Source organism: Chiloscyllium plagiosum, unplaced genomic scaffold, assembly GCF_037043375.1.
Source record: "Chiloscyllium plagiosum isolate Xiang-an unplaced genomic scaffold, Cpla_swu_hap1 HiC_scaffold_40, whole genome shotgun sequence".
NCBI classification, from domain to species: domain Eukaryota; kingdom Metazoa; phylum Chordata; class Chondrichthyes; order Orectolobiformes; family Hemiscylliidae; genus Chiloscyllium; species Chiloscyllium plagiosum.
In genome coordinates this window covers 2,724,126-2,852,649 of record NW_028270178.1, presented here as the reverse complement: position 1 = coordinate 2,852,649, position 128,524 = coordinate 2,724,126, and the positions used below count along the sequence as shown (strand labels likewise).

Sequence of the window (128,524 nt, the reverse complement as noted above, 5' to 3'; positions counted from 1 at the left end):
CCTCTCCCTCTCTCTCCCTCTCCGTGTCCCTCTCTCTCTCCCTCTCCGTGTCTCTCTCTCTCTCTCCCTCTCCGTGTCTCTCTCTCTCTCCGTGTCTCTCTCTCTCTCCCTCTCCGTGTCCCTCTCTCTCTCTCTCTCCCTCTCCGTGTCCCTCTCTCTCTCCCTCTCCGTGTCCCTCTCTCTCTCCCTCTCCGTGTCCCTCTCTCTCTCTCCCTCTCCGTGTCCCTCTCTCTCTCTCCCTCTCCGTGTCCCTCTCTCTCTCCCTCTCCGTGTCTCTCTCTCTCTCTCCCTCTCCGTGTCCCTCTCTCTCTCTCCCTCTCCGTGTCCCTCTCTCTCTCTCCCTCTCCGTGTCCCTCTCTCTCTCTCTCCCTCTCCGTGTCCCTCTCTCTCTCTCTCCCTCTCCGTGTCTCTCTCTCTCTCCCTCTCCGTGTCTCTCTCTCTCTCTCTCTCTCCGTGTCCCTCTCTCTCTCCCTCTCCGTGTCTCTCTCTCTCTCCCTCTCCGTGTCTCTCTCTCTCTCCCTCTCCGTGTCTCTCTCTCTCCCCCTCTCCGTGTCCCTCTCTCTCTCCCTCTCCGTGTCCCTCTCTCTCTCTCTCCCTCTCCGTGTCCCTCTCTCTCTCTCCCTCTCCGTGTCTCTCTCTCTCTCCCTCTCCGTGTCCCTCTCTCTCTCCCCTCTCCGTGTCTCTCTCTCTCTCCCTCTCCGTGTCCCTCTCTCTCTCTCTCCCTCTCCGTGTCTCTCTCTCTCTCCCTCTCCGTGTCCCTCTCTCTCTCCCTCTCCGTGTCTCTCTCTCTCCCCCTCTCCGTGTCCCTCTCTCTCTCTCCCTCTCCGTGTCCCTCTCTCTCCCCCTCTCCGTGTCCCTCTCTCTCTCTCCCTCTCCGTGTCCCTCTCTCTCTCCCCCTCTCCGTGTCCCTCTCTCTCTCTCCCTCTCCGTGTCTCTCTCTCACTCTCCGTGTCCCTCTCTCTCCCTCTCCGTGTCTCTCTCTCTCTCCCTCTCCGTGTCCCTCTCTCTCTCTCCCTCTCCGTGTCCCTCTCTCTCTCCCTCTCCGTGTCTCTCTCTCTCCCTCTCCGTGTCTCTCTCTCTCTCCCTCTCCGTGTCTCTCTCTCTCTCCCTCTCCGTGTCCCTCTCTCTCTCTCTCCCTCTCCGTGTCCCTCTCTCTCTCCCTCTCCGTGTCTCTCTCTCTCCCTCTCCGTGTCTCTCTCTCTCTCCCTCTCCGTGTCTCTCTCTCTCCCTCTCCCTCTCCGTGTCCCTCTCTCTCTCTCTCCCTCTCCGTGTCCATCTCTCTCTCTCCCTCTCCGTGTCCCTCTCTCTCTCTCTCCCTCTCCATGTCTCTCTCTCTCTCCCTCTCCGTGTCTCTCTCTCTCCCTCTCCGTGTCCCTCTCTCTCTCTCCCTCTCCGTGTCTCTCTCTCTCTCTCCCTCTCCGTGTCCCTCTCTCTCTCTCCCTCTCCGTGTCCCTCTCTCTCTCTCTCCCTCTCCGTGTCCCTCTCTCTCTCCCTCTCCGTGTCCCTCTCTCTCTCTCCCTCTCCGTGTCCCTCTCTCTCTCTCTCTCTCCGTGTCTCTCTCTCTCTCCCTCTCCGTGTCCCTCTCTCTCTCCCTCTCCGTGTCTCTCTCTCTCTCTCCCTCTCCGTGTCCCTCTCTCTCTCTCCCTCTCCGTGTCTCTCTCTCTCTCCCTCTCCGTGTCTCTCTCTCTCCCTCTCCGTGTCCCTCTCTCTCTCTCTCCCTCTCCGTGTCCCCCTCTCTCTCTCCCTCTCCGTGTCCCTCTCTCTCTCTCTCTCCCTCTCCGTGTCCCTCTCTCTCTCTCCCTCTCCGTGTCCCTCTCTCTCTCTCCCTCTCCGTGTCCCTCTCTCTCTCTCCCTCTCCGTGTCCCTCTCTCTCCCTCTCCGTGTCCCTCTCTCTCTCTCTCCCTCTCCGTGTCCCTCTCTCTCTCTCCCTCTCCGTGTCTCTCTCTCTCTCCCTCTCCGTGTCTCTCTCTCTCTCTCCCTCTCCGTGTCTCTCTCTCTCTCTCTCCGTGTCCCTCTCTCTCTCCCTCTCCGTGTCTCTCTCTCTCCCTCTCCGTGTCCCTCTCTCTCTCTCACTCTCCGTGTCTCTCTCTCTCTCCCTCTCCGTGTCTCTCTCTCTCTCTCCCTCTCCGTGTCTCTCTCTCTCCCTCTCCGTGTCCCTCTCTCTCTCTCTCCGTGTCCCTCTCTCTCTCCCTCTCCGTGTCCCTCTCTCTCTCCCTCTCCGTGTCCCTCTCTATCTCCCTCTCTCCGTGTCTCTCTCTCTACCTCTCCGTGTCTCTCTCTCTCCCTCTCCGTGTCCCTCTCTCTCTCTCCCTCTCCGTGTCTCTCTCTCTCCCTCTCCGTGTCCCTCTCTCTCTCTCTCCCTCTCCGTGTCCCCCTCTCTCTCTCCCTCTCCGTGTCCCTCTCTCTCTCTCTCCCTCTCCGTGTCCCTCTCTCTCTCACTCTCCGTGTCTCTCTCTCTCTCTCACTCTCCGTGTCTCTCTCTCTCTCTCCCTCTCCGTATCTCTCTCTCTCTCTCCCTCTCCGTGTCTCTCTCTCTCTCTCTCCGTGTCCCTCTCTCTCTCCCTCTCCGTGTCCCTCTCTCTCTCCCTCTCCGTGTCCCTCTCTCTCTCTCCCTCTCCGTGTCCCTCTCTCTCTCTCCCTCTCCGTGTCCCTCTCTCTCTCTCTCCCTCTCCGTGTCCCCCTCTCTCTCTCCCTCTCCGTGTCCCTCTCTCTCTCTCTCCCTCTCCGTGTCCCTCTCTCTCTCACTCTCCGTGTCTCTCTCTCTCTCTCACTCTCCGTGTCTCTCTCTCTCTCTCCCTCTCCGTATCTCTCTCTCTCTCTCCCTCTCCGTGTCTCTCTCTCTCCCTCTCCGTGTCCCTCTCTCTCTCTCCCTCTCCGTGTCTCTCTCTCTCTCCCTCTCCGTGTCTCTCTCTCTCCCTCTCCGTGTCTCTCTCTCTCCCTCTCCGTGTCCCTCTCTCTCTCGCTCCCTCTCCGTGTCCCTCTCTCTCTCTCTCTCTCTCTCAGTGTCTCTCTCTCTCTCTCTCTCCGTGTCCCTCTCTCTCTCTCTCCCTCTCCGTGTCCCTCTCTCTCTCTCTCTCCCTCTCCGTGTCCCTCTCTCTCTCTCCCTCTCCGTGTCCCTCTCTCTCTCTCCCTCTCCGTGTCCCTCTCTCTCTCTCCCTCTCCGTGTCTCTCTCTCTCTCCCTCTCCGTGTCCCTCTCTCTCTCCCTCTCCGTGTCCCTCTCTCTCTCTCCCTCTCCGTGTCTCTCTCTCTCCCTCTCCGTGTCCCTCTCTCTCTCCCTCTCCGTGTCCCTCTCTCTCTCTCCCTCTCCGTGTCTCTCTCTCTCCCTCTCCGTGTCCCTCTCTCTCTCTCATTCTCCGTGTCCCTCTCTCTCTCCCTCTCCGTGTCCCTCTCTCTCTCTCCCTCTCCGTGTCCCTCTCTCTCTCTCCCTCTCCGTGTCTCTCTCTCTCCCTCTCCGTGTCTCTCTCTCTCTCTCCCTCTCCGTGTCTCTCTCTCTCTCCCTCTCCGTGTCCCTCTCTCTCTCCCTCTCCGTGTCCCTCTCTCTCTCTCCCTCTCCGTGTCTCTCTCTCTCCCTCTCCGTGTCCCTCTCTCTCTCCCTCTCCGTGTCTCTCTCTCTCCCTCTCCGTGTCCCTCTCTCTCTCTCCCTCTCCGTGTCCCTCTCTCTCTCCCTCTCCGTGTCCCTCTCTCTCTCCCTCTCCGTGTCTCTCTCTCTCCCTCTCCGTGTCCCTCTCTCTCTCTCCCTCTCCGTGTCTCTCTCTCTCCCTCTCCGTGTCTCTCTCTCTCTCTCTCTCTCCGTGTCTCTCTCTCTCTCCCTCTCCGTGTCCCTCTCTCTCTCCCCCTCTCCGTGTCCCTCTCTCTCTCCCTCTCCGTGTCTCTCTCTCTCTCCCTCTCCGTGTCTCTCTCTCTCTCCCTCTCCGTGTCCCTCTCTCTCTCCCCCTCTCCGTGTCCCTCTCTCTCTCCCTCTCCGTGTCTCTCTCTCTCCCTCTCCGTGTCCCTCTCTCTCTCCCTCTCCGTGTCCCTCTCTCTCTCCCCCTCTCCGTGTCCCTCTCTCTCTCCCTCTCCGTGTCTCTCTCTCTCCCTCTCCGTGTCTCTCTCTCTCCCTCTCCGTGTCCCTCTCTCTCTCTCCCTCTCCGTGTCCCTCTCTCTCTCCCCCTCTCCGTGTCCCTCTCTCTCTCCCTCTCCGTGTCCCTCTCTCTCTCCCCCTCTCCGTGTCCCTCTCTCTCTCCCTCTCCGTGTCTCTCTCTCTCCCTCTCCGTGTCTCTCTCTCTCCCTCTCCGTGTCCCTCTCTCTCTCTCCCTCTCCGTGTCTCTCTCTCTCTCTCCCTCTCCGTGTCTCTCTCTCTCCCTCTCCGTGTCCCTCTCTCTCTCTCCCTCTCCGTGTCTCTCTCTCTCTCCCTCTCCGTGTCTCTCTCTCTCTCTCCCTCTCCGTGTCTCTCTCTCTCTCTCTCCGTGTCCCTCTCTCTCTCTCCCTCTCCGTGTCTCTCTCTCTCTCCCTCTCCGTGTCTCTCTCTCTCTCTCCCTCTCCGTGTCTCTCTCTCTCTCTCTCCGTGTCCCTCTCTCTCTCTCCCTCTCCGTGTCTCTCTCTCTCTCTCCCTCTCCGTGTCTCTCTCTCTCTCCCTCTCCGTATCTCTCTCTCTCTCTCCCTCTCCGTGTCTCTCTCTCTCTCCGTGTCTCTCTCTCTCCCTCTCCGTGTCTCTCTCTCTCTCCCTCTCCGTGTCCCTCTCTCTCTCTCCCTCTCCGTGTCTCTCTCTCTCTCCCTCTCCGTGTCTCTCTCTCTCTCTCTCTCCGTGTCTCTCTCTCTCTCCCTCTCCGTGTCTCTCTCTCTCCCTCTCCGTGTCCTTCTCTCTCTCTCCCTCTCCGTGTCTCTCTCTCTCTCCCTCTCCGTGTCTCTCTCTCTCTCTCTCCGTGTCCCTCTCTCTCTCTCCCTCTCCGTGTCTCTCTCTCTCTCCCTCTCCGTGTCTCTCTCTCTCTCCCTCTCCGTGTCTCTCTCTCTCTCTCTCCCTCTCCGTGTCTCTCTCTCTCCCTCTCCGTGTCCCTCTCTCTCTCACTCTCCGTGTCCCTCTCTCTCTCTCCCTCTCCGTGTCCCTCTCTCTCTCTCCCTCTCCGTGTCCCTCTCTCTCTCTCCCTCTCCGTGTCTCTCTCTCTCCCTCTCCGTGTCCCTCTCTCTCTCTCATTCTCCGTGTCCCTCTCTCTCTCCCTCTCCGTGTCCCTCTCTCTCTCTCCGTGTCTCTCTCTCTCTCCCTCTCCGTGTCTCTCTCTCTCTCCCTCTCCGTGTCTCTCTCTCTCTCCCTCTCCGTGTCCCTCTCTCCCTCCCTCTCCGTGTCTCTCTCTCTCTCTCTCCCTCTCCGTGTCTCTCTCTCTCTCCCTCTCCGTGTCCCTCTCTCTCTCTCTCCCTCTCCGTGTCTCTCTCTCTCTCCCTCTCCGTGTCCCTCTCTCCCTCCCTCTCCGTGTCTCTCTCTCTCTCTCTCCCTCTCCGTGTCTCTCTCTCTCTCCCTCTCCGTGTCTCTCTCTCTCTCTCTCCCTCTCCGTGTCTCTCTCTCTCTCTCTCCGTCTCCCTCTCTCTCCCTCTCCGTGTCCCTCTCTCTCTCCCTCTCCGTGTCTCTCTCTCTCTCCCTCTCCGTGTCCCTCTCTCTCTCTCCCTCTCCGTGTCCCTCTCTCTCTCCCTCTCCGTGTCTCTCTCTCTCTCTCTCCCTCTCCGTGTCTCTCTCTCTCTCCCTCTCCGTGTCCCTCTCTCTCTCTCCCTCTCCGTGTCCCTCTCTCTCTCTCCCTCTCCGTGTCTCTCTCTCTCTCTCTCCGTCTCCCTCTCTCTCCCTCTCCGTGTCCCTCTCTCTCTCCCTCTCCGTGTCCCTCTCTCTCTCTCCCTCTCCGTGTCTCTCTCTCTCTCTCTCCCTCTCCGTGTCTCTCTCTCTCTCTCTCCGTGTCCCTCTCTCTCTCTCCCTCTCCGTGTCTCTCTCTCTCTCCCTCTCCGTGTCTCTCTCTCTCTCCCTCTCCGTGTCTCTCTCTCTCTCTCTCCCTCTCCGTGTCTCTCTCTCTCCCTCTCCGTGTCTCTCTCTCTCCCTCTCCGTGTCCCTCTCTCTCTCTCCCTCTCCGTGTCCCTCTCTCTCTCTCCCTCTCCGTGTCTCTCTCTCTCCCTCTCCGTGTCCCTCTCTCTCTCTCATTCTCCGTGTCCCTCTCTCTCTCCCTCTCCGTGTCCCTCTCTCTCTCTCCGTGTCTCTCTCTCTCTCCCTCTCCGTGTCTCTCTCTCTCTCCCTCTCCGTGTCTCTCTCTCTCTCCCTCTCCGTGTCCCTCTCTCCCTCCCTCTCCGTGTCTCTCTCTCTCTCCCTCTCCGTGTCTCTCTCTCTCTCCCTCTCCGTGTCCCTCTCTCCCTCCCTCTCCGTGTCTCTCTCTCTCTCTCTCCCTCTCCGTGTCTCTCTCTCTCTCCCTCTCCGTGTCTCTCTCTCTCTCTCTCCCTCTCCGTGTCTCTCTCTCTCTCTCTCCGTCTCCCTCTCTCTCCCTCTCCGTGTCCCTCTCTCTCTCCCTCTCCGTGTCCCTCTCTCTCTCTCCCTCTCCGTGTCCCTCTCTCTCTCTCCCTCTCCGTGTCTCTCTCTCTCTCTCTCCCTCTCCGTGTCTCTCTCTCTCTCCCTCTCCGTGTCCCTCTCTCTCTCTCCCTCTCCGTGTCCCTCTCTCTCTCTCCCTCTCCGTGTCTCTCTCTCTCTCTCTCCGTCTCCCTCTCTCTCCCTCTCCGTGTCCCTCTCTCTCTCCCTCTCCGTGTCCCTCTCTCTCTCTCCCTCTCCGTGTCTCTCTCTCTCTCTCTCCCTCTCCGTGTCTCTCTCTCTCTCTCTCTCCGTGTCCCTCTCTCTCTCTCCCTCTCCGTGTCCCTCTCTCTCTCTCTCCGTGTCCCTCTCTCTCTCCCTCTCCGTGTCCCTCTCTCTCTCTCCCTCTCCGTGTCCCTCTCTCTCTCTCCCTCTCCGTGTCCCTCTCTCTCTCCCTCTCCGTGTCCCTCTCTCTCTCTCTCCGTGTCCCTCTCTCTCTCCCTCTCCGTGTCTCTCTCTCTCTCCCTCTCCGTGTCCCTCTCTCTCTCTCCCTCTCCGTGTCCCTCTCTCTCTCCCTCTCCGTGTCTCTCTCTCTCTCTCCCTCTCCGTGTCTCTCTCTCTCTCTCCCTCTCCGTGTCTCTCTCTCTCTCCCTCTCTCCGTGTCCCTCTCTCTCTCTCCCTCTCCGTGTCTCTCTCTCTCTCCCTCTCCGTGTCCCTCTCTCTCTCTCCCTCTCCGTGTCTCTCTCTCTCTCCCTCTCCGTGTCTCTCTCTCCCTCCCTCTCCGTGTCTCTCTCTCCCTCCCTCTCCGTTTCCCTCTCTCTCTCTCCCTCTCCGTGTCCCTCTCTCTCTCCCTCTCCGTGTCTCTCTCTCTCTCCCTCTCCGTGTCTCTCTCTCTCTCCCTCTCCGTGTCCCTCTCTCTCTCCCTCTCCGTGTCCCTCTCTCTCTCTCTCTCTCTCCGTGTCTCTCTCTCTCTCTCCCTCTCCCTGTCCCTCTCTCTCTCCCTCTCCGTGTCCCTCTCTCCCTCTCAGTGTCCCTCTCTCTCTCTCCCTTTCTGTGTCCCTCTCTCTCCCTCTCCGTGTGTCTCCCTCTCCCTCTCTGTGCCCCCGTCTCTCTCTCTTTCTCTCTCTCTCTCTCTGTTCCCCCACCTTTCTCTCTCTCTCTCTGTTCCCCCACCTTTCTCTCTCTCTCTCTCTGTTCCCCCACCTTTCTCTGTCTCTCTGTGCCTGTGTCTCTCCGGTAGCCTTCCTCATTCTGCCTGATGCCTTGTGGCTGACTTCCTAATGATTGTAGTCTCTCTCTTCTCTCACAGCCAGGAGTTTGACTCTGAGAAAACGGCTGATCTCACCAGGGAGATATATTTGCAGGATATTCACTGCGTCAGCTCCCTTTGCAAAGCATATTTCCGAGAATTACCGAACCCATTACTCATGTACCAGCTCTACGACAAGTTTGCAGTAAGTTCATCAACCACTTTCCCCTGGGCATTAGGTACAGAGTAAAGCTCCCTCTACACTGTCCCCCATCAAACACTCCCAGGACAGGGACAGCACGGGGTTAGATACAGAGTAAAGCTCCCTCTACACTGTCCCCCATCAAACACTCCCAGGACAGGGACAGCACGGGGTTAGATACAGAGTAAAGCTCCCTCTACACTGTCCCCCATCAAACACTCCCAGGACAGGGACAGCACGGGGTTAGATACAGAGTAAAGCTCCCTCTACACTGTCCCCCATCAAACACTCCCAGGGACAGGGACAGCACGGGGTTAGATACAGAGTAAAGCTCCCTCTACACTGTCCCCCATCAAACACTCCCAGGACAGGGACAGCACGGGGTTAGAGACAGAGTAAAGCTCCCTCTACACTGTCCCCCCATCAAACACTCCCAGGTACAGGGACAGCACGGGGTTAGATACAGAGTAAAGCTCCCTCTACACTGTCCCCCATCAAACACTCCCAGGACAGGGACAGCACAGGGTTAGATACAGAGTAAAGCTCCCTCTACACTGTCCCCCATCAAACACACCCAGGGACAGGGACAGCACGGGGTTAGATACAGAGTAAAGCTCACTCTACACTGTCCCCCCATCAAACACTCCCAGGACAGGGACAGCACGGGGTTAGATACAGAGTAAAGCTCCCTCTACACTGTTCCCCATCAAACACTCCCAGGACAGGGACAGCGCGGGGTTAGATACAGAGTAAAGCTCTCTCTACACTGTCCCCATCAAACACTCCCAGGACAGGGACAGCACGGGGTTAGATACAGAGTAAAGCTCCCTCTACACTGTTCCCCATCAAACACTCCCAGGACAGGGAAAGCACAGGGTTAGATATAGAGTAAAGCTCCCTCTACACTGTCCCCCATCAAACACACCCAGGGACAGGGACAGCACGGGGTTAGATACAGAGTAAAGCTCCCTCTACACTGTCCCCATCAAACACTCCCAGGGACAGGGACAGCACGGGGTTAGATACAGAGTAAAGCTCTCTCTACACTGTCCCCCATCAAACACTCCCAGGACAGGGACAGCACGGGTTTAGATACAGAGTAAAGCTCCCTCTACACTGTCCCCCCATCAAACACTCCCAGGGACAGGGACAGCACGGGGTTAGATACAGAGTAAAGCTCCCGCTACACTGTCCCGCATCAAACACTCCCAGGACAGGGACAGCACGGGGTTAGATACAGAGTAAAGCTCCCTCTACACTGTCCCCCATCAAACACTCCCAGGACAGAGACAGCACGGGGTTAGATACAGAGTAAAGCTCCCTCTACACGGTCCCCCATCAAACACTCCCAGGACAGGGACAGCACGGGGTTAGATACAGAGTAAAGCTCCTTCTACACTGTCCCTCATCAAACACTCCCAGGACAGGGACAGCACGGGGTTAGATACAGAGTAAAGCTCCCTCTACGCTGTCCACCCATCAAACACTCCTCTGACAGAGACAGCACGGGGCTAGATACAGTGTAAAGCTCCTTCTACACTGTCCCCCATCAAACACTCCCAGAACAGGGACAGCGCGGGGTTAGATACAGAGTAAAGCTCCCTCTACACTGTCCCCCATCAAACACTCCCAGGACAGGGACAGCACGGGGTTAGATACAGAGTAAAGCTGCCTCTACACTGTCCCCCATCAAACACTCCCAGGACAGGGACAGCACGGGGTTAGATACAGAGTAAAGCTCACTCTACACTGTCCCCCATCAAACACTCCCAGGGACAGGGACAGCACGGGGTTAGATACAGAGTAAAGCTCCCTCTACACTGTCCCCCATCAAACACTCCCAGGACAGGGACAGCACGGGGTTAGAGACAGAGTAAAGCTCCCTCTACACTGTCCCCCCATCAAACACTCCCAGGTACAGGGACAGCACGGGGTTAGATACAGAGTAAAGCTCCCTCTACACTGTCCCCCATCAAACACTCCCAGGACAGGGACAGCACAGGGTTAGATACAGAGTAAAGCTCCCTCTACACTGTCCCCCATCAAACACACCCAGGGACAGGGACAGCACGGGGTTAGATACAGAGTAAAGCTCACTCTACACTGTCCCCCCATCAAACACTCCCAGGACAGGGACAGCACGGGGTTAGATACAGAGTAAAGCTCCCTCTACACTGTTCCCCATCAAACACTCCCAGGACAGGGACAGCACGGGGTTAGATACAGAGTAAAGCTCTCACTACACTGTCCCCATCAAACACTCCCAGGACAGGGACAGCACGGGGTTAGATACAGAGTAAAGCTCCCTCTACACTGTTCCCCATCAAACACTCCCAGGACAGGGACAGCACAGGGTTAGATACAGAGTAAAGCTCCCTCTACACTGTCCCCCATCAAACACACCCAGGGACAGGGACAGCACGGGGTTAGATACAGAGTAAAGCTCCCTCTACACTGTCCCCATCAAACACTCCCAGGGACAGGGACAGCACGGGGTTGGATACAGAGTAAAGCTCTCTCTACACTGTCCCCCATCAAACACTCCCAGGACAGGGACAGCACGGGTTTAGATACAGAGTAAAGCTCCCTCTACACTGTCCCCCCATCAAACACTCCCAGGGACAGGGACAGCACGGGGTTAGATACAGAGTAAAGCTCCCTCTACACTGTCCCGCATCAAACACTCCCAGGACAGGGACAGCACGGGGTTAGATACAGAGTAAAGCTCCCTCTACACTGTCCCCCATCAAACACTCCCAGGACAGAGACAGCACGGGGTTAGATACAGAGTAAAGCTCCCTCTACACGGTCCCCCATCAAACACTCCCAGGACAGGGACAGCACGGGGTTAGATACAGAGTAACGCTTCCTCTACACTGTCCCCCATCAAACACTCCCAGGACAGGGACAGCACGGGGTTAGATACAGAGTAAAGCTCCTTCTACACAGTCCCTCATCAAACACTCCCAGGACAGGGACAGCACGGGGTTAGATACAGAGTAAAGCTTCCTCTACGCTGTCCACCCATCAAACACTCCCAGGACAGGGACAGCACGGGGTTAGATACAGAGTAAAGCTCCCTCTACACTGTCCCCCATCAAACACTCCCAGGACAGGGACAGCACGGGGTTAGATACAGAGTAAAGCTCCCTCTACACTGTCCCCCCATCAAACACTCCCAGGGACAGGGACAGCACGGGGTTAGATACAGAGTAAAGCTCCCTCTACACTGTCCCGCATCAAACACTCCCAGGACAGGGACAGCACGGGGTTAGATACAGAGTAAAGCTCCCTCTACACTGTCCCCCATCAAACACTCCCAGGACAGAGACAGCACGGGGTTAGATACAGAGTAAAGCTCCCTCTACACGGTCCCCCATCAAACACTCCCAGGACAGGGACAGCACGGGGTTAGATACAGAGTAACGCTTCCTCTACACGGTCCCCCATCAAACACTCCCAGGACAGGGACAGCACGGGGTTAGATACAGAGTAAAGCTCCTTCTACACAGTCCCTCATCAAACACTCCCAGGACAGGGACAGCACGGGGTTAGATACAGAGTAAAGCTTCCTCTACGCTGTCCACCCATCAAACACTCCCAGGACAGGGACAGCACGGGGTTAGATACAGAGTAAAGCTCCCTCTACACTGTCCCCCATCAAACACTCCCAGGACAGGGACAGCACGGGGTTAGATACAGAGTAAAGCTCCCTCTACACTGTCCCCCATCAAACACTCCCAGGACAGGGACAGCACGGGGTTAGATACAGAGTAAAGCTCCCTCTACACTGTCCCCCATCAAACACTCCCAGGGACAGGGACAGCACGGGGTTAGATACAGAGTAAAGCTCCCTCTACACTGTCCCCCATCAAACACTCCCAGGACAGGGACAGCACGGGGTTAGAGACAGAGTAAAGCTCCCTCTACACTGTCCCCCCATCAAACACTCCCAGGTACAGGGACAGCACGGGGTTAGATACAGAGTAAAGCTCCCTCTACACTGTCCCCCATCAAACACTCCCAGGACAGGGACAGCACAGGGTTAGATACAGAGTAAAGCTCCCTCTACACTGTCCCCCATCAAACACACCCAGGGACAGGGACAGCACGGGGTTAGATACAGAGTAAAGCTCACTCTACACTGTCCCCCCATCAAACACTCCCAGGACAGGGACAGCACGGGGTTAGATACAGAGTAAAGCTCCCTCTACACTGTTCCCCATCAAACACTCCCAGGACAGGGACAGCACGGGGTTAGATACAGAGTAAAGCTCTCTCTACACTGTCCCCATCAAACACTCCCAGGACAGGGACAGCACGGGGTTAGATACAGAGTAAAGCTCCCTCTACACTGTCCCCCATCAAACACTCCCAGGACAGGGACAGCACAGGGTTAGATACAGAGTAAAGCTCCCTCTACACTGTCCCCCATCAAACACACCCAGGGACAGGGACAGCACGGGGTTAGATACAGAGTAAAGCTCCCTCTACACTGTCCCCATCAAACACTCCCAGGGACAGGGACAGCACGGGGTTAGATACAGAGTAAAGCTCCCTCTACACTGTCCCCCATCAAACACTCCCAGGACAGAGACAGCACGGGGTTAGATACAGAGTAAAGCTCCCTCTACACTGTCCCCCATCAAACACTCCCAGGACAGAGACAGCACGGGGTTAGATACAGAGTAAAGCTCCCTCTACACGGTCCCCCATCAAACACTCCCAGGACAGGGACAGCACGGGGTTAGATACAGAGTAACGCTCCCTCTACACTGTCCCCCATCAAACACTCCCAGGACAGGGACAGCACGGGGTTAGATACAGAGTAAAGCTCCCTCTACACGGTCCCCCATCAAACACTCCCAGGACAGGGACAGCACGGGGTTAGATACAGAGTAAAGCTCCCTCTACGCTGTCCACCCATCAAACACTCCTCTGACAGAGACAGCACGGGGCTAGATACAGTGTAAAGCTCCCTCTACACTGTCCCCCATCAAACACTCCCAGAACAGGGACAGCGCGGGGTTAGATACAGAGTAAAGCTCCCTCTACACTGTCCCCCATCAAACACTCCCAGGACAGGGACAGCACGGGGTTAGATACAGAGTAAAGCTCCCTCTACACTGTCCCCCATCAAACACTCCCAGGACAGGGACAGCACGGGGTTAGATACAGAGTAAAGCTCTCTCCACACTGACCCCCATCAAACACTCCCAGGACAGGGACAGCACGGGGTTAGATACAGAGTAAAGCTTCCTCTACACTGACCCCATCAAACACTCCCAGGACAGGGACAGCACGGGGTTAGATACAGAGTAAAGCTCTCTCTACACTGTCCCCCATCAAACACTCCCAGGACAGGGACAGCATGGGGTTAGATACAGAGTAAAGCTCCCTCTACACTGACCCCATCAAACCCTCCCAGGACAGGGACAGCACGGGGTTAGATACAGAGTAAAGCTCCCTCTACACTGTCCCCCATCAAACACTCCCAGGACAGGGACAGCACGGGGTTAGATACAGAGTAAAGCTCCCTCTACACTGTCCCCCATCAAACACTCCCAGGACAGGGACAGCACGGGGTTAGATACAGAGTAAAGATCCCTCTACACTGTCCCCCATCAAACACTCCCAGGACAGGGACAGCACGGGGTTAGATACACAGTAAAGCTTCCTCTACACTGTCCCCCATCAAACACTCCCAGGACAGGGACAGCACGGGGTTAGATACAGAGTAAAGCTCCCTCTACACTGTCCCCCATCAAACACTCCCAGGACAGGGACAGCACGGGGTTAGATACAGAGTAAAGCTCCCTCTACACTGTCCTCCCATCAAACACTCCCAGGACAGGGACAGCACGGGGTTAGATACAGAGTAAAGCTCCCTGTACACTGTCCCCCCATCAAACACTCCCAGGACAGGGACAGCACGGGGTTAGATACAGAGTAAAGCTCCCTCTACACTGTCCCCCATCAAACACTCCCAGGACAGGGACAGCACGGGGTTAGATACAGAGTAAAGCTCCCTCTACACTGTCCCCCATCAAACACTCCCAGGACAGGAACAGCACGGGGTTAGATACAGAGTAAAGCTCCCTCTACACTGTCCCCCAGCAAACACTCCCAGGACAGGGACAGCACGGGGTGAGATACAGAGTAAAGCTCCCTCTACACTGTCCCCCATCAAACACTCCCAGGACAGGGACAGCACGGGGTTAGATGCAGAGTAAAGCTCTCTCTACACTGTCCCTCATCAAACACTCCCAGGACAGGGACAGCACGGGGTTAGATGCAGAGTAAAGCTCACTCTACACTGTCCCCCAGCAAACACTCCCAGGACAGGGACAGCACGGGGTGAGATACAGAGTAAAGCTCCCTCTACACTGTCCCCCATCAAACACTCCCAGGAGAGGGAAGCACGGGGTTAGATACAGAGTAAAGCTCCCTCTACACTGTTCCCCCAACCAACACTCCCAGGACAGGGACAGCACGGGGTTAGATACAGAGTAAAGCTCCCTCTACACTGTCCCCCATCAAACACACCCAGGACAGGGATAGCACGGGGTTAGAGACAGAGTAAAGCTCCATCTACACTGTCCCCATCAAACATTCCCAGGACAGGGACAGCACGGGGTTAGATACAGAGTAAAGCTCCCTTTACACTGTCCCCCCATCAAACACTCCCAGGACAGGGACAGCACGGGGTTAGATACAGAGTAAAGCTCCCTCTACACTGTACCCCATCAAACACTCCCAGGAGAGGGACAGCACGGGGTTAGATACAGAGTAAAGCTCCTTCTACACTATCCCCCATCAAATACTCCCAGGACAGGGACAGCACGAGGTTAGATACAGAGTAAAGCTCTCTCTACACTGTCCCTCATCAAACACTCCCAGGACAGGGACAGCACGGGGTTAGATACAGAGTAAAGCTCCCTCTACACTGTCCCCCCATCAAACACTCCCAGGACAGGGACAGCACGGGGTTAGATACAGAGTAAAGCTCCCTCTACACTGTCTCCCCATCAAACACTCCCAGGACAGGGACAGCACGGGGTTAGATACAGAGTAAAGCTCCCTCTACACTGTCCCCCCATCAAACACTCCCAGGACAGGGACAGCACGGGGTTAGATACAGAGTAAAGCTCACTCTACACTGTCCCCCATCAAACACTCCCAGGACAGGGACAGCACGGGGTTAGATACAGAGTAAAGCTTCCTCTACACTGTCCACCCATCAAACACTCCCAGGGACTGGGACAGCGCGGGGTTAGATACAGAGTAAAGCTCCCTCTACACTGTCCCCCCATCAAACACTCCCAGGACAGGGACAGCACGGGGTTAGATACAGAGTAAAGCTCTCTCTACACTGTCCCCCCATCAAACACTCCCAGGACAGGGACAGCACGGGGTTAGATACAGAGTAAAGCTCCCTCTACACTGTCCCCCCATCAAACACTCCCAGGACAGGGACAGCACGGGGTTAGATACAGAGTAAAGCTCACTCTACACTGTCCCCCATCAAACACTCCCAGGACAGGGACAGCACGGGGTTAGATACAGAGTAAAGCTCTCTCTACACTGTCCCCCCATCAAACACTCCCAGGACAGGGACAGCACGGGGTTAGATACAGAGTAAAGCTCCCTCTACACTGTCCCCATCAAACACTCCCAGGACAGGGACAGCACGGGGTTAGATACAGAGTAAAGCTCCCTCTACACTGTCCCCCCATCAAACACTCCCAGGACAGGGACAGCACGGGGTTAGATACAGAGTAAAGCTCTCTCTACACTGTCCCCCCATCAAACACTCCCAGGACAGGGACAGCACGGGGTTAGATACAGAGTAAAGCTCCATCTACACTGTCCCCCATCAAACACTCCCAGGACAGGGACAGCACGGGGTTAGATACAGAGTAAAGCTCCCTCTACACTGTCCCCATCAAACCCTCCCAGGACAGGGACAGCACGGGGTTAGATACAGAGTAAAGCTCCCTCTACACTGTCCTCCATCAAACACTCCCAGGACAGGGACAGCACGGGGTTAGATACAGAGTAAAGCTCCTTCTACACTGTCCCCCATCAAACACTCCCAGGACAGGGACAGCACGGGGTTAGATACAGAGTAAAGCTCCCTCTACACTGTCCCCCATCAAACACTCCCAGGACAGGGACAGCACGGGGTTAGATACAGAGTAAAGCTCCCTCTACACTGTCCCCCATCAAACACTCCCAGGACAGGGACAGCACGGGGTTAGATACAGAGTAAAGCTCCCTCTACACTGTCCCCCATCAAACACTCCCAGGACAGGGACAGCACGGGGTTAGATACAGAGTAAAGCTCCCTCTACACTGTCCCCCATCAAACACTCCCAGGACAGGGACAGCACGGGGTTAGATACAGAGTAAAGCTCCCTCTACACTGTCCCCCATCAAACACTCCCAGGACAGGGACAGCACGGGGTTAGATACAGAGTAAAGCTCCCTCTACACTGTCCCCCATCAAACCCTCCCAGGGACAGGGACAGCACGGGGTTAGATACAGAGTAAAGCTCCCTCTACACTGTCCCCCATCAAACACTCCCAGGACAGGGACAGCACGGGGTTAGATACAGAGTAAAGCTCCCTCTACACTGTCCCTCATCAAACACTCCCAGGACAGGGACAGCACGGGGTTAGATACAGAGTAAAGCTCCCTCTACACTGTCCCCCATCAAACACTCCCAGGACAGGGACAGCACGGGGTTAGATACAGAGTAAAGCTCTTGTTACCCCTTTGCGTTGTAAATAGGAGTTGATCGTTTGGCCCTTTGAACTTGCTTCTGTATTCCATACACTGACGGCTGACCATCCAACTCCGAGCCCTGTTTCTGCTCTCACCCTGCACCGTTTGATCCCTTCAACCCTGAGAACTATGTCGAAGTTCTTTTCGAAAAAGTTCCATACTTGGGCCTCACCTATTTTCTGGGATAGAGAATTCCATCGGCTTCCCCATCTCAGTCCAAAATGGCCGACCCTGTCCCGTTAGCCTGTGATTTCCCCCCTCGTTCTGGGTTCCCCAGGAACAAACTTCCTGTGTTGAGTCCTGTTGGGATTTTTATGACATCTCCCCCCCCCTCCATCCCCGTCTTCGAAAGCCCCAGCGAATCTAATCCTAAACGATCCCGTCTCTCAGTCCGTCCATCCCAGGATTCAGTCTGGGAAACCATCGCTGCTCTCCCTCCATCTCCAGCACATCCTTCCTCAGATATGGAGACCACCCCCCCACAAACTGCACACACAGTACTCCAGGGGTGCTCTCCCCAAGACCCCCCCCCCCGTCCAACTGTAGCCAGACGTCCCTGCTCCTGTCGTCCAATCCTCTCGCCCAGGAGGCCAAGGTAACATTTCCCCTTCGTCACGGCCTGCTGCCCCCTGCAGCGCCTGGATCTCCCAGTTTCCCAAACTATTCCGGCCACAATCCGCCTTCCTGTGTCGGCTCCTGAAGTGGATCACCTCACATTCGCCCGCAGTGCATGGGCCAGGCATCTGCTCACTCACCCGGCCTGTTCCAGTCACGCTGTAACATCTCCGCGTCCTCCCCCCCCCCCACCCACCCCCTCACAGCTCACCCTCCCGCCCAGCTTCCGCACATTTGGAGAGGTCACATTCAGCTTCCTCATTGAACGTGTAGCTCGGGAATCCCAGCACGGGATCCCTCCTGGGACATGTTCCGTTCTGTGCTGCTGACTGCTTCCTGCGCTCTTTCCATTTTGTTTTTCCAAGGATGCTGTCAACACTCAACTGGAAGAGGACAGATTGCTCAAGATCTGCAGCGTCCTGAAGGATCTGCCACCCGGTCATTACAGGTGCGCAGGCGAGAGACTCGTTCAAAGTTGCGGGGGGGGTGCGGGGAGGGTGGGATCCTGACACTTACTGGGTTTGGATGTACCACATCAGCAGTTGGTGTTGCAGCAGATCGTAGCGATGTACAGCATGGAAACAGACCCTTCGGCCCAACCCGTCCATGCCGACCAGATATCCCAACCCAATCTAGTCCCACCTGCCAGCACCCGGCCCATATCCCTCCAAACCCTTCCTATCCATATACCCATCCAGATGCCTCTTAAATGTTGTAATTGTACCAGCCTCCACCACATCCTCTGGCAGCTCATTCCATACACGTACCACCCTCTGGGTGAAAGCGTTGCCCCTTAGGTCTCTTTTATATCTTTCCCCTCTCACCCTAAACCTATGCCCCTCTAGTTCTGGACTCCCCCACCCCATGGGAAAAGACTTTGCCTATTTACCCTATCCATGCCCCTCATGATTTTATAAACCTCTATAAGGTCACCCCTCAGCCTCCGACACTCCAGGGAAAACAGCCCCAGCCTGTTCAGCCTCTCCCTGTAGCTCAAACCCTCCAATCCTGGCAACATCCTTGTAAATCTTTTCTGAACCCTTTCAAGTTTCACAACATCTTTCCGATAGGAAGGAGACCAGAATTGCAAGCAATATTCCAACAGTGGCCTAACCAATGTCCTGTACAACCACAACATGACCCCTCAACTCCTGTACTCAATACTCTGACCGAGTGGCTCTCTCTCAGTACTGACCCTCCGACAGTGCAACACTCCCTCAGTACTGACCCTCTGACAGTGCAGTACTGCCTCAGTACTGACCGTCCGACAGTGCGGCACTCCCTCAGTACTGAGCCTCCAACAGTGCGGCACTCCCTCAGTACTGACCCTCCGACAGTGCAGTACTGCCTCAGTACTGACCCTCCGACAGTGCAGTACTGCCTCAGTACTGACCCTCCGACAGTGCGGCACTCCCTCAGTACTGACCCTCCGACAGTGCAGTACTGCCTCAGTACTGACCCTCCGACAGTGCGGCACTCCCTCAGTACTGACCCCCCGACAGTGCAGTACTGCCTCAGTACTGACCCTCCGACAGTGCGGTCCTCCCTCAGTACTGAGCCTCCGACAGTGCGACGCTCACTCAGCACTGACCCTCCCACAGTGCGGCACTCCCTCAGTACTGACCCTCCGACGGTGCGGCACTCCCTCAGTACTGACCCTCCGACAGTGCTGCACTCCCTCAGTACTGACCCTCCGACAGTGCGGCACTCCCTCAGTACTGAACCTCCGACAGTGCGGCACTCCCTCAGTACTGACCCTCCGACAGTGCTGCACTCCCTCAGTACTGACCCTCCGACAGTGCTGCACTCCCTCAGCACTGACCCTCCGACACTGCGGCACTCCCTCAGTACTGACCCTCCGACAGTGCTGCACTCCCTCAGTACTGACCCTCCGACAGTGCTGCACTCCCTCAGTACTGACCCTCCGACACTGCGGCACTCCCTGAGCACTGACCCTCCGACAGTGCGGCACTCCCTCAGCACTGACCCTCCGACAGTGCGGCACTCCCTGAGCACTGACCCTCCGACAGTGCGGCACTCCCTCAGTACTGACCCTATGGGAGACAGACCCTGAAGCAATGAGCTCTCATGTGTCGACCCCACGAAGTTACCTTTTCCTTTCTCTCCCTCCAGGACGCTGGAGTTTCTGATGAGACATCTGCTCCGAATGGCCTCCCACAGCTCCAAAACCAACATGCACGCTCGGAACCTGGCTATCGTCTGGGCCCCGAACCTTCTGAGGCAAGTCTCTCTGGTGAACAATCATCGTGACATTAATTCAGATCTGACCACACTGGCTAATGAAACCTTCATTTACTTAATTAACCCATCAACCAAACAGCGTGGTGGCACAGTGGTTAGCACCGCTGCCTCATGGTGCCAGGGACCTGGGTTCGATTCCAGCCTCCGAGCGACTGACTGTGTGGAGTTTGCACATTCTCACCGTGTCTGCGGGGGTTTCCTCCGGGTGCTCCGGTCCCCTTCTCCGGTCCAACGATGTGCAGGTTAGGGTGGATTGGCCATGCTAAATTACCCCATAGTGTTCAGGGATGTGCAGGTTAGGGTGGATTGGCCATGCTAAATTACCCCATAGTGTTCAGGGATGTGTAGGTTAGGGTGGATTGGCCGTGCTAAATTACCCCATAGTGTTCAGGGATGTGCGGGTTAGGGTGGATTGGCCATGCTAAATTACCCCATAGTGTTCAGGGATGTGCGGGTTAGGGTGGATTGGCCATGCTAAATTACCCCATAGTGTTCAGGGATGTGCGGGTTAGGGTGGATTGGCCATGCTAAATTACCCCGTAGTATTCAGGGATGTGCGGGTTAGGGTGGATTGGCCATGCTAAATTACCCATAGTGTTCAGGGATGTGCGGGTTAGGGTGGATTGGCCATGCTAAATTACCCCGTAGTATTCAGGGATGTGCGGGTTAGGGTGGATTGGCCATGCTAAATTACCCCATAGTGTTCAGGGATGTGCAGGTTAGGGTGGATTGGCCATGCTAAATTACCCCATAGTGTTCAGGGATGTGCAGGTTAGGGTGGATTGGCCATGCTAAATTACCCCATAGTGTTCAGGGATGTGTAGGTTAGGGTGGATTGGCCATGCTAAATTACCCCGTAGTGTTCAGGGATGTGCGGGTTAGGGTGGATTGGCCATGCTAAATTACCCCGTAGTATTCAGGGATGTGCGGGTTAGGGTGGATTGGCCATGCTAAATTACCCCATAGTGTTCAGGGATGTGCAGGTTAGGGTGGATTGGCCATGCTAAATTACCCCATAGTGTTCAGGGATGTGCAGGTTAGGGTGGATTGGCCATGCTAAATTACCCCATAGTGTTCAGGGATGTGTAGGTTAGGGTGGATTGGCCATGCTATATTACCCCATAGTGTTCAGGGATGTGCAGGTTAGGGTGGATTGGCCATGCTAAATTACCCCATAGTGTTCAGGGATGTGTAGGTTAGGGTGGATTGGCCATGCTAAATTACCCATAGTGTTCAGGGATGACCTTCGGAGAGTTGGTTTGGGCTGAAAGACTGCTTCCACACTGCAGGGAGTCTGTGAAAATGTAGAATGCCCATTTCTCTTCGTTATGGTGGAAATAGCCAATGCCATTAAAGACCATCTGGTTAGCAGGTGTCTTTTGCAGATGGAATTCTGCCTTCGTGTCCTGGTCTGACTGCAGACCCTCAGAGATGTGTGCTTGGCACTTTACCAACCCCTTTGTATTGGCCCAGCAAGTTCCTGGTATTGCCAACGGTGGCCCTCCCATTGCCATTGGTGACTTGCTTGATGACAAAATACCCTCAGCGAGATCTCGTTAAATGTCTGGACAGGCGTTTGGTTGGAGTGGGGACAGAGGACGGCCACCGTCATATGCGTTCCAGTGAAAATTGGGATTGGGTAGGAAATTGTTGACGTACTGAGTCAGCTGCAAGTAGGCTGGAGGGGCCGAATGGCCTCCAGCTACCCCTGTTGCTCATGACCCTGGCATGAGCGGCCAGGGAAAGCGGGGAAGTCGAGGTGTAGAAGGAAGGGATGAGGGTCAAAGGTGAGGTTAACCTATTGCTGTCTTCCATCCGTCCCTCCTTCCAGGTCAAAGGAGATTGAGTCATCAGGATTCAATGGAACGGCGGCATTTATGGAGGTCCGTGTCCAGTCCATTGTGGTCGAATTCATCCTGAATCATGTGGAGCAGCTATTCGACCACAAGAACCTCACTCCAGTTCCCGGTAATGATGCTACAGAACCCATCCATTTCCCCCCCCTCCTCCCCACCTGCCAGTCTTTATATCCCTACTAATATACCTTCTCCTCAATCCCCTGACCCACCTACTCCCCAATCCCACAATCCCCTGACCCACCTACTCCCCAATCCCACAATCCCCTGACCCACCTACTCCCCGATCCCACAATCCCCTGACCCACCTACTCCCCAATCCCACAATCCCCTGACCCACCTTCTCCCCAATCCCACAATCCCCTGACCCACCTTCTCCCCAATCCCACAATCCCCTGACCCACCTACTCCCCAATCCCACAATCCCCTGACCCACCTTCTCCCCAATCCCACAATCCCCTGACCCACCTTCTCCCCAATCCCACAATCCCCTGACCCACCTACTCCCCAATCCCACAATCCCCTGACCCACCTACTCCCCGATCCCACAATCCCCTGACCCACCTACTCCCCAATCCCACAATCCCCTGACCCACCTTCTCCCCGATCCCACAATCCCCTGACCCACCTACTCCCCGATCCCACAATCCCCTGACCCACCTACTCCCCGATCCTACAATCCCCTGACCCACCTACTCCCCAATCCCACAATACCCTGACCCACCTTCTCCCCAATCCCACAATCCCCTGACCCACCTACTCCCCAATCCCACAATACCCTGACCCACCTACTCCCCAATCCCACAATCCCCTGACCCACCTTCTCCCCAATCACACAATCCCCTGACCCACCTACTCCCCAATCCCACAATCCCCTGACCCACCTACTCCCCGATCCCACAATCCCCTGACCCACCTACTCCCCGATCCCACAATCCCCTGACCCACCTACTCCCCGATCCCACAATCCCCTGACCCACCTACTCCCCAATCCCACAATCCCCTGACCCACCTACTCCCCAATCGCACAATCCCCTGACCCACCTACTCCCCAATCCCACAATCCCCTGACCCACCTACTCCCCAATCCCACAATCCCCTGACCCACCTACTCCCCAATCCCACAATACCCTGACCCACCTTCTCCCCAATCCCACAATCTCCTGACCCACCTACTGCCCAATCCCACAATCCCCTGACCCACCTTCTCCCCAATCCCACAATCCCCTGACCCACCTTCTCCCCAATCCTACAATCCCCTGACCCACCTTCTCCCCAATCCCACAATCCCCTGACCCACCTACTGCCCAATCCCACAATCCCCTGACCCACCTACTCCCCAATCCCACAATACCCTGACCCACCTACTCCCCAATCCCACAATACCCTGACCCACCTACTCCCCAATCCCACAATCTCCTGACCCACCTACTGCCCAATCCCACAATACCCTGACCCACCTACTCCCTGAACCCTCAATCCCCTGACCCACCTACTCTCCAATCCCACAATCCCCTGACCCACCTTCTCCCCGATCCCTTAATCCCCCGACCCACCTTCTCCCCGATCCCTCAATCCCCTGACCCACCTTCTCCCCGATCCCTTAATCCCCCGACCCACCTACTCTCCAATCCCACAATCCCCTGACCCACCTTCTCCCCGATCCCTCAATCCCCTGACCCACCTTCTCCCCGATCCCTTAATCCCCCTGACCCACCTTCTCCCAGATCCCACAATCCCCTGACCCACCTACTCCTGCATCCCTCAATCCCCTGACCCACCTTCTCCGCATTCCTCTCCCCCTGCTTCCCCCCCAGTCTCTCAATCCATGGACCCACTCCGTAATCCTTCAAACCCACACCCCCACCTTCACCCCCAATCCTTCCATCTCTGGAAACATCCAATTTCCTCTCATGTCTCCCTCACACTCTCCTTTTCCCCACCTTCACTCCCATCTCTGCTCCACTCTCCTGAGAAGCACAGTCATCAGGCAGAGTCCACATGGTTTCGTGAAAGAGAAATCAGGTTTGGCGAATTTATTGGAGCCCTTTGAGGAGATGGCTTGCGCTGTGGAGAGAGGGGAGCTGGTTGATATACTGTATGTTAGATTTACAGAAGGCATTTGTTGAAGTGCTTCAATAAAGATTAGTTTGGAAGAGAGAAGCAGATGGTGCAGGGGATAGCATACTCGCATGGCATGAAGATTGGCTGGATAACAAGAATAGAGAATAGTTGTAAAAGGGGCATTCTTGGGTTGGCATGAGTGGTGTGCCACAGGGGAAGTGCCAGGGCCATCACTTGCTACAGGTCATATTAGCAACACGGATGAAGGGGTGCTGACGAGATGTTATGAAGAGGACACAAGGTGAGGGCAAAAATATGTTAATGGCTTCACTGAGTGGGCAAAGGTGTACAAAGTTGGAATGTGTGAAAGTATTCACCTTTGTCAGGAAGAACAAAAGGGAAAAGAAAACAGTGCAGGGATTGCAGAGCTGTGAGACGCAGAGGGATCCGAGCGCATGGATCACAATAGGTTAGTTGGCAGGTATGGCCAGCAATAAGGGGTCCCAACAGAATACTATTGCTTATTTGGAGGGAAGTGAATGCAAAAATAGCAAGATTACGGTTCGTTTTTACAGATCTCTGGGTTCGGCCATATCTGGAGGACTGCGTTGGTGCCTTATTTCAGGAAGGTATCAATGCTTTTGGGGAAAGTTCAGAGAAGATTAATCCGACTGATATCTGGAAGTAGACTGCCTTTTATGAGCAAAGGTTGTACAGGCTAAACCTGCACCTGCTGGGGGTTTGAACAGTAAGAGGGGACTTGTTTGAAACCTGTACAATCCCAAGGGGTTTTGACCGGGCACGGTGTGGGAATTCAGCAGGGAATCAGGAACAAGGAGGTTAAAATGAAAGGGTCACCCATTTTAAGTCCAAGAAAGGGAGCATTTCTCTCTCTATCTCTGAGGGTCAAACGCCTTGTGCCTGAAAAGCTGGTGGAGGTATTGTCCTGGATTTTTATTTACAGCAGAGATGGATTGATTCTTTATAAGGGAAGGGCTGAAAGCGTTCTGGCGGGAAAATGTGGAGTAATCGGATCCAACCGAATGGGGGAGCAGGGCTGAGGGGCAGAGCGGCCTAATTCATCAATTGTGTGGATGTATGGATGTTCTCCCTCACTCTCCCCTTCCATTCTCCCTTCAGCTGTCTCATTTTCTCTCCCTCTCACCTTGCTACCACCTCCATCCCCTTCCTTCACTTCACCTCTGTCGCTCTACACTCCCCCCGCACCCCCCCCCCCAATAGTATCTTGCTTTCTCCCCCGTCCCTTCTCCTTCACCTCTTTCCTAGTTCATTTCTCTTTTTCCCATTGTCCATGTTTGCTCCTTTCTCCACCCTGCCTGCACGAGACCGTAAGGAACAGGGATAGGAGGAAGCCATTCGGTCCCTCGAGCCCTGCTGCACCATTGCTGATCTGATATCCCTCACGTCCACTTTCCCTGTCACCCTCGGTTGGCCGACTGGTCGAGACTCTGTCTCGGCCTTAAACAGACACAAGGACTCCGCCAACCCCCCCCCCCCAGCTCTCTGTGGCAAGGCGTTCCAAAGTCACAATCCCCTGAGGGAAGACATTCCTCCTCATCTCCGACTTAAATTGGAGGCCACTTTGTGCCCTCTGGTCCCCTGAGGGGTAACATCCTCTCAGCATTGACCCTGTCAAACCCCTGAAGGATCCGAGGTCAGTGAGATCACCTCTCATCGTCTCAACTCCAGAATCCCCAACCTGTTTAGCTTTTGCTGATGACACAGTCCCTCCATAGCAGGGTCATCCCAGTGCACCCTCTCGCAACTGCCTACGATGAAATGTCATCTTGTCCGAAATGAAGGTACCAAGACAGCTCACAGGCCAAGAGATGGACAGGCTGCGACCTTTCGCACTGGAGCGTGGGAGATTGAGGAGCGACCTGACTGAAATTTCTAAAAGTCAGGCAGGGCATGGACACAGTGAACAGCAAAGGTCTTTTCCTTAAGGTGGGAGAGTTCAAAACTAGGTGGACTATTTTGAAGGGGAGAGGAGAAGGATTTAAAAAAGGGCATGAGGGGGCAACTTTTTTTTAAAACCTGTGTGGAACATACTGCCAGAGGAAGAAGTGCTTGCAAGTACAGTTACGACATTTAAATAAACATTTGGATAAGTACCTAAATAGGAAAGAAGGTGGCATGGTGGATCAATGGTTAGCACCGCTGCCTCACAGCACCAGGGTCCCGGGTTCAATCCCAGCCACAGGCGACTGTCTGTGTGGGGTTTGCACGTTCTCCCCGTGTCTGCGTGGGTTTCCTCCCACAGTCCAAAGATGTGCAGGTTAGGGTGGATTGGCCATGCTAAATTACCCATAGTGTTCAGGGATGTGTAGGTTAGGGTGGATTGGCCATGCTAAATTACCCATAGTGTTCAGGGATGTGCAGGTTAAGGTGGATTGGCCATGCTAAATTACCCATAGTGTTCAGGGATGTGTAGGTTAGGGTGGATTGGCCATGCTAAATTACCCATAGTGTTCAGGGATGTGCAGGTTAGGGTGGATTGGCCATGCTAAATTACCCATAGTGTTCAGGGATGTGTAGGTTAGGGTGGATTGGCCATGCTAAATTACCCATAGTGTTCAGGGATGTGTAGGTCAGGGTGGATTGGCCATGCTAAATTACCCCATAGTGTTCAGGGATGTGTAGGTTAGGGTGGATTGGCCATGCTAAATTACCCCATAGTGTTCAGGGATGTGCAGGTTAGGGTGGATTGGCCATGCTAAATTACCCATAGTGTTCAGGGATGTGCAGGTTAGGGTGGATTGGCCATGCTAAATTACCCATAGTGTTCAGGGATGTGTAGGTCAGGGTGGATTGGCCATGCTAAATTACCCCACAGTGTTCTGGGATGTGCAGGTTAGGGTGGATTGGCCATGCTAAATTACCCCATAGTGTTCAGGGATGTGTAGGTTAGGGTGGAATGGCCATGCTAAATAACCCATAGTGTTCAGGGATGTGTAGGTTAGGGTGGATTGGCCATGCTAAATTACCCCATAGTGTTCAGGGATGTTCAGGTTAGGGTCGATTGGCCATGCTAAATTACCCCATAGTGTTCAGGGATGTGCAGGTTAGGGTGGATTGGCCATGCTAAATTACCCCATAGTGTTCAGGGATGTGCAGGTTAGGGTGGATTGGCCATGCTAAATAACCCATAGTGTTCAGGGATGTGTAGGTCAGGGTGGATTGGCCATGCTAAATTACCCCATAGTGTTCAGGGATGTGCAGGTTAGGGTGGATTGGCCATGCTAAATTACCCCATAGTGTTCAGGGATGTGTAGGTTAGGGTGGATTGGCCATGCTAAATTACCCCATAGTGTTCAGGGATGTGTAGGTTAGGATGGATTGGCCACGCTAAATTACCCCATAGTGTTCAGGGATGTGTAGGTTAGGTGCATTAGTTAGGGGTAAGTGTAGAGTAATAAGGGATTGGGTGGGATAGTTTTCGGAGAGTCAGTGTGGATTTGTTGGTGTGAAGGGCCTGTTTCCATACTGTCGGGAATCGATAATTTGGAGCGATGTGGGCTAAAAGCAAGGAGGTGGCTCGAGCTTAGTGTGGGGACCTGGTGAGCATGGACGTGTTGGTCTAAAGGATCTGTTTCGGTGCTGTCTGAATCTATCTGGTCTCACCAGCACCTTGTACAATTGCAGTAACACCGTCCCCTGTTATTTCCCTCAATGTTCCCCTCACGTTCTGTCTCTCTGTGTCTCTGTCATTCCAACCACTCCCCTCAGTATCCTGCCTCCCCATCTCCTTCTTGCTGGTTCCATGGTCCCCTCAGTTATAGATCTGTCTCTGACGTCTTAGATCTCTCTCTCTCTCTCACACACGTGATGTCCCCTCTCTGCCCAAGGTGTGCACTCCGACGACAGGCGGAAGTCGCTACCCTCACCGTCCTCCGCCCCGAGTCTGATCAGCGAGGAGTCGGGACCCCGGATCCTGGCCTCCCACATTCCCCACATGCTGCACATGGGAGATGGACCCCCTGCAATCCGGCCATACCACTCCATCATTGAGCTGCCCGAACACAGGTAGGCGCTGAGAGGGGCCGCAGCCACGGCGTGCCACTCGGGGCGGATTTGGGCACGATCACGGTGGACACGTGTATGAAAAGGGCCTGAGGTGTCATGGGGGGGGGGGGGGGGGGGGCGTGGCGGGGAGGAGAGCCATTGTGAGTTACAGACTGGAATCTAATCGAGGGGTTCAGGGTGGGTTATATACACAATAACAGATACCCCGGGAGTGAGTTACAGACTGGAATCTAATCGAGGGGTTCAGGGTGGGTTATATACACAATAACAGATACCCCGGGAGTGAGTTACAGACTGGAATCTAATCGAGGGGTTCAGGGTGGGTTATATACAGAATAACAGATACCCCGGAGTGAGTTACAGACTGGAATCTAATCGAGGGGTTCAGGGTGGGTTATATACAGAATAACAGATACCCCGGAGTGAGTTACAGACTGGAATCTAATCGAGGGGTTCAGGGTGGGTTATATACAGAATAACAGATACCCCGGAGTGAGTTACAGACTGGAATCTAATCGAGGGGTTCAGGGTGGGTTATATACAGAATAACAGATACCCCGGGAGGGAGTTACAGACTGGAATCTAATCGAGGGGTTCAGGGTGGGTTATATACAGAATAACAGATACCCCGGGAGTGAGTTACAGACTGGAATCTAATCGAGGGGTTCAGGGTGGGTTATATACAGAATAACAGATACCCCGGGAGTGAGTTACAGACTGGAATCTAATCGAGGGGTTCAGGGTGGGTTATATACAGAATAACAGACACCCCGGGAGTGAGTTACAGGCTGGAATCTAATCGAGGGGTTCAGGGTGGGTTATATACACAATAACAGATACCCCGGGAGTGAGTTACAGACTGGAATCTAATCGAGGGGTTCAGGGTGGGTTATATACACAATAACAGATACCCCGGGAGTGAGTTACAGACTGGAATCTAAACGAGGGGTTCAGGGAGGTTTATATACAGAATAACAGATACCCCGGGAGTGAGTTACAGACTGGAATCTAATCGGGGGGTTCAGGGTGGGTTATATACAGAATTACAGATACCCCGGGAGTGAGTTACAGACTGGAATCTAATCGAGGGGTTCAGGGTGGGTTATATACAGAATAACAGATACCCCGGGAGTGAGTTACAGACTGGAATCTAATCGAGGGGTTCAGGGTGCGTTATATACAGAATAACAGATACCCAGGAGTGAGTTACAGACTGGAATCTAATCGAGGGATTCAGGGTGGGTTATATACAGTATAACAGATATCCGGGAGTGAGTTACAGACTGGAATCTAATCGAGGGGTTCAGGGTGGGTTATATACAGAATAACAGATACCCGGGGAGTGAGTTACAGACTGGAATCTAATCGAGGGGTTCAGGGTGGGTTATATACAGAATAACAGATACCCCGGGAGTGAGTTACAGACTGGAATCTAATCGAGGGGTTCAGGGTGGGTTATATACAGAATAACAGATACCCCGGGAGTGAGTTACAGACTGGAATCTAATCGAGGGGTTCAGGGTGGGTTATACACAGAATAACAGATACCCGGGAGTGAGTTACAGACTGGAATCGAATCGAGGGGTTCCGGGTGGGTTATATACAGAATAACAGATACCCCGGGAGTGAATTACAGACTGGAATCTAATCGAGGGGTTCAGGGTGGGTTATACACAGAATAACAGATACCCCGGGAGTGAGTTACAGACTGGAATCTAATCGAGGGGTTCAGGGTGGGTTATACACAGAATAACAGATACCCCGGGAGTGAGTTACAGACTGGAATCTACTCGAGGGGTTCAGGGTGGGTTATATACAGAATAACAGATACCCCGGGAGTGAGTTACAGACTGGAATCTAATCGAGGGGTTCAGGGTGGGTTATATACAGAATAACAGATACCCCGGGAGTGAGTTACAGACTGGAATCTAATCGAGTGGTTCAGGGTGGGTTATATACAGAATAACAGATACCCCGGGAGTGAGTTACAGACTGGAATCTAATCGAGGGGTTCAGGGTGGGTTATATACAGAATAACAGATACCCCGGGAGTGAGTTACAGACTGGAATCTAATCGAGGGGCTCAGGGTGGGTTATATACAGAATAACAGATACCCCGGGAGGGAGTTACAGACTGGAATCTAATCGAGGGGTTCAGGGTGGGTTATATACAGAATAACAGATGCCCCGGGAGTGAGTTACAGACTGGAATCGAATCGAGGGGTTCAGGGTGGGTTATATACAGAATAACAGATACCCCGGGAGTGAGTTACAGACTGGAATCTAATCGAGGGGTTCAGGGTGGGTTATATACAGAATAACAGATACCCCGGGAGTGAGTTACAGACTGGAATCTAATCGAGGGGTTCAGGGTGGGTTATATACAGAATAACAGATACCCCGGGAGTGAGTTACAGACTGGAATCTAATCGAGGGGTTCAGGGTGGGTTATATACAGAATAACAGATACCCCGGAGTGAGTTACAGACTGGAATCTAATCGAGGGGTTCAGGGTGGGTTATATACAGAATAACAGATACCCCGGGAGTGAGTTACAGACTGGAATCTAATCGTGGGGTTCAGGGTGCGTTATATACAGAATAACAGATACCCCGGGAGTGAGTTACAGACTGGAATCTAATCGAGGGGTTCAGGGTGCGTTATATACAGAATAACAGATAACCGGGAGTGAGTTACAGACTGGAATCTAATCGAGGGCTTCAGGGTGGGTTATATACAGCATAACAGATACCCGGGAGTGAGTTACAGATTGGAATCTAATCGAGGGGCTCAGGGTGGATTATATACAGAATAAGAGATACCCCAGGAGTGAGTTACAGACTGGAATCTAATCGGGGGGTTCAGGGTGGGTTATATACAGAATAACAGATACCCCGGGAGTGAGTTACAGACTGGAATCTAATCGAGGGGTTCAGGGTGGGTTATATACAGAATAACAGATACCCCGGGAGTGAGTTACAGACTGGAATCTAATCGAGGGGTTCAGGGTGGGTTATATACAGAATAACAGATACCCCGGAGTGAGTTACAGACTGGAATCTAATCGAGGGGTTCAGGGTGGGTTATATACAGAATAACAGATACCCCGGGAGTGAGTTACAGACTGGAATCTAATCGTGGGGTTCAGGGTGCGTTATATACAGAATAACAGATACCCCGGGAGTGAGTTACAGACTGGAATCTAATCGAGGGGTTCAGGGTGCGTTATATACAGAATAACAGATAACCGGGAGTGAGTTACAGACTGGAATCTAATCGAGGGCTTCAGGGTGGGTTATATACAGCATAACAGATACCCGGGAGTGAGTTACAGATTGGAATCTAATCGAGGGGCTCAGGGTGGATTATATACAGAATAAGAGATACCCCAGGAGTGAGTTACAGACTGGAATCTAATCGGGGGGTTCAGGGTGGGTTATATACAGAATAAAAGATACCCCGGGAGTGAGTTACAGACTGGAATCTAATCGAGGGGTTCAGGGTGGGTTATATACAGAATAACAGATACCCCGGGAGTGAGTTACAGACTGGAATCTAATCGAGGGGTTCAGGGTGGGTTATATACAGAATAACAGATACCCGGGAGTGAGTTACAGACTGGAATCTAATCGAGGGGCTCAGGGTGGGTTATATACAGAATAACAGATACCCCGGGAGTCAGTTACAGACTGGAATCTAATCGGGGGGGTTCAGGGTGGGTTATATACAGAATAACAGACACTCCCGGTCTGAGTTACAGACTAGCATCGAATCGAGGGGTTCAGGGTGGGTTATATACAGAATAACAGATACCCCAGGAGTGAGTTACAGACTGGAATCCAATCGAGGGGTTCATGGTGGGTTATACACAGAATAACAGATACCCGGGAGTGGGTTACAGACTGGAACCTAATCGAGGGGTTCATGGTGGGTTATATATAGAATAACAGATACCCCGGGAGTCAGTTACAGACTGGAATCAAATCGAGGGGTTCAGGGTGGGTTATATATAGAATAACAGATACCCCGGGAGTGAGTTACAGAATGGAATCTAATCGAGGGGTTCAGGGTGGGTTATATACAGAATAACAGATACCCCGGGAGTCAGTTATGGACTGACATCTAATCAAGGGGTTCAGGGTGGGTTATACACAGAATAACAGATACCCCGGGAGTGTTTACAGACTGGAATCTAATCAAGGGTTTCAGGGTAGATTATATACAGAATAACCGATACCCCGGGGGTCGTTACAGACAGGAATCTAATTGATGAGTTCAGGGTGGGTTATATACAGAATAACAGAAAGCCTGGATTGAGTTACAGACTGGAATCTAATCGAGTGGCTCGGGGTGGGTTATATACAGAATAACAGATACCCCGGGAGTGAGTTACAGACTGGAATCGAATTGAGGGGTTCAGGGTGGGTTATATACAGAATAACAGAGAGCCCGAAAGGGAGTTACAGTGTGGAATCTAATCGAGGTGTTCAGGGTGGGTTATATACAGAATAACAGATACACCGGGAGTGAGTTACAGACTGGAATCTAATTGAGGGGTTCAGGGTGGGTTATATACAGAATAACAGATACCCCGGGAGTGAGTTACAGACTGGAATCTAATCGAGGGGTTCAGGGTGGGTTATATACAGAATAACAGAGAGCCCGAAAGGGAGTTACAGTGTGGAATCTAATCGAGGGGTTCAGGGTGGGTTATATACAGAATAACAGATACCCCGGAGTGCGTTACAGACTGGAATCTAATTGAGGGGTTCAGGGTGGGTTATATACAGAATAACAGATACCCGGGAGTGAGTTACAGACTGGAATCTAATGGAGGGGTTCAGGGTGGGTTATATACAGAATAACAGATACCCTGGAGTGAGTTATAGACTGGAACCTAATCGAGGGGTTCTGGATGGGTTATATACAGAATAACAGATACCCCGGAGTGAGTTACAGACTGGAATCTAATCGAGGGGTTCAGGGTGGATTATATACAGAATAACAGATACCCCCGGAGTGAGTTACAGACTGGAATCTAATCGAGGGGTTCAGGGTGGGTTATATACAGAATAACAGATACCCCGGAGTGAGTTACAGACTGGAATCTAATCGAGGGGTTCAGGGTGGGTTATATACAGAATAGCAGATACCCCAGGAGTGAGTTACAGACTGGAATCTAATCGAGGGGTTCAGGGTGGGTTATATACAGAATAACAGATACCCGGGAGTGCATTACAGACTGGAATCTAATTGAGGGGTTCAGGGTGGGTTATATGCAGAATAACAGATACCCTGGAGTGAGTTATAGACTGGAACCTAATCGAGGGGTTCAGGATGGGTTATATACAGAATAACAGATACCCCGGAGTGAGTTACAGACTGGAATCTAATCGAGGGGTTCAGGGTGGGTTATATACAGAATAACAGATACCCCCGGAGTGAGTTACAGACTGGAATCTAATCGAGGGGTTCAGGGTGGGTTATATACAGAATAACAGATACCCCGGAGTGAGTTACAGACTGGAGTCTAATCGAGGGGTTCAGGGTGGGTTATATACAGAATAACAGATACCCCGGGAGGGAGTTACAGACTGGAATCTAATCGAGGGGTTCAGGGTGGTTATATACAGAATAACAGATACCCCGGGAGTGAGTTACAGACTGGAATCTAATCGAGGGGTTCAGGGTGGGTTATATACAGAATAACAGATACCCCGGGAGTGAGTTACAGACTGGAATCTAATCGAGGGGTTCAGGGTGGGTTATATACAGAATAACAGACACCCCGGGAGTGAGTTACAGGCTGGAATCTAATCGAGGGGTTCAGGGTGGGTTATATACACAATAACAGATACCCCGGGAGTGAGTTACAGACTGGAATCTAATCGAGGGGTTCAGGGTGGGTTATATACACAATAACAGATACCCCGGGAGTGAGTTACAGACTGGAATCTAAACGAGGGGTTCAGGGAGGTTTATATACAGAATAACAGATACCCCGGGAGTGAGTTACAGACTGGAATCTAATCGGGGGGTTCAGGGTGGGTTATATACAGAATTACAGATACCCCGGGAGTGAGTTACAGACTGGAATCTAATCGAGGGGTTCAGGGTGGGTTATATACAGAATAACAGATACCCCGGGAGTGAGTTACAGACTGGAATCTAATCGAGGGGTTCAGGGTGCGTTATATACAGAATAACAGATACCCCGGGAGTGAGTTACAGACTGGAATCTAATCGAGGGATTCAGGGTGGGTTATATACAGTATAACAGATATCCGGGAGTGAGTTACAGTGTGGAATCTAATCGAGGGGTTCAGGGTGGGTTATATACAGAATAACAGATACCCCGGAGTGCGTTACAGACTGGAATCTAATTGAGGGGTTCAGGGTGGGTTATATACAGAATAACAGATACCCGGGAGTGAGTTACAGACTGGAATCTAATGGAGGGGTTCAGGGTGGGTTATATACAGAATAACAGATACCCTGGAGTGAGTTATAGACTGGAACCTAATCGAGGGGTTCAGGATGGGTTATATACAGAATAACAGATACCCCGGAGTGAGTTACAGACTGGAATCTAATCGAGGGGTTCAGGGTGGATTATATACAGAATAACAGATACCCCCGGAGTGAGTTACAGACTGGAATCTAATCGAGGGGTTCAGGGTGGGTTATATACAGAATAACAGATACCCCGGAGTGAGTTACAGACTGGAATCTAATCGAGGGGTTCAGGGTGGGTTATATACAGAATAGCAGATACCCCGGGAGTGAGTTACAGACTGGAATCTAATCGAGGGGTTCAGGGTGGGTTATATACAGAATAACAGATACCCGGGAGTGCGTTACAGACTGGAATCTAATTGAGGGGTTCAGGGTGGGTTATATGCAGAATAACAGATACCCTGGAGTGAGTTATAGACTGGAACCTAATCGAGGGGTTCAGGATGGGTTATATACAGAATAACAGATACCCCGGAGTGAGTTACAGACTGGAATCTAATCGAGGGGTTCAGGGTGGATTATATACAGAATAACAGATACCCCCGGAGTGAGTTACAGACTGGAATCTAATCGAGGGGTTCAGGGTGGGTTATATACAGAATAACAGATACCCCGGAGTGAGTTACAGACTGGAATCTAATCGAGGGGTTCAGGGTGGGTTATATACAGAATAACAGATACCCCGGGAGGGAGTTACAGACTGGAATCTAATCGAGGGGTTCAGGGTGGGTTATATACAGAATAACAGATACCCCGGGAGTGAGTTACAGACTGGAATCTAATCGAGGGGTTCAGGGTGGGTTATATACAGAATAACAGATACCCCGGGAGTGAGTTACAGACTGGAATCTAATCGAGGGGTTCAGGGTGGGTTATATACAGAATAACAGACACCCCGGGAGTGAGTTACAGGCTGGAATCTAATCGAGGGGTTCAGGGTGGGTTATATACACAATAACAGATACCCCGGGAGTGAGTTACAGACTGGAATCTAATCGAGGGGTTCAGGGTGGGTTATATACACAATAACAGATACCCCGGGAGTGAGTTACAGACTGGAATCTAAACGAGGGGTTCAGGGAGGTTTATATACAGAATAACAGATACCCCGGGAGTGAGTTACAGACTGGAATCTAATCGGGGGGTTCAGGGTGGGTTATATACAGAATTACAGATACCCCGGGAGTGAGTTACAGACTGGAATCTAATCGAGGGGTTCAGGGTGGGTTATATACAGAATAACAGATACCCCGGGAGTGAGTTACAGACTGGAATCTAATCGAGGGGTTCAGGGTGCGTTATATACAGAATAACAGATACCCAGGAGTGAGTTACAGACTGGAATCTAATCGAGGGATTCAGGGTGGGTTATATACAGTATAACAGATATCCGGGAGTGAGTTACAGACTGGAATCTAATCGAGGGGTTCAGGGTGGGTTATATACAGAATAACAGATACCCGGGGAGTGAGTTACAGACTGGAATCTAATCGAGGGGTTCAGGGTGGGTTATATACAGAATAACAGATACCCCGGGAGTGAGTTACAGACTGGAATCTAATCGAGGGGTTCAGGGTGGGTTATATACAGAATAACAGATACCCCGGGAGTGAGTTACAGACTGGAATCTAATCGAGGGGTTCAGGGTGGGTTATATACAGAATAACAGATACCCCGGGAGTGAGTTACAGACTGGAATCTAATCGAGGGGTTCAGGGTGGGTTATATACAGAATAACAGATACCCCGGGAGTGAATTACAGACTGGAATCTAATCGAGGGGTTCAGGGTGGGTTATACACAGAATAACAGATACCCCGGGAGTGAGTTACAGACTGGAATCTAATCGAGGGGTTCAGGGTGGGTTATATACAGAATAACAGATACCCCGGGAGTGAGTTACAGACTGGAATCTAATCGAGGGGTTCAGGGTGGGTTATATACAGAATAACAGATACCCCGGGAGTGAGTTACAGACTGGAATCTAATCGAGGGGTTCAGGGTGGGTTATATACAGAATAACAGATACCCCGGGAGTGAGTTACAGACTGGAATCTAATCGAGGGGTTCAGGGTGGGTTATATACAGAATAACAGATACCCCGGGAGTGAGTTACAGACTGGAATCTAATCGAGGGGCTCAGGGTGGGTTATATACAGAATAACAGATACCCCGGGAGGGAGTTACAGACTGGAATCTAATCGAGGGGTTCAGGGTGGGTTATATACAGAATAACAGATACCCCGGGAGTGAGTTACAGACTGGAATCGAATCGAGGGGTTCAGGGTGGGTTATATACAGAATAACAGATACCCCGGGAGTGAGTTACAGACTGGAATCTAATCGAGGGGTTCAGGGTGGGTTATATACAGAATAACAGATACCCAGGGAGTCAGTTACAGACTGGAATCAAATCGAGGGGCTCAGGGTGGGTATATATATAGAATAACAGATACCCCGGGAGTGAGTTACAGACTGGAATCTAATCGAGGGGTTCAGGGTGGTTTATATACAGAATAACAGATACCCAGGGAGTCAGTTACAGACTGGAATCAAATCGAGGGGCTCAGGGTGGGTTATATACAGAATAACAGATACCCCGGGAGTGAGTTACAGACTGGAATCTAACCGAGGTGTTCAGGGTGGGTTATATACAGAATAACAGATACCCCGGGAGTGAGTTACAGACTGGAATCTAATCGAGGGGTTCAGGGTGGGTTATACACAGAATAACAGATACCCCGGGAGTGAGTTACAGACTGGAATCTAATTGAGGGGTTCAGGGTGGGTTATATCCAGAAAAACAGATACCCCGGGAGTCAGTTACAGACTGACATCTAATCAAGGGGTTCAGGGTGGGTTATACACAGAATAACAGATACCCCAGGAGTGAGTTACAGACTGGAATCTAATCAGGGGTTACAAGGTAGATTATATACAGAATAACAGATACCCTGGGGTTAGTTACAGACAGGAATCTAATTGATGGGTTCAGGGTAGATTATATACAGAATAACAGAAAGCCCGGATTGAGTTACAGACTGGAATCTAATGGAGTGGCTCAGGGTGGGTTATATACGGAATAACAGATGCATGGCAGCGAGTTACAGACTGGAATCTAATCGAGGGGTTCAGGGTAGATTATACACAGAATAACAGATACCCCGGGAGTGAGTAACAGATGGGAATCTAATCGAGGGGTTCAGGGTGGTTTATATACAGAATAACAGATACCCCGGGAGTGAGTTACAGACTGGAATCTAATCGAGGGGTTCAGGGTGGGTTATATACAGAATAACAGATACCCCGGAGTGAGTTACAGACTGGAATCTAATCGAGGGGTTCAGGGTGGGTTATATACAGAATAACAGATACCCCGGGAGGGAGTTACAGACTGGAATCTAATCGAGGGGTTCAGGGTGGGTTATATACAGAATAACAGATACCCCGGGAGTGAGTTACAGACTGGAATCTAATCGAGGGGTTCAGGGTGGGTTATATACAGAATAACAGATACCCCGGGAGTGAGTTACAGACTGGAATCTAATCGAGGGGTTCAGGGTGGGTTATATACAGAATAACAGACACCCCGGGAGTGAGTTACAGGCTGGAATCTAATCGAGGGGTTCAGGGTGGGTTATATACACAATAACAGATACCCCGGGAGTGAGTTACAGACTGGAATCTAATCGAGGGGTTCAGGGTGGGTTATATACACAATAACAGATACCCCGGGAGTGAGTTACAGACTGGAATCTAAACGAGGGGTTCAGGGAGGTTTATATACAGAATAACAGATACCCCGGGAGTGAGTTACAGACTGGAATCTAATCGGGGGGTTCAGGGTGGGTTATATACAGAATTACAGATACCCCGGGAGTGAGTTACAGACTGGAATCTAATCGAGGGGTTCAGGGTGGGTTATATACAGAATAACAGATACCCCGGGAGTGAGTTACAGACTGGAATCTAATCGAGGGGTTCAGGGTGCGTTATATACAGAATAACAGATACCCAGGAGTGAGTTACAGACTGGAATCTAATCGAGGGATTCAGGGTGGGTTATATACAGTATAACAGATATCCGGGAGTGAGTTACAGACTGGAATCTAATCGAGGGGTTCAGGGTGGGTTATATACAGAATAACAGATACCCGGGGAGTGAGTTACAGACTGGAATCTAATCGAGGGGTTCAGGGTGGGTTATATACAGAATAACAGATACCCCGGGAGTGAGTTACAGACTGGAATCTAATCGAGGGGTTCAGGGTGGGTTATATACAGAATAACAGATACCCCGGGAGTGAGTTACAGACTGGAATCTAATCGAGGGGTTCAGGGTGGGTTATACACAGAATAACAGATACCCGGGAGTTAGTTACAGACTGGAATCGAATCGAGGGGTTCCGGGTGGGTTATATACAGAATAACAGATACCCCGGGAGTGAATTACAGACTGGAATCTAATCGAGGGGTTCAGGGTGGGTTATACACAGAATAACAGATACCCCGGGAGTGAGTTACAGACTGGAATCTAATCGAGGGGTTCAGGGTGGGTTATACACAGAATAACAGATACCCCGGGAGTGAGTTACAGACTGGAATCTACTCGAGGGGTTCAGGGTGGGTTATATACAGAATAACAGATACCCCGGGAGTGAGTTACAGACTGGAATCTAATCGAGGGGTTCAGGGTGGGTTATATACAGAATAACAGATACCCCGGGAGTGAGTTACAGACTGGAATCTAATCGAGGGGTTCAGGGTGGGTTATATACAGAATAACAGATACCCCGGGAGTGAGTTACAGACTGGAATCTAATCGAGGGGTTCAGGGTGGGTTATATACAGAATAACAGATACCCCGGGAGTGAGTTACAGACTGGAATCTAATCGAGGGGCTCAGGGTGGGTTATATACAGAATAACAGATACCCCGGGAGGGAGTTACAGACTGGAATCTAATCGAGGGGTTCAGGGTGGGTTATATACAGAATAACAGATACCCCGGGAGTGAGTTACAGACTGGAATCGAATCGAGGGGTTCAGGGTGGGTTATATACAGAATAACAGATACCCCGGGAGTGAGTTACAGACTGGAATCTAATCGAGGGGTTCAGGGTGGGTTATATACAGAATAACAGATACCCAGGGAGTCAGTTACAGACTGGAATCAAATCGAGGGGCTCAGGGTGGGTATATATATAGAATAACAGATACCCCGGGAGTGAGTTACAGACTGGAATCTAATCGAGGGGTTCAGGGTGGTTTATATACAGAATAACAGATACCCAGGGAGTCAGTTACAGACTGGAATCAAATCGAGGGGCTCAGGGTGGGTTATATACAGAATAACAGATACCCCGGGAGTGAGTTACAGACTGGAATCTAACCGAGGTGTTCAGGGTGGGTTATATACAGAATAACAGATACCCCGGGAGTGAGTTACAGACTGGAATCTAATCGAGGGGTTCAGGGTGGGTTATACACAGAATAACAGATACCCCGGGAGTGAGTTACAGACTGGAATCTAATTGAGGGGTTCAGGGTGGGTTATATCCAGAAAAACAGATACCCCGGGAGTCAGTTACAGACTGACATCTAATCAAGGGGTTCAGGGTGGGTTATACACAGAATAACAGATACCCCAGGAGTGAGTTACAGACTGGAATCTAATCAGGGGTTACAAGGTAGATTATATACAGAATAACAGATACCCTGGGGTTAGTTACAGACAGGAATCTAATTGATGGGTTCAGGGTAGATTATATACAGAATAACAGAAAGCCCGGATTGAGTTACAGACTGGAATCTAATGGAGTGGCTCAGGGTGGGTTATATACGGAATAACAGATGCATGGCAGCGAGTTACAGACTGGAATCTAATCGAGGGGTTCAGGGTAGATTATACACAGAATAACAGATACCCCGGGAGTGAGTGACAGATGGGAATCTAATCGAGGGGTTCAGGGTGGGTTATACACAGAATAACAGATACCCCGGGAGTGTTTACAGACTGGAATCTAATCAAGGGTTTCAGGGTAGATTATATACAGAATAACCGATACCCCGGGGGTAGTTACAGACAGGAATCTAATTGATGGGTTCAGGGTAGATTATATACAGAAGAACAGATACCCGGGAGTGAGTTACAGACTGGAATCTAATTGAGTGGCTCGGGGTGGGTTATATATGGAATAACGAATACATGGCAGCGAATTACAGACTGGAATCTAATCGAGGGGTTCAGGGTAGATTATATACAGAATAACAGATACCCAGAGTGAGTGACAGATGGGAATCTAATCGAGGGGTTCAGGGTGGGTTATATACAGAATAACAGATACTTGGCAGTGAGTTACAGTGTGGAATCTAATCGAGGGGTTCAGGGTAGATTATATACAGAATAACAGATACCCCGGGAGGGAGTGACAGATGGGAATCTAATCGAGGGGTTCAGGGTGGTTTATACACAGAATAACAGTTACCCCGGGAGTGAGTTACAGACTGGAATCTAATCGAGGGGTCACGGTGGGTTATATACAGAATAACAGATACCCGGGAGTGAGTTACAGACTGGAATCTAATCGAGGGGTTCAGGGTGGGTTATATACAGAATAACAGATACCCCGGGAGTGAGTTACAGACTGGAATCTAATCGAGGGGTCACGGTGGGTTATATACAGAATAACAGATACCCCGGGAGTGAGTTACAGACTGGAATCTAATCGAGGGGTTCAGGGTGGGTTATATACAGAATAACAGATACCCCGGGAGGGAGTTACAGACTGGAATCTAATCGAGGGGTTCAGGGTGGGTTATGTAGAGAATAACAGATACCCCAGAGTGAGTAATAGACTGGAATCTAATCGAGGGGTTCAGGGTGGGTTATGTACAGAATAACAGATACCCGGGAGGGAGTTACAGACTGGAATCTAATCGAGGGATTTCAGGGTGTGTTATACACAGAATAACAGACACCCCGGGAGTCAGTTACAGGCTGGAATCTATTCGAGGGGTTCAGGATGGGTTTTGTGCAAAATAACAGATACCCGGGAGTGAGTTACAGACTGGAATCTCATCAAGGGGTTCAGGGTGGGTTATATACAGAATAACAGATAACCCGGGAGGGAGTTACAGACTGGAATCGCATCGAAGGGCACAGTGTGCGTTATTTACAGAATTAACAGATACCCGGGTGCGCGTTACAGACTGGAATCTTATCGAGGGGTTCAGGGTGGGTTATATACAGAATAATAGATACCCGGGAGGGAGTTACAGACTGGAATCTAATTGAGGGATTTCAGGGTGTGTTATACACAGAATAACAGATACCCCGGGAGTCAGTTACAGACTGGAATCTAATCGAGGGGTTCACGGTGGGTTATATACAGAATAACAGATAACCCGGGAGTGAGTTACAGACTGGAATCAAATTGAGGGGTTCAGGGTGGGTTATATACAGAATAACAGAGAGCCCGAAAGGGAGTTCCAGTGTGGAATCTAATCGAGGTGTTCAGGGTGGGTTATATGCAGAATAACAGATACCCGGGAGTGCGTTACAGACTGGAATCTAATTGAGGGGTTCAGGGTGGGTTATATACAGAATAACAGATACCCGGGAGTGCGTTACAGACTGGAATCTAATTGAGGGGTTCAGGGTGGGTTATATGCAGAATAACAGATACCCTGGAGTGAGTTATAGACTGGAACCTAATCGAGGGGTTCAGGGTGGGTTATATACAGAATAACAGATACCCCGGGAGTGAGTTACAGACTGGAATCTAATCGAGGGTTTCAAGGTGGGTTATATACAGAATAACAGATACCCCGGGAGTGAGTTACAGACTGGAATCTAATCGAGGGGTTCAAGGTGGATTATATACAGAATAACAGATACCCCGGGAGTGAGTTACAGACTGGAATCTAATCGAGGGGTTGCGGGTGGTTTATATACAGAATAATAGATACCCAGGGAGTGAGTTACAGACTGGAATCTAACCGAGGGGTTCAGGGTGGGTTATATACAGAATAACAGATACCCCGGGAGTGAGTTACAGACTGGAATCTAATCGAGGGGTTCAGGGTAGATTATATACAGAATAACAGATACCCCGGGAGGGAGTTACAGACTGGAATCTAATCGAGGGGTTCAAGGTGGATTATATACAGAATAACAGATACCCCGGGAGTGAGTTACAGACTGGAATCTAATCGAGGGGTTGCGGGTGGTTTATATACAGAATAATAGATACCCAGGGAGTGAGTTACAGACTGGAATCTAATCGAGGGGTTCAGTTTGGTTTATATACAGAATAACAGACACCCTGGGAGTGAGTTTCAGACTGGAATCTAATCGAGGGGTTCAGGGTGGGTTATATACAGAATAACAGATACCCCGGGAGTGAGTTAAACACTGGAATTTATTCGAAGGGTTCAGGGTGGATTTTAGCCAGAATAACAGATACCCCGGGAGTGACTTACAGGCTGGAATCTAATCGAGGGGTTCAGGGTGGGTTAAATACAAAATAACAGATACCCCGGGAGTGAGGAAAACACTAGAATCTAATCGAGGGGTTCAGGGTGGGTTATATACAGAATAACAGATACCCGGGAGTGAGTTACAGACTGGAATCTAATCGAAGGGTTCAGGGTGGGTTATATACAGAATAACAGATATCCCGGGAGTGAGTTACAGACTGGAATCTAATCGAGGGGTTCAGGGTGGGTTATATACAGAATAACAGATACCCCGGGAGTGAGTTACAGGCTGGAATCTAATTGAGGGTTTCAGGGTGGATTATATACAGAATAACAGATACCCGGGAGTGAGTTACAGACTGGAATCTAATCGAGGGTCAGGGTGGGTAACATACAGATTAACAGATACCCCAGGAATGAGTTACAGACTGGAATCTAATCGAGGGACTCGGTGGGTTATATACAGAATAACAGTTACTCCGGGAGTGAGTTACAGACAGGAATCTAATCGAGGGGTTCAGGGTTGGTTTTACACAGAATAACAGATACCCGGGAGTGAGTTACAGACTGGAATCTAATCGAGGGGTTCAGTCTGATTTAAATATAGAATAACAGATACCTGGGAGTGAGTTACAGACTGGAATCTAATCGAGGGGTTCAGGGTGGGTTATATACAGAATAACAGATACCCCGGGAGTGAGTTACAGACTGGAATCTAATTGAGGGGTTCAGGGTGGGTTATATACAGAATAACAGATACCCAGGGAGTGAGTTACAGACTGGAAGCTAATTGAGGGGTTCAGGGTGGGTTATATACACAATAACAGATACCCGGGAGTGAGTTACAGACTGGAATCTAATTGAGGGGTTCAGGGTGGGTTATATACAGAATAACAGATACCCGGGAGGGAGTTACAGACTGGAATCTAATCGAGGGGTTCAGGGTGGGTAACATAAAGATTATCAGATACCCCAGGAATGAGTTACAGGCTGGAATCCAATTGAGCCGTTTCAGGGTGGATTATACACAGAATAACAGATACCCCGGAGTGAGTTACAGACTGGAATCTAATCGAGGGGTTCATGGTGGGTGAAATACAGAATAACAGATACCCCGGAGTGAGTTACAGACTGGAATCTAATCCAGGGACTCGGTGGGTTATATACAGAATAACAGTTACTCCGGGAGTGAGTTCTAGACAGGAATCTAATCGAGGGGTTCAGGGTGGGTTATATACAGAATAACAGATACCCCAGGAGTGAGTTAGGGACTGGAATCTAATTGAGGGGTTCAGTATGATTTAAATATAGAATAACAGATACCTGGGAGTGAGTTAGAGACTGGAATCTAATCGGGGGATTCAGGGTGGGTTATATACAGAATAACAGATAACCCGGGAGTGAGTTACAGACTGGAATCTAATCGATGGGTTCAGGGTGGGTTATATACAGAATAACAGATACCCTGGGAGTGAGTAACAGACTGGAATCTAATCGGGGGATTCAGGGTTGGTTACATACAGAATAACAGATACCCCGGGAGTGAGTTACAGACTGGAATCTCATCGAGGGGTTCAGGGTGGGTTATATACAGAATAACAGATATCCTGGGAGTGAGTTACAGACTGGAATCTAATCGGGGGATTCAGGGTGGGTTATATACAGAATAACAGATACCCCAGGAGTGAGTTACAGACTGGAATCTAATCGGGGGATTCAGGGTGGGTTATATACAGAATAACAGATACCCCAGGAGCGAGTTACAGACTGGAATCTAATCGAGGGGCTCAGGGTGGGTTATATACAGAATAACAGATACCCCAGGAGTGAGTTACAGACTGGAATCTAATCGGGGGATTCAGGGTGGGTTATATACAGAATAACAGACACCCTGGGAGTGAGTTACAGACTGGAATCTAATCGAGGGGTTCAGGGTGGGTTATATACAGAATAACAGATACCCCGGGAGTGAGTTACAGACTGGAATCTAATCGAGGGGTTCAGGGTGGGTTATATACAGAATAACAGACACCCTGGGAGTGAGTTACAGACTGGAATCTAATCGAGGGGTTCAGGGTGGGTTATATACAGAATAACAGATACCCCGGGAGTGAGTTACAGACTGGAATCTAATCGAGGGGTTCAGGGTGGGTTATATACAGAATAACAGATACCCGGGAGTGAGTTACAGACTGGAATCTAATCGAGGGGTTCAGGGTGGGTTATATACAGAATAACAGATACCCCAGGAGTGAGTTAGGGACTGGAATCTAATTGAGGGGTTCAGTATGATTTAAATATAGAATAACAGATACCTGGGAGTGAGTTAGAGACTGGAATCTAATCGGGGGATTCAGGGTGGGTTATATACAGAATAACAGATACCCCGGAGTGAGTTACAGACTGGAATCTAATCCAGGGACTCGGTGGGTTATATACAGAATAACAGTTACTCCGGGAGTGAGTTATAGACAGGAATCTAATCGAGGGGTTCAGGGTGGGTTATATACAGAATAACAGATACCCCAGGAGTGAGTTAGGGACTGGAATCTAATTGAGGGGTTCAGTATGATTTAAATATAGAATAACAGATACCTGGGAGTGAGTTAGAGACTGGAATCTAATCGAGGGGTTCAGGATGGGTTATATACAGAATAACAGATACCCCGGGAGGGAGTTACAGACTGGAATCTAATCGAGGGGCTCAGGGTGGGTTATATACAGAATAACAGATACCCCGGGAGTGAGTTACAGACTGGAATCTAATCGAGGGGTTCAGGGTGGGTTATATACAGAATAACAGATACCCCGGGAGTGAGTTACAGACTGGAATCTAATCGGGGGATTCAGGGTGGATTATATACAGAATAACAGATACCCCGGGAGTGAGTTACAGACTGGAATCTAATCGCGGGGCTCAGGGTGGGTAACATACAGAATAATAGATACCCCGGGAGTGAGTTACAGACTGGAATCGAATCGAGGGGCTCAGGGTGGGTTATATACAGAATAACAGATACCCCGGGAGTGAGTTACAGACTGGAATCTAATCAAGGGGTTCACGGTGGGTTATATTCAGAATAACAGACACCCTGGGAGTGAGTTACAGACTGGAATCTAATCGAGGGGTTCAGGGTGGATTATATACAGAATAACAGATACCCCGGGAGTGAGTTACAGACTGGAATCTAATCGAGGGGTTCAGGGTGGGTTATATACAGAATAACAGACACCCTGGGAGTGAGTTACAGACTGGAATCTAATCGAGGGGTTCAGGGTGGGTTATACACAGAATAACAGATACCCCGGGAGTGAGTTACAGACTGGAATCTAATCGAGGGGTTCAGGGTGGGTTATATACAGAATAACAGATACCCGGGAGTGAGTTACAGACTGGAATCTAATCGAGGGGTTCAGGGTGGGTTATATACAGAATAACAGATACCCCAGGAGTGAGTTAGGGACTGGAATCTAATTGAGGGGTTCAGTATGATTTAAATATAGAATAACAGATACCTGGGAGTGAGTTAGAGACTGGAATCTCATCGGGGGATTCAGGGTGGGTTATATACAGAATAACAGATACCCCGGCGTGAGTTACAGACTGGAATCTAATCCAGGGACTCGGTGGGTTATATACAGAATAACAGTTACTCCGGGAGTGAGTTATAGACAGGAATCTAATCGAGGGGTTCAGGGTGGGTTATATACAGAATAACAGATACCCCAGGAGTGAGTTAGGGACTGGAATCTAATTGAGGGGTTCAGGATGATTTAAATATAGAATAACAGATACCTGGGAGTGAGTTAGAGACTGGAATCTAATCGGGGGATTCAGGGTGGGTTATATACAGAATAACAGATACCCGGGAGTGAGTTACAGACTGGAATCTAAACGAGGGGTTCAGGGAGGTTTATATACAGAATAACAGATACCCCGGGAGTGAGTTACAGACTGGAATCTAATCGGGGGGTTCAGGGTGGGTTATATACAGAATTACAGATACCCCGGGAGTGAGTTACAGACTGGAATCTAATCGAGGGGTTCAGGGTGGGTTATATACAGAATAACAGATACCCCGGGAGTGAGTTACAGACTGGAATCTAATCGAGGGGTTCAGGGTGCGTTATATACAGAATAACAGATACCCAGGAGTGAGTTACAGACTGGAATCTAATCGAGGGATTCAGGGTGGGTTACATACAGAATAACAGATACCCCGGGAGTGAGTTACAGACTGGAATCTAATCGAGGGGTTCAGGGTGGGTTATATACAGAATAACAGATACCCGGGAGTGAGTTACAGACTGGAATCTAATCGAGGGGTTCAGGGTGGGTTATATACAGAATAACAGATACCCCAGGAGTGAGTTAGGGACTGGAATCTAATTGAGGGGTTCAGTATGATTTAAATATAGAATAACAGATACCTGGGAGTGAGTTAGAGACTGGAATCTAATCGGGGGATTCAGGGTGGGTTATATACAGAATAACAGATACCCCGGAGTGAGTTACAGACTGGAATCTAATCCAGGGACTCGGTGGGTTATATACAGAATAACAGTTACTCCGGGAGTGAGTTATAGACAGGAATCTAATCGAGGGGTTCAGGGTGGGTTATATACAGAATAACAGATACCCCAGGAGTGAGTTAGGGACTGGAATCTAATTGAGGGGTTCAGTATGATTTAAATATAGAATAACAGATACCTGGGAGTGAGTTAGAGACTGGAATCTAATCGGGGGATTCAGGGTGGGTTATATACAGAATAACAGATACCCGGGAGTGAGTTACAGACTGGAATCTAATCGAGGGGTTCAGGGTGGGTTATATACAGAATAACAGATACCCCGGGAGTGAGTTACAGACTGGAATCTCATCGAGGGGTTCAGGGTGGGTTATATACAGAATAACAGATACCCGGGAGTGAGTTACAGACTGGAATCTAATCGAGGGGTTCAGGGTGGGTTATATACAGAATAACAGATACCCTGTGAGTGAGTTACAGACTGGAATCTAATCGGGGGATTCAGGGTGGGTTATATACAGAATAACAGATACCCGGGAGTGAGTTACAGACTGGAATCTAATCGGGGGATTCAGGGTGGGTTATATACAGAATAACAGATACCCCGGAGTGAGTTACAGACTGGAATCTAATCGAGGCGTTCAGGGTGGGTTATATACAGAATAACAGATACCCCGGGAGTGAGTAACAGACTGGAATCTAATCGAGGGGTTCAGGGTGGGTTATATACAGAATAACAGATACCTGGGAGTGAGTTACAGACTGGAATCTAATCGAGGGGTTCAGGGTGGGTTATATCCACAATAACAGATACCCCGGGAGTGAGTTACAGACTGGAATCTCATCGAGGGGTTCAGGGTGGGTTATATACAGAATAACAGATACCCGAGTGTGAGTTACAGACTGGAATCTAATCGAGGGGTTCAGGGTGGGTTATATACAGAATAACAGATACCCCGGGAGTGAGTTACAGACTGGAATCTAATCGATGGGTTCAGGGTGGGTTATATACAGAATAACAGATACCCTGGGAGTGAGTAACAGACTGGAATCTAATCGGGGGATTCAGGGTTGGTTATATACAGAATAACAGATACCCCGGGAGTGAGTTACAGACTGGAATCTAATCGATGGGTTCAGGGTGGGTTATATACAGAATAACAGATACCCCGGGAGTGAGTTACAGACTGGAATCTAATCGAGGGGTTCAGGGTGGGTTATATACAGAATAACAGCTACCCCGGGAGTGAGTTACAGACTGGAATCTAATCGATGGGTTCAGGGTGGGTTATATACAGAATAACACATATCCTGGGAGTGAGTTACAGACTGGAATCTAATCGGGGGATTCAGGATGGGTTATATACAGAATAACAGATACCCCAGGAGTGAGTTAGAGACTGGAATCTAATCGAGGGGTTCAGGGTGGGTTATGTACAGAATAACAGATACCCCGGGAGTGAGTTACAGACTGGAATCTAATCGGGGGATTCAGGGTGGGTTATATACAGAATAACAGATACCCCGGGAGTGAGTTACAGACTGGAATCTAATCAAGGGGCTCAGGGTGGGTTATATACAGAATAACAGATACCCCGGGAGTGAGTTACAGACTGGAATCTAATCGAGGGGTTCAGGATGGGTTATATACAGAATAACAGATACCCCGGGAGGGAGTTACAGACTGGAATCTAATCGAGGGGCTCAGGGTGGGTTATATACAGAATAACAGATACCCGGGAGTGAGTTACAGACTGGAATCTAATCGAGGGGTTCAGGGTGGGTTATATACAGAATAACAGATACCCGGGAGTGAGTTACAGACTGGAATCTAATCGAGGGGTTCAGGGTGGGTTATATACAGAATAACAGATACCCCAGGAGTGAGTTAGGGACTGGAATCTAATTGAGGGGTTCAGTATGATTTAAATATAGAATAACAGATACCTGGGAGTGAGTTAGAGACTGGAATCTAATCGGGGGATTCAGGGTGGGTTATATACAGAATAACAGATACCCCGGAGTGAGTTACAGACTGGAATCTAATCCAGGGACTCGGTGGGTTATATACAGAATAACAGTTACTCCGGGAGTGAGTTATAGACAGGAATCTAATCGAGGGGTTCAGGGTGGGTTATATACAGAATAACAGATACCCCAGGAGTGAGTTAGGGACTGGAATCTAATTGAGGGGTTCAGTATGATTTAAATATAGAATAACAGATACCTGGGAGTGAGTTAGAGACTGGAATCTAATCGGGGGATTCAGGGTGGGTTATATACAGAATAACAGATACCCGGGAGTGAGTTACAGACTGGAATCTAATCGAGGGGTTCAGGGTGGGTTATATACAGAATAACAGATACCCCGGGAGTGAGTTACAGACTGGAATCTCATCGAGGGGTTCAGGGTGGGTTATATACAGAATAACAGATACCCGGGAGTGAGTTACAGACTGGAATCTAATCGAGGGGTTCAGGGTGGGTTATATACAGAATAACAGATACCCTGTGAGTGAGTTACAGACTGGAATCTAATCGGGGGATTCAGGGTGGGTTATATACAGAATAACAGATACCCGGGAGTGAGTTACAGACTGGAATCTAATCGGGGGATTCAGGGTGGGTTATATACAGAATAACAGATACCCCGGAGTGAGTTACAGACTGGAATCTAATCGAGGCGTTCAGGGTGGGTTATATACAGAATAACAGATACCCCGGGAGTGAGTAACAGACTGGAATCTAATCGAGGGGTTCAGGGTGGGTTATATACAGAATAACAGATACCTGGGAGTGAGTTACAGACTGGAATCTAATCGAGGGGTTCAGGGTGGGTTATATCCACAATAACAGATACCCCGGGAGTGAGTTACAGACTGGAATCTCATCGAGGGGTTCAGGGTGGGTTATATACAGAATAACAGATACCCGAGTGTGAGTTACAGACTGGAATCTAATCGAGGGGTTCAGGGTGGGTTATATACAGAATAACAGATACCCCGGGAGTGAGTTACAGACTGGAATCTAATCGATGGGTTCAGGGTGGGTTATATACAGAATAACAGATACCCTGGGAGTGAGTAACAGACTGGAATCTAATCGGGGGATTCAGGGTTGGTTATATACAGAATAACAGATACCCCGGGAGTGAGTTACAGACTGGAATCTAATCGATGGGTTCAGGGTGGGTTATATACAGAATAACAGATACCCCGGGAGTGAGTTACAGACTGGAATCTAATCGAGGGGTTCAGGGTGGGTTATATACAGAATAACAGCTACCCCGGGAGTGAGTTACAGACTGGAATCTAATCGATGGGTTCAGGGTGGGTTATATACAGAATAACACATATCCTGGGAGTGAGTTACAGACTGGAATCTAATCGGGGGATTCAGGATGGGTTATATACAGAATAACAGATACCCCAGGAGTGAGTTAGAGACTGGAATCTAATCGAGGGGTTCAGGGTGGGTTATATACAGAATAACAGATATCCTGGGAGTGAGTTACAGACTGGAATCTCATTGGGGGATTCAGGGTGGGTTATATACAAAATAACAGATACCCCAGGAGTGAGTTACAGACTGGAATCTAATCGGGGGATTCAGGGTGGGTTATATACAGAATAACAGATACCCCGGGAGTGAGTTACAGACTGGAATCTAATCAAGGGGCTCAGGGTGGGTTATATACAGAATAACAGATACCCCGGGAGTGAGTTACAGACTGGAATCTAATCGAGGGGTTCAGGATGGGTTATATACAGAATAACAGATACCCCGGGAGGGAGTTACAGACTGGAATCTAATCGAGGGGCTCAGGGTGGGTTATATACAGAATAACAGATACCCGGGAGTGAGTTACAGACTGGAATCTAATCGAGGGGTTCAGGGTGGGTTATATACAGAATAACAGATACCCTGGGAGTGAGTTACAGACTGGAATCTAATCGAGGGGTTCAGGGTGGGTTATATACAGAATAACAGATACCCCGGGAGTGAGTTACAGACTGGAATCTAATCGAGGGGTTCAGGGTGGGTTATATACAGAATAACAGATACCCGGGAGTGAGTTAGAGACTGGAATCTAATCGAGGGGTTCAGGGTGGGTTATATACAGAATAACAGATACCCTGTGAGTGAGTTACAGACTGGAATCTAATCGGGGGATTCAGGGTGGGTTATATACAGAATAACAGATACCCGGGAGTGAGTTACAGACTGGAATCTAATCGGGGGATTCAGGGTGGGTTATATACAGAATAACAGATACCCCGGAGTGAGTTACAGACTGGAATCTAATCGAGGCGTTCAGGGTGGGTTATATACAGAATAACAGATACCCCGGGAGTGAGTAACAGACTGGAATCTAATCGAGGGGCTCAGGGTGGGTTATATACAGAATAACAGATACCCCGGGAGTGAGTTACAGACTGGAATCTAATCGAGGGGTTCAGGGTGGGTTATATACAGAATAACAGATACCCCGGGAGTGAGTTACAGACTGGAATCTAATCGGGGGATTCAGGGTGGATTATATACAGAATAACAGATACCCCGGGAGTGAGTTACAGACTGGAATCTAATCGAGGGGCTCAGGGTGGGTAACATACAGAATAACAGATACCCTGGGAGTGAGTTACAGACTGGAATCTAATCGAGGGGCTCAGGGTGGGTTATATACAGAATAACAGATACCCCGGGAGTGAGTTACAGACTGGAATCTAATCAAGGGGTTCAGGGTGGGTTATATACAGAATAACAGATACCCTGTGAGTGAGTTACAGACTGGAATCTAATCGGGGGTTTCAGGGTGGGTTATATACAGAATAACAGATACCCGGGAGTGAGTTACAGACTGGAATCTAATCGGGGGATTCAGGGTGGGTTATATACAGAATAACAGATACCCCGGAGTGAGTTACAGACTGGAATCTAATCGAGGCGTTCAGGGTGGGTTATATACAGAATAACAGATACCCCGGGAGTGAGTTACAGACTGGAATCTAATCGAGGGGTTCAGGGTGGGTTACATACACAATAACAGATACCCCGGGAGTGAGTTACAGACTGGAATCTCATCGAGGGGTTCAGGGTGGGTTATATACAGAATAACAGATACCCAGGAATGAGTTACAGACTGGAATCTAATCGAGGGGTTCAGGGTGGGTTATATACAGAATAACAGATACCCGGGAGTGAGTTACAGACTGGAATCTAATCGAGGGGTTCAGGGTGGGTTATATACAGAATAACAGATACCCCGGGAGTGAGTTACAGACTGGAATCTAATCGGGGGATTCAGGGTGGATTATATACAGAATAACAGATACCCCGGGAGTGAGTTACAGACTGGAATCTAATCGAGGGGCTCAGGGTGGGTAACATACAGAATAACAGATACCTCGGGAGTGAGTTACAGACTGGAATCTAATCGAGGGGCTCAGGGTGGGTTATATACAGAATAACAGATACCCCGGGAGTGAGTTACAGACTGGAATCTAATCGAGGGGTTCAGGGTGGGTTATATACAGAATAACAGATACCCTGGGAGTGAGTTACAGACTGGAATCTAATCGAGGGGTTCAGGGTGGGTTATATACAGAATAACAGATACCCCGGGAGTGAGTTACAGACTGGAATCTAATCGAGGGGTTCAGGGTGGGTTATATACAGAATAACAGATACCCCGGGAGTGAGTTACAGACTGGAATCTAATCGAGGGGTTCAGGGTGGGTTATATACAGAATAACAGATACCCTGTGAGTGAGTTACAGACTGGTATCTAATCGGGGGATTCAGGGTGGGTTATATACAGAATAACAGATACCCGGGAGTGAGTTACAGACTGGAATCTAATCGGGGGATTCAGTGTGGGTTATATACAGAATAACAGATACCCCGGAGTGAGTTACAGACTGGAATCTAATCGAGGCGTTCAGGGTGGGTTATATACAGAATAACAGATACCCCGGGAGTGAGTAACAGACTGGAATCTAATCGAGGGGTTCAGGGTGGGTTATATACAGAATAACAGATACCCGGGAGTGAGTTACAGACTGGAATCTAATCGAGGGGTTCAGGGTGGGTTATATCCACAATAACAGATACCCCGGGAGTGAGTTACAGACTGGAATCTCATCGAGGGGTTCAGGGTGGGTTATATACAGAATAACAGATACCCGAGTGTGAGTTACAGACTGGAATCTAATCGAGGGGTTCAGGGTGGGTTATATACAGAATAACAGATACCCCGGGAGTGAGTAACAGACTGGAATCTAATCGAGGGGTTCAGGGTGGGTTATATACAGAATAACAGATACCCCGGGAGTGAGTAACAGACTGGAATCTAATCGAGGGGTTCAGGGTGGGTTATATACAAAATAACAGATACCCCGGGAGTGAGTTACAGACTGGAATCTAATCGAGGGACTCAGGGTGGGTTATATACAGAATAACAGATACCGCGGGAGTGAGTTACAGACTGGAATCTAATCGAGGGGTTCAGGGTGGGTTATATACAGAATAACAGATACCCCGGGAGTGAGTTACAGACTGGAATCTAATCGATCGGTTCAGGGTGGGTTATATACAGAATAACAGATATCCCGGGAGTGAGTTACAGACTGGAATCTAATCGAGGGGTTCAGGGTGGGTTATATACAGAATAACAGATACCCCGGGAGTGAGTTACAGACTGGAATCTAATCGAGGGGTTCAGGGTGGGTTATATACACAATAACAGATACCCCGGGAGTGAGTTACAGACTGGAATCTAATCGAGGGGTTCAGGGTGGGTTATATACAGAATAACAGATACACGGGAGGGAGTTACAGACTGGAATCTAATCGAGGGGTTCAGGGTGGGTTATATACAGAATAACAGATACCCCGGGAGGGAGTTACAGACTGGAATCTAATCGAGGGGTTCAGGGTGGGTTATATACAGAATAACAGATACCCGGGAGTGAGTTACAGACTGGAATCTAATCGAGGGGTTCAGGGTGGGTTATATACAGAATAACAGATACCCCGGGAGGGAGTTGCAGACTGGAATCTAATCGAGGGGTTCAGGGTGGGTTATATACAGAATAACAGATACGCGGGAGTGAGTTACAGACTGGAATCTAATCGAGGGGTTCAGGGTGGGTTATATACAGAATAACAGATACCCCGGGAGTGAGTTACAGACTGGAATCTAATCGAGGGGTTCAGGGTGGGTTATATACAGAATAACAGATACCCCGGGAGTGAGTTACAGACTGGAATCTAATCGAGGGGTTCAGGGTGGGTTATATACAGAATAACAGATACCCCGGGAGTGAGTTACAGACTGGAATCTAATCGAGGGGTTCAGGGTGGGTTATATACAGAATAACAGATACCCCGGAGTGAGTTACAGACTGGAATCTAATCGAGGGGTTCAGGGTGGGTTATATACAGAATAACAGATACCCCGGGAGTGAGTTACAGACTGGAATCTAATCGAGGTGTTCAGGGTGGGTTTTATACAGAATAACAGATACCCCGGGAGTGAGTTACAGACTGGAATCTAATCGAGGGGTTCAGGGAGGTTTATATACAGAATAACAGATACCCGGGAGTGAGTTACAGACTGGAATCTAATCGAGGGGTTCAGGGTGGGTTTTATACAGAATAACAGATACCCCGGGAGTCAGTTACAGACTGGAATCTAATCGAGGGGTTCAGGGTGGGTTATATACAGAATAACAGATACCCCGGGAGGGAGTTACAGACTGGAATCTAATCGAGGGGTTCAGGGTGGGTTATATACAGAATAACAGATACCCGGGAGTGAGTTACAGACTGGAATCTAATCGAGGTGTTCAGGGAGGTTTATATACAGAATAACAGATACCCGGGAGTGAGTTACAGACTGGAATCTAATCGAGGGGTTCAGGGTGGGTTATATACAGAATAACAGATACCCCGGGAGTCAGTTACAGACTGGAATCTAATCGGGGGGTTCAGGGTGGGTTATATACAGAATAACAGATACCCCGGGAGTGAGTTGTCTGGTACCATTCGTGGTTTGGAGTAATTGATTATTGTCCTGCCTCAAATCTAGGAGGAAAGGATCACTAAAGGTGAAGAAATGGAAATCAATTTTCAATCTCGGACGATCTGGAACAGATTCAAAACGGAAAGCCGCCAGGAATGACGAGCGAGGTCTGTATGAAGAACAACTGGCACTGACATGGATCTGAGATTTCCAGAGGGTTAACCGTGGGGAAAAGGAAGAGAGATTTCAACATGCAGACATTGTGTGTCATGGGAATGTGTGCGGTGGGAGTGAATGGGAAGGGGTTTGGGACCATTGGGATTGTGTGGAGTGGGAGGGAACGGGAAGGGGTTTGGGTCCATTGGGATTGTGTGCGGTGGGAGTGAACGGGAAGGGTTTTGGGCCCATTGGGATTGTGTGCAGTGGGAGTGAATGGGAAGGGGTTTGGGCCCATTGGGATTGTGTGCAGTGGGAGTGAATGGGAAGGGGTTTGTGTCCATTGGGATTGTGTGCAGTGGGATTGAATGGGAAGGGGTTTGGGACCATTGGGATTGTGTGCAGTGGGATTGAATGGGAAGGGGTTTGGGACCATTGGGATTGTGTGCAGTGGGATTGAATGGGAAGGGGTTTGGGCCCATTGGGATTGTGTGCAGTGGGAGTGAATGGGAAGGGGTTTGTGTCCATTGGGATTGTGTGCAGTGGGAGTGAATGGGAAGGGGTTTGGGTCCATTGGGATTGTGTGCAGTGGGATTGAATGGGAAGGGGTTTGGGACCATTGGGATTGTGTGCAGTGGGATTGAATGGGAAGGGGTTTGGGACCATTGGGATTGTGGGCAGTGGGAGTGAATGGGAAGGGGTTTGGGTCCATTGGGATTGTGTGGAGTGGGAGTGAATGGCAAGGGGTTTGGGTCCATTGGGATTGTGTGCAGTGGGAGTGAATGGGAAGGGGTTTGGCTCCATTGGGATTGTGTACAGTGGGAGTGAATGGGAAGGGGTTTGGGTCCATTGGGATTGTGTGCAGTGGGAGTGAATGGGAAGGGGTTTGGGTCCATTGGGATTGTGTGCGGTGGGAGTGAATGGGAAGGGGTTTGGGACCATTGGGATTGTGTACAGTGGGATTGAATGGGAAGGGGTTTGGGACCATTGGGATTGTGTGTGGTGGGAGTGAATGGGAAGGGGTTTGGGACCATTGGGATTGTGTGCAGTGGGATTGAATGGGAAGGGGTTTGGGACCATTGGGATTGTGTGCAGTGGGATTGAATGGGAAGGGGTTTGGGACCATTGGGATTGTGGGCAGTGGGAGTGAATGGGAAGGGGTTTGCGTCATTGGGATTGTGTGCGGTGGGAGTGAATGGGAAGGGGTTTGGGACCATTCGGATTGTGTGCAGTGGGAGTGAACAGGAAGGGGTCTGGGTCCATTGGGATTGTGTGTGGTGGGAGTGAATGGGAAGGGGTTTGGGTCCATTGGGATTGTGTGCGGTGGGAGTGAATGGGAAGGGGATTGGGTCCATTGGGATTGTGGGCAGTGGGAGTGAATGGGAAGGGGTTTGGGTCCATTGGGATTGTGTACAGTGGGAGTGAATGGGAAGGGGTTTGGGTCCATTGGGATTGTGTACAGTGGGAGCCAATGGGAAAGGGTTGTGTCCTGGGGGGCTTTGTGGGTCTAGTGTTCGTAGCTGTGTCTGTATTCCCCTCACCCAGTAACACGCTCCTTCTCCAACTGCTCCCTATTCAGATGTAAAGTGCGATACAAGGAACCTGAGGCCTGCGAAGAGTATGGACTCCCTCAGCTCGGTCCCTTTCACTGATGATGGTGAGTCCGCATTCCCTGAACTAGCAAAGTCCCCCACCTCTCTTTGGGTGGTGAATCCTCGCTCTCCTTTCTTTGCCCTTGGTTTCAGTCTTTCCCCCTGGATCTTTTCGATTAGATTAGATTCCCCACAGTGTGGAAACTGGCCCTTCAGCCCAACCAGTCCACACCGACCCATCTCCCTCTGACTAATGCACCTAACACTATGGGGTAATTTAGCATGGCCAATCCACCCTAACCTGCACATCCCTGAACACTATGGGGTAATTTAGCATGGCCAATCCACCCTAACCTGCACATCCCTGAACACTATGGGGTAATTTAGCATGGCCAATCCACCCTAACCTGCACATCCCTGAACACTATGGGGTAATTTAGCATGGCCAATCGACGCTAACCTGTACATCCCTGAACACCTTGGGTAGTTTAGCATGGCCAATCCACCCTAACCTACACATCCCTGAACACTATGGGTAATTTAGCATGGCCAATCCACCCTAACCTGTACATCCCTGAACACTATGGGGTAATTTAGCATGGCCAATCCACCCTAACCTACACATCCCTGAACACTATGGGGTAATTTAGCATGGCCAATCCACCCTAACCTTCACATTTTTGGACTGTGGGAGGAAACCAGAGCACCTGGAGGAAACCCACGCAGACGGCCTGAGGCTGGAATTGAACCCGGGTCCCTGGTGCTATGAGGCAGCAGTGCTAACCACTGAGCCACCGTGCCACCTAGTGTCCTCTCTGCCTTGCACTCTCCCCCAATCCCTGTCTTTAGCGCACTCCTCTCAATTTCCTTGACATGTCACCTCTGCCCCTCCAACTATCACTGCCACTCTAACCACTGTCTCCCCTCCATTTCCTTCCAAGACATTCTCATGCACTGTCTCTCCTCTCTCAGCTTCCCTCTCCTTCTCGCTCACTGACTTCCTACCCCTCACTTTCGCCTGCCCCTGTCTTCCCTCCTCACCATCTTTCCCTCTGGAAGATCCGAAGGAATAGGATGAGGAGGTCATTCGGCCCCTCGACCCTGCTGCACCGTTTGATAAACTCATGACCGCTTGGACTATCCAGTCTGCCCAGTAACCTGGGGCTCCTCTGTTGATGAAATATCTTCAATGTCTCAGCTTGCAGAGCTCTTTGGGATGCAGCACTCCCAACTCTCAGAGGCGGAACTCCTCCTCATCTCTACCTTAAATGGGACACCCCTTATTTTAATTAGATTAGATTAGATTAGATTTTTTTTATTAGATTATTAGATTAGTTTTTTTTAATTTTTTATTAGATTACATTACAGTGTGGAAACAGGCCCTTCGGCCCAACAAGTCCACACCGACCCGCCGAAGCGCAACCCACCCATACCCTACATTTACCCCTTACCTAACACTATGGGCAATTTAGCATGGCCAATTCACCTTCCCTGCACATCTTTGGACTGTGGGAGGAAACCGGAGCACCCGGAGGAAACCCACGCAGACACGGGGAGAACGTGCAAACTCCACACAGTTGCCTGAGGCGGGAATTGAACCCGGGTCTCTGGCGCTGTGAGGCAGCAGTTCTAACCACTGTGCCACCGTGCTGCCCATGCGAGCCTTGTTCGAGACTCCATCTATGGAGATAACATCTGACCGGTTGTGACCCCCTGCAAACCTTACCATGTTTTAGATTAGATTACTTACAGTGTGGAAACAGGCCCTTCGGCCCAACAAGTCCACACCGACCCGCCGAAGCGTAACCCACCCATACCCCTACATTTACCCCTTTACCTTACACTACGGGCAATTTAGCATGGCCAATTCACCTGACTTGCAGATCTTTGGACTGTGGGAGGAAACCGGAGCACCCGGAGGAAACTCACGCAGACACGGGGAGAACGTGCAAACTCCACACAGTCAGTCGCCTGAGTCGAGAAGTGAACCTGGGTCTCTGGCGCTGCGAGGCAGCAGTGCTAACCACTGTGCCACCGTGCCACCCACAAAGGTCTTTGCATATTCTTCCAAATTCCAATGCGTATCAGCCCGACCTTAACAAGACTATCCAGTGGAGCCCAAACCCCAGCCTGGTGACTCTGTGCTAACTGCTGCCAATGTAAACACAGCCTTCCTTAGTTAATGGGACCAAAACTGTACAGACTATCTGTGTGCATTCGCAAACAACACATACAGCTGGAGCACAGCTTTGCAAACCTTGTTCTCCAACCTTCACCTTACAAGGTTTCGCTCCCACACTCTCTATCCTTCCCTGTCTTCAATGCACCTCTCCATCATCCACTCCCTCCCATCGTGTATTCTCTTCCCTCTAATCCATCCCCTCTTTTCTACTTTTACTTGCTTCATCTCTCCATCAGTCTCTTTCCTTCCCCATTTTCTTCATCTCTCCAACAATTGCTCCATCTCTCCCTCAGTAACCGTTACCTTCCCTCTCTCACCATCTCTCCGTTAGTAACCGTTACCATCCCTCTCTCTCCATCTCTCCCTCAGTAACCGTGACCTTTCCTCTCTCTCCATCTCTCCCTCAGTAACCGTGACCTTTCCTCTCTCTCCATCTCTCCCTCAGTAACCGTGACCTTTCCTCTCTCTCCATCTCTCCCTCAGTAACCGTTACCTTCCCTCTCTCTCCATCTCTCCCTCAGTAACCGTTACCTTCTCTCTGTCACCGTCTCTCCGTCAGTAACCGTTACCTTCCCTCTCTCTCCATCTCTCCATCTCTCCCTCAGTAACCGTTACCTTCCCTCTCTCTCCATTTCTCCGTTCGTAACCGTTACCTTCCCTCTCTCTCCATCTCTCCCTCAGTAACCGTTACCTTCCCTCTCTCTCCATCTCTCCCTCAGTAACCGTTACCTTCTCTCTCTCTCCATCTCTCCCTCAGTAACCGTTACCTTCTCTCTCTCACCGTCTCTCCGTCAGTAACCGTTACCTTCCCTCTCTCTCCATCTCTCCGTCAGTAACCGTTACCTTCCCTCTCTCTCCATCTCTCCCTCAGTAATCGTTACCTTCCCTCTCTCTCCATCTCTCCGTTAGTAACCGTTACCTTCCCTCTCTCGCGTGTAGGCAGCTCTCCCTCAGTAACCGTGACCCTCCCTCTCTCTCCATCTCTCCCTCAGTAACCGTTATATTCCCTCTCTCTCCAGCTCTCTGTCAGTAACTGTTACCTTCCCTCTCTCATGTGCAGGCAGCTCTCCCTCAGTGACCGTTACCTTCCCTCTCTCTCCATCTCTCCCTCAGTAACCGTTATATTCCCTCTCTCTCCAGCTCCCCCTCAGTAACCGTTACCTTCCCTCTCTCTCCATCTCTCCGACAGTGACCGTTACCTTCCCACTCTCGCGTGCAGGCAGCTCTCCCTCAGTAACCGTTACCTTCCCTCTCTCTGCATCTCTCCCTCAGTAACCGTTACCTTCCCTCTCTCTCCATCTCTCCCTCAGTAACCGTTACCTTCCCTCTCTCACCATCTCTCTGTCATAACCGTTACGTTCCCTCTCTCACGTGCAGGCAGCTCTCCCTCAGTAACCGTTACCTTCCCTCTCTCTCCATCTCTCCGACAGTGACCGTTACCTTCCCTCTCTCGCGTGCAGGCAGCTCTTCCTCAGTAACCGTTACCATCCCTCTCTCTCCATCTCTCCCTCAGTAACCGTTACCTTCACTCTCTCTCCATCTCTCCCTTAGTAACCGTGACCCTCCCTCTCTCTCCATCTCTCCCTCGGTAACCGTTACCTTCCCTCTCTCTCCAGCTCTCCCTCAGTAACCGTTACCTTCCCTCTATCTCCATCTCTCCGTCAGTAACCGTTACCTTCCCTCTCTCGCGTGCAGGCAGCTCTCCCTCAATAACCGCTACCTTCCCTCTCTCACCATCTCTCTGTCAGTAACTGTTACCTTCCCTCTCTCTCCGTCAGTAACCGTTACCTTCCCTCTCTCGCGTGCAGGCAGCTCTCCCTCAGTAACCGTTACCTTCCCTCTCTCACCATCTCTCTGTCAGTAACTGTTACCTTCCCTCTCTCATGTGCAGGCAGCTCTCCGTCATTAACCGTTACCTTCCCTCTCTCACCGTCTCTCCGTCAGTAACCGTTACCTTCCCTCTCTCTCCATCTCTCCCTCAGTGACCGTTACCTTCCCTCTCTCTCCATCTCTCCCTCAGTAACCGTTATATTCCCTCTCTCTCCAGCTCCCCCTCAGTAACGTTACCTTCCCTCTCTCTCCATCTCTCCGACAGTGACCGTTACCTTCCCACTCTCGCGTGCAGGCAGCTCTCCCTCAGTAACCGTTACCTTCCCTCTCTCTCCATCTCTCCGTTAGTAACCGTTACCTTCCCTCTCTCTCCATCTCTCCGACAGTAACCGTTACCTTCCCTCTCTCTCCATCTCTCCGACAGTGACCGTTACCTTCCCTCTCTCACCATCTCTCTGTCAGTAACCGTTACCTTCCCTCTCTCGCGTGCAGGCAGCTCTCCCTCAGTAACCGTTACCTTCCCTCTCTCACCATCTCTCCCTCAGTAACCATTACCTTCCCTCTCACTCCATCACTCCGTCAGTAACCGTTACCTTCCCTCTCTCTCCATCTCTCCGTCAGTAACCGTTACCTTCCCTCTCTCGCGTGCAGGCAGCTCTCCCTCAGGAACCGTGACCCTCCCTCTCTCTCCATCTCTCCCTCAGTAACCGTTACCTTCCCTCTCTCTCCATCTCTCCGACAGTAACCGTTACTTTCCCTCTCTCTCCATCTCTCCGACAGTGACCGTTACCTTCCCTCTCTCCACATCTCTCCGACAGTGACCGTTACCTTCCCTCTCTCACCATCTCTCTGTCAGTAACCGTTACCTTCCCTCTCTCGCGTGCAGGCAGCTCTCCCTCAACAACCGTTACCTTCCCTCTCTCACCATCTCTCTGTCAGTAACTGTTACCTTCCCTCTCTCATGTGCAGGCAGCTCTCCCTCATTAACCGTTACCTTCCCTCTCTCACCGTCTCTCCGTCAGTAACCGTTACCTTCCCTCTCTCTCCATCTCTCCCTCAGTAACCGTTACCTTCCCACTCTCGCGTGCAGGCAGCTCTCCCTCAGTAACCGTTACCTTCCCTCTCTCTCCATCTCTCCCTCAGTAACCGTTACCTTCCCTCTCTCTCCATCTCTCCGACAGTAACCGTTACTTTCCCTCTCTCTCCATCTCTCCGACAGTGACCGTTACCTTCCCTCTCTCCACATCTCTCCGACAGTGACCGTTACCTTCCCTCTCGCACCATCTCTCTGTCAGTAACCGTTACCTTCCCTCTCTCGCGTGCAGGCAGCTCTCCCTCATTAACCGTTACCTTCCCTCTCTCACCGTCTCTCCGTCAGTAACCGTTACCTTCCCTCTCTCTCCATCTCTCCCTCAGTAACCGTTACCTTCCCTCTCTCGCGTGCAGGCAGCTCTCCCTCAGTAACCGTTACCTTCGCTCCCTCTCCATCTCTCTGTCAGGAACCGTTACCTTCCCTCTCTCTCCATCTCTCCGTTAGTAACCGTTACCTTCCCTCTCTCGCGTGTAGGCAGCTCTCCCTCAGTAACCGTGACCCTCCCTCTCTCTCCATCTCTCCGTTAGTAACCGTTACCTTCCCTCTCTTGCGTGCAGGCAGCTCTCCCTCAGTAACCGTTACCTTCCTTCTCTCTCCATCTCTCCCTCAGTAACCGTTACCTTCCCTCACTCTCCATCTCTCCGTTAGTAACCGTTACCTTCCCTCTCTCCATCTCACCGACAGTGACCGTTACCTTCCCTCTCTCTCCATCTCTCCGACAGTGACCGTTACCTTCCCTCTCTCACGTGCAGGCAGCTCTCCCTCAGTAACCGATACCTTCCCTCTCTCTCCATCTCTCCGACAGTTACCGTTACCTTCCCTCTCTCTCCATCTCTCCCTCAGTAACCGTTACCTTCCCTCTCTCTCCATTTCTCCCTCAGTAACCGTTACCTTCCCTCTCTCTCCATCTCTCTGCTAGTAACCGTTACCTTGCCTCTCTCTCCATCTCTCCGACAGTAACCGTTACCTTCCCTCTCTCATGTGCAGGCAGCTCTCCCTCAGTAACTATTACCTTCCCTCTCACTCCATCTCTCCGTCAGTAACCGTTACCTTCCCTCTCTCGCGTGCAGGCAGCTCTCCCTCAGTAACCGTTACCTTCCTTCTCTATCCATCTCTCCCTCAGTAACCGTTACCTTCCCTCTCTCGCGTGCAGGCAGCTCTCCCTCAGTAACCGTGACCCTCCCTCTCTCTCCATCTCTCCCTCAGTAACCGTTACCATCCCTCTCTCTCCATCTCTCCCTCAGTTACCGTTACCATCCCTCTCTCTCCATCTCTCCCTCAGTAACCGTTACCTTCCCTCTCTCACCATCTCTCCGTTAGTAACCGTCACCTTACCTCTCTCTCCATCTCTCCCTCAGTAACCGTGACCTTCCCTCTCTCTCCATCTTTCCCTCAGTAACTGTTACCTTCCCTCTCTCTCCATGTCTCCCTCAGTAACCGTTACTTCTCTCTCTCACCGTTTCACCGTCAGTAACCGTTACCTTCCCTCTCTCTCCATCTCTCCATCAGTAACCGTTACCTCCCCTCTCGCTCCATCTCTCCCTCAGTAACCGTTACCTTCCCTCTCTCTTCATCTCTCCGTCAGTAACCGTTACCTTCCCTGTTTCACCATCTCTCCCTCAGTAACCGTTACCTTCCCTCTCTCTCCATCTCTCCATCTCTCCCTCAGTAACCGTTACCTTCCCTCTCTCTCCATCTTTCCCTCAGTAACCGTTACCTTCTTTCTCTCACCGTCTCTCCGTCAGTAACCGTTACCATCCCCCTCTCTCCATCTCTCCGTCAGTAATCGTTACCTTCCCTCTCTCTCCATCTCTCCGTTAGTAACCGTAGCCTTCCCTCTCTCTCCATCTCTCTGACAGTGACCGTTACCTTCCCTCTCTCCACATCTCTCCGACAGTGACCGTTACCGTCCCTCTCTCTCCATCTGTCCGTCAGTAACTGTTACCTTCCCTCTCTCTCCATCTCTCCGTCAGTAACCATTACCTTCCCTCTCTCTCCAGCTCTCCCTCAGTAACCGTTACCTTCCCTCTCTCTCCATCTCTCCGACAGTGACCGTTACCTTCCCTCTCTCCACATCTCTCCGACAGTGACCGTTACCGTCCCTCTCTCACCATCTCTCCCTCAGTAACTGTTACCTTCCCTCTCTCTCCAACTCTCCCTCAGTAACCGTTACCTCCTCTCTCTCCATCTCTCCGTTAGTAACTGTTACCTTCCCTCTCTCTCCATCTCTCCCTCAGTAACCGTGACCTTCCCTCTCTCTCCATCTCTCCCTCAGTAACCGTTACCTTCCCTCTCTCTCCATCTCTCCCTCAGTAACCGTTACCTTCTCTCTCTCACCGTCTCTCCATCAGTAACCGTTACCTTCCCTCTCTCTCCATCTCTCCATCAGTAACCGTTACCTCCCCTCTCTCTCCATCTCTCCCTCAGTAACCGTTACCTTCCCTCTCCCTCCATCTCTCCGTCAGTAACCTTTACCTTCCCTCTCTCACCATCTCTCCCTCAGTAACCGTTACCTTCCCTCTCTCTCCATCTCTTCATCTCTCCCTCAGTAACCGTTACCTTCCCTCACTCTCCATCTCTCCCTCAGTAACCGTTACCTTCCCTCTCTCATCATCTCTCCCTCAGTAACTGTTCCCTTCCCTCTCTCTCCATCTCTCCCTCAGTAACCGTTACCTTCCCTCTCTCTCCATCTCTCCGTTAGTAACCGTTACCTTCCCTATCTCTCCATCTCTTCCTCAGTACCCATTAACTTCCCTCTCTCTCCATCTCTCCGTTAGTAACCGTTACCTTCCCTCTCTCTCCATCTCTCCGACAGTGACGGTTACCTTCCCTCTCTCCACATCTCTCCGACAGTGACCGTTACCTTCCCTCTCTCACCATCTCTTTGTCAGTAACCGTTACCTTCCCTCTCTCGCGTGCAAGCAGCTCTCCCTCAGTAACCGTTACCTTCCATCTCTCTCCATCTCTCCGACAGTGACCGTTACCTTCCCTCTCTCTCCATCTCTCCCTCAGTAACCGTTACCTTCCCTCTCTCTCCATCTCTCCCTCAATAACCGTTACCTTCCCTCTCTCACCATCTCTCTGTCAGTAACCGTTACATTCCCTCTCTCACGTGCAGGCAGCTCTCCCTCAGTAACCGTTACTTTCCCTCTCTCTCCATCTCTCCGACAGTGACCGTTACCTTCCCTCTCTCGCGTGCAGGCTGCTCTCCCTCAGTATCCGTTACCTTCCCTCTCTCTCCATCTCTCCCTCAATAACCGTTACCTTCCCTCTCTCACCATCTCTCTGTCAGTAACCGTTACCTTCCCTCTCACTCCATCTCTCCCTCAGTGACCGTTACCTTCCCTCTCTCTCCATCTCTCCGTCAGTAACCGTTATCTTCCCTCTCTCTCCATCTCTCCGTCAGTAACCGTTACCTTCCCTCTCTCTCCATCTCTCTGTCAGTAACCGTTACCTTCCCTCTCTCTCCATCTCTCCGTCAGTAACCGTTACCTTCCCCCTCTCACGTGCAGGCAGCTCTCCCTCAGTAACCGTGACCTTCCCTCTCTCTCCATCTCTCCGTCAGTAACCGTTACCTTCCCTCTCTCACGTGCAGGCAGCTCTCCCTCAGTAACCGTGACCTTCCCTCTCTCTCCATCTCTCCCTCAGTAACCGTTACCTTCCCTCTCTCTCCGTCTCTCCCTCAGTAACCGTTACCTTCCCTCTCTCACGTGCAGGCAGCTCTCCCTCAGTAACCGTGACCTTACCTCTGTCTCCATCTCTCCCTCAGTAACCGTTACCTTCCCTCTTTCTCCATCTCTCCATCTCTCCCTCAGTAACCGTTACCTTCCCTCTCTCTCCATCTCTCCCTCAGTAACCGTTACCTTCTCTCTCTCACCGTCTCTCCGTCAGTAACCGTTACCTTCCCTCTCTCTCCATCTCTCCGTCAGTAACCGTTACCTTCCCTCTCTCTCCATCTCTCCCTCAGTAATCGTTACCTTCCCTCTCTCTCCATCTCTCCGTTAGTAACCGTTACCTTCCCTCTCTCTCCATCTCTCCGTTAGTAACTGTTACTTTCCCTCTCTCTCCATCTCTCCGTTAGTATCCGTTACCTTCCCTCTCTCTCCATCTCTCCCTCAATAACCGTTACCTTCCCTCTCTCCACATCTCTCCGACAGTGACCGTTACCTTCCCTCTCTCACCATCTCTCCCACAGTAACTGTTACCTTCCCTCTCTCTCCATCTCTCCCTCAGTAACCGTTACCTTCCCTCTCTCTCCATCTCTCCATTAGTAACCGTTACCTTCCCTCGCTCTCCATCTCTCCCTCACTAACCGTTACTTTCTCTCTCTCACCATCTCTCCATCAGTAACCGTTACCTTCCCTCTCTCTCCATCAGGAACCGTTAACTCCCCTCTCTCTCCATCTCTCCCTCAGTAACCGTTACCTTCCCTCTCTCTCCATCTCTCCGTCAGTAACCGTTACCTTCCCTCTCTCTCCATCTCTCCATCTCTCCCTCGGTAACCGTTACCTTCCCTCTCTCTCCATCTCTCCCTCAGTAACCGTTACCTTCTCTCTCTCTCCATCTCTCCCTCAGTAACCGTTACCTCCCCTCTCTCTCCATCTCTCCGTCAGTAACCGTTACCTTCCCTCTCTCTCCATCTCTCCCTCAGTAATCGTTACCTTCCCTCTCTCTCCATCTCTCCGTTAGTAACCGTTACCTTCCCTCTCTCTGCATCTCTCCATCAGTAACCATTACCTTCCCTCTCTCTCCATCTCTCCGACAGTAACATTTACTTTCCCTCTCTCCACATCTCTCCGACAGTGACCGTTACCTTCCCTCTCTCACCATCTCTCTGTCAGTAACCGTTACCTTCCCTCTCTCGCATGCAGGCAGCTCTCCCTCAGTAACCGTTACCTTCCCTCTCTCTCCATCTCTCCGACAGTGACCGTTATCTTCCCTCTCTCTCCATCTCTCCCTCAGTAACCGTTACCTTCCCTCTCTCTCCATCTCTCCCTCAGTAACCGTTACCTTCCCTCTCTCACCATCTCTCTGTCAGTAACCGTTACCTTCCCTCTCTCACGTGCAGGCAGCTCTCCCTCAGTAACCGTTACCTTCCATCTCTCACCATCTCTCCCACAGTGACCGTTACCTTCCCTCTCTCTCCATCTCTCTGTCAGTAACCGTTACCTTCCCTCTCTCGCGTGCAGGCAGCTCTCCCTCAGTAACCGTTACCTTCCCTCTCTCTCCATCTCTCCGACAGTGACCGTTACCTTCCCTCTCTCTCCATCTCTCCGACAGTGACCGTTACCTTCCCTCTCTCGCGTGCAGGCTGCTCTCCCTCAGTAACCGTTACCTTCCCTCTCTCTCCATCTCTCCCTCAGTAACCGTGACCCTCCCTCTCTCTCCAGCTCTCCCTCAGTAACCGTTACCTTCTCTCTCACCGTCTCTCCATCAGTAACCGTTACCTTCCCTCTCTCTCCATCTCTCCATCAGTAACCGTTACCTTCCCTCTCTCACCATCTCTCCCTCAGTAACCGTTACCTTCCCTCTCTCTCCATCTCTCCCTCAGTAACCGTTACCCTCCCTCTCTCACCATCTCTCCCTCAGTAACGGTTACCTTCTCTCTCTCTCACCGTCTCTCCGTCAGTAACCGTTACCTTCCCTCTCTCTCCATCTCTTCCTCAGTAACCATTACCTTCCCTCTCTCTCCATCTGTCCGTTAGTAACCGTTACCTTCCCTCTCTCTCCATCTCTCCGACAGTGACGGTTACCTTCCCTCTCTCACCATCTCTCTATCAGTAACCGTTACCTTCCCTCTCTCGCGTGCAGGCAGCTCTCCCTCAGTAACCATTACCTTCCCTCTCTCTCCATCTCTCCCTCAGTAACCGTTACCTTCTCTCTCTCACCGTCTCTCCGTCAGTAACCGTTACCTTCCCTCTCTCTCCATCTCTCCCTCAGTAACCGTTACCTTCCCTCTCTCTCCATCTCTCCCTCAGTAACCGTTACCTTCTCTCTCTCACCGTCTCTCCGTCAGTAACCGTTACCTTCCCTCTCTCTCCATCTCTCCGTCAGTAACCGTTACCTTCCCTCTCTCTCCATCTCTCCCTCAGTAATCGTTACCTTCCCTCTCTCTCCATCTCTCCGTTAGTAACCGTTACCTTCCCTCTCTCGCGTGTAGGCAGCTCTCCCTCAGTAACCGTGACCCTCCCTCTCTCTCCATCTCTCCCTCAGTAACCGTTATATTCCCTCTCTCTCCAGCTCTCTGTCAGTAACTGTTACCTTCCCTCTCTCATGTGCAGGCAGCTCTCCCTCAGTGACCGTTTCCTTCCCTCTCTCTCCATCTCTCCCTCAGTAACCGTTATATTCCCTCTCTCTCCAGCTCCCCCTCAGTAACCGTTACCTTCCCTCTCTCTCCATCTCTCCGACAGTGACCGTTACCTTCCCACTCTCGCGTGCAGGCAGCTCTCCCTCAGTAACCGTTACCTTCCCTCTCTCTGCATCTCTCCCTCAGTAACCGTTACCTTCCCTCTCTCTCCATCTCTCCCTCAGTAACCGTTACCTTCCCTCTCTCACCATCTCTCTGTCATAACCGTTACCTTCCCTCTCTCACGTGCAGGCAGCTCTCCCTCAGTAACCGTTACCTTCCCTCTCTCTCCATCTCTCCGACAGTGACCGTTACCTTCCCTCTCTCGCGTGCAGGCAGCTCTTCCTCAGTAACCGTTACCATCCCTCTCTCTCCATCTCTCCCTCAGTAACCGATACCTTCCCTCTCTCTCCATCTCTCCCTCAGTAACCGTGACCCTCCCTCTCTCTCCATCTCTCCCTCGGTAACCGTTACCTTCCCTCTCTCTCCAGCTCTCCCTCAGTAACCGTTACCTTCCCTCTATCTCCATCTCTCCGTCAGTAACCGTTACCTTCCCTCTCTCGCGTGCAGGCAGCTCTCCCTCAATAACCGCTACCTTCCCTCTCTCACCATCTCTCTGTCAGTAACTGTTACCTTCCCTCTCTCTCCGTCAGTAACCGTTACCTTCCCTCTCTCGCGTGCAGGCAGCTCTCCCTCAGTAACCGTTACCTTCCCTCTCTCACCATCTCTCTGTCAGTAACTGTTACCTTCCCTCTCTCATGTGCAGGCAGCTCTCCGTCATTAACCGTTACCTTCCCTCTCTCACCGTCTCTCCGTCAGTAACCGTTACCTTCCCTCTCTCTCCATCTCTCCCTCAGTGACCGTTACCTTCCCTCTCTCTCCATCTCTCCCTCAGTAACCGTTATATTCCCTCTCTCTCCAGCTCCCCCTCAGTAACGTTACCTTCCCTCTCTCTCCATCTCTCCGACAGTGACCGTTACCTTCCCACTCTCGCGTGCAGGCAGCTCTCCCTCAGTAACCGTTACCTTCCCTCTCTCTCCATCTCTCCGTTAGTAACCGTTACCTTCCCTCTCTCTCCATCTCTCCGACAGTAACCGTTACCTTCCCTCTCTCTCCATCTCTCCGACAGTGACCGTTACCTTCCCTCTCTCACCATCTCTCTGTCAGTAACCGTTACCTTCCCTCTCTCGCGTGCAGGCAGCTCTCCCTCAGTAACCGTTACCTTCCCTCTCTCACCATCTCTCCCTCAGTAACCATTACCTTCCCTCTCACTCCATCTCTTCGTCAGTAACCGTTACCTTCCCTCTCTCTCCATCTCTCCGTCAGTAACCGTTACCTTCCCTCTCTCGCGTGCAGGCAGCTCTCCCTCAGGAACCGTGACCCTCCCTCTCTCTCCATCTCTCCCTCAGTAACCGTTACCTTCCCTCTCTCTCCATCTCTCCCTCAGTAACCGTTACCTTCCCTCTCTCTCCATCTCTCCGACAGTAACCGTTACTTTCCCTCTCTCTCCATCTCTCCGACAGTGACCGTTACCTTCCCTCTCTCCACATCTCTCCGACAGTGACCGTTACCTTCCCTCTCTCACCATCTCTCTGTCAGTAACCGTTACCTTCCCTCTCTCGCGTGCAGGCAGCTCTCCCTCAACAACCGTTACCTTCCCTCTCTCACCATCTCTCTGTCAGTAACTGTTACCTTCCCTCTCTCATGTGCAGGCAGCTCTCCCTCATTAACCGTTACCTTCCCTCTCTCACCGTCTCTCCGTCAGTAACCGTTACCTTCCCTCTCTCTCCATCTCTCCCTCAGTAACCGTTACCTTCCCACTCTCGCGTGCAGGCAGCTCTCCCTCAGTAACCGTTACCTTCCCTCTCTCTCCATCTCTCCCTCAGTAACCGTTACCTTCCCTCTCTCTCCATCTCTCCGACAGTAACCGTTACTTTCCCTCTCTCTCCATCTCTCCGACAGTGACCGTTACCTTCCCTCTCTCCACATCTCTCCGACAGTGACCGTTACCTTCCCTCTCTCACCATCTCTCTGTCAGTAACCGTTACCTTCCCTCTCTCGCGTGCAGGCAGCTCTCCCTCAGTAACCGTTACCTTCGCTCCCTCTCCATCTCTCTGTCAGGAACCGTTACCTTCCCTCTCTCTCCATCTCTCCGTTAGTAACCGTTACCTTCCCTCTCTCGCGTGTAGGCAGCTCTCCCTCAGTAACCGTGACCCTCCCTCTCTCTCCATCTCTCCGTTAGTAACCGTTACCTTCCCTCTCTTGCGTGCAGGCAGCTCTCCCTCAGTAACCGTTACCTTCCTTCTCTCTCCATCTCTCCCTCAGTAACCGTTACCTTCCCTCACTCTCCATCTCTCCGTTAGTAACCGTTACCTTCCCTCTCTCCATCTCACCGACAGTGACCGTTACCTTCCCTCTCTCTCCATCTCTCCGACAGTGACCGTTACCTTCCCTCTCTCACGTGCAGGCAGCTCTCCCTCAGTAACCGATACCTTCCCTCTCTCTCCATCTCTCCGACAGTTACCGTTACCTTCCCTCTCTCTCCATCTCTCCCTCAGTAACCGTTACCTTCCCTCTCTCTCCATTTCTCCCTCAGTAACCGTTACCTTCCCTCTCTCTCCATCTCTCTGCTAGTAACCGTTACCTTGCCTCTCTCTCCATCTCTCCGACAGTAACCGTTACCTTCCCTCTCTCGTGTGCAGGCAGCTCTCCCTCAGTAACTATTACCTTCCCTCTCAACCATCTGTCCGTCAGTAACCGTTACCTTCCCTCTCTCGCGTGCAGGCAGCTCTCCCTCAGTAACCGTTACCTTCCTTCTCTATCCATCTCTCCCTCAGTAACCGTTACCTTCCCTCTCTCGCGTGCAGGCAGCTCTCCCTCAGTAACCGTGACCCTCCCTCTCTCTCCATCTCTCCCTCAGTAACCGTTACCATCCCTCTCTCTCCATCTCTCCCTCAGTTACCGTTACCATCCCTCTCTCTCCATCTCTCCCTCAGTAACCGTTACCTTCCCTCTCTCACCATCTCTCCGTTAGTAACCGTCACCTTACCTCTCTCTCCATCTCTCCCTCAGTAACCGTGACCTTCCCTCTCTCTCCATCTTTCCCTCAGTAACTGTTACCTTCCCTCTCTCTCCATGTCTCCCTCAGTAACCGTTACTTCTCTCTCTCACCGTTTCACCGTCAGTAACCGTTACCTTCCCTCTCTCTCCATCTCTCCATCAGTAACCGTTACCTCCCCTCTCGCTCCATCTCTCCCTCAGTAACCGTTACCTTCCCTCTCTCTTCATCTCTCCGTCAGTAACCGTTACCTTCCCTGTTTCACCATCTCTCCCTCAGTAACCGTTACCTTCCCTCTCTCTCCATCTCTCCATCTCTCCCTCAGTAACCGTTACCTTCCCTCTCTCTCCATCTTTCCCTCAGTAACCGTTACCTTCTTTCTCTCACCGTCTCTCCGTCAGTAACCGTTACCATCCCCCTCTCTCCATCTCTCCGTCAGTAATCGTTACCTTCCCTCTCTCTCCATCTCTCCGTTAGTAACCGTAGCCTTCCCTCTCTCTCCATCTCTCTGACAGTGACCGTTACCTTCCCTCTCTCCACATCTCTCCGACAGTGACCGTTACCGTCCCTCTCTCTCCATCTGTCCGTCAGTAACTGTTACCTTCCCTCTCTCTCCATCTCTCCGTCAGTAACCATTACCTTCCCTCTCTCTCCAGCTCTCCCTCAGTAACCGTTACCTTCCCTCTCTCTCCATCTCTCCGACAGTGACCGTTACCTTCCCTCTCTCCACATCTCTCCGACAGTGACCGTTACCGTCCCTCTCTCACCATCTCTCCCTCAGTAACTGTTACCTTCCCTCTCTCTCCAACTCTCCCTCAGTAACCGTTACCTCCTCTCTCTCCATCTCTCCGTTAGTAACTGTTACCTTCCCTCTCTCTCCATCTCTCCCTCAGTAACCGTGACCTTCCCTCTCTCTCCATCTCTCCCTCAGTAACCGTTACCTTCCCTCTCTCTCCATCTCTCCCTCAGTAACCGTTACCTTCTCTCTCTCACCGTCTCTCCATCAGTAACCGTTACCTTCCCTCTCTCTCCATCTCTCCATCAGTAACCGTTACCTCCCCTCTCTCTCCATCTCTCCCTCAGTAACCGTTACCTTCCCTCTCCCTCCATCTCTCCGTCAGTAACCTTTACCTTCCCTCTCTCACCATCTCTCCCTCAGTAACCGTTACCTTCCCTCTCTCTCCATCTCTTCATCTCTCCCTCAGTAACCGTTACCTTCCCTCACTCTCCATCTCTCCCTCAGTAACCGTTACCTTCCCTCTCTCATCATCTCTCCCTCAGTAACTGTTCCCTTCCCTCTCTCTCCATCTCTCCCTCAGTAACCGTTACCTTCCCTCTCTCTCCATCTCTCCGTTAGTAACCGTTACCTTCCCTATCTCTCCATCTCTTCCTCAGTACCCATTAACTTCCCTCTCTCTCCATCTCTCCGTTAGTAACCGTTACCTTCCCTCTCTCTCCATCTCTCCGACAGTGACGGTTACCTTCCCTCTCTCCACATCTCTCCGACAGTGACCGTTACCTTCCCTCTCTCACCATCTCTTTGTCAGTAACCGTTACCTTCCCTCTCTCGCGTGCAAGCAGCTCTCCCTCAGTAACCGTTACCTTCCATCTCTCTCCATCTCTCCGACAGTGACCGTTACCTTCCCTCTCTCTCCATCTCTCCCTCAGTAACCGTTACCTTCCCTCTCTCTCCATCTCTCCCTCAATAACCGTTACCTTCCCTCTCTCACCATCTCTCTGTCAGTAACCGTTACCTTCCCTCTCTCACGTGCAGGCAGCTCTCCCTCAGTAACCGTTACTTTCCCTCTCTCTCCATCTCTCCGACAGTGACCGTTACCTTCCCTCTCTCGCGTGCAGGCTGCTCTCCCTCAGTATCCGTTACCTTCCCTCTCTCTCCATCTCTCCCTCAATAACCGTTACCTTCCCTCTCTCACCATCTCTCTGTCAGTAACCGTTACCTTCCCTCTCACTCCATCTCTCCCTCAGTGACCGTTACCTTCCCTCTCTCTCCATCTCTCCGTCAGTAACCGTTATCTTCCCTCTCTCTCCATCTCTCCGTCAGTAACCGTTACCTTCCCTCTCTCTCCATCTCTCTGTCAGTAACCGTTACCTTCCCTCTCTCTCCATCTCTCCGTCAGTAACCGTTACCTTCCCCCTCTCACGTGCAGGCAGCTCTCCCTCAGTAACCGTGACCTTCCCTCTCTCTCCATCTCTCCGTCAGTAACCGTTACCTTCCCTCTCTCACGTGCAGGCAGCTCTCCCTCAGTAACCGTGACCTTCCCTCTCTCTCCATCTCTCCCTCAGTAACCGTTACCTTCCCTCTCTCTCCGTCTCTCCCTCAGTAACCGTTACCTTCCCTCTCTCACGTGCAGGCAGCTCTCCCTCAGTAACCGTGACCTTCCCTCTCTCTCCATCTCTCCCTCAGTAACCGTTACCTTCCCTCTCTCTCCGTCTCTCCCTCAGTAACCGTTACCTTCCCTCTCTCACGTGCAGGCAGCTCTCCCTCAGTAACCGTGACCTTACCTCTGTCTCCATCTCTCCCTCAGTAACCGTTACCTTCCCTCTCTCTCCATCTCTCCCTCAGTAACCGTTACCTTCCCTCTCTCTCCATCTCTCCCTCAGTAACCGTTACCTTCTCTCTCTCACCGTCTCTCCGTCAGTAACCGTTACCGTCCCTCTCTCTCCATCTCTCCGTCAGTAACCGTTACCTTCCCTCTCTCTCCATCTCTCCCTCAGTAATCGTTACCTTCCCTCTCTCTCCATCTCTCCGTTAGTAACCGTTACCTTCCCTCTCTCTCCATCTCTCCGTTAGTAACTGTTACTTTCCCTCTCTCTCCATCTCTCCGTTAGTATCCGTTACCTTCCCTCTCTCTCCATCTCTCCCTCAATAACCGTTACCTTCCCTCTCTCACCATCTCTCTGTCAGTAACCGTTACCTTCCCTCTCACTCCATCTCTCCCTCAGTGACCGTTACCTTCCGTCTCTCTCCATCTCTCCGTCAGTAACCGTTATCTTCCCTCTCTCTCCATCTCTCCGTCAGTAACCGTTACCTTCCCTCTCTCTCCATCTCTCTGTCAGTAACCGTTACCTTCCCTCTCTCTCCATCTCTCCGTCAGTAACCGTTACCTTCCCCCTCTCACGTGCAGGCAGCTCTCCCTCAGTAACCGTTACCTTCCCTCTCTCTCCATCTCTCCGTCAGTAACCGTTACCTTCCCTCTCTCACGTGCAGGCAGCTCTCCCTCAGTAACCGTGACCTTCCCTCTCTCTCCATCTCTCCCTCAGTAACCGTTACCTTCCCTCTCTCTCCGTCTCTCCCTCAGTAACCGTTACCTTCCCTCTCTCACGTGCAGGCAGCTCTCCCTCAGTAACCGTGACCTTACCTCTGTCTCCATCTCTCCCTCAGTAACCGTTACCTTCCCTCTCTCTCCATCTCTCCATCTCTCCCTCAGTAACCGTTACCTTCCCTCTCTCTCCATCTCTCCCTCAGTAACCGTTACCTTCTCTCTCTCACCGTCTCTCCGTCAGTAACCGTTACCTTCCCTCTCTCTCCATCTCTCCGTCAGTAACCGTTACCTTCCCTCTCTCTCCATCTCTCCCTCAGTAATCGTTACCTTCCCTCTCTCTCCATCTCTCCGTTAGTAACCGTTACCTTCCCTCTCTCTCCATCTCTCCGTTAGTAACTGTTACTTTCCCTCTCTCTCCATCTCTCCGTTAGTATCCGTTACCTTCCCTCTCTCTCCATCTCTCCGACAGTGACCGTTACCTTCCCTCTCTCCACATCTCTCCGACAGTGACCGTTACCTTCCCTCTCTCACCATCTCTCCCACAGTAACTGTTACCTTCCCTCTCTCTCCATCTCTCCCTCAGTAACCGTTACCTTCCCTCTCTCTCCATCTCTCCATTAGTAACCGTTACCTTCCCTCGCTCTCCATCTCTCCCTCACTAACCGTTACTTTCTCTCTCTCACCATCTCTCCATCAGTAACCGTTACCTTCCCTCTCTCTCCATCAGGAACCGTTAACTCCCCTCTCTCTCCATCTCTCCCTCAGTAACCGTTACCTTCCCTCTCTCTCCATCTCTCCGTCAGTAACCGTTACCTTCCCTCTCTCTCCATCTCTCCATCTCTCCCTCGGTAACCGTTACCTTCCCTCTCTCTCCATCTCTCCCTCAGTAACCGTTACATTCTCTCTCTCTCCATCTCTCCCTCAGTAACCGTTACCTCCCCTCTCTCTCCATCTCTCCGTCAGTAACCGTTACCTTCCCTCTCTCTCCATCTCTCCCTCAGTAATCGTTACCTTCCCTCTCTCTCCATCTCTCCGTTAGTAACCGTTACCTTCCCTCTCTCTGCATCTCTCCATCAGTAACCATTACCTTCCCTCTCTCTCCATCTCTCCGACAGTAACATTTACTTTCCCTCTCTCCACATCTCTCCGACAGTGACCGTTACCTTCCCTCTCTCACCATCTCTCTGTCAGTAACCGTTACCTTCCCTCTCTCGCGTGCAGGCAGCTCTCCCTCAGTAACCGTTACCTTCCCTCTCTCTCCATCTCTCCGACAGTGACCGTTATCTTCCCTCTCTCTCCATCTCTCCCTCAGTAACCGTTACCTTCCCTCTCTCTCCATCTCTCCCTCAGTAACCGTTACCTTCCCTCTCTCACCATCTCTCTGTCAGTAACCGTTACCTTCCCTCTCTCACGTGCAGGCAGCTCTCCCTCAGTAACCGTTACCTTCCATCTCTCACCATCTCTCCGACAGTGACCGTTACCTTCCCTCTCTCTCCATCTCTCTGTCAGTAACCGTTACCTTCCCTCTCTCGCGTGCAGGCAGCTCTCCCTCAGTAACCGTTACCTTCCCTCTCTCTCCATCTCTCCGACAGTGACCGTTACCTTCCCTCTCTCTCCATCTCTCCGACAGTGACCGTTACCTTCCCTCTCTCGCGTGCAGGCTGCTCTCCCTCAGTAACCGTTACCTTCCCTCTCTCTCCATCTCTCCCTCAGTAACCGTGACCCTCCCTCTCTCTCCAGCTCTCCCTCAGTAACCGTTACCTTCTCTCTCACCGTCTCTCCATCAGTAACCGTTACCTTCCCTCTCTCTCCATCTCTCCATCAGTAACCGTTACCTTCCCTCTCTCACCATCTCTCCCTCAGTAACCGTTACCTTCCCTCTCTCTCCATCTCTCCCTCAGTAACCGTTACCCTCCCTCTCTCACCATCTCTCCCTCAGTAACGGTTACCTTCTCTCTCTCTCACCGTCTCTCCGTCAGTAACCGTTACCTTCCCTCTCTCTCCATCTCTTCCTCAGTAACCATTACCTTCCCTCTATCTCCATCTGTCCGTTAGTAACCGTTACCTTCCCTCTCTCTCCATCTCTCCGACAGTGACGGTTACCTTCCCTCTCTCACCATCTCTCTATCAGTAACCGTTACCTTCCCTCTCTCGCGTGCAGGCAGCTCTCCCTCAGTAACCATTACCTTCCCTCTCTCTCCATCTCTCCGACAGTTACCGTTACCTTCCCTCTCTCTCCATCTCTCCCTCAGTAACCGTTACCTTCCCTCTCTCACCATCTCTCTGTCAGTAACCGTTACCTTCCCTCTCTCACGTGCAGGCAGCTCTCACTCAGTAACAGTTACCTTCCATCTCTCTCCTCAGTAACCGTTACCTTCCCTCTCTCGCTTGCAGGCAGCTCTCCCTCAGTAACCGTTACCTTCCCTCAATCTCCATCTCTCTGTTAGTAACCGTTACCTTCCCTCTCTCGCGTGTAGGCAGCTGTCCCTCAGTAACCGTTACCTTCCCTCTCTCTCCATCTCTCTGTTAGTAACCGTTACATTCCCTCTCTCGCGTGTAGGCAGCTCTCCCTCAGTAACCGTTACCTTCCCTCTCTCTCCATCTCTCTGTCAGTAACCGTTACCTTCCCTCTCTCGCGTGCAGGCAGCTCTCCCTCAGTAACCGATACCTTCCCTCAACCTCCATTTCTCCCACAGTAACCGTTACCTTCCCTCTCTCTCCATCTCTCCGACAGTAACCGTTACCTTCCCTCTCTCTCCATCTCTCTGTTAGTAACCGTTACCTTCCCTCTCTCGCGTGTAGGCAGCTCTCCCTCAGTAACCGCGACCTTGCCTCTCTCTCCATCTCTTCCTCAGTAACCGTTACCTTCCCTCTCTCTCCATCTCTCCGACAGTAAACGTTACCTTCCCTCTCTCACCATCTCTCTGTCAGTAACCGTTACCTTCCCTCTCTCTCCATCTCTCTGTTAGTAACCGTTACCTTCCCTCTCTCACCATCTCTCCGACAGTAACCGTTACCTTCCCTCTCTCTCCATCTCTCCCTCAGTAACCATTACCTTCCCTCTCTCACCATCTCTCCCTCAGTAACCGTTACCTTCCCTCTCTCGCGTGCAGGCAGCTCTCCCTCAGTAACCGTTACCTTCCCTCTCTCTCCATCTCTCCGACAGTGACCGTTATCTTCCCTCTCTCTCCATCTCTCCCTCAGTAACCGTTACCTTCCCTCTCTCACCATCTCTCTGTCAGTAACCGTTACCTTCCCTCTCTCACGTGCAGGCAGCTCTCCCTCAGTAACCGTTACCTTCCATCTCTCACCATCTCTCCGACAGTGACCGTTACCTTCCTTCTCTCTCCATCTCTCTGTCAGTAACCGTTACCTTCCCTCTCTCGCGTGCAGGCAGCTCTCCCTCAGTAACCGTTACCTTCCCTCTCTCTCCATCTCTCCGACAGTGACCGTTACCTTCCCTCTCTCTCCATCTCTCCGACAGTGACCGTTACCTTCCCTCTCTCGCGTGCAGGCTGCTCTCCCTCAGTTACCGTTACCTTCCCTCTCTCTCCATCTCTCCCTCAGTAACCGTGACCCTCCCTCTCTCTCCAGCTCTCCCTCAGTAACCGTTACCTTCTCTCACTCACCGTCTCTCCATCAGTAACCGTTACCTTCCCTCTCTCTCCATCTCTCCATCAGTAACCGTTACCTTCCCTCTCTCACCATCTCTCCATCAGTAACCGTTACCTTCCCTCTCTCACCATCTCTCCCTCAGTAACCGTTACCTTCCCTCTCTCTCCATCTCTCCATCAGTAACCGTTACCTTCCCTCTCTCTCCGTCTCTCCCTCAGTAACCGTTACCTTCCCTCTCTCACGTGCAGGCAGCTCTCCCTCAGTAACCGTGACCTTCCCTCTCTCTCCATCTCTCCCTCAGTAACCGTTACCTTCCCTCTCTCTTCATCTCTCCGTCAGTAACCGTTACCTTCCCTCTCTCACCATCTCTCCCTCAGTAACCGTTACCTTCCCTCTCTCTCCATCTCTCCATCTCTCCCTCAGTAACCGTTACCTTCCCTCTCTCTCCATCTCTCCCTCAGTAACCGTTACCTTCTCTCTCTCACCGTCTCTCCGTCAGTAACCATTACCTTCCCTCTCTCTCCATCTCTCCGTCAGTAACCGTTACCTTCCCTCTCTCTCCATCTCTCCCTCAGTAATCGTTACCTTCCCTCTCTCTCCATCTCTCCGTTAGTAACCGTTACCTTCCCTCTCTCTCCATCTCTCCGTTAGTAACTGTTACCTTCCCTCTCTCTCCATCTCTCCGTTAGTATCCGTTACCTTCCCTCTCTCTCCATCTCTCCGACAGTGACCGTTACCTTCCCTCTCTCCACATCTCTCCGACAGTGACCGTTACCTTCCCTCTCTCACCATCTCTCCCACAGTAACTGTTACCTTCCCTCTCTCTCCATCTCTCCCTCAGTAACCGTTACCTTCCCTCTCTCTCCATCTCTCCCTCAGTAACCGTTACCTTCCCTCTCTCACCATCTCTCTGTCAGTAACCGTTACCTTCCCTCTCTCACGTGCAGGCAGCTCTCCCTCAGTAACCGTTACCTTCCATCTCTCACCATCTCTCCGACAGTGACCGTTACCTTCCCTCTCTCTCCATCTCTCTGTCAGTAACCGTTACCTTCCCTCTCTCGCGTGCAGGCAGCTCTCCCTCAGTAACCGTTACCTTCCCTCTCTCTCCATCTCTCCGACAGTGACCGTTACCTTCCCTCTCTCTCCATCTCTCCGACAGTGACCGTTACCTTCCCTCTCTCGCGTGCAGGCTGCTCTCCCTCAGTAACCATTACCTTCCTTCTCTCTCCATCTCTCCCTCAGTAACCGTGACCCTCCCTCTCTCTCCAGCTCTCCCTCAGTAACCGTTACCTTCTCTCACTCACCGTCTCTCCATCAGTAACCGTTACCTTCCCTCTCTCTCCATCTCTCCATCAGTAACCGTTACCTTCCCTCTCTCACCATCTCTCCATCAGTAACCGTTACCTTCCCTCTCTCACCATCTCTCCCTCAGTAACCGTTACCTTCCCTCTCTCTCCATCTCTCCCTCAGTAACCGTTACCTTCCCTCTCTCTCCATCTCTCCATCAGTAACCGTTACCTTCCCTCTCTCTCCGTCTCTCCCTCAGTAACCGTTACCTTCCCTCTCTCACGTGCAGGCAGCTCTCCCTCAGTAACCGTGACCTTCCCTCTCTCTCCATCTCTCCCTCAGTAACCGTTACCTTCCCTCTCTCTTCATCTCTCCGTCAGTAACCGTTACCTTCCCTCTCTCACCATCTCTCCCTCAGTAACCGTTACCTTCCCTCTCTCTCCATCTCTCCATCTCTCCCTCAGTAACCGTTACCTTCCCTCTCTCTCCATCTCTCCCTCAGTAACCGTTACCTTCTCTCTCTCACCGTCTCTCCGTCAGTAACCATTACCTTCCCTCTCTCTCCATCTCTCCGTCAGTAACCGTTACCTTCCCTCTCTCTCCATCTCTCCCTCAGTAATCGTTACCTTCCCTCTCTCTCCATCTCTCCGTTAGTAACCGTTACCTTCCCTCTCTCTCCATCTCTCCGTTAGTAACTGTTACCTTCCCTCTCTCTCCATCTCTCCGTTAGTATCCGTTACCTTCCCTCTCTCTCCATCTCTCCGACAGTGACCGTTACCTTCCCTCTCTCCACATCTCTCCGACAGTGACCGTTACCTTCCCTCTCTCACCATCTCTCCCACAGTAACTGTTACCTTCCCTCTCTCTCCATCTCTCCCTCAGTAACCGTTACCTTCCCTCTCTCTCCATCTCTCCCTCAGTAACCGTTACCTTCCCTCTCTCTCCATCTCTCTGTTAGTAACCGTTACATTCCCTCTCTCGCGTGTAGGCAGCTCTCCCTCAGTAACCGATACCTTCCCTCAACCTCCATCTCTCCCACAGTAACCGTTACCTTCCCTCTCTCTCCATCTCTCCGACAGTAACCGTTACCTTCCCTCTCTCTCCATCTCTCTGTTAGTAACCGTTACCTTCCCTCTCTCGCGTGTAGGCAGCTCTCCCTCAGTAACCGCTACCTTGCCTCTCTCTCCATCTCTTCCTCAGTAACCGTTACCTTCCCTCTCTCTCCATCTCTCCGACAGTAAACGTTACCTTCCCTCTCTCACCATCTCTCTGTCAGTAACCGTTACCTTCCCTCTCTCTCCATCTCTCTGTTAGTAACCGTTACCTTCCCTCTCTCACCATCTCTCCGACAGTAACCGTTACCTTCCCTCTCTCTCCATCTCTCCCTCAGTAACCGTTACCTTCCCTCTCTCACCATCTCTCCCTCAGTAACCGTTACCTTCCCTCTCTCGCGTGCAGGCAGCTCTCCCTCAGTAACCGTTACCTTCCCTCTCTCTCCATCTCTCCGACAGTGACCGTTATCTTCCCTCTCTCTCCATCTCTCCCTCAGTAACCGTTACCTTCCCTCTCTCTCCATCTCTCTGTCAGTAACCGTTACCTTCCCTCTCTCGCGTGCAGGCAGCTCTCCCTCAGTAACCGTTACCTTCCCTCTCTCTCCATCTCTCCGACAGTGACCGTTACCTTCCCTCTCTCTCCATCTCTCCGACAGTGACCGTTACCTTCCCTCTCTCGCGTGCAGGCTGCTCTCCCTCAGTAACCGTTACCTTCCCTCTCTCTCCATCTCTCCCTCAGTAACCGTGACCCTCCCTCTCTCTCCAGCTCTCCCTCAGTAACCGTTACCTTCTCTCACTCACCGTCTCTCCATCAGGAACCGTTACCTTCCCTCTCTCTCCATCTCTCCCTCAGTAACCGTTACCTTCCCTCTCTCACCATCTCTCCCTCAGTAACCGTTACCTTCCCTCTCTCACCATCTCTCCCACAGTAACTGTTACCTTCCCTCTCTCTCCATCTCTCCCTCAGTAACCGTTACCTTCCCTCTCTCTCCATCTCTCCCTCAGTAACCGTTACCTTCCCTCTCTCACCATCTCTCTGTCAGTAACCGTTACCTTCCCTCTCTCACGTGCAGGCAGCTCTCCCTCAGTAACCGTTACCTTCCATCTCTCACCATCTCTCCGACAGTGACCGTTACCTTCCCTCTCTCTCCATCTCTCTGTCAGTAACCGTTACCTTCCCTCTCTCGCGTGCAGGCAGCTCTCCCTCAGTAACCGTTACCTTCCCTCTCTCTCCATCTCTCCGACAGTGACCGTTACCTTCCCTCTCTCTCCATCTCTCCGACAGTGACCGTTACCTTCCCTCTCTCGCGTGCAGGCTGCTCTCCCTCAGTAACCGTTACCTTCCCTCTCTCTCCATCTCTCCCTCAGTAACCGTGACCCTCCCTCTCTCTCCAGCTCTCCCTCAGTAACCGTTACCTTCTCTCACTCACCGTCTCTCCATCAGTAACCGTTACCTTCCCTCTCTCTCCATCTCTCCATCAGTAACCGTTACCTTCCCTCTCTCACCATCTCTCCATCAGTAACCGTTACCTTCCCTCTCTCACCATCTCTCCCTCAGTAACCGTTACCTTCCCTCTCTCTCCATCTCTCCCTCAGTAACCGTTACCTTCCCTCTCTCTCCATCTCTCCATCAGTAACCGTTACCTTCCCTCTCTCTCCGTCTCTCCCTCAGTAACCGTTACCTTCCCTCTCTCACGTGCAGGCAGCTCTCCCTCAGTAACCGTGACCTTCCCTCTCTCTCTCCATCTCTCCCTCAGTAACCGTTACCTTCCCTCTCTCTTCATCTCTCCGTCAGTAACCGTTACCTTCCCTCTCTCACCATCTCTCCCTCAGTAACCGTTACCTTCCCTCTCTCTCCATCTCTCCATCTCTCCCTCAGTAACCGTTACCTTCCCTCTCTCTCCATCTCTCCCTCAGTAACCGTTACCTTCTCTCTCTCACCGTCTCTCCGTCAGTAACCATTACCTTCCCTCTCTCTCCATCTCTCCGTCAGTAACCGTTACCTTCCCTCTCTCTCCATCTCTCCCTCAGTAATCGTTACCTTCCCTCTCTCTCCATCTCTCCGTTAGTAACCGTTACCTTCCCTCTCTCTCCATCTCTCCGTTAGTAACTGTTACCTTCCCTCTCTCTCCATCTCTCCGTTAGTATCCGTTACCTTCCCTCTCTCTCCATCTCTCCGACAGTGACCGTTACCTTCCCTCTCTCCACATCTCTCCGACAGTGACCGTTACCTTCCCTCTCTCACCATCTCTCCCACAGTAACTGTTACCTTCCCTCTCTCTCCATCTCTCCCTCAGTAACCGTTACCTTCCCTCTCTCTCCATCTCTCCCTCAGTAACCGTTACCTTCCCTCTCTCTCCATCTCTCTGTTAGTAACCGTTACATTCCCTCTCTCGCGTGTAGGCAGCTCTCCCTCAGTAACCGATACCTTCCCTCAACCTCCATCTCTCCCACAGTAACCGTTACCTTCCCTCTCTCTCCATCTCTCCGACAGTAACCGTTACCTTCCCTCTCTCTCCATCTCTCTGTTAGTAACCGTTACCTTCCCTCTCTCGCGTGTAGGCAGCTCTCCCTCAGTAACCGCTACCTTGCCTCTCTCTCCATCTCTTCCTCAGTAACCGTTACCTTCCCTCTCTCTCCATCTCTCCGACAGTAAACGTTACCTTCCCTCTCTCACCATCTCTCTGTCAGTAACCGTTACCTTCCCTCTCTCTCCATCTCTCTGTTAGTAACCGTTACCTTCCCTCTCTCACCATCTCTCCGACAGTAACCGTTACCTTCCCTCTCTCTCCATCTCTCCCTCAGTAACCGTTACCTTCCCTCTCTCACCATCTCTCCCTCAGTAACCGTTACCTTCCCTCTCTCGCGTGCAGGCAGCTCTCCCTCAGTAACCGTTACCTTCCCTCTCTCTCCATCTCTCCGACAGTGACCGTTATCTTCCCTCTCTCTCCATCTCTCCCTCAGTAACCGTTACCTTCCCTCTCTCACCATCTCTCTGTCAGTAACCGTTACCTTCCCTCTCTCGCGTGCAGGCAGCTCTCCCTCAGTAACCGTTACCTTCCCTCTCTCTCCATCTCTCCGACAGTGACCGTTACCTTCCCTCTCTCTCCATCTCTCCGACAGTGACCGTTACCTTCCCTCTCTCGCGTGCAGGCTGCTCTCCCTCAGTAACCGTTACCTTCCCTCTCTCTCCATCTCTCCCTCAGTAACCGTGATCCTCCCTCTCTCTCCAGCTCTCCCTCAGTAACCGTTACCTTCTCTCACTCACCGTCTCTCCATCAGTAACCGTTACCTTCCCTCTCTCTCCATCTCTCCCTCAGTAACCGTTACCTTCCCTCTCTCACCATCTCTCCCTCAGTAACCGTTACCTTCCCTCTCTCGCGTGCAGGCAGCTCTCCCTCAGTAACCGATACCTTCCCTCAACCTCCATCTCTCCGACAGTAACCGTTACCTTCCCTCTCTCTCCATCTCTCCGACAGTAACCGTTACCTTCCCTCTCTCTCCATCTCTCTGTTAGTAACCGTTACCTTCCCTCTCTCGCGTGTAGGCAGCTCTCCCTCAGTAACCGCTACCTTGCCTCTCTCTCCATCTCTTCCTCAGTAACCGTTACCTTCCCTCTCTCTCCATCTCTCCGACAGTAAACGTTACCTTCCCTCTCTCACCATCTCTCTGTCAGTAACCGTTACCTTCCCTCTCTCTCCATCTCTCTGTTAGTAACCGTTACCTTCCCTCTCTCACCATCTCTCCGACAGTAACCGTTACCTTCCCTCTCTCTCCATCTCTCCCTCAGTAACCGTTACCTTCCCTCTCTCACCATCTCTCCCTCAGTAACCGTTACCTTCCCTCTCTCGCGTGCAGGCAGCTCTCCCTCAGTAACCGTTACCTTCCCTCTCTCTCCATCTCTCCGACAGTGACCGTTATCTTCCCTCTCTCTCCATCTCTCCCTCAGTAACCGTTACCTTCCCTCTCTCACCATCTCTCTGTCAGTAACCGTTACCTTCCCTCTCTCACGTGCAGGCAGCTCTCCCTCAGTAACCGTTACCTTCCATCTCTCACCATCTCTCCGACAGTGACCGTTATCTTCCCTCTCTCTCCATCTCTCTGTCAGTAACCGTTACCTTCCCTCTCTCGCGTGCAGGCAGCTCTCCCTCAGTAACCGTTACCTTCCCTCTCTCTCCATCTCTCCGACAGTGACCGTTACCTTCCCTCTCTCTCCATCTCTCCGACAGTGACCGTTACCTTCCCTCTCTCGCGTGCAGGCTGCTCTCCCTCAGTAACCATTACCTTCCCTCTCTCTCCATCTCTCCCTCAGTAACCGTTACCTTCTCTCACTCACCGTCTCTCCATCAGTAACCGTTACCTTCCCTCTCTCTCCATCTCTCCATCAGTAACCGTTACCTTCCCTCTCTCACCATCTCTCCATCAGTAACCGTTACCTTCCCTCTCTCACCATCTCTCCCTCAGTAACCGTTACCTTCCCTCTCTCTCCATCTCTCCCTCAGTAACCGTTACCTTCCCTCTCTCTCCATCTCTCCATCAGTAACCGTTACCTTCCCTCTCTCTCCGTCTCTCCCTCAGTAACCGTTACCTTCCCTCTCTCACGTGCAGGCAGCTCTCCCTCAGTAACCATGACCTTCCCTCTCTCTCCATCTCTCCCTCAGTAACCGTTACCTTCCCTCTCTCTTCATCTGTCCGTCAGTAACCGTTACCTTCCCTCTCTCACCATCTCTCCCTCAGTAACCGTTACCTTCCCTCTCTCTCCATCTCTCCCTCAGTAACCGTTACCTTCCCTCTCTCTCCATCTCTCCCTCAGTAACCGTTACCTTCTCTCTCTCACCGTCTCTCCGTCAGTAACCGTTACCTTCCCTCTCTCTCCATCTCTCCGTCAGTAACCGTTACCTTCCCTCTCTCTCCATCTCTCCCTCAGTAATCGTTACCTTCCCTCTCTCTCCATCTCTCCGTTAGTAACCGTTACCTTCCCTCTCTCTCCATCTCTCCGTTAGTAACTGTTACCTTCCCTCTCTCTCCATCTCTCCGTTAGTATCCGTTACCTTCCCTCTCTCTCCATCTCTCCGACAGTGACCGTTACCTTCCCTCTCTCCACATCTCTCCGACAGTGACCGTTACCTTCCCTCTCTCACCATCTCTCCCACAGTAACTGTTACCTTCCCTCTCTCTCCATCTCTCCCTCAGTAACCGTTACCTTCCCTCTCTCTCCATCTCTCCATTAGTAACCGTTACCTTCCCTCGCTCTCCATCTCTCCCTCACTAACCGTTACTTTCTCTCTCTCACCATCTCTCCATCAGTAACCGTTACCTTCCCTCTCTCTCCATCAGGAACCGTTAACTCCCCTCTCTCTCCATCTCTCCCTCAGTAACCGTTACCTTCCCTCTCTCTCCATCTCTCCGTCAGTAACCGTTACGTTCCCTCTCTCTCCATCTCTCCATCTCTCCCTCAGTAACCGTTACCGTCCCTCTCTCCATCTCTCCCTCAGTAACCGTTACCTTCTCTCTCTCACCGTCTCTCCGTCAGTAACTGTTACCTTCCCTCTCTCTCCATCTCTCCCTCAGTAACCGTTACCTCCCCTCTCTCTCCATCTCTCCGTCAGTAACCGTTACCTTCCCTCTCTCTCCATCTCTCCCTCAGTAATCGTTACCTTCCCTCTCTCTCCATCTCTCCGTTAGTAACCGTTACCTTCCCTCTCTCTGCATCTCTCCATCAGTAACCGTTACGTTCCCTCTCTCTCCATCTCTCCCTCAGTAACCATTACCTTCCCTCTCTCTCCATCTCTCCGACAGTAACATTTACTTTCCCTCTCTCCACATCTCTCCGACAGTGACCGTTACCTTCCCTCTCTCACCATCTCTCTGTCAGTAACCGTTACCTTCCCTCTCTCGCGTGCAGGCAGCTCTCCCTCAGTAACCGTTACCTTCCCTCTCTCTCCATCTCTCCGACAGTGACCGTTATCTTCCCTCTCTCTCCATCTCTCCCTCAGTAACCGTTACCTTCCCTCTCTCCATCTCTCCCTCAGTAACCGTTACCTTCCCTCTCTCACCATCTCTCTGTCAGTAACCGTTACCTTCCCTCTCTCACGTGCAGGCAGCTCTCCCTCAGTAACCGTTACCTTCCATCTCTCACCATCTCTCCGACAGTGACCGTTACCTTCCCTCTCTCTCCATCTCTCTGTCAGTAACCGTTACCTTCCCTCTCTCGCGTGCAGGCAGCTCTCCCTCAGTAACCGTTACCTTCCCTCTCTCTCCATCTCTCCGACAGTGACCGTTACCTTCCCTCTCTCTCCATCTCTCCGACAGTGACCGTTACCTTCCCTCTCTCGCGTGCAGGCTGCTCTCCCTCAGTAACCGTTACCTTCCCTCTCTCTCCATCTCTCCCTCAGTAACCGTGACCCTCCCTCTCTCTCCAGCTCTCCCTCAGTAACCGTTACCTTCTCTCTCTCACCGTCTCTCCATCAGTAACCGTTACCTTCCCTCTCTCTCCATCTCTCCATCAGTAACCGTTACCTTCCCTCTCTCACCATCTCTCCCTCAGTAACCGTTACCTTCCCTCTCTCTCCATCTCTCCCTCAGTAACCGTTACCTTCCCTCTCTCACCATCTCTCCCTCAGTAACGGTTACCTTCTCTCTCTCACCGTCTCTCCGTCAGTAACAGTTACCTTCCCTCTCTCTCCATCTCTTCCTCAGTAACCATTACCTTCCCTCTCTCTCCATCTGTCCGTTAGTAACCGTTACCTTCCCTCTCTCTCCATCTCTCCGACAGTGACGGTTACCTTCCCTCTCTACACATCTCTCCGACAGTGACCGTTACCTTCCCTCTCTCACCATCTCTCTGTCAGTAACCGTTACCTTCCCTCTCTCGCGTGCAGGCAGCTCTCCCTCAGTAACCGTTACCTTCCCTCTCTCTCCATCTCTCCGACAGTTACCGTTACCTTCCCTCTCTCTCCATCTCTCCCTCAGTAACCGTTACCTTCCCTCTCTCACCATCTCTCCGACAGGAACCGTTACCTTCCCTCTCTCACGTGCAGGCAGCTCTCCCTCAGTAACAGTTACCTTCCATCTCTCTCCTCAGTAACCGTTACCTTCCCTCTCTCGCTTGCAGGCAGCTCTCCCTCAGTAACCGTTACCTTCCCTCTCTCTCCATCTCTCCGACAGTTACCGTTACCTTCCCTCTCTCTCCATCTCTCCCTCAGTAACCGTTACCTTCCCTCTCTCTCCATCTCTCCGACAGTGACCGTTACCTTCCCTCTCTCGCGTGCAGGCTGCTCTCCCTCAGTAACCGTTACCTTCCCTCTCTCTCCATCTCTCCCTCAGTAACCGTGACCCTCCCTCTCTCTCCAGCTCTCCCTCAGTAACCGTTACCTTCTCTCTCTCACCGTCTCTCCATCAGTAACCGTTACCTTCCCTCTCTCTCCATCTCTCCATCAGTAACCGTTACCTTCCCTCTCTCACCATCTCTCCCTCAGTAACCGTTACCTTCCCTCTCTCTCCATCTCTCCCTCAGTAACCGTTACCTTCCCTCTCTCACCATCTCTCCCTCAGTAACGGTTACCTTCTCTCTCTCACCGTCTCTCCGTCAGTAACAGTTACCTTCCCTCTCTCTCCATCTCTTCCTCAGTAACCATTACCTTCCCTCTCTCTCCATCTGTCCGTTAGTAACCGTTACCTTCCCTCTCTCTCCATCTCTCCGACAGTGACGGTTACCTTCCCTCTCTACACATCTCTCCGACAGTGACCGTTACCTTCCCTCTCTCACCATCTCTCTGTCAGTAACCGTTACCTTCCCTCTCTCGCGTGCAGGCAGCTCTCCCTCAGTAACCGTTACCTTCCCTCTCTCTCCATCTCTCCGACAGTTACCGTTACCTTCCCTCTCTCTCCATCTCTCCCTCAGTAACCGTTACCTTCCCTCTCTCACCATCTCTCCGACAGGAACCGTTACCTTCCCTCTCTCACGTGCAGGCAGCTCTCCCTCAGTAACAGTTACCTTCCATCTCTCTCCTCAGTAACCGTTACCTTCCCTCTCTCGCTTGCAGGCAGCTCTCCCTCAGTAACCGTTACCTTCCCTCTATCTCCATCTCTCTGTTAGTAACCGTTACCTTCCCTCTCCCGCGTGTAGGCAGCTGTCCCTCAGTAACCGTTACCTTCCCTCTCTCTCCATCTCTCTGTTAGTCACCGTTACATTCCCTCTCTCGCGTGTAGGCAGCTCTCCCTCAGTAACCGCTACCTTCCCTCAACCTCCATCTCTCCGACAGTAACCGTTACCTTCCCTCTCTCTCCATCTCTCCGACTGTAACCGTTACCTTCCCTCTCTCTCCATCTCTCTGTTAGTAACCGTTACCTTCCCTCTCTCGCGTGTAGGCAGCTCTCCCTCAGTAACCGCTACCTTGCCTCTCTCTCCATCTCTTCCTCAGTAACCGTTACCTTCCCTCTCTCTCCATCTCTCCGACAGTAAACGTTACCTTCCCTCTCTCACCATCTCTCTGTCAGTAACCGTTACCTTCCCTCTCTCTCCATCTCTCTGTTAGTAACCGTTACCTTCCCTCTCTCACCATCTCTCCGACAGTAACCGTTACCTTCCCTCTCTCTCCATCTCTCCCTCAGTAACCGTTACCTTCCCTCTCTCACCATCTCTCCCTCAGTAACCGTTACCTTCCCTCTCTCGCGTGCAGGTAGCTCTCCCTCAGTAACCGTTACCTTCCCTCTCTCGCGTGCAGGCAGCTCTCCCTCAGTAACCGTTACCTTCCCTCTCTCGCCGTCTCTCCGTCAGTAACCGTTACCTTCCCTCTCTCTCCATCCCTCCCTCAGTGACCATTACCTTCCCTCTCTCGTGTGCATGCAGCTCTCCCTCAGTAACCATTACCTTCCCTCTCTCTCCATCTCTCCGTCAGTAACCGTTACCTTCCCTCTCTCACGTGCAGGCAGCTCTCCGTCAGTATCCGTTACCTTCCCTCTCTCTCCATCTCTCCCTCAGTAACCGTTACCTTCCCTCTCTCTCCATCTCTCCGTCAGTAACCGTTACCTTCCCTCTCTCACGTGCAGGCAGGTCTCCGTCACTAACCGTTACATTCCCTCTCTCTCCATCTCTCCCTCAGTAACCGTTACCTTCCCTCTCTCGCCTGCAGGCAGCTCTCCCTCAGTAACCGTTACCTTCCCTCTCTCTCCATCTCTCCCTCAGTAACCGTTACCTTCCCTCTCTCGCGTGCAGGCAGCTCTCCCTCAGTAACCGTTACCTTCCCTCTCTCTCCATCTCTCCCTCAGTAACCGTTACCATCCCTCTCTCTCCATCTCTCCGTTAGTAACGGTTACCTTCTCTCTCTCTCCATCTCTCCGACAGTAACCGTTGCCTTCCCTCTCTCTGTTAGTAACCGTTACCTTCCCTCTCTCTCCATCTCTCCCTCAGTAACCGTTACCTTACCTCTCTCTCCATCTCTCCCTCAGTAATCGTTACCTTCCCTCTCTCTCCATCTCTCCCTCAGTAACCATTACCTTCCCTCTCTCTCCATCTCTCCCTCAGTAACCGTTACCTTCCCTCTCTCTCCATCTCTCCGTCAGTAACCGTTACCTTCCCTCTCTCTCCATCTCTGTGTTAGTAACCGTTACCTTCCCTCTCTCGTGTGTAGGCAGCTCTCCCTCAGTAACCGTTACCTTCCCTCTCTCTCCATCACTCTGTTAGTAACCGTTACCTTCCCTCTCTCGCGTGTAGGCAGCTCTCCCTCAGTAACCGCTACCTTCCCTCTCTCTCCAGCTCTCCCTCAGTAACCGTTACCTTCCCTCTCTCTCCATCTCTCCGACAGTAACCGTTACCTTCCCTCTCTCTCCATCTCTCTGTCAGTAACCGTTACCTTCCCTCTCTCTCCATCTCTCTGTTCGTAACTGTTACCTTCCCTCTCTCACCATCTCTCCGACAGTAACCGTTACCTTCCCTCTCTCTCCATCTCTCCATCAGTGACGGTTACCTTCCCTCTCTCCACATCTCTCCGACAGTGACCGTTACCTTCCCTCTCTCACCATCTCTCTGTCAGTAACCGTTACCTTCTCTCTCTCGCTTGCAGGCAGCTCTCCCTCAGTAACCATTACCTTCCCTCTCTCTCCATCTCTCCGACAGTGACCGTTACCTTCCCTCTCTCTCCATCTCTCCCTCAGTAACCGTTACCTTCCCTCTCTCACGTGCAGGCAGCTCTCCCTCAATAACCGTTACCTTCCATCTCTCTCCTCAGTAACCATTACCTTCCCTCTCTCGCTTGCAGGCAGCTCTCCCTCTTTAACCGTTACCTTCCCTCTCTCTCCATCTCTCCCTCAGTAACCGTTACCATCCCTCTCTCTCCATCTCTCCCTCAGTAACCGTTACCTTCCCTCTCTCACCATCTCTCCATCAGTAACCGTTACCTTCCCTCTCTCTCCATCTCTCCCTCAGTAACGGTTACCTTCTCTCTCTCTCACCGTCTCTCCGTTAGTAACCATTACCTTCCCTCTCTCTCCATCTCTTCCTCAGTAACCATTACCTTCCCTCTCTCTCCATCTGTCCGTTTGTAACCGTTACCTTCCCTCTCTCTCCATCTCTACGACAGTGACGGTTACCTTCCCTCTCTCCACATCTCTCCGACAGTAACCGTTACCTTCCCTCTCTCTCCATCTCTCCGACAGTGACGGTTACCTTCCCTCTCTCCACATCTCTCCGACAGTGACAGTTACCTTCCCTCTCTCACCATCTCTCTGTCAGTAACCGTTACCTTCCCTCTCTCACTTGCAGGCAGCTCTCCCTCAGTAACCATTACCTTCCCTCTCTCTCCATCTCTCCGACAGTGACCGTTACCTTCCCTCTCTCTCCATCTCTCCCTCAGTAACCGTTACCTTCCCTCTCTCACCATCTCTCTGTCAGTAACCGTTACCTTCCCTCTCTCACCTGCAGGCAGCTCTCCCTCAGTAACCGTTACCTTCCATCTCTCGCTTGCAGGCAGCTCTCCCTCAGTAACCGTTACCTTCCCTCTCTCTCCATCTCTCCCTCAGTAATCGTTACCATCCCTCTCTCTCCATCTCTCCCTCAGTAACCGTTACCTTCCCTCTCTCTCCATCTCTCCCTCAGTAACCGTTACCTTCCCTCTCTCTCCATCTCTCCCTCAGTAACCGTTACCTTCCCTCTCTCGCGTGCAGGCAACTCTCCGTCAGTAACCGTTACCTTCCCTTTCTCGCGTGCAGGCAGTTCTCCCTCAGTAACCGTTACCTTCCCTCTCTCTCTCCATCTCTCCGCCAGTAACCGTTACCTTCCCTCTCTCTCCATCTCTCCGCCAGTAACCGTTATCTTCCCTCTCTCTCCATCTCTCCATTGGTAACCTTTACCTTCCCTCTCTCGCGTGCAGGCAGCTCTCCCTCAGTAACCGTTACCTTCCCTCTCTCGCGTGCAGGCAGCTCTCCCTCAGTAACCATTACCTTCCCTCTCTCGCGTGCAGGCAGCTCTCCCTCAGTAACCATTACCTTCCCTCTCTCGCGTGCAGGCAGCTCTCCCTCAGTAACCGTTACCTGCCCTCTCTCGCGTGCAGGCAGCTCTCCAGGCCTGGACGACCGCCAGCCCCACCGTAACCCCAGCGCCCGTCGTGACAGCTTTGGGTCAGTACGCCTGGCCTCCCCGGACCACCGCGCCCCAGCGTTTTCCTCCCTGGACCCAGAGCTGCTGCTTGACCGCGGCGTGACGGAGGCACCGGTTCTGCGCGTGGGCTCGGACTCTCCCCGCTCGGCCAAGGCTGCCAGGCAGAGGGCCGAAAAGCGGGTGGCGATGCACATCTCTGGCCCATTCTCCGTTAGCCTCCCGGAACATGTGACCTCGCTGCTAAAAGCCACGGAGCACGGTGCTGTGGGCATCAGGGGACCCGAGGAGCCGCAGGATCAGAGTGGCTCCGAGGAACAGGACGATGACGACGAGGAAGAGGAGGAGGAGGAGGATGACGCTCCCCGTGAACTGGTTGCCGAGGAGACGCAAGTCGAACAGGAGGCAATGGATGGGCATGGTGAGATGCAGAGAGAGACGAGTGAAAGTGAGCTGAGAGGGAGGGACAGAGAGGAAAAACAAAGAAGGCGATGCAGAGAGACTGAAAGAGCTCTTGAGAGCAGGAGAGACGGGCAGCAAGAAAGAGAGACAGTGGACAAGAATGGACAATGACAGACTGAGGGAGATGGATTGAGAGAGACGCAAGTGAAGAGAGAGAGAGAGAGAGGATAGACAAAAATAGGAAGGGAAAAGATGGATATAGAATTAGATACGGACAGAAAGAGACATCAAACAAAACAGACACAAATGGACAGACAGATGGAGAGAGAGCGAGATGGAGAGACAGATCGAGAAACAGAGAGATGGATGGAGAGAGGGAGGGGAGGGGGGAGGGAGATAAAAGATGGATAGAGATAGAGAACCCAGACATTCAAGGGGGAGAGAAAGAGAGATGGATGGAGTGACGGATGGTTGGAGGGAGGAGTGGATAGAGATAGATGGAATAAGGGAAAGATGTTGAGAAATCTGTCTCTTGACTAATTGTTTTCCAATATAAAGCATGGGTATCAAATTATCCTCAAGCAGTAAGACTGTACTATGTTTGAGTCTGGAGTTAAGGTGCAGAATTGGCCTTGAGTAGAGTGATGTGTTCTTTCCGTTGGATGCGGGAGATTGGGGAGAATTTCAGTTTTCCTGATGATTATGTCTGCAGGAAGTGTACTTGGTTGCGAATCCTATCAGATCGCATGGATTGGTTGGAGTGGCAATGAGGAATTTACAGGAAGTGGGGGTGTAATGTATAGTAAAAACAAATGCAGATACAGTCAGGTAGATGAGTTAGCTCTAGGAAAGGTAGGAGAGAAAGAAAGGAGTCTCCTGTGGCTATCCCCATCTCAAACCAGTATGTTATTTTGGAAAATGTTGGGGGTGATGGATTCTCAGAAATGTAGCACTGACAGCAAGGTTTCTGGTACCTAGTATTCTCCATGGATGCTGCTTGACCTGCTGTGATTCCCAGCAGTTTTGGTTTTCTGATACTAAGACTGGCTCAACTTTAATGAGGGATAAATAGGCAACTCTCTTGTCAAAGGTACAGGCAGACATGTCTATGGCCAACTATGAGATATCAGAGTGGTGTGTTACTTCCCTCGTATCGGGGTCAAGGATGTCTCGGAGAGGGTTCAGAATATTCTCAAGGGGGGGGCGGGGAAGTGACCAGCAGGAGGTCGTTGTAGACATTGGTACCGATATAGGAAGAGAAATTGATGAGGTTCTCAAGAGAGAATATAGAACATTCGGTAGGAGGTTAAAAAAAAGGTCCTCAAGGTAGCAATATCTGGATTATTCCTGATGCCACGTGCTGGTGAGAGCAGGAATAGGAGGATAGATCGGACTTACTTCGGCTCAGCAGTTGATGCATTTCTGGACCATTGGAATCTCCTCCGGGGTAGAAATAAGGAGGACAGGTTACATCTGAATCGGAAAGGGCCCAATAACCTGGCTGGGAAAATTGCTAGTGCTACTCAGGAGATTTTAAACGAGTAAGAGAGCATCGGACCTTGACTAGATGGGCTGAGGAATGGCAGATGGAGTTTAATTTACGTAAATGTGAGGTCTTGCATATTGGAAAGGCAAATCAGGGCAGGATTATACATCTAATAGAAGGGCCCTGGGGAGTGTTGCCGAACAAAGTGATCTTGGGGGTAAAGTTCATAGCTCCTTGAAGGTGGAGTTGCACGTGGACAGGATAGTGAAGACGACATTTGATATTGTTGCCTTTATTGGTCAGTGCATTGAGTACAGGAGTTGGGTTGTCATGTTGCGGCTGTACATGATGTTGGCGAGGCCACCGTTGGAATACTGCGTTCAACTCTGGTCTCCCTGCTATTGGAAAGACATTGTTAAACTTGACAGAGTGCAGAAACAATTTACAAGGAGGTTGCGGGGGTTGGTGGATTTGAGTTATAGTAACAGGCTGAACATGTTGGGGCTATGTTACCTGGAGCGCAGGCTGAGGGGTGATCTTATCGAGGTTGATAAAATCCTGCGGGGCATGGATAGAGTGAATAACTTTGGTCTTTTCCCCAGGTTATGGGTATCCAAGACTAGAGGGTATGTGTTTAATTTCTTTGATTTGATTTATTGTCACATGTACCGAGGTACAGTGAAAGGTTTTGTTTTGTGCACAGTAGGATAAGAGGGGAAAGATTAAAGGGCAACTTTTTCACGTGTATGGAATGAGCTGCCAGAGGATGTAGTGCAACTACAGCATTTAAGAGGCATCTGGATGGGTATATGAATAGGAAGGGTTTGGAGGGATATGCTGGCAGGTGGGACTAGATTAACATTGGATATCTGGTGTCACAGATGAGAAGGGTCTGTTTCCATGCTGTACATCTCTATGGGGAAGTTATGGGTGGCATGGTGGCTCAGTGGTTAGCACTGCTGCCTCACAGCAGCAGGGTCCCAGGTTCGATTCCAGCCTCGGGTGACTGCCTGTGTGGAGTTTGCACATTCTCCCCGTGTCTGCATGGGTTTCCTCCCACAGTCCAAAGATGTGCAGGTCAGGTGAATTGGTCACGCTAAATTGCCCCATAGTCAGGGGTGAATATGGGGAATGGGGGTCTGGGTGGGTTACTCTTTGGAGGGTCGGTGTGGACTTATTGGGCCGAAGGGCCTGTTTCCATACTGTAGGGAATCTAATCTTAAAAAAAAAATCAGACATAGAGAGACATACAACGTTCTTTAAGAGAGAGAAACAAATGGACAGAGAGAGAGGAAGTGGAGAGAGAAGATTCAGAGGGAAGGAGACAGGGTAAGTAACTGAGATGGAGAGATAGTCAGAGGGAGACAACAGCGACAGAGGGAAATCCTTCAAGTGAAGTAGAGTCAGACAGCATGAAGGAGAAAGTGAGCGTAGAGATTGAGGCACCGGATGAAAGAGGGACTGATTCTCTCACTCTGTTTGCCCCCACCCCCCAGACACTTTGCAGGGCCTGCCGATCAGTTCCGAGATCACCTTGGAGCTCCAGGACACTTTCTCATTTCTTGATACGCAGGACACCTTGGAGATAGGGGACATGGAGACCGATTACCCGGGGGAGCTGGGAATGCCACTCAGGACACCTGAAGAATTGGAACCCTACGACTACTACGCCCAGAGCCACCACGAAAGGAGGGGGATGCTAGACATGAGCATCGAGTCCGAGCTGATGGACCTCGACCTGGATATCAGAGAGCTCAGAGCTTACGATGCTCGGGTAAGGGAAGGTAGCAGCTATGCTCTGCTCGCTACGGGTAATCACCGGTACCATTGTGTTTCCCTCCTCCACACAACCTCCCATTTCTAACAACTACATAAGACCCAGAACAGTAGGCCACTCAGCCCATTGAGTCTCCTCCACTGTTGAATGACACTCCTCAACCTGATTTTCCTGCCTTTTCCCCATAACCCTCGATTCCCTTTCTGATTAAAAAAAAATCTATTCCAGCCTTGAATATACCAGGCCTCAATAGCCCTCTGTGGTAAAGAATTCCACAGGTTCACTCCCCTCCTCCCCTTTGTCTCCCATGGGCGACCCCTTACTCTGAGAATCTGTCACCTTGTCACTGACTCCCCCACAAGGGGGAACGACCACTCCACATCTCCCCCTGACAACTTCCCCTTGGAATCTTGTATATCTCAATGAGGGGTTAAGGACAATCCAAAGAGATTCTCTCTCTGTACGAGATTACAAACAGTAATTAGGGACAGTATAGGGTCAACAAGACTGCCTCTGTGTGGAACCGCAGCAGATGGGGCAGGGGAAGAGATGCTAAACAATACTGTGCATCAGTATTAACTGTTGTGAAGGATACAGAAGCTGGGAGATCTTGGAGGAATAAACAGTGATATCTCAAAAGTTCTCCATATTAGAGAGCAGGGAGTGCTGGACCATCAAGGTGGATAAATCCCCCAGACCTGTATCAGAGGCCAACCAGGTTTCTGTAGGGAAACTTTCATGTGCAACCTTATCTTGTACTTATCTTTGTAAAATTATCAAGCAGAGTCAATATCCCTTCATGATGAGGAAGTTATATCAAACAAATTTATTATAATTCTTTCAGAAGGTGACAGTCAGAATAGATAAAGAAGAACTAATAGAAGTAATGTATTTGGATTTCCAAAACATGTTTGAAAAAGTGCCACGTATTAGGCTGCTTAATGTGTGGGGCTGGTACATTCACATAGATAGAGAATTGGCTAAATATCAGACATTTGGGATGAAGGGGGAGCATTTCATGGTTGCAAAGAGGTTCCAGAGATAGGGAGGGGGTGTAGGGACTGGAGAGGGTTACAGAGATAGGGAGGGGGTGTAGGGGCTGGGGGGGTTACAGAGATAGGGAGGGGGTGTAGGGACTGGAGGGGGTTACAGAGATAGGGAGGGGGTGTAGGGGCTTACAGAGATAGGGAGGGGGTGTAGGGGCTGGAGGGGGTTACAGAGATAGGGAGGGGGTGTAGGGGCTTACAGAGATAGGGAGGGGGTGTAGGGACTGGAGGGGGTTACAGAGATAGGGAGGGGGTGTAGGGGCTGGGGGGGTTACAGAGATAGGGAGGGGTGTAGGGGCTGGAGGGGGTTACAGAGATAGGGAGGGGGTGTAGGGGCTTACAGAGATAGGGAGGGGGTGTAGGGACTGGAGGGGGTTACAGAGATAGGGAGGGGGTGTAGGGGCTGGGGGGGTTACAGAGATAGGGAGGGGGTTACAGAGATAGGGAGGGGGTGTAGGGGCTGGAGGGGGTTACAGAGATAGGGAGGGGGTGTAGGGGCTGGAGGGGGTTACAGAGATGGGGAGGGGTGTAGGGGCTGGAGGGGGTTACAGACATAGGGAGGGGGTGTAGGGGGTTACAGAGATAGGGAGGGGGTGTAGGGGCTGGGGGGGTTACAGAGATAGGGAGGGGGTTACAGAGATAGGGAGGGGGTGTAGGGGCTGGAGGGGGTTACAGAGATAGGGAGGGGGTGTTGGTGCTGGAGGGCGTTACAGAGATGGGGAGGGGTGTAGGGGTTACAGAGATAGGGAGGGGTGTAGGGGCTGGAGGGGTTACAGAGATAGGGACGGGGTGTAGGGGCTGGAGGGGGTTACAGACGTTAGGGAGGGGTGTAGAGGCTGGAGGGGTTACAGAGATAGGGAGGGGTGTAGGGGCTGGAGGGGTTACAGAGATAGGGATGGGATGTAGGGGCTGGAGGGGTTACAGAGATAGGGACGGGGTGTAGGGGCTGGAGGGGTTACAGAGAAAGGGAGGGGTGTAGGGGGTTACAGATATAGGGTGGGGGTGTAGGGGCTGGAGGGGTTTAAAGAGATAGGGAGAGGGTGTAGGGGCTGGAGGGGGTTACAGAGATAGGGAGGGGGCGTAGGGGCTGGACGGGGTTACAGAGATAGGGAGGGGGCTTAGGGGCTGGAGGGGGTTACAGAGATAGGGAGGGGGCGTAGGGGCTGGAGGGGGTTACAGAGATAGGGAGGGGGTGTAGGAATTGGTCGAAGCTACAGAGATAAGGATGGGGTGCGTGGGCTGGATGAGATTAGAGATTGGGGTTGGTGTAGGGGCTGGAGGAATTTATACCGATAGTGTGGGGTATCGGGGCTGGAGGAGGTTACAGAGTTAGGGAGGGTTTGTATGGGCTGGAAGACCATATAGAGATAGTGTGACAAGGGGATTGGAAGAAGATTATTGAGCGACCGTGGAAAAAGCGGGACGGTGTACCAGAAATTGGCGTCAAGGACGTTGGGAAGTTGATTTGCAGACAGTTTAGGTGACATCTCCAGTGCCTTGGAGGTCCCTGTAAGGCACTGCTGTACTGTGTTTTTGACAATTTATTTGGTTTTGTTTCTGCTGCTGCTGCTTGTTGTCAGTCCCGGCGATTCGTGGTCGTGACCAGTATATTGGGTCTCGGTCTACGTACTTGTTGGTGTGGATGAGCTGCATGCTTCTGGGCGTTCTCTGTTTAGCTTATCCTGTGATCATTGGGTCGTTCCAGTCGGAGTTGTGGTCCCTGTCATCTGTGTGTATGGCTGCTCGGGAGTGTGTAGTTACTACTACAACCACAAACCTTCGCATAAACCTTGGCCTCATGGAGCTGAGTGACTGTGGAGATGGTGCAGTTGAGGGGTCAGGGAGACGGTGCGATTCAGAGACTTTGAGGAATTGGGAAGAGTTTTTGTGGCCGTCGAAGTGTGTGAGAATGGTTTGAGTCGTGTTAATACCCTCACTCCTGCCTCTCTCCCCAGGTTCACTGTCAGGAGTTCTCTGTAGAGCCTCCTGTGGAAGAGGTGTGGAGCGTCAATGACGTCGATGAACATGCCTCAGAGGACAGTGGCACCCCCCACAAGTGCCCCGCGGAGACGACGCGTTCAGGGAGGCAGTGTCAAGGGCCTGGGCTTTATGCCACGGATCTCAGAGCCCCGGGCCGCACCTCAGAGACGGAGGAGGCCAGGGACGTTGACTGTTCGACCGCGGCGTGCGCCGGCGGAGGGGAGCATCCCTGCGAGAGCAGCTCCGGCTCTGGGAAGGCCGGCTGCTCAACTCTGGCGTGCTGCGCCGAGCAGACCGAACCCGGCGCGGGGAGCACAGAGTGCGGGAAGGCCGGCTGCTCAACTCTAGCGTGCTGCGCCGAGCAGACCGATCCCGGCGCGGGGGGCGCCGGCTGCTCGGCTGAGGGGACCCTCACCGGACAGGATGAAACGGACGGGGAGGCGAGCCGGCCCCCAGCGTTGACCCCCAGCCCCGCCAGCCTGGCACCGTCCCCGGGCAGGATATACCATGCCCGCTCGCTGCCCGTGGTTCCCCCGAAGCCGCATTACGCCAAGCTGCCCCTGGTGCTGAAGGGCAAGAGGCGGACTGATAACCCCGCCCACCCCGAGGTCACGCCCCGCCCACCATCGGCCGACCACGCCCACTGTGGTCCAGAGCCGCGCCCTGCAATCACAGTCCCCGCCCACCCTGAGGGCAGGCACCGCCCACCATTGGCTGACCACGCCCACTCCGATCCCGAGCCGCGCCCTGCAATGACAGTCTCCGCCCACCCTGAGATCAGGCCCCGCCCACCATCGACTGACCACGCCCACCATTGTCCAGAGCCGCACCCTGCAATGACAGTCCCCGCCCACCCTGAGGGCAGGCACCGCCCACCATCGGCTGACCACGCCCACTCCGATCCCGAGCAGCGCCCTGCAAAGACAGACCCCGCCCACCCTGAGATCAGGCCCCGCCCACCATCGACTGACCACGCCCACTATTGTTCAGAGCCGCACCCTGAGGGCAGGCACCGCCCACCATTGGCTGACCACGCCCACACCGAATCCAAGCCACGCCCTGCAACGACAGTCCCCGCCCACCCTGAGGTCAGCCCCCACCCACCACAGGCTGACCACGCCCACTCTGCTCCAGAACCACGCCCTGCGGCGGCAGGCCCCGCCCCTTCAGATGACACGCCCCGCCCGCGCTGCGCGGGCACGGACACGCCCGAGGACAGGCCACGCCCCCGCGCGCCGGGCCACTCCCCCGCAGCAGAAGGGCCACGCCCCCACACCGCAGAGGCCCCCCTCTCCGAGCCGCGGGCCGCCCGGGCCCACGCCTGGCGGACGGCCGCCAGCCTCTCCTTCGACGAGGCGGTGGCGCTGGCCAGGCGGCAGCGCGGCGCCGGGCGGCGGCCGGGGGGCCTGCAGCGCGGCGACTCGGCGCCGGACGCGCCGCGGGGGGCCCACGAGCGCCTCAGCGTGCCGCCCCTGGCCAGCGAGAGGGACGGCGGCGGGGCGGCTCGCTGCCGCTCCCTGGTGCTGGAGGCCGAGGAGGCGCCGTGAGGCGGGGCTTAGGAAAAGGGGGCGGGGTTAGGGGGCATGAGGAGGAGGAGGAGGAGCTCCTTACCTGGCGTCTGCAGGCGGGGCACGGCGTCACGTGACGGGTGAGGCGGCGGGAAGGTAGACGCGTCACGTGATGTGCGCGAGGTGGAGGGAGGGGGGGGTCACGTGAAGCAACGGTCGCGCCGCGTCGGTTTGGGACGAATCAGCCGGCGCGTGGTGGTGGGGGGAGGGGTAACCTGATGGGCGCAGCCGCAGTTGGCGGCGGCGGCGCGTTGCCATGGGAACGGGCCTTCTCCTCACCAGCCCCTAACCGCCATCTCCCTTCCCTGCACCGGCCGCGACGTGGGACTCCCCCCTGAGAGAGAGAGAGAGGTGGGACTTGTTGTTTCGTTTCCTCCCCCTTTGTTTATTTCAAACTCTGTAATGCGATGTAACGTGTTCAAAGCAGAGTCCGTGAGCCCGGTCAATAAAACCTCAAACAGCCGAGGAACAGCGTTTATACACAATAACAGATACCCCGGGAGTGAGTTACAGACTGGAATCTCATGGAGGGGTTCAGGGTGGGTTATATACAGAATAACAGATACCCCGGGAGTGAGTTACAGACTGGAATCTCATGGAGGGGTTCAGGGTGGGTTATATACAGAATAACAGATACCCGGGGGTGAGTTACAGACTGGAATCTCATGGAGGGGTTCAGGGTGGGTTATATACAGAATAACAGATACCCCGGGAGTCAGTTACAGACTGGAATCTAATCGAGGGGTTCAGGGTGGGTTATATACAGAATAACAGATACCCCCGGAGTGAGTTACAGACTGGAATCTAATCGAGGGGTTCAGGGTGGGTTATATACAGAATAACAGATACCCCGGGAGTGAGTTATGGACTGGAATCTAATCGAGGGGTTCAGGGTGGGTTATATACAGAATAACAGATACCCCGGGAGTGAGTTACAGACTGGAATCTCATGGATGGGTTCAGGGTGGGTTATATACAGAATAACAGATACCCGGGGGTGAGTTACAGACTGGAATCTCATGGAGGGGTTCAGGGTGGGTTATATACAGAATAACAGATACCCGGGAGTGAGTTATGGACTGGAATCTAATCGAGGGGTTCAGGGTGGGTTATATACAGAATAACAGATACCCCGGGAGTGAGTTACAGACTGGAATCTCATGGATGGGTTCAGGGTGGGTTATATACAGAATAACAGATACCCGGGGGTGAGTTACAGACTGGAATCTCATGGAGGGGTTCAGGGTGGGTTATATACAGAATAACAGATACCCCCGGAGTGAGTTACAGACTGGAATCTAATCGAGGGGTTCAGGGTGGGTTATATACAGAATAACAGATACCCGGGGGTGAGTTACAGACTGGAATCTCATGGAGGGGTTCAGGGTGGGTTATATACAGAATAACAGATACCCGGGAGTGAGTTATGGACTGGAATCTAATCGAGGGGTTCAGGGTGGGTTATATACAGAATAACAGATACCCCGGGAGTGAGTTACAGACTGGAATCTCATGGATGGGTTCAGGGTGGGTTATATACAGAATAACAGATACCCGGGAGTGAGTTATGGACTGGAATCTAATCGAGGGGTTCAGGGTGGGTTATATACAGAATAACAGATACCCCGGGAGTGAGTTACAGACTGGAATCTAATCGAGGGGTTCAGGGTGGGTTATATACAGAATAACAGATACCCGGGGGTGAGTTACAGACTGGAATCTCATGGAGGGGTTCAGGGTGGGTTATATACAGAATAACAGATACCCGGGAGTGAGTTACAGACTGGAATCTAATCGAGGGGTTCAGGGTGGGTTATATACAGAATAACAGATACCCCGGGAGTGAGTTACAGACTGGAATCTAATCGAGGGGTTCAGGGTGGGTTATATACAGAATAACAGATATCCGGGAGTGAGTTACAGACTGGAATCTAATCGGGGGGTTCAGGGTGGGTTATATACAGAATAACAGATATCCGGGAGTGAGTTACAGACTGGAATCTAATCGAGGGGTTCAGGGTGGGTTATATACAGAATAACAGATACCCGGGAGTGAGTTACAGACTGGAATCTAATCGAGGTGTTCAGGGTGGGTTATATACAGAATAATAGATACTCCGGAAGTGAGTTACAGACTGGAATCTAATCGAGGGGTTCAGGGTGGGTTATATTCAGAATAACAGATATCCGGGAGTGAGTTACAGACTGGAATCTAATCGAGGGATTCAGGGTGGGTTATATACAGAATAACAGATACCCCGGGAGTGAGTTACAGACTGGAATCTAATCGAGGGGTTCAGGGTGGGTTATATACAGAATAACAGATACCCGGGAGTGAGTTACAGACTGGAATCTAATCGAGGTGTTCAGGGTGGGTTATATAAAGAATAATAGATACTCCGGAAGTGAGTTACAGACTGGAATCTAATCGAGGGGTTCAGGGTGGGTTATATTCAGAATAACAGATATCCGGGAGTGAGTTACAGACTGGAATCTAATCGAGGGATTCAGGGTGGGTTATATACAGAATAACAGATACCCCGGGAGTGAGTTACAGACTGGAATCTAATCGAGGGGTTCAGGGTGGGTTATATACAGAATAACAGATATCCGGGAGTGAGTTACAGACTGGAATCTAATCGGGGGGTTCAGGGTGGGTTATATACAGAATAACAGATATCCGGGAGTGAGTTACAGACTGGAATCTAATCGAGGGGTTCAGGGTGGGTTATATACAGAATAACAGATACCCGGGAGTGAGTTACAGACTGGAATCTAATCGAAGGGTTCAGGGTGGGTTATATACAGAATAACAGATATCCCGGGAGTGAGTTACAGACTGGAATCTAATCGAGGGGTTCAGGGTGGGTTATATACAGAATAACAGATACCCGGGAGTGAGTTACAGACTGGAATCTAATCGGGGGGTTCAGCGTGGGTTATATACAGAATAACAGATATCCGGGAGTGAGTTACAGACTGGAATCTAATCGAGGGGTTCAGGGTGGGTTATATACAGAATAACAGATACCCGGGAGTGAGTTACAGACTGGAATCTAATCGAGGGGTTCAGGGTGGGTTATATACGGAATAACCGATACCCCGGGCGTGAGTTACAGACTGGAATCTAATCGAGGGGTTCAGGGTGGGTTATATACAGAATAACAGATACCCCGGGCGTGAGTTACAGACTGGAATCTAATCGAGGGGTTCATGGTGGGTTATATACAGAATAACAGATACCCAGGAGTGAGTTACAGACTGGAATCTAATCGAGGGGTTCAGGGTGGGTTATATACAGAATAACAGATACCCCGTGAGTGTGTTACAGACTGGAATCTAATCGAGGGGTTCAGGGTGGGTTATATACAGAATAACAGATACTCGGGAGGGAGTTACAGACTGGAATCTAATCGAGGTGTTCAGGGAGGGTTATATACAGAATAACAGATACCCCGGGAGTGAGTTACAATCTGGAATCTAATCGAGGGGTTCAGGGAGGGTTATATACAGAATAACAGATACCCCGGGAGTGAGTTACAATCTGGAATCTAATCGAGGGGTTCAGGGTGGGTTATATACAGAATAACAGATACCCCGGGAGTGAGTTACAGACTGGAATCTAATCGAGGGTTTCAGGGTGGGTTATATACAGAATAACAGATACCGCGGGAGTCAGTTACAGACTGGAATCTAATCGAGGGGTTCAGGGTGGGTTATATACACAAAAACAGATACCCCGGGAGTGAGTTACAGACTGGAATCTAATCGAGGGGTTCAGGGTGGGTTATATACAGAATAACAGATATCCCGGGAGTGAGTTACAGACTGGAATCTAATCGAGGGGCTCAGGGTGGGTTATATACAGAATAACAGATATCCCGGGAGTGAGTTACAGACTGGAATCTAATCGAGGGGCTCAGGGTGGGTTATATACAGAATAACAGATACCCCGGGAGTGAGTTAGAGACTGGAATCTAATCGAGTGGTTCAGGGTGGGTTATATACAGAATAACAGATACCCCGGGAGTGAGTTACAGACTGGAATCTAATCGAGGGGTTCAGGATGGGTTATATACAGAATAACAGATACCCCGGGATTGAGTTACAGACTGGAATCTAATCGGGGGGTTCAGGGTGGGTTATATACAGAATAACAGATACCCAGGAGTGAGTTACAGACTGGAATCTAATCGAGGGGGTTCAGGGTGGGTTATATACAGAATAACAGATACCCGGGAGGGAGTTACAGACTGGAATCTAATCGAGGTGTTCAGGGAGGGTTATATACAGAATAACAGATACCCCGGGAGTGAGTTACAATCTGGAATCTAATCGAGGGGTTCAGGGAGGGTTATATACAGAATAACAGATACCCCGGGAGTGAGTTACAATCTGGAATCGAATCGAGGGGTTCAGGGAGGGTTATATACAGAATAACAGATACCCGGGAGTGAGTTACAATCTGGAATCAAATCGAGGGGTTCAGGGAGGGTTATATACAGAATAACAGATACCCCGGGAGGGAGTTACAGACTGGAATCTAATCGAGGGGTTCAGGTTGGTGATATACAGAATAACAGATACCCCGGGAGTGAGTTACAGACTGGAATCTAATCAAAGGGTTCAGGGTGGGTTATATACAGAATAACAGATACCCCGGGATTGAGTTACAGACTGGAATCTAATCGGGGGGTTCAGGGTGGGTTATATACAGAATAACAGATACCCCGGGAGTCAGTTACAGACTGGAATCTAATCGAGGGGGTTCAGAGTGGGTTATATACAGAATAACAGATACCCCGGGAGTGAGTTACAGACTGGAATCTAATTGGGGAGTTCAGGGTGCGTTATATACAGAATAACAGATACCCCGGGAGTGAGTTACAGACTGGAATCTAATCAAGGGGTTCAGGCTGGGTTATATACAGAATAACAGATTGCCGGGAGTGAGTTACAGACTGGAATCTAATCGAGGGGTTCAGGGTGGGTTATATACAGAATAACAGATACCCCGGGAGTGAGTTACAGACTGGAATCGAATCAAGGGGTTCAGGCTGGGTTATATACAGAATAACAGATTCCCAGGAGTGAGTTGCAGACTGGAATCTAATCGAGGGGTTCAGGGTGGTGACATACAGAATAACAGATACCTCGGGAGTGAGTTACAATCTGGAATCTAATCGAGGGGTTCAGGGAGGGTTATATACAGAATAACAGATACCCCGGGAGTGAGTTACAATCTGGAATCTAATCGAGGGGTTCAGGGTGGGTTATATACAGAATAACAGATACCCCGTGAGTGTGTTACAGACTGGAATCTAATCGAGGGGTTCAGGGTGGGTTATATACAGAATAACAGATACCCCGTGAGTGTGTTACAGACTGGAATCTAATCGAGGGGTTCAGGGTGGGTTATATACAGAATAACAGATACCCGGGAGTGAGTTACAATCTGGAATCTAATCGAGGGGTTCAGGGAGGGTTATATACAGAATAACAGATACCCCGGGAGTGAATTACAATCTGGAATCGGATCGAGGGGTTCAGGGAGGTTTATATACAGAATAACAGATACCCCGGGTGGGAGTTACAGACTGGAATCTAATCGAGGGGGTTCAGGGTGGGTTATATACAGAATAACAGATACCCCGGGAGTGAGTTACAATCTGGAATCTAATCGAGGGGTTCAGGGTGGGTTATATACAGAATAACAGATACCCCGGGAGTGAGTTACAGACTGGAATCTAATCGAGGGGTTCAGGGTGGGTTATATACAGAATAACAGATACCCCGGGAGTCAGTTACAGACTGGAATCTAATCGAGGGGTTCAGGGTGGGTTCTATACACAATAACAGATACCCGGGAGGGAGTTACAGACTGGAATCTAATCGAGGTGTTCAGGGAGGGTTATATACAGAATAACAGATACCCCGGGAGTGAGTTACAATCTGGAATCTAATCGAGGGGTTCAGGGAGGGTTATATACAGAATAACAGATATCCCGGGAGTGAGTTACAGACTGGAATCTAATCGAGGGGCTCAGGGTGGGTTATATACAGAATAACAGATACCCCGGGAGTGAGTTACAGACTGGAATCTAATCGGGGGGTTCAGGGTGGGTTATATACAGAATAACAGATACCCAGGAGTGAGTTACAGACTGGAATCGAATCGAGGTGTTCAGGGAGGGTTATATACAAAATAACAGATACCCCGGGAGTGAGTTACAATCTGGAATCTAATCGAGGGGTTCAGGGAGGGTTATATACAGAATAACTGATACCCCGGGAGTGAGTTACAATCTGGAATCGAATCGAGGGGTTCAGGGAGGGTTATATACAGAATAACAGATACCCCGGGAGTGAGTTACAGACTGGAATCTAATCGAGGGGTTCAGGTTGGTGATATACAGAATAACAGATACCCCGGGAGTGAGTTACAGACTGGAATCTAATCAAGGGGTCCAGGGTGGGTTATATACAGAATAACAGATACCCCGGGATTGAGTTTCAGACTGGAATCTAATCGGGGGGTTCATGGTGGGTAATATACAGAATAACAGATACCCAGGAGTGAGTTACAGACTGGAATCTCATCGAGGGGGTTCAGGGTGGGTTATATACAGAATAACAGATACCCGGGAGGGAGTTACAGACTGGAATCTAATCGAGGTGTTCAGGGAGGGTTATATACAGAATAACAGATACCCCGGGAGTGAGTTACAATCTGGAATCTAATCGAGGGGTTCAGGGAGGGTTATATACAGAATAACAGATACCCCGGGAGTGAGTTACAATCTGGAATCGAATCGAGGGGTTCAGGGAGGGTTATATACAGAATAACAGATACCCGGGAGTGAGTTACAATCTGGAATCAAATCGAGGGGTTCAGGGAGGGTTATATACAGAATAACAGATACCCCGGGAGGGAGTTACAGACTGGAATCTAATCGAGGGGTTCAGGTTGGTGATATACAGAATAACAGATACCCCGGGAGTGAGTTTCAGACTGGAATCTAATCAAGGGGTTCAGGGTGGGTTATATACAGAATAACAGATACCCCGGGATTGAGTTACAGACTGGAATCTAATCGGGGGGTTCAGGGTGGGTTATATACAGAATAACAGATACCCCGGGAGTCAGTTACAGACTGGAATCTAATCGAGGGGGTTCAGGGTGGGTTATATACAGAATAACAGATACCCCGGGAGTCAGTTACAGACTGGAATCTAATTGGGGAGTTCAGGGTGCGTTATATACAGAATAACAGATACCCCGGGAGTGAGTTGCAGACTGGAATCTAATCGAGGGGTTCAGGGTGGTGACATACAGAATAACAGATACCTCGGGAGTGAGTTACAATCTGGAATCTAATCGAGGGGTTCAGGGAGGGTTATATACAGAATAACAGATACCCCGGGAGTGAGTTACAATCTGGAATCTAATCGAGGGGTTCAGGGTGGGTTATATACAGAATAACAGATACCCCGTGAGTGTGTTACAGACTAGAATCTAATCGAGGGGTTCAGGGTGGGTTATATACAGAATAACAGATACCCCGTGAGTGTGTTACAGACTGGAATCTAATCGAGGGGTTCAGGGTGGGTTATATACAGAATAACAGATACCCCGTGAGTGTGTTACAGACTGGAATCTAATCGAGGGGTTCAGGGTGGGTTATATACAGAATAACAGATACCCGGGAGTGAGTTACAATCTGGAATCTAATCGAGGGGTTCAGGGAGGGTTATATACAGAATAACAGATACCCCGGGAGTGAATTACAATCTGGAATCGGATCGAGGGGTTCAGGGAGGTTTATATACAGAATAACAGATACCCCGGGTGGGAGTTACAGACTGGAATCTAATCGAGGGGGTTCAGGGTGGGTTATATACAGAATAACAGATACCCCGGGAGTGAGTTACAGACTGGAATCTAATCGAGGGGTTCAGGGTGGGTTATATACAGAATAACAGATACCCGGGAGGGAGTTACAGACTGGAATCTAATCGAGGTGTTCAGGGAGGGTTATATACAGAATAACAGATACCCCTGGAGTGAGTTACAATCTGGAATCGAATCGAGGGGTTCAGGGAGGGTTATATACAGAATAACAGATACCCCGGGAGTGAGTTACATACTGGAATCAAATCGAGGTGTTCAGGGTGGGTTATATACAGAATAACAGATACCCGGGAGCGAGTTACAGACTGGAATCTAATCGAGGGGTTCAGGGTGGTGATATACAGAATAACAGATACCCCGGGAGTGAGTTACAATCTGGAATCAAATCGAGGGGTTCAGGGAGGGTTATATACACAATAACAGATACCCGGGAGGGAGTTACAGACTGGAATCTAATCGAGGTGTTCAGGGAGGGTTATATACAGAATAACAGATACCCCGGGAGTGAGTTACAATCTGGAATCTAATCGAGGGGTTCAGGGAGGGTTATATACAGAATAACAGATATCCCGGGAGTGAGTTACAGACTGGAATCTAATCGAGGGGCTCAGGGTGGGTTATATACAGAATAACAGATACCCCGGGAGTGAGTTACAGACTGGAATCTAATCGAGGGGTTCAGGGTGGGTTATATACAGAATAACAGATACCCGGGAGTGAGTTACAGACTGGAATCTAATCGAGGGGTTCAGGGTGGGTTATATACAGAATAACAGATACCCCGGGATTGAGTTACAGACTGGAATCTAATCGGGGGGTTCAGGGTGGGTTATATACAGAATAACAGATACCCAGGAGTGAGTTACAGACTGGAATCTAATCGAGGTGTTCAGGGAGGGTTATATACAGAATAACAGATACCCCGGGAGTGAGTTACAATCTGGAATCTAATCGAGGGGTTCAGGGAGGGTTATATACAGAATAACTGATACCCCGGGAGTGAGTTACAATCTGGAATCGAATCGAGGGGTTCAGGGAGGGTTATATACAGAATAACAGATACCCCGGGAGTGAGTTACAGACTGGAATCTAATCGAGGGGTTCAGGTTGGTGATATACAGAATAACAGATACCCCGGGAGTGAGTTACAGACTGGAATCTAATCAAGGGGTCCAGGGTGGGTTATATACAGAATAACAGATACCCCGGGATTGAGTTACAGACTGGAATCTAATCGGGGGGTTCATGGTGGGTAATATACAGAATAACAGATACCCCGGGAGTGAGTTACAGACTGGAATCTGATCGAGGGGTTCAGGGTGGGTTATATACAGAATAACAGATACCCCGTGAGTGAGTTACAGACTGGAATCTAATCGAGGGGTTCAGTGTGGGTTATATACAGAATAACAGATACCCAGGAGTGAGTTACAGACTGGAATCTAATCGAGGGGTTCAGGGTGGGTTATATACAGAATAACAGACACCCCGGGAGTGTGTTACAGACTGGAATCTGATCGAGGGGCTCAGGGGGGGTTATATACAGAATAACAGATATCCCGGGAGTGAGTTACAGACTGGAATCTAATCGGGGGGTTCAGGGTGGGTTATAAACAGAATAACAGACACCCCGGGAGTGAGTTACAGACTGGAATCTAATCGGGGGGTTCAGGGTGGGTTATATACAGAATAACAGATACCCCGTGAGTGTGTTACAGACTGGAATCTAATCGAGGGGTTCAGGGTGGGTTATATACAGAATAACAGATACCTCGTGAGTGTGTTACAGACTGGAATCTAATCGAGGGGTTCAGGGTGGGTTATATACAGAATAACAGATACCCGGGAGTGAGTTACAATCTGGAATCTAATCGAGGGGTTCAGGGAGGGTTATATACAGAATAACAGATACCCGGGAGGGAGTTACAGACTGGAATCTAATCGAGGTGTTCAGGGAGGGTTATATACAGAATAACAGATACCCCGGGAGTGAGTTACAATCTGGAATCTAATCGAGGGGTTCAGGGAGGGTTATATACAGAATAACAGATACCCCGGGAGTGAGTTACAATCTGGAATCGAATCGAGGGGTTCAGGGAGGGTTATATACAGAATAACAGATACCCGGGAGTGAGTTACAATCTGGAATCAAATCGAGGGGTTCAGGGAGGGTTATATACAGAATAACAGATACCCCGGGAGGGAGTTACAGACTGGAATCTAATCGAGGGGTTCAGGTTGGTGATATACAGAATAACAGATACCCCGGGAGTGAGTTTCAGACTGGAATCTAATCAAGGGGTTCAGGGTGGGTTATATACAGAATAACAGATACCCCGGGATTGAGTTACAGACTGGAATCTAATCGGGGGGTTCAGGGTGGGTTATATACAGAATAACAGATACCCCGGGAGTCAGTTACAGACTGGAATCTAATCGAGGGGGTTCAGGGTGGGTTATATACAGAATAACAGATACCCCGGGAGTGAGTTACAGACTGGAATCTAATTGGGGAGTTCAGGGTGCGTTATATACAGAATAACAGATACCCCGGGAGTGAGTTGCAGACTGGAATCTAATCGAGGGGTTCAGGGTGGTGACATACAGAATAACAGATACCTCGGGAGTGAGTTACAATCTGGAATCTAATCGAGGGGTTCAGGGAGGGTTATATACAGAATAACAGATACCCCGGGAGTGAGTTACAATCTGGAATCTAATCGAGGGGTTCAGGGTGGGTTATATACAGAATAACAGATACCCCGTGAGTGTGTTACAGACTAGAATCTAATCGAGGGGTTCAGGGTGGGTTATATACAGAATAACAGATACCCCGTGAGTGTGTTACAGACTGGAATCTAATCGAGGGGTTCAGGGTGGGTTATATACAGAATAACAGATACCCCGTGAGTGTGTTACAGACTGGAATCTAATCGAGGGGTTCAGGGTGGGTTATATACAGAATAACAGATACCCGGGAGTGAGTTACAATCTGGAATCTAATCGAGGGGTTCAGGGAGGGTTATATACAGAATAACAGATACCCCGGGAGTGAATTACAATCTGGAATCGGATCGAGGGGTTCAGGGAGGTTTATATACAGAATAACAGATACCCCGGGTGGGAGTTACAGACTGGAATCTAATCGAGGGGGTTCAGGGTGGGTTATATACAGAATAACAGATACCCCGGGAGTGAGTTACAGACTGGAATCTAATCGAGGGGTTCAAGGTGGGTTATATACAGAATAACAGATACCCGGGAGGGAGTTACAGACTGGAATCTAATCGAGGTGTTCAGGGAGGGTTATATACAGAATAACAGATACCCCTGGAGTGAGTTACAATCTGGAATCGAATCGAGGGGTTCAGGGAGGGTTATATACAGAATAACAGATACCCCGGGAGTGAGTTACATACTGGAATCAAATCGAGGTGTTCAGGGTGGGTTATATACAGAATAACAGATACCCGGGAGCGAGTTACAGACTGGAATCTAATCGAGGGGTTCAGGGTGGTGATATACAGAATAACAGATACCCCGGGAGTGAGTTACAATCTGGAATCAAATCGAGGGGTTCAGGGAGGGTTATATACAGAATAACAGATACCCCGGGAGTGAGTTACAATCTGGAATCTAATCGAGGGGTTCAGGGTAGGTTGTATACAGAATAACAGATACCCCGGGAGTGAGTTACAGACTGGAATCTAATCGAGGGGTTCAGGGTGGGTTATATACAGAATAACAGATACCCCGGGAGTCAGTTACAGACTGGAATCTAATCGAGGGGTTCAGGGTGGGTTCTATACACAATAACAGATACCCGGGAGGGAGTTACAGACTGGAATCTAATCGAGGTGTTCAGGGAGGGTTATATACAGAATAACAGATACCCCGGGAGTGAGTTACAATCTGGAATCTAATCGAGGGGTTCAGGGAGGGTTATATACAGAATAACAGATATCCCGGGAGTGAGTTACAGACTGGAATCTAATCGAGGGGCTCAGGGTGGGTTATATACAGAATAACAGATACCCCGGGAGTGAGTTACAGACTGGAATCTAATCGAGGGGTTCAGGGTGGGTTATATACAGAATAACAGATACCCGGGAGTGAGTTACAGACTGGAATCTAATCGAGGGGTTCAGGGTGGGTTATATACAGAATAACAGATACCCCGGGATTGAGTTACAGACTGGAATCTAATCGGGGGGTTCAGGGTGGGTTATATACAGAATAACAGATACCCAGGAGTGAGTTACAGACTGGAATCTAATCGAGGTGTTCAGGGAGGGTTATATACAGAATAACAGATACCCCGGGAGTGAGTTACAATCTGGAATCTAATCGAGGGGTTCAGGGAGGGTTATATACAGAATAACTGATACCCCGGGAGTGAGTTACAATCTGGAATCGAATCGAGGGGTTCAGGGAGGGTTATATACAGAATAACAGATACCCCGGGAGTGAGTTACAGACTGGAATCTAATCGAGGGGTTCAGGTTGGTGATATACAGAATAACAGATACCCCGGGAGTGAGTTACAGACTGGAATCTAATCAAGGGGTCCAGGGTGGGTTATATACAGAATAACAGATACCCCGGGATTGAGTTACAGACTGGAATCTAATCGGGGGGTTCATGGTGGGTAATATACAGAATAACAGATACCCCGGGAGTGAGTTACAGACTGGAATCTGATCGAGGGGTTCAGGGTGGGTTATATACAGAATAACAGATACCCCGTGAGTGAGTTACAGACTGGAATCTAATCGAGGGGTTCAGTGTGGGTTATATACAGAATAACAGATACCCAGGAGTGAGTTACAGACTGGAATCTAATCGAGGGGTTCAGGGTGGGTTATATACAGAATAACAGACACCCCGGGAGTGTGTTACAGACTGGAATCTGATCGAGGGGCTCAGGGGGGGTTATATACAGAATAACAGATATCCCGGGAGTGAGTTACAGACTGGAATCTAATCGGGGGGTTCAGGGTGGGTTATATACAGAATAACAGATACCCCGGGAGTGAGTTACAGACTGGAATCTAATCGAGGGGTTCAGGGTGGGTGATATACAGAATAACAGATACCTCGTGAGTGTGTTACAGACTGGAATCTAATCGAGGGGTTCAGGGTGGGTTATATACAGAATAACAGATACCCGGGAGTGAGTTACAATCTGGAATCTAATCGAGGGGTTCAGGGAGGGTTATATACAGAATAACAGATACCCCGGGAGTGAGTTACAATCTGGAATCGAATCGAGGGGTTCAGGGAGGTTTATATACAGAATAACAGATACCCCGGGTGGGAGTTACTGACTGGAATCTAATCGAGGGGGTTCAGGGTGGGTTATATACAGAATAACAGATACCCCGGGAGTGAGTTACAGACTGGAATCTAATCGAGGGGTTCAGGGTGGGTGATATACAGAATAACAGATACCCGGGAGGGAGTTACAGACTGGAATCTAATCGAGGTGTTCAGGGAGTGTTATATACAGAATAACAGATACCCCGGAGTGAGTTACAATCTGGAATCTAATCGAGGGTTTCAGGGAGGGTTATATACAGAATAACAGATACCCCGGGTGTGAGTTACAGACTGGAATCAAATCGAGGTGTTCAGTGTGGGTTATATACAGAATAACAGATACCCGGGAGGGAGTTACAGACTGGAATCTAATCGAGGGGTTCAGGGTGGTGATATACAGAATAACAGATACCCCGGGAGTGAGTTACAATCTGGAATCTAATCGAGGGGTCCAGGGAGGGTTATATACAGAATAACAGATACCCCGGGAGTGAGTTACAATCTGGAATCTAATCGAGGGGTTCAGGGTGGGTTATATACAGAATAACAGATACCCCGGGAGTGAGTTACAGACTGGAATCTAATCGAGGGGTTCAGGGTGGGTTATATACAGAATAACAGATACCGCGGGAGTCAGTTACAGACTGGAATCTAATCGAGGGGTTCAGGGTGGGTTATATACACAATAACAGATACCCCGGGAGTGAGTTACAGACTGGAATCTAATCGAGGGGTTCAGGGTGGGTTATATACAGAATAACAGATATCCCGGGAGGGAGTGACAGACTGGAATCTAATCGAGGTGTTCAGGGAGGGTTATATACAGAATAACAGATACCCCGGGAGTGAGTTAGAGACTGGAATCTAATCGAGTGGTTCAGGGAGGGTTATATACAGAATAACAGATATCCCGGGAGTGAGTTACAGACTGGAATCTAGTCGAGGGGCTCAGGGTGGGTTATATACAGAATAACAGATACCCCGGGAGTGAGTTACAGACTGGAATCTAATCGAGGGGTTCAGGATGGGTTATATACAGAATAACAGATACCCCGGGATTGAGTTACAGACTGGAATCTAATCGGGGGGTTCAGGGTGGGTTATATACAGAATAACAGATACCCAGGAGTGAGTTCCAGACTGGAATCTAATCGAGGGGGTTCAGGGAGGGTTATATACAGAATAACAGATACCCCGGGAGTGAGTTACAATCTGGAATCTAATCGAGGTGTTCAGGGAGGGTTATATACAGAATAACAGATACCCCGGGAGTGAGTTACAATCTGGAATCGAATCGAGGGGTTCAGGGAGGGTTATATACAGAATAACAGATACCCCGGGAGTGAGTTACAATCTGGAATCAAATCGAGGTGTTCAGGGAGGGTTATATACAGAATAACAGATACCCCGGGAGGGAGTTACAGACTGGAATCTAATCGAGGGGTTCAGGTTGGTGATATACAGAATAACAGATACCCCGGGAGTGAGTTACAGACTGGAATCTAATCAAGGGGTTCAGGGTGGGTTATATACAGAATAACAGATACCCCGGGAGTCAGTTACAGACTGGAATCTAATTGAGGGGGTTCAGGGTGGGTTATATACAGAATAACAGATACCCCGGGAGTGAGTTACAGACTGGAATCTAATTGGGGAGTTCAGGGTGGGTTATATACAGAATAACAGATACCCCGGGAGTGAGTTACAGACTGGAATCTAATCAAGGGGTTCAGGCTGGGTTATATACAGAATAACAGATACCCCGGGAGTGAGTTACAGACTGGAATCTAATCGAGGGGTTCAGGATGGGTTATATACAGAATAACAGATACCCCGGGATTGAGTTACAGACTGGAATCTAATCGGGGGGTTCAGGGTGGGTTATATACAGAATAACAGATACCCAGGAGTGAGTTACAGACTGGAATCTAATCGAGGGGGTTCAGGGAGGGTTATATACAGAATAACAGATACCCCGGGAGTGAGTTACAATCTGGAATCTAATCGAGGGGTTCAGGGAGGGTTATATACAGAATAACAGATACCCCGGGAGTGAGTTACAATCTGGAATCGAATCGAGGGGTTCAGGGAGGGTTATATACAGAATAACAGATACCCCGGGAGTGAGTTACAATCTGGAATCTAATCGAGGGGTTCAGGGAGGGTTATATACAGAATAACAGATACCCCGGGAGGGAGTTACAGACTGGAATCTAATCGAGGGGTTCAGGTTGGTGATATACAGAATAACAGATACCCCGGGAGTGAGTTCCAGACTGGAATCTAATCAAGGGGTTCAGGGTGGGTTATATACAGAATAACAGATACCCCGGGAGTCAGTTACAGACTGGAATCTAATTGAGGGGGTTCAGGGTGGGTTATATACAGAATAACAGATACCCCGGGAGTGAGTTACAGACTGGAATCTAATTGGGGAGTTCAGGGTGGGTTATATACAGAATAACAGATACCCCGGGAGTGAGTTACAGACTGGAATCTAATCAAGGGGTTCAGGCTGGGTTATATACAGAATAACAGATTGCCGGGAGTGAGTTACAGACTGGAATCTAATCGAGGGGTTCAGGGTGGGTTATATACAGAATAACAGATACCCCGGGAGTGAGTTACAGACTGGAATCTAATCAAGGGGTTCAGGCTGGGTTATACACAGAATAACAGATTCCCGGGAGTGAGTTACAGACTGGAATCTAATCGAGGGGTTCAGGGTGGTGATATACAGAATAACAGATACCTCGGGAGTGAGTTACAATCTGGAATCTAATCGAGGGGTTCAGGGAGGGTTATATACAGAATAACAGATACCCCGGGAGTGAGTTACAATCTGGAATCTAATCGAGGGGTTCAGGGTGGGTTATATACAGAATAACAGATACCCCGTGAGTGTGTTACAGACTGGAATCTAATCAAGGGGTTCAGGGTGGGTTATATACAGAATAACAGATACCCAGGAGTGAGTTACAGACTGGAATCTAATCGAGGGGTTCAGGGTGGGTTATATACAGAATAACAGATACCCCGTGAGTGTGTTACAGACTGGAATCTAATCGAGGGGTTCAGGGTGGGTTATATACAGAATAACAGATACCCCGTGAGTGTGTTACAGACTGGAATCTAATCGAGGGGTTCAGGGTGGGTTATATACAGAATAACAGATACCCGGGAGTGAGTTACAATCTGGAATCTAATCGAGGGGTTCAGGGAGGGTTATATACAGAATAACAGATACCCCGGGAGTGAGTTACAATCTGGAATCGGATCGAGGGGTTCAGGGAGGTTTATATACAGAATAACAGATACCCCGGGTGGGAGTTACAGACTGGAATCTAATCGAGGGGGTTCAGGGTGGGTTATATACAGAATAACAGATACCCCGGGAGTGAGTTACAGACTGGAATCTAATCGAGGGGTTCAGGGTGGGTTATATACAGAATAACAGATACCCCGGGAGTGAGTTACAATCTGGAATCGAATCGAGGGGTTCAGGGAGGGTTATATACAGAATAACAGATACCCCGGGAGTGAGTTACATACTGGAATCAAATCGAGGTGTTCAGGGTGGGTTATATACAGAATAACAGATACCCGGGAGGGAGTTACAGACTGGAATCTAATCGAGGGGTTCAGGGTGGTGATATACAGAATAACAGATACCCCGGGAGTGAGTTACAATCTGGAATCTAATCGAGGGGTTCAGGGTGGGTTGTATACAGAATAACAGATACCCCGGAAGTGAGTTACAGACTGGAATCTAATCGAGGGGTTCAGGGCGGGTTATATCCAGAATAACAGATACCCCGGGAGTCAGTTACAGACTGGAATCTAATCGAGGGGTTCAGGGTGGGTTCTATACACAATAACAGATACCCCGGGAGTGAGTTACAGACTGGAATCTAATCGAGGGGTTCAGGGTGGGTTATATACAGAATAACAGATATCCCGGGAGTGAGTTACAGACTGGAATCGAATCGAGGGGCTCAGAGTGGGTTATATACAGAATAACAGATACCCCGGGAGTGAGTTACAGACTGGAATCTAATCGAGGGGTTCAGGGTGGGTTATATACAGAATAACAGATACCCGGGAGTGAGTTACAGACTGGAATCTAATCGAGGGGTTCAGGTTGGTGATATACAGAATAACAGATACCCCGGGAGTGAGTTACAGACTGGAATCTAATCGAGGGGTTCAGGGTGGGTTATAAACAGAATAACAGATACCCCGGGATTGAGTTACAGACTGGAATCTAATCGGGGGGTTCAGGGTGGGTTATATACAGAATAACAGATACCCAGGAGTGAGTTACAGACTGGAATCTAATCGAGGTGTTCAGGGAGGGTTATATACAGAATAACAGATACCCCGGGAGTGAGTTACAATCTGGAATCTAATCGAGGGGTTCAGGGAGGGTTATATACAGAATAACTGATACCCCGGGAGTGAGTTACAATCTGGAATCGAATCGAGGGGTTCAGGGAGGGTTATATACAGAATAACAGATACCCCGGGAGTGAGTTACAGACTGGAATCTAATCGAGGGGTTCAGGTTGGTGATATACAGAATAACAGATACCCCGGGAGTGAGTTACAGACTGGAATCTAATCAAGGGGTCCAGGGTGGGTTATATACAGAATAACAGATACCCTGGGATTGAGTTACAGACTGGAATCTAATCGGGGGGTTCAGGGTGGGTTATATACAGAATAACAGATACCCCGGGAGTGAGTTACAGACTGGAATCTAATCGAGGGGTTCAGGGTGGGTTATATACAGAATAACAGACACCCCGGGAGTGTGTTACAGACTGGAATCTGATCGAGGGGCTCAGGGGGGGTTATATACAGAATAACAGATATCCCGGGAGTGAGTTACAGACTGGAATCTAATCGGGGGGTTCAGGGTGGGTTATAAACAGAATAACAGACACCCCGGGAGTGAGTTACAGACTGGAATCTAATCAAGGGGTTCAGGGTGGGTTATATACAGAATAACAGACACCCCGGGAGTGAGTTACAGACTGGAATCTAATCGGGGGGTTCAGGGTGGGTTATATACAGAATAACAGATACCCCGTGAGTGTGTTACAGACTGGAATCTAATCGAGGGGTTCAGGGTGGGTTATATACAGAATAACAGATACCTCGTGAGTGTGTTACAGACTGGAATCTAATCGAGGGGTTCAGGGTGGGTTATATACAGAATAACAGATACCCGGGAGTGAGTTACAATCTGGAATCTAATCGAGGGGTTCAGGGAGGGTTATATACAGAATAACAGATACCCCGGGAGTGAGTTACAATCTGGAATCGAATCGAGGGGTTCAGGGAGGTTTATATACAGAATAACAGATACCCCGGGTGGGAGTTACTGACTGGAATCTAATCGAGGGGGTTCAGGGTGGGTTATATACAGAATAACAGATACCCCGGGAGTGAGTTACAGACTGGAATCTAATCGAGGGGTTCAGGGTGGGTGATATACAGAATAACAGATACCCGGGAGGGAGTTACAGACTGGAATCTAATCGAGGGGGTTCAGGGAGGGTTATATACAGAATAACAGATACCCCGGAGTGAGTTACAATCTGGAATCTAATCGAGGGTTTCAGGGAGGGTTATATACAGAATAACAGATACCCCGGGTGTGAGTTACAGACTGGAATCAAATCGAGGTGTTCAGGGTGGGTTATATACAGAATAACAGATACCCGGGAGGGAGTTACAGACTGGAATCTAATCGAGGGGTTCAGGGTGGTGATATACAGAATAACAGATACCCCGGGAGTGAGTTACAATCTGGAATCTAATCGAGGGGTTCAGGGAGGGTTATATACAGAATAACAGATACCCCGGGAGTGAGTTACAATCTGGAATCTAATCGAGGGGTTCAGGGTGGGTTATATACAGAATAACAGATACCCCGGGAGTGAGTTACAGACTGGAATCTAATCGAGGGGTTCAGGGTGGGTTATATACAGAATAACAGATGCCGCGGGAGTGAGTTACAGACTGGAATCTAATCGAGGGGTTCAGGGTGGGTTATAAACAGAATAACAGACACCCCGGGAGTGAGTTACAGACTGGAATCTAATCGAGGGGTTCAGGGTGGGTTATATTACAGAATAACAGACACCCCGGGAGTGAGTTACAGACTGGAATCTAATCGAGGGGTTCAGGGTGGGTTATATACAGAATAACAGATACCCCGGGATTGAGTTACAGACTGGAATCTAATCGGGGGGTTCAGGGTGGGTTATATACAGAATAACAGATACCCAGGAGTGAGTTACAGACTGGAATCTATTCGAGGGGGTTCAGGGTGGGTTATATACAGAATAACAGATACCCCGGGATTGAGTTACAGACTGGAATCTAATCGGGGGGTTCAGGGTGGGTTATATACAGAATAACAGATACCCAGGAGTGAGTTACAGACTGGAATCTATTCGAGGGGGTTCAGGGAGGGTTATATACAGAATAACAGATACCCCGGGAGTGAGTTACAATCTGGAATCGAATCGAGGGGTTCAGGGAGGGTTGTATACAGAATAACAGATACCCCGGGAGTGAGTTACAATCTGGAATCAAATCGAGGTGTTCAGGGAGGGTTATATACAGAATAACAGATACCCCGGGAGGGAGTTACAGACTGGAATCTAATCGAGGGGTTCAGGTTGGTGATATACAGAATAACAGATACCCCGGGAGTGAGTTACAGACTGGAATCTAATCAAGGGGTTCAGGGTGGGTTATATACAGAATAACAGATACCCCGGGAGTCAGTTACAGACTGGAATCTAATTGAGGGGGTTCAGGGTGGGTTATATACAGAATAACAGATACCCCGGGAGTGATTTACAGACTGGAATCTAATTGGGGAGTTCAGGGTGGGTTATATACAGAATAACAGATACCCCGGGAGTGAGTTACAGACTGGAATCTAATCAAGGGGTTCAGGCTGGGTTATATACAGAATAACAGATTGCCGGGAGTGAGTTACAGACTGGAATCTAATCGAGGGCTTCAGGGTGGGTTATATACAGAATAACAGATACCCCGGGAGTGAGTTACAGACTGGAATCTAATCAAGGGGTTCAGGCTGGGTTATATACAGAATAACAGATTCCCGGGAGTGAGTTACAGACTGGAATCTAATCGAGGGTTTCAGGGTGGTGATATACAGAATAACAGATACCTCGGGAGTGAGTTACAATCTGGAATCTAATCGAGGGGTTCAGGGAGGGTTATATACAGAATAACAGATACCCCGTGAGTGTGTTACAGACTGGAATCTAATCAAGGGGTTCAGGGTGGGTTATATACAGAATAACAGATACCCAGGAGTGAGTTACAGACTGGAATCTAATCGAGGGGTTCAGGGTGGGTTATATACAGAATAACAGATACCCCGTGAGTGTGTTACAGACTGGAATCTAATCGAGGGGTTCAGGGTGGGTTATATACAGAATAACAGATACCCCGTGAGTGTGTTACAGACTGGAATCTAATCGAGGGGTTCAGGGTGGGTTATATACAGAATAACAGATACCCGGGAGTGAGTTACAATCTGGAATCTAATCGAGGGGTTCAGGGAGGGTTATATACAGAATAACAGATACCCCGGGAGTGAGTTACAATCTGGAATCTAATCGAGGGGTTCAGGGAGGGTTATATACAGAATAACAGATACCCCGGGAGTGAGTTACAGACTGGAATCTAATCGAGGGGTTCAGGGTGGGTTATATACAGAATAACAGATATCCCGGGAGTGAGTTACAGACTGGAATCTAATCGAGGGGCTCAGGGTGGGTTATATACAGAATAACAGATATCCCGGGAGTGAGTTACAGACTGGAATCTAATCGAGGGGCTCAGGGTGGGTTATATACAGAATAACAGATACCCCGGGAGTGAGTTACAGACTGGAATCTAATCGAGGGGTTCAGGGTGGGTTATATACAGAATAACAGATACCCGGGAGTGAGTTACAGACTGGAATCTAATCGAGGGGTTCAGGGTGGGTTATATACAGAATAACAGATACCCCGGGAGTGAGTTACAATCTGGAATCTAATCGAGGGGTTCAGGGTGGGTTATATACAGAATAACAGATACCCGGGAGTGAGTTACAATCTGGAATCTAATCGAGGGGTTCAGGGAGGGTTATATACAGAATAACAGATACCCCGGGAGTGAGTTACAGACTGGAATCTAATCGAGGGGTTCAGGGTGGGTTATATACAGAATAACAGATATCCCGGGAGTGAGTTACAGACTGGAATCTAATCGAGGGGCTCAGGGTGGGTTATATACAGAATAACAGATATCCCGGGAGTGAGTTTCAGACTGGAATCTAATCGAGGGGCTCAGGGTGGGTTATATACAGAATAACAGATACCCCGGGAGTGAGTTACAGACTGGAATCTAATCGAGGGGTTCAGGGTGGGTTATATACAGAATAACAGATACCCGGGAGTGAGTTACAGACTGGAATCTAATCGAGGGGTTCAGGGTGGGTTATATACAGAATAACAGATCCCCCGGGAGTGAGTTACAGACTGGAATCTAATCGAGGGGTTCAGGGTGGGTTATAAACAGAATAACAGACACCCCGGGAGTGAGTTACAGACTGGAATCTAATCGAGGGGCTCAGGGTGGGTTATATTACAGAATAACAGACACCCCGGGAGTGAGTTACAGACTGGAATCTAATCGAGGGGTTCAGGGTGGGTTATATACAGAATAACAGATACCCCGGGATTGAGTTACAGACTGGAATCTAATCGGGGGGTTCAGGGTGGGTTATATACTGAATAACAGATACCCAGGAGTGAGTTACAGACTGGAATCTAATCGAGGTGTTCAGGGAGGGTTATATACAGAATAACAGATACCCCGGGAGTGAGTTACAATCTGGAATCTAATCGAGGGGTTCAGGGAGGGTTATATACGGAATAACTGATACCCCGGGAGTGAGTTACAATCTGGAATCGAATCGAGGGGTTCAGGGAGGGTTATATACAGAATAACAGATACCCCGGGAGTGAGTTACAGACTGGAATCGAATCGAGGTGTTCAGGGTGGGTTATATACAGAATAACAGATACCCGGGAGGGAGTTACAGACTGGAATCTAATCGAGGGGTTCAGGTTGGTGATATACAGAATAACAGATACCCCGGGAGTGAGTTACAGACTGGAATCTAATCAAGGGGTCCAGGGTGGGTTATATACAGAATAACAGATACCCTGGGATTGAGTTACAGACTGGAATCTAATCGGGGGCTTCAGGGTGGGTTATATACAGAATAACAGATACCCCAGGAGTCAGTTACAGACTGGAATCTAATCGAGGGGGTTCAGGGTGGGTTATATACAGAATAACAGATACCCCGGGAGTGAGTTACAGACTGGAATCTAATTGGGGAGTTCAGGGTGGGTTATATACAGAATAACAGATAACCCGGGAGTGAGTTACAGACTGGAATCTAATCAAGGGGTTCAGGCTGGGTTCTCTACAGAATAACAGATTCCCGGGAGTGAGTTACAGACTGGAATTTAATCGAGGGGTTCAGGGTGGGTTATATACAGAATAACAAATACCCAGGAGTGAGTTACAGACTTGAATCTAATCGAGGGGTTCAGGGTGTGTTATATACAGAATAACAGATACCCCGGGAGTGAGTTACAGACTGGAATCTAAACGAGGGGTTCAGGGTGGGTTATATACAGAATAACAGATACCCCGGGAGTGAGTTACAGACTGGAATCTAAACGAGGGGTTCAGGGTGGGTTATATACAGAATAACAGATACCTGGGAGTGAGTTACAGACTGGAATCTAAACGAGGGGTTCAGGGTGGGTTATATACAGAATAACAGATACCCCGGGAGTGAGTTACAGACTGGAATCTAAACGAGGGGTTCAGTTTGGGTTATATACAGAATAACAGATACCCGGAAGTGATTTACAGACTGGAATCTAATCGAGGGGTTCAGGGTGGGTTATATACAGAATAACAGATACCCCGGAGTGAGTTACAGACTGGAATCTAATCGAGAGATTCAGGGTGGGTTATATACAGAATAACAGATACCCCGGGAGTGAGTTACAGACTGGAATCTAATCGAGAGATTCAGGGTGGGTTATATACAGAATAACAGATACCCCGGGAGTGAGTTACAGACTGGAATCTAATCGAGAGATTCAGGGTGGGTTATATACAGAATAACAGATACCCCGGGAGTGAGTTACAGACTGGAATCTGATAGAGTTACATTGAGATGTTAAGGCTGCTTTCAGTATAGAACAACGAATTAGCGAGTTACAAGCCGATCAAGGGATTTTGGAGTTTTCTGTTTAAAAAAAAAACCTGGTCGTGGAGTCAAGAGTAGAATCAAGGCATTCAGTGATTTTTTTTCATAAAATAACAGTTCCTGGGGGAGGATGTCCAGACTGGACTGAGAAATGTTTGGGAATGATGGGTCCTTGGCACCATGGATTGAAAGTTGGCCAAAAGACAGGAAACACAGGGTCCGTCGTCCAGTCTCAGATTGGAGACAAGTTAAAAGTGGTATTCTCCAGGGACTGGTGTTGGGGCCCTTGCTTGTTGTATTTGATGCAAACGATTTGGAGATTGGTGTTGATGGCAATGTCTCTAATTTTGCAGATGATATCTAAGCCAAAGAGGATGAGTGACTTGCACGGTTAGGTGAATTGTCCATGCTAAATTTCCCCTTGGGGTCCAGCAATGTGCAGGCTTAGATTGTTTAACCATGGGAAATGTGGGATTACAGGGATAGGGCTAGGAGGGATGGGACTGCTTCCATGCTGTAAGGATTCTCTGATTCTGTTCTATCCACGAGATTGGGCGGCACGGTGGCACAGTGGTTAGCACTGCTGCCTCACAGCGCCAGAGACCCGAGTTCAATTCCCGCCTCAGGCGACTGACTGTGTGGAGTTTGCACGTTCTCCCCTTGTCTGCGTGGGTTTCCTCCGGGTGCTCCGGTTTCCTCCCACAGTCCAAAGGTGTGCAGGTTAGGTGAATTGGCCATGCTAAATTGCCCGTAGTGTTAGGTAAGGTGTAAATGTAGGGGTATGGGTGGGTTGCGCTTCAGCGGGTCGGTGTGGACTTGTTGGGCTGAAGGGCCTATTTCCACACTGTAATGTAATGTAATCTAATCTAATCTAATTATGCTGAGTGACTTCAGGGGGACATTGGCAAGTTGGCCAAATGGGCAGGCGCTTGGCAGATGAAATTCAATGCAGAGAAATGTGAGGTAACACATTTTGGTCGAAGAAACATACAAAGGCAATGCGGACTCTGGTACAACGTTGAGGGGAGGGGATGAACAGAGGGACCTCGGGATCCAAGTGCATACTTCTCCGAATATGGAACAGTACAGCACAGGAACAGCCAGTCAAGTTGTTAAGAAGGCTTCTACAATCCTTGGGTTTATAAATGGAGGTGCAGAGTATACAAACAAGGAAGTGATGCCACACCTCGACAAATCATTGGTCAGACTGCATTGGAGTATTGTGTTCAGTTCTGGGCACCTTATTGAAGGAAAATGTTAAAGCTCTGGGCAGAGTGCGATGGAGATTTACTAGAATGATACCAAGAATGGAGGATTTTAGATACAATGGAAGAAAATAGAAATTGGGTTTAATCTCCTTGGAGTAGAGTAGATGGAGAGGTGACCTTATTGAGGTGTTCAAAATGATGAATAATTTTGGCAGGGTAAAGTAGGATGTGTCGGTATGTCAGTCGCCAGAGGATCTCTATTTCAAGATTGCCAGTGAAGAGAGCTCGGAGTGAGATGGGGAGAAACTTCTTTGCTCAGAGAGTTGTTCAAATTTGGAGTGGGCTGCCTGGGAGAGTGGGGGAGGCAGATTCCAAAGGAGGTTTTAGAAGAGAGCTGGAAATATATTTGAAAGGGATGGAGGTAGAGGCTGATGGAGATTGCGCTGGAGAGTGGGACCGGCTGGGTAGCTCTTTGGGGAACTGGGACGGACATGGTGGGTCAAATGGCCTCCTTCTGTTAAATTTGGTGATTCTGTGGAATCTAATCAAGATGATTGTGTGTTTTATAGATAAAATAACAAACACCCAGGAGTGAGTTATATCAGATTCCATGAGATTGAAATGCCGAGTGTGATTGGGTTTGTATGATTTGTAGCTGCCCTAGCAAATAAGAGAAAAATATTCTCTGTACTTTTGCTGCTGTTGTCCTCTTAGGTGGTAGAGGTCATGGGTTTGGAAAATGCTGTCAACCTCGCATTAGTGAGTTGTACTGTATCTTGTGGATGGTACACACTGTTGCGATGGTGTTTTGGTTAATGAACAGTGATTGCAGCAAGGTCAGCCAGGTGAACCTCCTAGAATATTGAGTTCCCTGATTGGAGCTGTTAGCCTGTTCTAACCAGGGAGCCCTGGCTGACAGATATAACTGGGAGTGTTAGATGTTCTGTTGACTCTGAGAGCTGGCTCTGAGGAAGCTGGGTCCGTGTCAGGGTCTCTCCATGTGTAAATAAAGGGTGACTTGGTGACAGGTTACCAGCTTCTGCGGAGTTATTTCAGTGGCGACCAGAGAAAAGCACGCTCCTAAAGAAATTTGCTCCCAACCTCAACCTGAGCTATAAATCTTCTCAAAACTTGCTAAGTCATCTTTGAGTTGGGGGTAAACATTTCTGGTATCGTATTGTTATTTGGGAAGCTTGTCTCACTTGATCCTGCCGTTGAAGACTGGGCCCAGTATATTGGAAGAATGCGTTATTTTTCTTCTGAGCAAATAACAATGAGGTAGGTAGAAAGCAACAAGTGATTTTCCTGAGAGGCTTGTGGACCCGCAGCTTTTTCAGTTATTAGAAGCCCTGAGGCAGATACTAAATCCTTTCCAGAGTTGACCGATTCGGTTAAGGAATCTTACGACCTCACGACTCCTCTAATTCTGAGACACTATCAATTTTACTCGGCAATTTGAGAACCAGAGGAGTCCACAATCTGGACTTTCGACCAGATTAAGATGCCTGGCAGAGGATTGAGACTTTGGTTTAACTATTAAAGAGATGCTGAGAGATCATTTGGTGTGTGGGATTAATGATGTAACCATGCAAAAGCACCTACTAGCTGCAGCCCAACTGGACTACAACAGACACTACAACTGGCTTATTCATAGGAAAATGCAGCAAGTGGAGAGATGATTGGCAGGGTATTCTGATGGAAGTGGACACCCTTGCTAGTCTGACTGAGCTCGGGGAACACCGCTTGAGTGGAGGCCATTGCAGAGCGTCACTCATGACAGATACTGAGCAGAGGGATTCCAGGTCAGCCCACAGCAAAACTCCAAAACCAATCCAAGCATTGGCCAAATGATTAAAATTTTCGACAGGATCCAGGCTGACAAGCCAATATAGTTGCTACTGGTATGTGGACACAAGACAGCAAAAGAGTCACACTGGACCTAAATTGAGTACGAGAACTCATGGGTCAATATCCAGGAAAGTGACAACCCGGAGAGTCCACCTGGATCGGGCTTGGGCCAATTGAATTGCTTAGCATCGTCCAAATCAGAGCCATTCAAAATAATCATCCAGCGAAGTGGTTACCTGGTTCGAAAGGTGGACGATACCGGCGCGGCTGTATCAGTGATTGTGGAATCAGACTTCACCAAAATTCACTCTGGACTCCAACCCTTAGGTTTTCGCAGGACCTCAGCTCGACTGAGAGCCTATGCTGGTGAACGTTTACAGATTAAGGGTAGACTTTGGTCCTGGCCTGTTGTGAGAAGCAGTTGATTCAGTTACCACTGATTGTAGTAAAAGGCTTGGGCCCAAGCTCCTTGGGACGAAACTGGTTGAGAAATCTTCACCGAGCTTGGCTCAACATTTTTTTGATTAGAAAATGGCTGCCTGAGTAAAGTCCTAATTCAATACCCGGAAGATTTTCAGGAAGGTCTTGGAACTATCAAAGGAGTCAAGGCCACCTTGCATGTTGCCCAGGAAGTAAATTCCATGATCCTGCAAGGCTTGCCCAATGCCAGTTGCTTTATGGTTAGAAATAGAAGCAGAAATCAGAAGGCTTAAAAGTGAAGGAATCATCAAACCAGTCCAACTTGTGGAATTGGCAACACCCATTTGTACAGATTGTGAAGCCCAACGGGTCAGTTTGTCTTTGTGGGGATTTTAAACAAACAGTAAACTGCTTTCCGCAGTTGGATGAATTCACGGTGCCTTGCATTGAGGATTTATATGCAAAGCTGGCAGGTGGGGTGGGTGTGGGGGGATTTGCTGTCCTTCATGAGCTATGTGTATTTGCTGATGTGGTTAGGTGAGGAGTACCAGGAGTATCCTACAATTAATACCCATATAAGGGTTTGTACCAATACACAAGACTGCCGTTTGGGATATCGTCAGCCTGTGCAGTTTTTCAGTGGACAATGGAGAACATTTTGCAGGATCTGAACCAGGTTGCCATTTATCTCGATGGCATGCAAATAACAGGGAAGACCAATAAGGAGCACTTAGAGAACTTGGACATAGTCCTTAGATGTTTCTCCCAGGCCGACGTATGCCTTAGAAGGGAAAAATGTGTGTTCCAGGCACCCCAAGTGACCAACGTGGGCTACAGAGTGGACTGGACAGTGTTACACCCTGGGAGATAAAGTGAGGGTGACCAAAGGTGCCCTGGAGTTTAAGTCTTTCCTTAGCCTGGTGAATTATTGTGGGAAGTTCTTATGTAACCTGGCCTCCATCTTGGCACCTTTGTATCAACACCTAAAAAAGGG

The 128,524-nt window shown here is 50.5% G+C and overlaps 1 protein-coding gene across 1 annotated transcript; it reads left to right on the top strand.

Moving 5' to 3' along the window:
- The first annotated feature begins 7,789 nt into the window (after positions 1–7,789).
- On the top strand, positions 7,790–100,955 carry LOC122544770 (uncharacterized). Its single transcript, XM_087981608.1, has 10 exons — positions 7,790–7,963; positions 17,729–17,811; positions 19,497–19,604; positions 21,457–21,593; positions 27,415–27,592; positions 55,210–55,310; positions 56,879–56,956; positions 92,188–92,652; positions 95,616–95,893; positions 98,898–100,955. The coding sequence occupies exons 1-10, from the start codon at positions 7,790–7,792 to the stop codon at positions 100,467–100,469; spliced, it is 3,174 nt and encodes a 1,057-aa protein (XP_087837734.1). The 3' UTR covers positions 100,470–100,955.
- The last annotated feature ends 27,569 nt before the right edge of the window (positions 100,956–128,524 follow it).

Bases quoted from the DNA above. Each gene is read 5' to 3' on its own strand.
- LOC122544770 (XM_087981608.1), top strand. From the start codon at position 7,790: ATGATTGTAGTCTCTCTCTTCTCTCACAGCCAGGAGTTTGACTCTGAG. The intron at 17,812-19,496 runs GTGCGCAGGCGA...CTCTCCCTCCAG, and splicing joins CTGCCACCCGGTCATTACAG to GACGCTGGAGTTTCTGATGA. The intron at 27,593-55,209 runs GTAGGCGCTGAG...CCTCAAATCTAG, and splicing joins ATTGAGCTGCCCGAACACAG to GAGGAAAGGATCACTAAAGG.